Source organism: Pelophylax lessonae, assembly GCF_965119305.1.
Source record: "Pelophylax lessonae genome assembly, chromosome: 4".
In the NCBI taxonomy this organism is placed as follows: domain Eukaryota; kingdom Metazoa; phylum Chordata; class Amphibia; order Anura; family Ranidae; genus Pelophylax; species Pelophylax lessonae.
Window position 1 is genome coordinate 307,103,171 of NC_138771.1, and position 144,179 is coordinate 307,247,349.

General features: G+C 44.6%; 1 protein-coding gene and 1 long non-coding RNA gene across 2 annotated transcripts; both read right to left on the bottom strand.

Moving 5' to 3' along the window:
* Positions 1–24,351: 24,351 nt before the first annotated feature.
* Positions 24,352–25,188, bottom strand: LOC309551961. The gene is made up of 2 exons (XR_014225117.1): positions 25,118–25,188; positions 24,352–24,722 (listed from the first exon to the last, which is right to left on the bottom strand). It is a non-coding gene; the product is annotated as an uncharacterized lncRNA (long non-coding RNA).
* A 2,860-nt stretch (positions 25,189–28,048) lies between these two features.
* On the bottom strand, positions 28,049–117,584 carry REEP2 (receptor accessory protein 2). Its single transcript, XM_082252771.1, has 8 exons — positions 117,387–117,584; positions 78,852–78,924; positions 71,181–71,257; positions 52,290–52,410; positions 49,190–49,303; positions 46,639–46,786; positions 42,284–42,444; positions 28,049–28,655 (listed from the first exon to the last, which is right to left on the bottom strand). Exons 1-8 carry the CDS (start codon positions 117,416–117,418, stop codon positions 28,581–28,583), a joined length of 801 nt encoding a protein of 266 aa, XP_082108897.1. The 5' UTR covers positions 117,419–117,584; the 3' UTR covers positions 28,049–28,580.
* Between the last annotated feature and the right edge of the window lie 26,595 nt (positions 117,585–144,179).

The following is a 144,179-nucleotide window of genomic DNA, read 5'->3' on the forward strand; positions in this document are numbered from 1 at the left end:
GTTCCTCACTAGAATGTAATAAAGAAATTAACTTTTAGCATATTACATTAAACAATATACGCCCACTAGGCAAAATAACACACACACAGATTGCATTACTCGTGGCAGAAACAGCTACATCCATGTTATTCCACATCAAACCTAAAAGAAAGACAAACCTAGACAGTTACTATGGTAACTACAGTCAAGATTTATCTAATATATAAAATTTGGAGTATTTGAAACGCATATGGAGCACTTTCAGTAACTATCCTCAGTGATTACAATTATTGTATAGAAGGTTTAGAATGGTTATGAGCAATGAAGAAAGATTTGTATGCTGCAAAAATGATGACATTTGCCTTTACCAACATTGTTGATAAGTAAAGACTAACTCCTGGATTTTTTTTTACAGATCGTCACTACAGACTTTTAAAGAGTACATGGTTTATGTGAATATATGACAGGGTTTGTAGTGGCTACTGACGGAAAGAAAAAAATAAGTAGCATGCCTTACAGTATTTAGTGCTCATCAAACTACAGTATATGGCAATATGGATGCTAGGTGGAAATGTACAGATGTCCAGTAGGACATAACAACCCATTAAAGGGAGATCTTCATGGTGATGATGGAGGTGGACCCACTGCTCCTCTGATGGATACTTGAGCTGCTCTGCAGAGGGAGCAGAGGAGAATGGCTTCTAACTGAATTGGTCATAGTTCTGCTGCCAATATAGCGGGAAGCAGTGCCAGTGGTACTAGTTATACCATAGAGATTCTATTTGGATTAGTGAATACCAAGAGATGGTAAGGAGTTATGTACACAATAATTTCATGGCCTCTTTCTGTGATTTCTTGCAAATAAAACAGTTTTTAACTTTGTGTTCGCACACTTGTATTTGAGTAAATGAGCACTTTAATCCTAGGAAACCCATAGAGAAGGGATGAGTTTTCACCAGTAGACAAGAGAGGAGTTTCCATTAGTAGATGGGTGGTGAGTTTCTGTCAGTGGACAAGGGATGGGTTTTCCACAGTATACAAGGGATGAGTTTCTGCAAGTATACAGGGGATGGATAACTGGCAGCAGGCAAGGGATGGGTTTCTGTAAGTATACAGGGGATCGGTGACTGGCAGCAGGCAAGGGATGGGTTTTCCTCAGTATACAGGGCATGAGCCTCTGTCAGTTGACAAGTTCTATGTCCGTATACAAGGGATGAATTTCAGTCAGTATACAAGGGATGATTTTTCGTCAGTATACAAGGGACGAGTTTCTGTCAGTATAGAAGGCATGAGTTTCCGTCAGTATACAAGGGATGAGTTTCTGTCAGTATAGAAGGCACGAGTTTCTGTCAGTATACAAGGGATGAGTTTTCATCAGTAAAGAAGGGATGAATTCCTGTCAGTATAGAAGGGATGAGTTTCTGTCAGTATACAAGGCATGAGTTTCCGTCAGTATACAAGGGACGAGTTTCCGTCAGTATACAAGGGATGAGTTTCCGTCAGTATACAAGGAATGAGTTTCTGCCAGTATAGAAGGCATGGGTTTCTGTCAGTATACAAGGGATGAGTTTTCATCAGTAAAGAAGGGATGAATTCCTGTCAGTATAGAAGGGATGAGTTTCTGTCAGTATACAAGGCATGAGTTTTCGTCAGTAAAGAAGGGATGAGTTTCCGTCAGTATAGAAAAGATGAGCTTCTGTCAGTGTACAAGGGATGAGTTTCCGTCAGTATTCAAGGGATACCTTTCCGTCAGTATAGAATGGATGAGTTTCCGTCAGTATAGAATGGATGATTTTCTGTCAGTATAGAATGGATGAGTTTCTGTCAGTATACAAGGGATGAGTTTCCATCAGTATACAAGAGATGAGTTTCCATCAGTATACAAGGGATGAGTTTCCATCAGTACTGTATACAAGGCACGAGTTTCTGTCAGTATAGAAGGCATGAGTTTCCATCAGTAATCCCAATAGGCATATATTGATTGGTTTGCGCAAAAGTTATAGCGGCTACTAACTATGGAATATATTTAAAGAATTATTATTATTTAATTTTTTTTACTAGTAATGGCGGCAACTGGTGGCTTATAGTGGGACAGAGATAAAATGGCAAAGTAGTTGGACTCTAACTGACAGTTTTGACACTTTTTTGGGGACCAGTGACACTAATACAGTGATCAGTGCTAAAAATATGTACTGTCATAATACTGATGACACTGGCTGGGAAGGGGTTAACATCAGGGTCGATCAAAGGGTTAACTGTGTGCCTAGCTGGTGTTTTTTTACTATGTGGGAGGTGCTTTTACTAAGGGAAGGCATAGATCCATCTCCCTGCTTTGCAGAGACACAGGATCCATGCCTTCTGTACTGACAAAACGGCCATCTTCCTTGTTTACATAGGCAGATCGCCGCTATGCCTGTGTACAGAATGATTAGCAGGTACTGGTGGACATCGGGTCCATAGGACCCACTGATCAGCTCCCGCTGTGTAAAATCACAGCAGGAGCGAGTCGCCGCCGGTGTGCACTTGTGCCCAATAGCCGGAAGTGCTGAATCGCAAAATATATATACACGTGATCCTGCACAGTGCGGCCACCCTACAAATTACAAATAATAACAACTACTGGTTTCTCAAACTCTTTTAGTTACTGTATATTCGGCTTCAACTTCTGACTGGACAATGAAAGACCAGCAACAGCCTAAAAGCCCTCAGTCCCCACAGTACTCAGCACCCTCCTACAGTGCCCCCAATAGTGTCCCATAGTGCCCTAAGCCCCAGCAGTGCCTTCAAGTCTCCACATTGCCCTTGCAAAACCTAGCGTCCTAGAGAAACCACCAGCCCCTCTCCAGACACCCCATTTCCACAGATCTCCTTCCCCGAGCTCCCTTCAGAAACCTCCTTCTAGCCCACTGCTTATCACTTCTAAAGCAGCAGCACTCGCTTTACCTGCATTCCATGGTGTCCACCTCTGCAGTGACCTATCCCGTCATGCGGCAAGGGGGTCTCCTCTCAGCTCCTCCCCTTCCTGGTCAGCTAGACCTATAGTCTCCACCCACTTCGCCCCGGCGGCGGCCATTCAGTGAATTGAATGGGCTGCAGAGAGCCTGGGTAAGTGGGGTGGGCTCAAGGAGCAGCCCAGCTGCCTTTGACATGCGGCAGATGCCCGGTGTGCCCGATGGCCAGTCCAGGCCTCGTCAGTATACAAGGGATGAGTTTCTGTCAGTGTGAAAGGGATGATTTTCCATCAGTATACAAGGGATAGGTTTCCATTAATATGCAAGGGATGCATTTCTGTCAGTATACAAGGGATACAGTGCACAAAGGATGACTTTCTGTCTGTTGACAAGATTTCCCCCAGTAGACAAGGGATGAGTTTCTCTTAGTAGATAAGAAGTAGGTTTCCATCATCAGACAATGGGTAAGTTCCTGTTAGTAGATTAGGGGTAAGTTTCCATCAGTAGACCACAGGTAAATTCCTAGCAGTAAACCAGGGATAAGTTCATTCAGTAGACAAGGGGTACATTTCCATCAGGTGGCAAAGGATGCACTTAGTAAGCTTCTTTGCTTCTGTTTAAACATTGTAGAGTCGGGCTTCTAAATGGATCATCTCTATTGAGCAACAGTGATGGTACAGGTGTAGAGGTTTTATAATTACTACACAAATACTAGTTATTGAGAAATCTTAAGTCAATAATTGAACACTGCCTTTTGATGTATTAACTCCACTGTTACCAGATTCACAGAGTACAAGCATTTTAATGTTGAATCTGCTGATTTTAAAGAATTCAGAAATAACAGACATGTCATGACATTTGAGCTGGTTTTATTGTGCCATCTAGTGGATGAAAATGAGACTGACCACGGATTATTCAAATTTACTTACAACTGGGTAGATACAGAAGGTATCTCATTAGCATCATGGGATTTGTGTAGAAATATTCTTTATAGGTAATTAAATGCACCAATAAAGTAATGAATCTGAAAATATAACACCTTCTGAACTGCCGTGGTTTCTATTTAATGTCACCAGATGTATATATGCTGCTACACATGACCTGTTAGGCTAAGGCTGAATTCACAGCCACTGAGTCTGATTTATTTCAGAAACTATTGCCACGTCTGCAATCAGAGGCGGCTATCAAACACAAGACTTTCTTCAAAAGGCTCCTTGAGATTTCTCTCCTCTACTATTTAACCACTTGCCTACAGTGCACTTTCACCCCCTTCCTGCCCAGACCGATTTTCAGCTTTCAGCGCTCTCACACTTTGACTGAGAATTACTCAGTCATGCAACACTGTACCCATACAAAAATTGTGTCCTTTTTTTCACACAAATAGAGCTTTCTTTTGATGGTATTTGATCAATACTGGGTTTTTTATTTTTTGTGCTATAAATAAAAAAAGACTGAAAATAGCGTGAAAAAACGCATTTTTCTTTGTTTCTGTCATAAAATTTTGCAAATTAGTCATTTTTCTTCACAAATTTTGGCCAAAATTTATACTGCTACTTATCTTTGGTAAAAAAAAAAACCCAAATAAGTGTATATTATTTGGTCTTTGTGAAAGTTATAGAGTCCACAAGTTATGGTGCTATTCATTGAAAATTGATCACACTTGATCACACCTGATGTACTGAAGGCCTATCTCATTTCTTGAGACACTAAAAGGACAGGAAAGTACAAATACCCCCCAAATTACCCCTTTTTGGAAAGTAGACATTCCAAGGTATTTAATAAGGGGCATGATGAGTTTTTTGAAGTTGTCATTTTTTCCCACAATGCTTTGCAAAATGAAGATTTATTTATTTTTTATTTTTTTTTTTTTTTACAAATTGCCGTATTAACAGGTTATTTCTCTCACACAGCACATGTATACTTGCAACTACACCCCAAAACACATTCTACTACTCCGCCTGAATATGGCGATACCACATGTGTGAGACTTTTTCACAGCCTGGCCACATACAGAGGCCTAACATCCGAGTAGCAGCGTCCGGCATTCTAGGAGCACAAATTACACATATCATTTCCTGACAACCTATCGCACTTTTGAAGGCCCTGGAGCACCAGGACAATGGAAACCCCCATAAATGACCCCATTTTGGAAAGCAAACAGCCCAACGTATAATTTTTGAGGCATAATGAGTCTTTTGAATATGTCATTTTTTTCCACAAGTTTTTGGAAAATGTGGAAAGAAAATGAAAACACATTTTTTTTTTACACAAAGCTGTCCATTTATGCAATATTTCTAACACATCGCATGTACATAGCAAAACTTGCACCCCAAAATACATTCTGCTATTCCTCCTGAGTATGGCGATACCACATGTGTAACACTTTTTCACAGCCTGGCCACATACAGAGGCCTCACATCCAAGTAGCGCTTTACACAAAGTTGTCCATTTATCCACTTTAAGACTGGGCCTATTTTTGACACTTGGTGTTTACAAGCTAAAATCATTTTTTTTGCTAGAAAACTACTTTGAACCCCCAAACATTATATATTTTTTTTTAGCAGAGACCCTAGAGAATAAAATGGAGATCGTTGCAATATTTTTTATCACACCATATTTGCGCAGCAGTCTTCCAAATGCGATTTTTTTGAAAAAAATTCACTTTTTTGAACTAAAAAATAAGAAAACAGTAAATTTAGCCCAATTTTTTTCCATAATGTGAAAGATAATGTTACGCCGAGTAATTAGATACCCAACATGTCATGCTTCAAAATTGCGCATGCTCACAGAATGGCGCCAAACATTGGTACTTAAAAATCCCCATAGGCAACATTTTAAAAATTTCTGCAGGTTACTAGCTTAGAGTTACAGAGGAGGTCTAGGACTCAAATTATTGCACTCGCTCTAACGATCGCGGCGATACCTCACATGTATGGTTTGAACACCGTTTACATATGTGGGCGGGACTTGCGTATGCGTTTGCTTCTGCGCGCGAGCTAACGGGGACAGGGCGCTTTAATTTTTTTTTTTTTTTCCTATTTATTTTATTTATTATTTTTTTATTTTTATACAGTTTAAAAAAAAAAAATGTTTTGATCATTTTTATTCCTATTACAAGGAATGTAAACATCCCTTGTAATAGAAATAGGCATGACAGGTCCTCTTTATTGTGAGATCTGGGGTCAAAAAGACCTCACACCTCACAACTACACTAAAAAAGAAAAAAAAAAAAAAAAATTGTTGAAAGAGGAAAAAAAAAAAAGCAAAAAAAAAAAGCGGCCCTTTAAACCGGTTGCTAGGCAACGTCTTTTGACGTAGCTCCGGTCCTCCAAGACCATAGAGTTGAGTGAGGGCCATCTTGCCCTCACTCGACTTCCTGTCTCTGAGGATCCGGGACCGGATAGTTTTCCCCGCTGCCGGCGGGTCCGGTAAGCTGGGAAAACGTCTGGGACGCGGCAGGAGGGGGGGGGCACCTCTTCCCCTGCACCGTAAGGGTAATTCTGCGGCGAATCCGCCACTGGGACCACCCTTATCTGAAAGCCGACCGCCCGCCGTTTCAAAAAATACCAGGGTTATGGGGGCTATCTGCTGCCATAACCCCAGTATTTAGCTTTTAATGGCCGACGCATATAGTCGTTAGGCGGTCAGTAAGTGATTGCATGTATATGGCAAACAGGTGACGATGACTGACGGGGTGACAGGTGACGATGACTGATGGGGTGACAGGTGACGATGACTGATGGGGTGACAGGTGACGATGATTGATGAGGTGACAGGTGATGATGATTGATGAGGTGACAGGTGACAATGATTGATGGGGTGACAGGTGACGATGATTGATGAGGTGACAGGTGATGATGATTGATGGGGTGACAGATGACGATGATTGATGGGGTGACAGATGACAGTCACTGACGGGGTGACATGTGACGATGATTGATGGGGTGACAAGTGACGATCACTGATGGGGTGTCAAGTGACGATGACTGATGGGGTGACAGGTGACGGTGATTGATGGGGTGACAGGTGACGGGCGATGGTCACTGATGGGTGACAGGTGACGGGCGATGGTGCACGGCGGTACTGATGGCAGTCTCTGGTGACCGATGAACTTTAGGCTATGTTCACATATGAGCGTAGCGATCACGGGCAGAATCACTGCGATTCTGCCCGTGATCCAGAAATCATTGCAAATTGCGGGGCGCCTGTGCGTTGCCCGTGATTTGCAATAGCACCCCAAACGCTGTGCGATGTTGCAGCGATTTCCGCCTGCCGAATCGCGGTAACATTGCGCAAACAACGCATGACGCTCCAAAGAAACTCTTGTACCTTTTTTGGGCGTCATGCGATGTTTGCGCGATGTTACCGCGATTCGGCAGGCGGAAATGGCGGCAACATCGCACAGTGTTTGGGGTGCTATTGCAAATCAGGGGCAACGCACAGGCGTCCCGCGATTTGCAATGATTTCCGGATCGCGGGCAGAATCGCAGTGATTCTGCCCGCGATCGCTGCGCTCACATGTGAACGTTACGGGTGTCAATTTCTGGGCACTGATGAGGTGACTGTTGGGTGACAGGTGACATTGGGGGGGGGGCTGAGGACTGTGTGGGGACCTTTATTAGTGTGACTTTTACTTTGTTACATGTGTACAGAGCAGTAACTCACTATTTCTAGCTCTTCTCCCCTCATACTGGAAACTGTATGAGGAGAGAAGAGCTAGTAACAGTCAGTTACTGCTCTTTGTTTACATTTTCTGATCGGCTGTGAATGGATTCACAGCTGATCACATAGTAAACAGTCACTGTCAGTGACTGTTTACTACCGCCGGTGACAGCTGTGTTCCTTCCTACGGAACACAGTGCCACCGACATGACCGCGCTGCGCGCTCCCGATCGCGCATGCGCGGTCATCTGGTGGGCACCTTCATTGTGATCGGCTGTGTCATTGGAACCAGTAGCGGAACTATCAGGGTCGCAGCGGTCGCGGTTGCGACCGGGCCCTGGAGTTCCGTTACCTGAGGGGGGCCCGCCAGCCCCCGTTCTCTTACCGCGGCCGCGGCGTGAGGGGGCCCGTCTGTCCGCCTGACTGTTCGTGTTCGCTAGTGGCTGTCTGGCTGAGACTAAGAGATGATCGTTGTGCGGGGGGAGAGGTGTCTACAGCGGCCAGTTTTCTGGGTAAAGCTACAATCTGCTGCTGTGCTGCCTGCACCGCCCCCAGCCCTGCCTTTCCTCCAATCAGAGCTGATGCAGTGAGGCTGTGACACCAATAGAATGCAGGGGAGGAGGAGTTCTCCCCTCTGCGAGTGCGAAGAGACTACATGCTGCTGTGCCTACTAGAAGAAGTGTGCCTGCCTGGAGTTCCTGAGTCACTGTGGGGGAAGCTGACTGACCGACGCGACTTCTAAGTGCTAATTGTAAGTGAACTAACTTGCTTTTTTGATCCTAAACTCCACCCTTGCTGGAATGCTGCCTCTTAATGATCCCAGACCCATGCCTGGCACAGAACAGATCTCATCCCTATCTACAACAGAAGTGTTGAGGGGTGTAGGGATGAGATCTGCGGTGGTGGGGGGATGGGATCAGTAAGACAGAGGTGGTGGTGGTGGGGGAGGATGACACCACATCCCACCCCTCCTCCACCCCCCCCCCCATCGCCCCCCACGGATCCCTCTCCACCATCACCTCTTCACCACCGCCATTCATCCCACCCCCTCCCAACCATCACCCCCCCTCACAACCATCACCCCCCCTCACCACCGCCATTGATCCCACCCCACCATCCACCCCCCCCTCACCACCGCCATTGATCCCACCCCCTTCACCATGGACGCCACTAATCTCACCCCCCCCCTTCCCCACCATCACCACCTCTGATCACACCCTCCCCCTCCCCACCACCGCCGCCGCCACTGATCACTTCCCACTACTGCCGCCACTGATACCACCCCCCCCCACCACTGCCGCCACTGATCCCACCCCCCCCCACCACTGCCGCCACTGATCACACCCCCCTCCCCACCACGGTGCCGCCACTGATCACACCCCCCTCCCCACTACGACGCCGCCACTGATCACACCCCCCTCCCCACTACGACGCCGCCACTGATCACACCCCCCTCCCCACCACGGCGCCGCCACTGATCACACCCCCCTCCCCACCACTGCTGCCACTGACCACACCCCCCTCCCCACCACCGCCGCCACTGATCACACCCCCCTCCCCACCATGGCGCCGCCACTGATCCCACCCCTCCCCACCACCGCCGCCACTGATCACACCCCCCTCCCCACCATGGCGCCGCCACTGATCCCACCCCCTCCCCACCACCGCCGCCACTGATCACACCCCCCTCCCCACCACGGTGCCGCCACTGATCACACCCCCCTCCCCACTATGACGCCGCCACTGATCACACCCCCCTCCCCACCACGGCGCCGCCACTGATCACACCCCCCTCCCCACCACCGCCGCCACTGATCCCACCCCCCTCCCCACCACCGCCACTGACCACACCCCCCTCCCCACCACCCCCGCCACTGATCACACCCCCCTCCCCACCATGGCGCTGCCACTGATCACACCCCCCTCCCCACCACGGCGCCGCCACTGATCACACCCCCCTCCCCACCATTGCCGCCGTTGAACCCAGAAACAGAAATGTTTTACTTTGTTATACGTTGGGAAACAAAAAGTGTCAAAAATATGCTTTTTCGGGGGGGGGGGGGGGGGGCCCTTCATGATTTCTTGCACCGGGGCCCTGAGAAATGTAGTTACGCCTCTGATTGGAACACAGCCGATCACGTGGGAAACAGCCACGCCCATTGGCTGTTTCCCCCCTGCCGGTGAGGGGGGGTGTCCCGGGGACACCCCGACACCGGCAGTGCAGGGCGGCGCGCACGCGATCGCGCGCCTGCCCTGCTTAAAGTGCCGCCGTCATATGACGGCGGCCCAGGATAATGGTCGCTCCGCTCCGCCGTCATATGACGGCGGGCGGGCGGCAAGCGGTTAAGGAAATTACTTCCTTACCTTCTCACCATATGTTGGTTGTTGTGGAATCATTGATTGAGGCAACTAGTCTTTGGATAGATAAGTATATTAGGCTGGCCATACATGGTGCAGGAATAAAACATTTGCATGATTCCTCCATCAACAGGGGACAAGGGAATCAGCAAATGTCTTCTCCCCCTGGAAGAAGACACTTATTATTACGATTATTATTATAGCAGCCACTAATGATAATCGCAATGAATCCGACAGGCTGGTTGTACCCAAGTTGATCGATCAACTTGGTACATTCAGCCTGCCCACTAACAGTTCAAATTTTACCTGGTTCCTGCTGAACTGGCCGAGATTCAAACCATGTATGGCTGGCCTTATAAATAATCCATCAATAAAAGCACATCACAGCTTCTCCTGGGAACAAATGTTGATGCGTTTCACGCTACAAGCACTTAGGCCCCTTTCACACTATCCGTCCGTCGGACGGATTCCGTTTTTCTCAGCGGGGGATCGGCAGAGCTGAGTCTCCGCGCTGTGTGCAGAGACACAGCTCTCAGTTCCCCATGCATCTCTATGGGGGAAATCGGATGGGAACGGACCGTCGGTCCGTTCTCATCTGATCCCATCTGATCCGATCCGCTGGACGGATGGAAAATAGAGTTTCTAACCGTCCAGATTTAACGGATCGGATTGGGTCGGATGTCAGCGGACATGTCTCCGCTGACATCCGACGCCCCATAGGAATGCATGAGGGGACCGTTCAGATCCGCCAAAAAAAACAAACAGGTGGATCTGAACGGTCCGCCTGTGTGAAAGGGGCCTTAGTCATAACAAAGCACACCTGTTAGCCACTTATCTTAAATACTGAATCCTCCTACCACATATACAGCCAGGCTCAATCAGTGACTAATGTCCCCAATATAAAAGCATTACATGCACATAAAACACATATAGAACAAGACAAAATATATATACATAAAAAACAAAAAACAAATACACACACTGAACATAATGCCAAATAATCAAAGTATATAAATCCATGTATACATTCAAGTATTCACCCACCAACAAAAAACCAAATAGGATCTTCTTCAGTGTATTATTTGTTTTTGAATTAATAATATATAGAGGAAACAAAATCCTGACTTAAATAAATGGAGAACACCAGACAAAGAAACAAGAGAAAGAAGAAAAGATAAAAAGTAGAAAATAGGGGGGGGGGGGTGCAAAGGCCCCTGGACAGGAGGGAGGTACCAAGGATGTCACTCATAATAATGAGTGACATCCCACTCAAAACTGAATCCATCAGGGATGCGGGTTTAAAGATGGAAAATCCCCGGGCCGACTTCACACATGTGATATGGCTGTGCCCTGTGATTGCTAGATATTGGGATAGGGAAATTAACTTGCTCTCCACTGTTCCCTCGATGCCGGTACCAAAGACTCCATGTGTATGCCTTCTTGGGATTCTAGATGAGGAACAATGGCAGAGATATGATAGAACCATGTTGAGGGAGACTTTATTCTTGGCACAGAAAGCTATAGCAATCAAATAGATTCAGCCGGCTCCACCCTCTGTTGCCACGTGGATAAGGATGGGTAATAATATTCTACCATATGAGAAAAATTGTATACGAACATAGGGGTTGCTCTGGGAAATATAAAAAAATCTGGGATAAATGGTGTGCCTCTCCACTTACCAACAACTGTGATTAAAAGGAGCTTGGAAGTGTACTGGTTTATATTTAGAGAAATCTCTCGGTTATTTTGTATTCTCGCAAATACCCAAAATGACAAGCAAAAATTGCATCCAGTAGAACGATCCGTAAGACAGACTATATATGTCTTCTTTTTGACTGTATCTCAAGACAATTTGAAATGCATTGTGCCTTTTTGCACTCATGTTGAGTGTAGCACCCTCCTAGTTAGGTAGGTGCTAGGTAAAAGCATATATTGCTCCTTCTGCTTAACAGGGGAGCCTGATCTATTAGGTTTCCTGTTACATGTTTCCAGGTGTGATTCACTGGGTCTGAGGGAGTGTCCACACTGTATCCAATGAGGGAGCTTGTTGGACAGTGGAGGAAACCCAGCCAGTGACACATTAGCTTTTGTGGGAGTCCCAGTGGGAGAGCATCCTTGCATCCTGGGATTGCCCATAAAAACTGAGGGGACATGTGACAGGGCATCTTTTGGTGGGAAGCAAAGTCCCAGGAGGAGGCTGACAGCTGTCTCTCCTCCTGCAGGTGTGAGGAAGGTGGCCTTAGGCAGTCGGCCTAGTGAATCAGGTGTGGAGCTGAGCTGCAGAGGATCCAGTGTGCTGACAGTGGAGCTGCTGGCAGAGTCTCTCAGGAAAAACAGTGTCTGTGAGTACCAGGAGATTTGCTAAAGGGTCTGGCCCAGGAAGGGGGACCACTCCAGAGAAGTCAGGGGATCAAGGAGCTAGCTCACACAGGGAGTGTTACAGAAAAGGGGGTGGCATGTAGAGACCCTGAAGAGAAGGAACAAAGGGGGTGCCAGGAAAGGCCCTGAAGAGTGTTCTGCAGCACAGTACAGCGTATCTAAAACAGTTCATTAACTACCACTTCCCCTCCAGTGACAAGGTGAAGCAGTGGCTTTGCCGCACTCAGCGATATATATATATATATAGTTATCCCAGCAATTTGTGCATAGTTCAGTCAAGTTGGAGTATCCCACTCATTCCCTTCTCCTATCCAAGTTCTCAAATAAAAACACAAAAAAACCAAAGCTCTTAGACTGTTTCCTGACTGAGCCAAAATCACTTTGAAAATGCTGAACTGTCATGTTGTTGCTAATGGTAACCCATGGGGAACCCGTAAGCAGCAGCTCCCAAGGTATTAGTGCTACTTTGAGCATAATGTTGTAAGGTGACTACTGTGTTACTCCTTCAAAAAAACGAGTTAAAAAAAGATGAAAGATCCAATACACCCCCCTCCTGCACAGGAGCCGAAACATATCCCCACTCCTTTTGGAAACTCTCACCCTCTCAACAACCTGTATCAAAACAGCAGAAACATCCCCTGCATGACAGTTAGGCCTGTTTCACACTCTAGAAGTTGATTGCCCCATTAGGCAAGCTGCCAGCAGGCTTCCATGCATCAAATGTTTGCTGTTCACACTTCTCTTATACAAGCTGAAGCAGTGGCGGCCGGCTGATAGGGGGCGCAGGGGCGCCGCCCCCCCCCAAAAAAAAAAAGAAAAAAGAAGAAGCTTAAAAAAAAAGTGTCTATTTTTCACCCACTAGGGGCGCCAGACTTAGTACTGGGTATGGGGGGTGGGGTTTTTGACCCCACCCTCGGCCATCAGAGCGCCGATTGGCGCTCTTCAGGGGGTCATCGGGGCACAGAGCAATGCGCCCCAACACTCCCCACTTTTCAGATGTCCGGGCTGTGATTGGTCCAGACTCCAGCCTGGACCAATCACAGTAGGACATGGACCTGGTGACGTGACGCGTGGGGGCGGTGCACCGCCCCGGCATCACGATCACCACTTCCGGCTTCCGTCCATTCCCGCCCGAGGACTCGGAGTGTCGCAGGCTCGCAGCCAGGAGGAGAAGACAGAGGAGGACTCGGAGGACGGTCGAAGAAAGAGAGCAGTCGCGAGTAGAGAGCCGCAACGGATCACCTTCTGGAGACAACGGTGGCTAGTCACTCCCAGACAGCCGAGTCAGTCCACCAGACCAGTCCGCTGCTCAGCCTCTCCCAGCATCATCGCAGCCACGCCCAGGCAGGCCGCAGGTGCAGCGCAGCCACGCAGAGAGTACTCCGCACCCGCAGGCCGCAGCGTGAGGTCACTCAGAGTCGTTACTCTACCACACAGAGTCAGACCAGTCCAGTCCAGCACTGCACAGCAGGCAGCAGCAAGCAGCCCGGGCCCAGTGGTAAGTGTCAGTCAGTGATGACTCACTGACGACTCGTGATTCTGAAGTGATGATTGTGAATGTGATTGAATTCATAATGATGCCTCTCAGGTCTCAGTCTCTCTGCATTGATGGGGGGGGGGGCATGATTCTGCATTGATGTCAGTCAGTCTGATCATTGGGGGCACAGCATGTGGTGGTGGTCACACAGTACTCCGCATTGATGTCAGTCTGATCATTAGGGGCACAGCATGTGGAGGTGGTCACACAGTACTCTGCATTGATGTCAGTCTGATCATTGGGGGCACAGCATGTGGTGGTGGTCACACAGTACTCTGCATTGATGTCAGTCTGATCATTGGGGGCACAGCATGTGTTGATGGTCACACAGTACTCTGCATTGATGTCAGTCTGATCATTGGGGGCACAGCATGTGGTGGTGGTCACACAGTACTCTGCATTGATCTCAGTCTGATCATTGGGGGGACAGCATCAAGCTGGTGGTGGTCACACAGTCTGCATTGATGTCTGATCATTGGGGGCACAGCATCAAGCTGGTGGTCACACAGTCTGCATTGATGTCTGATCATTGGTACTTTATCAAGGCACTCTTCCTTGATTACTGGAAAAAAGGGGCGCATAAACTGCGCTAACCAATAAAGTGCATAAGCTGCTGACACAAACAACTGACAAAAAGGTTGATGCAATGGAAAATAAAATAAAAGTGCAGCGCTAATTGGTGAGGAACTGCAACAGTTCTCAATACCAACAAAAATAAAATGACATATGTGATCAGAAAATGTGAAAATCTGTAACTGAATATAAAAAAGTCCATATAGAGTTCACAATGGTAAGTGCAAGTGGAGTAATCCAAAACAGAGAGGTGAATCTTGATACTGATATCCCATCACCAACACCAAATAAAATTGCGCAATTTTATTTGGTGTTGGTGATGGGATATCAGTATCAAGATTCACCTCTCTGTTTTGGATTACTCCACTTGCACTTACCATTGTGAACTCTATATGGACTTTTTTGTATTCAGTTACAGATTTTCACATTTACTGATCACATATGTCATTTTATTTGTTTGTATTGAGAACTGTTGCAGTTCCTCACCAATTAGCGCTGCACTTTTATTTTATTTTCCTTGATTACTGAAGGCCCCTTTAACACTTGTGTGGCGTCAAAGTCACACAATTTTTTTACCGCGTTTTTTGCCGCAAAGTTTTCTTTTTGCGCCCCCCCAAAAATTTTGAGCACCAGCCGCCACTGAGCTGAAGCCTGTGTGAAACAGGCCTTATTGAAATGTCGGGCCACATTTGTAGAACAATCCTTTTTCATATCATAATTGTGGTCATGTAAACGATCCCTATATGTGACTAAGGCGGATGTTGAAGGTAAGCTGTGTGCACAGTTGTACATGTCTGTTAGACTCTTGCTTGTGGCACAGTGATTAAAGCATATTTTTTTGGGTACAAGGACTGTGGAATATGTTAATGTGTGCACAGTGGGTAGGCTCAAATTTTAAATCCCTCACACTTAGTTCAATTTCATCACACCCACTATTTGCTGAAGTGCACATAGCATGTACTCTGCACATTACAGACCTCTCTGCACTATATTGTACATTACATACTTCTGAACAAAGTATTCAGTATCTCAACAGTTGCTAGTTGCTAAGCAGTCCTTGACTATTTTAATAAAGTTCTTCTTTAACCTCTTGTCCACCACAAGATTTACCCCCCCCCCCCTTCATGACCAGGCCGTTTTTTGCTATACGGCACTGCGTTACTTTAACTGACAACTTTACGGTCATGCAACACTGTACCCAAATAAAATTTGTGTCCTTTTTTTCCCACAAATAGAGCTTTTTTTTGGTGGTATTTGATCACTACTGCGTTTTATGTATTTTTAGCGCTATATAAACCAAAAAAGTCTTTCAATTTTGAAAAAGAAAAACAATATTTTTTACTTTCTGCTATAAAACATATCCAATAAAAAAGAAAATCGAATTTCTTCATAAATTTAGGCCAATAGGTATTCTGCTACATATTTTTGGTTAGAAGAAAATCCCAATAAGCGTATATTGATTGGTTTGTGCAAAAGTTATAACGTCTACAAACTATGGGATATCTACTGGAATTTATATTTATTTTTTACTAGTAAAGGCGGTGATCAGCAATTTGTAGTAGGATATGCGATATTGTGGCAGACTTTCGGACACGAACTGGCACTTTATGGGAACCAGTGACACTAATACAGTGCTAAAAATATGCGCTGTCACTGTACTAATGACACTGGCTGGGAAGGGGTTGAACATCTAGGGTGATAAAAGGGTTAAATGTGTGCCTAGCCAGTGTTGTGGTGTACAGCCGCAGGCCAAAGGTTTTGAGAATGCTACAAATATTAATTTTTACAAAGTCTGCTGCTTCAGTGTTTTTGGATCTTTATGTCAGATGTTACTATACTGAAGTAAATTACAGGCACTTCATAAGCCTCAAAGGCTTTTATTGACAATTACAGTAAGTTTATGCAAAGAGACAATTTTGGCAGTGTTGACCCTTCTTTTTCAAGACCTCTGCAATTCTCCCTGATATGCTGTCAATCAACATCTGGGCCACATCCTGACGGATGGCAGCCCATTCTTGCATAATCAAAGCTTGGAGTTTGTAAGAATTTGTGGGGATTTTTTGTTCACCCAGCCTCTTGAGGATTGACCACAAGTTCTCAATGGGATTAAGGTCTGGGGAGTTTCCTAGCCATGAACCCAAAAGTTTGATGTTTTGGTCCCCAAGCCACTTTGTTATCACTTTTGCGTTATGTCAAGGTGCTCCATCATGCTGGAAAAAGCATTGTCCGTCAGCAAACTGTCTTGGATAGTTGTGAAGTTGCTCTCAGTAGATGTTTTGGAGCCATTCTTTATTCATGGCGTGTTCTTAGGCAAAATTTTGAGTGAGCCCACTCTCTTGGCCGAGAAGCAACCCCACACATGAATGGTCTCAGGATGCTGTACTGCTGGCACGACAAAGGACTGATGGTAGCGCTCACCTTTTCTTCTCTGGACAAAGTTTTTTCCGGATGCCCCAAACAATCGGAAAGGGTATTCATCAGAGAAAATTACTTTACCCCAGTCCTCGGCAGTCCAATCCTTGTACCTTTTGCAGAATATAAGTCTGTTCCTGAAGTTTTTTTCTGGAGAAAAGCTTCTTTGCTGCCCTTCTTGACCCCAGGCCACCTTTCAAAGTTCTTCGCCTCACTGTGCGTGCAGATGCACTCACACCTGCCTGCTGCCATTCCTGAGCAAATCTTGCACTGGTGGTGTCCGATCCCGCAGCTGAATCAACTGTAGGAGATGATCCTGGCAATTGCTCGACCTTCTTGGGCGCCCTGAAGCCCTCTTCACAAATGCAGTGGAAATGTTTTTTTATGGGACTAAGTTCATTTTTATGGCAAATAGGGACTTCGCAATTAATATGATCACTCTTCATAACAGTCTGGAGTATATGCAAATTGCCATCATAAAAACTGAGGGAGCAGACTTTGTGAAAATGAATATTTGTGTCATTCTGAAAACTTTTGGCCACGGCTGTACTGTGTGAGGTGCTTTTACTAAGGGAAGTAAGGAAGGAAAATCCATTACTTCCCAACTGAAAGTACAGGGCTCTGCCTTGTTTACATAGATCGGGCTCTGTCCTGTGTGAATTCCCAACGATCAGTGGGTGCTAGCGGTCATCAATATGCCAGCACCCGCTGATCAGCATCTGCTGTGTTTAATTACAGCACAGCTGGGTCACCGGCAGTGTTAAGTCCCGTATCTAGTGCATGATCTGGTGCACCATATATGTATGTTATACGGTCAAGAAGCAGTTAAGGTAGGCTCAAAGTGTTAGCTCATATAGTGGGTCATACAGGTGTTGAAACCCTTCATGTAGATCTAGACACTCACTTCTAGAGCAAGTGAGAAACCAGAGGGATTCTACATAATGTTCTAACTGTGCTCCTGTTTTGTAATATCAAAGTGGTGTCAGGTAATCCTTCATTCATTTCCTGCCTGACTGTCATTTGCAGAAATTCTTCTCCAAAATCCTCTTGACACCAATTAGGTAGAAGTAAATAAGGAGTTCACTCTTTAACGCCAGCTGCATATTATGGACCATGAGAGAGTTTAGGGCAGTGATGGCGAACCTTGGCACCCCAGATGTTTTGGAACATTTCCCATGATGCTCAAATACACTGCAGAGTGCATGGGCATCATGGGAAATATAGTTCCAAAACATCTGGGGTGCCAAGTTTCACCATCACTGGTTTAGGGTATGGCAAAGGCTACTCTCATCTGCACTCAGGTGCATCTATCTACCTGAACTGTAAATAAGTGTTTGAATTAGTAATGTAGGGATCGCAAAGATAATTCTTACAAAGAGACTCTTTGGTAACAATAATCGCCATTGACACCAATGAGAAATCATCCTTCAAGGGGATCCATAGATTCGCTCTTCATTTTCACAATTTGGACAATATTTACTATTTTTATTCCATATCTACTAAACAAAGACTAGGCGTGGGAGAGGGTTACAAGGTAGTCATGACTTGTAAATACCTCGGTCCTTTACAAGGAACATAAATGTAAATTACATTGTTTTTTTTTCAATTGTCTCTTAAGAAAAAAAGATCAGCTTGACGTAAAAAAAAAAAAAAAAAAATTATTTTAACTTTATTTTAAAGCGGAGTTCCGGGCACAAAATCGACCTTTTTTTTTGTGCCCATCCGCTTGGTCTCCTTCACCTGAAAAGGAATTGGATAGTTAGGTATATTTTTTTTTTTTGCCCAGAAGCTGTGGAGGAATGCGGTGTCGCACCGGAAGTGACGAGCGGGGCCGGTGCAGGCACATTCTGGGAGAAGAAGATACGGAAGAGGACGCAGAAGAGGATCGCGCTGGCTTCAGCTGCCCACAACAGAGATGGCAACGCTGTAGAAGAAATTTATAAGTATTTCTTCTTGCAGGTAAGTGCGAACCGGGACAGATCAGAGGCTAGCCATTGTGGAATGTACTAGCCCTGACTGTCCTGGGGGTATGTTTATTGAAAAAAAGTTTTCGTGCCCGGAACTCCGCTTTAAGTGTATATAATGTAACATATAAAGTTGACGATCTCCATTACATGAGCCAAAAAAAGCACTTGAGCAGTCCCCGTAATTCCATATTTTATTGTTACATTCCTCATTTTTGTTTCAGTTATGGTTCATAATGCATTCAGTATCAGTACTTTCATTGAGTATTTTATACAAAGATATCTTTAGAATCACAAAGTATCATTTTCACAGTAACATCAGTGCATTGAGAGCTTTGTGTTCATATTGTATGAGAGAAGCCATACTTTTACCAGTTATAACCCCCACTTCTTCAATATGTGCCCAACTATGGATCATCTTGCTGGTTCACCTTTACTGTCAATGCAATAACCAAAAGAAATACTGCAAACATTTTGTTGGTGCTGGAGATAACACATTCACTGTGGTGCTTTTGTTAATCACAAAAGAAAATACTTTAAGTGATATATAGGAAGGGGGCAAGCCCTGAAATATCAAAGTAACATTTACAATCTCAAATTGGCATAACTGCCAGTGCAACTTTATTTTTAAACATTCAAAATGATTCAGAAAAAAATAAAATAAAAAAATCCAGTGTATAGTGAGATGCAAATTTTTATGATTACTCAAAGTGTTCATGTTATTACAAAGTATCCCCTGCAGGACTTAAAAAGTTTCCTAACATCAGTACAGTTGTAGTGTGTGATGCCAACATAGTCAGCAGAACTATCCAAGTTCTTTATGGACCTGTTGGCCCAGAAGTAGTTCCAGCTGGCATTTACATTTTGTGAGAGGGTGGAAAGGGATTCTTCAAGTGTTCTAGCAGCATACATACAACATGGGAGATTTACAGAGTGGATCCTAAGTGCCTTTTTGTCACTTTGTTCTTTAATAGCAATGAAATTACAATGGCAATTGTGTATAGAGTGTGTTGTACATATTTTTCCTGTAAAACTCTCTCTCATTTGCTACTGATAATGATCTTATTAAGAAAATATATAAAGGCCCTACTACGCAGAAGCCCTAATATAGATATACTTCATTGCTGATGGTCAACAAGACTGAAGCAGCTGTATGTTGCTTGAAATAAATAGTTCTAAAATATTCAGCTGTAAACCAGCCTTTCTGGATGTATGGTGGGCCCTGGAGGAAAAAGAAATAACGGCCTTTTCACACAGGCGCCTCCATGTAGCAGATTTGCTTGCTCAGCAGGGGATCGCTCCGTTAATCCCCACTGAGCAGGCGGATGACAGGTCCATGCAGGACAGCTATCTCAAATTTTGGGGCCCCTTACACAGCTTTAGGCCTGCCCCCCCCCCCCGGACCTGACCATTAACATTCTTCAGGGCCCCCCTACTGTTTGTCCCACCTTATGTCCTCCTCCATCCTATGTCCTCTTCCATCCCATGCCCCCCTCCTTCTCCATCCAATCTCCCCAATCCCATGTCCTCCTCCTGCAGTCTCATCTCCTCCATCCCATGTCCTCCTCCTCCAATCCTATCTCCTCCATCCCATGTCCTCCTCCTCCAATCATATCTCCTCTATCCCATGTCCTCCTCCTCCAACCCATGTCCTCCTCCTCCAATCCTATCTCTTCTATCCCATGTCCTCCTCCTCCAATCCTATCTCCTCCATCCCATGTCTTCTTCCTCTATCCCATCTCCTCTCTCTTGCACTGTGCACACTTCCTGATTGCCGGGGCTCAGGCCCCGTACAGGTGTATCACCTGTACCCCTCTGATGGTGGCCCTGGGTCCATGTCTGCTCTGCTGTGCAGAACAGACAGGGACACATTCCCTCTCTCCTATATGGGGAAATCGGATGGAAATAGACTGCCTGTCCATTTTCATCCGATCCAATCCGCCAGACGGATGGATGGAAAATAGGACCACCGTCCGTCTGTTTTTTTTTGCGGGCAGGATCGGATCAGATGGCAGCGGGTGGCATCAGACATGTGTCCTCCATAGGGGAGGCTAGAGGGTGGACCTGATTGGACAGCCTGTGTGAAAGGGCCCTAATTTGACTGGCTATGATTGCTCTCCTAAAAAGAAAAATAGCCCCCCAGATTTTTTTAATTTTGGTTTCTGGTGGAAAAGAGGCATGCAGATACCTTGTGTTTTAAACAGGCTCCATTGTTCCAAGTAAACCTATTTTAATTATACTACTAATGATAACCTACTATGAGGCCATCTTAGTTGCTCTACAATTAGGTTTATAAAAAAGTTCATTTGATATTTTCTCTTTTTGCAAAACATGAGCATGTCTCAATCCAAACTCCAATATAATGTGATTTGTATAGTTTAAGTATGCTTCTTGTTCACACCAAATCCAACTTTGAAATCGTGCATGTCAGTGCGACTTCAGGTGCGGCTTAGCTGACATCTGTGAGATTATATGCTATACTGAAAGCGCCAAAAAATAGTGCAGGAACCTTTTATTCAAATCGGTGCAGTACCGCAAAGTCTGAGTCCCCCCGATTTGAACAGTTACACTGCTGACAATAGGGTGCAACTTATCATGCGATTTGGACCTGTCAAATCGCATGACAAGTCGCACTGGTGCGAACAGGGGCTAAAACCCATTGCTATAGGGAATGGCCAGCATTTAGGTCGGGAACAAGAAAAGCCAGAATTAGCAGTATATCAACAATCAATTAACAGCCTACTAGTACCGATCAACTGCACTGCTAATACTGCAAGGACCTTAGGGGCAAAACACATCAGCAATCAAGAAACCTATCATAAAAGAAACATGGTGGCTTCCATTGTTAAAAATGCAAGCTGGAATTTTTGAAACCAGAAGACCAGTAAAACAGCCAGGAAACTGGCGTTGTCGGTCAGAGATCCGCAATGGCAGCCCCTTTATTTATATCAGGTTTACTTTAGAGGAAACTTGTACCTTTAGTAAAAGCATGCCCCCACCCACCAGAGTGCAGCCCACCTAAAAAAAAAAGACTACCTTTATACTTGATCCAGCAATCTTCCCTGTGTAGCCCTGCAAAGCATTGTTTAAGAAAGTGTTCCCAGGGGTCCGGGTCCTCCTTACCGTGTAAATGTGTAGCACAGCCCCATTCATTCTTAGAGGAGGCAAACTCATTGTGGACTCCTGCACAGTACTGCTCTGTCTATAGCAGTGATGGTGAACCTTTTCGATCCCGAGTGCCCAAGCTGCAACACAAAACCAACTTATCTGTTTTAAAGTACCATTGGGTTAATACCGGGGGTGGGAAGGTGATATATCGCCTCCCAGCCACCTGTCAACTGCCTTCTGAAAATTGATCCACCATGGATTGCTTCTCAGAAGAGCAGCAAGGGATGCTGCATATGTAAATGCACACAAACCCAACTACTCACCTCTACATCCCAAAGCCCCCCTCTTTGCTTACTTCTACATGCCCTCCTCTGCTCCCTATTGCACCCCCACAAAGCTGCTGAGCCGGTCAGTGGTGTGCGCTCTTCTTCCGCGCATGCTATGGGTTCACCATCACTGGTCTATAGCAATTAATTGGGCTTCAACATAAGGATGAAGAGGACCCAGTCAATGCCCTTTCTGGAGAAAAGCTGTGTGCCTTTGGGCAGGATCACATTGTGAAGATCGCTGGATTGAGAATTAAAGTTTTTTTCCATGTTGGATGCACTCAGTGCGGTGGGGGCATGCCTTGAATCAAAACCTGTATTAAAGGTACAGTTGTCCATAAAGTGCATAATACCCATCCCACATTGGTTGGCAAATTGGGATATAGCAAAAAATTAAGTACAGGCTGCACTTAACTAAAAATGTACAATTTTACAAATTTTCTCTTAAAATGAAAATCCTACAACTGTGAATAATACACATAGCTAACCAAGTTTTCAGAAAGCAGTGGCTTTATCACAGTATTGCAATTACTTTTTTTTGGCCTTGTTTGAAAATGTGTTACTTCATTAAACGGAACTCCTCCAGTGGAAATGATTAGGAATCTCTGGATCTCAAACTCAAACAGTTTATACTGAGCATTAAAGCTGAACACCAGGCATACAGCTAATTACACAGATAAATAGGCTGTTTCTCCAGTCAAAACATTTGTATTTCTGTCCATTCAGTGAAAAGATTTACACAGCTCTGCCACACAGCCTAGCTTTGTCTGCCAGGGCAGGATACCTGACTTTACTCTACTACAGTTAAAGTGTTACTAAACCCAGGACCCTGCATTTACTAGATCTGGTCTCCCACAGTACACAGAACATGGAAATGCAATAGTTTAGTAAATACAAACTGCTAATTAGCTTTTTTTCATCAGCAGATAGAACAATATTGGGACAGTCATTTTTTTGTGACTGTCCTATGAGGTTGCAGGACCCGTGACCCTCTGTCTGGACAGTGCTGATTGACCCTGTGCTGATCACATGCACTCTCCCAAAAAAGAAAAAAAAACTCTCTAGCAATACACACCAAAACTGAGAATGTGTAGCTTGTCACATAGCCTCTGTTCTATCAGCAGATTGGGGACTGTGAAAGAAGGGGGGGACAGAGAAGACAGGATCAAACAGCCTGTTTACATAATGCAGGGGATTAACCCCTTAGTTTTGACTATAACAAGCATACTTTACTGCATATACACACTGATTTTACTGTTGTGGATTTAGTAACACTTTAAGTAACACAGGTCTTATCTTTCCCTCAGCCTGTATTTGGACAGTGACAAAGAAACAGAAGATTAATGAGCTCATTAGTTTGTCAATCTGCTCTCTCATCCTATCAGTATGCTCTTTGGTAGCACATGAGCATTGCAACACAACTTGATTGGCTCCTTGTACTGCTTTATCTTCACCCAGTCTAATGCCTCGTACACACGCATCGATAGTTGGCCGATTTTCGGCTTGTTAGTATGATGTTTTCGACAACCGACTGCGACTTTTCGGCCAAATAAAATCTGGTGTGTAGGCTATAAAATTTTTGTTGTTCATAACGGCCGATTTTCCGTCAGTCAGTACAGATTTCGGCAGACAAAAATCTGATGAGCAAGACTGGGCATGCTCAGAGAAGAAAAAAACACACGGAAAGTAAACCAGCACATGACATCACTTCTGAAGTTGGTTTTTGTTGGCCGAGAAAATTCGTGTGCAGTCTAGAGCACATTTCAACCAACACAACAACAATGGACAAAAGTCGACCGATCGGTCGGCCGATAATCGTTGCGTGTGTACGAGGCTTTAGTTCCGCTTTAGAGGGAATTGTAAAAGGGCCAGTCAAAGGTCAAATTCAGGTCCTTTCACTGCTTGCAATATAAAATATATTCCTAATGATGCATTAATAAATAAATATAGAGCTGCATTGATCTGTGTCTTGTGTATCTACCTAGAGTTCAGCTTTAAATAAGCACCTATTTAAGGCGTGCCATTGAATTTACCCCCACAAATAAGTTAATGGGAGGTCTTGCAGTAATCATGACAACCAACCTCCCTTTAGTATTTGTATGCATCCATGTTTTAAGTAGCAAAATGCTGAGCATTGTCCCCACTAAATCTCATGTAACACTGGATTTTGTAATATTGGCTGGAAATGTTATTTCACACCACACATTTCAGTGTTCACAATAAAAAAAATGCAATGTATTCTAGTTTACAAACTACTGTATATAAATGTCTTTTAGAAAATAAAAACAACTTTCAGTTAAGTTCCACTGGTGGTTAAAAAAAGAGTACTTACAACCCAAAGACCACCTAAAATATTGCTAACAAAATATACATTAAAATAAATACAAAGTAAAATTATTTAATACAATCAAAAGTGCAAATCAAATCTAATATCAGTAGTGATCAAACCTGTTATTCCCCTATACTCTTTGGCCTCTTTCACACGGCCGCTCCGGTTTTTGTCTGCTGCAGCACTTTTTTTTTTTACGGACACGGATGACACTTGTGTCATCCGGGTCCGTATGTCTGCATATCATCCCATCCGTTTGCGGATGATATACGGACATAATGTTAGTCTATGGGGATTGCGGATGACACCGCTGACATCCGATTTTGCATCAGTTCCGTTTTTTTAACGGAGGAAAAATAGGGTTCTGTTCCGTTCCAAAAAAACGGAACAGAACTGAAATGACGAAAATCGGATGTCAGCGGATGGTCATCCGCTGACATCCGCAATCCCATTGACATGCATTATGTCCGTATATCACCCGCAAACGGATGGGGTGATATACGGACATACGGAATGCCCGTGTGAAAGAGCCCTTTCACAGATTAACCCAAACTTCTCTAATCAAAATTAAATTTGTTCCCTTTGCTAACAAAGCACAGAGCAGAAAAACAAGCACAGCCCTGCTGACAACTGATCAGTCAAGAAAAAGTAAGGTTGTGATTGTTTGTGCAGATTATCTATATACGTATGCTGTAAACACGAGGATATTCACAGTATCGGCTTTTTCATGGGGATCGTTTAACAAGCTGATGCCAAAACCTACAACATCAACCAGGAGTCCGCATTTATCAGTTAGGATATAAAGTTGTTGCACGATAAGTTGTTATTGGTTACTGTTTTTTGGCACTTTGTTATTAAAAAAGGCCCTTATGTGTTCTAGAAAATCCATTCAATAAAAAAGCAGAATTCCGTGTTTTAAATTTAGATAGAACCTCTGTAGGCCTTTGATTACTGCTGTGAAGATTTGATACCACTTTCTCTCTTTGTGACACAACAGCAAGTAATCAAATCTAAACATCGACTTAATTTCCTGTCAGCCCAAGCCTAAGAAAATTGGTTGGAGCCCAACTTCAACTGTATTGTAAATCTATTGTTATTTGTACTATCTTTAGTATGAGCATGTGGCTTGCAAGTATACAGATGGTAAGACACACTCCTGGTGTATTAGGGCCTTTCACAGAGGTCTATTGTACAAAGTAATTATTATCAGTCGTTTAATTTATACACAAGAGAGGGGGCGGGGCGTGAGTCCGCAGAGGTGCCCCCAGGGAAAATCGGCTTTCCGTGGGGGCACCCAATGAAGAGGAGGGGCCCGGAGCGCCAGCGGAGCACCCCAGAAGAAGAGGATTGGGGCTGCTCTGTGCAAAACCATTGCACAGAGCAGGTAAGTATAGGCATGTTTGTTTTTTTATAACAAAAATATCAAACGTTTACAAACATTTTAATAACTCAAAGAGTGTTTTTCAAGTGTTGCCTGTTAAATCTCTCTGGACCACTGTATACTGCTTTGTAATTAATATATGAATACTTAAACAAACAGTTATCTTGCATTCATTTTTAAAATTTCATCACTTTGTAACCATACAGAAAAAGGATGTGCTGCTGCCCTGTGATAATTAAATCCTGATGAAAGTGTTATATCATAGAGGAACAAATTAAAGACTTGCAGGCTATTTAAGGTACAGTATCTAAAGTGTGTGAAATGCTAGTTTAGGAATACTGTGCTAAGACCTAATTCCAGGCATCATTTACTCTCCTGGAGACGCTGGCAAAAATTAGAACTTTTTGTCAATTTACTTTAATCTGAGCTCTGAGTATAGTACTGCAGCTACAATCCAGAGACCACCTCACAGGGGCACTAGGAGTTTACTTCTTGGAGGCCGTGCTGCGTAACCTCTCTTCTTGCTCTTCTTTATGTGTCCCCAATTGCTTTCAGTCTTCCAGGGCAGGTCTGACTTACTCATGGCTGTGAAAAGCCCTCCGTACTGAACTTTTATATCAGGTTTTTAGTGTGTGAGATAAGAAGGAGCCTGCAGTGGGTGTGTTTGGAAATGAATCGCCTCCAAGAGAAGCAGGACTTCTCAGATACCAAAGAAAGAGAGAGGGGTAGTCTGATGTATGACAGTAATGCCTAGATGAAAAACTGAATTAACAAGTATGCGTTTACATTCCCTTTTGTTTGGAGTGTAGCTTTAAGTTTACTTTTCATTCTGTTAGAAGCTTTCCTACATTCCCTGCCACATATCCAATAGCTACCAGCCATTAACTTACCTCCACTAGCAGATCCGCCTGAGAAATATACTATACCAGGAAATCTAAACCAAAAAGCAGGATATTTGTATACTCTGCTTATTTTTCCATACTCACTGACTTAAAATCCTTTTTCCACTTATGATGCGATTACTTCAAGCCTTCCAGCAATCAGATCAAGGAGGCCAATTCTGCAACATCACAAGCCACTTATCTGATAATTCATACAGTAAGTAGCAAACAGTGATATTTCACCAGGCTTAGGCCGGCCATGCATGGAGGAAATTTCTTTCCTGCAAAATTTGCTAGATTCCCTGATTAACACAGTGTTGATATGGGAATCCTTCCTGTCGGGCCATTGTCTTCTCCCAGCGGGGGCCGGTGGGGAAGTCGCCCTCGCCGGGAGAAGACAGTGATTATTACTAGAGGCTATAGCAGCTACTAGCAATAACTGCAAGTAAAACCCGGCATGCTGGTTGTACCCAACTGGATCGATCAATCAACTTGGTATATTCAGCCTGCCCATACACGGTTTCAATCTCGGCTGGTTCCTGCTGAACCGGCCAAGATTCGAACTGTGTATGGCCTGCCTTAGTCTCTTGTGATATCATCAAGAATGTAACTGATTTCTCCCTTACCATCATGCAGTGACATCTGTCAAATTTAATTGTATGGTAAAGTAGCTATATATGTTGGTGAAGTTGTATCTGAACACAGATCTAGAACCTAGTCTCCCCTTTCAATGTCAGACATCAGTCAAAAACAATAGTGGCTTACAAGTCCGTTTTGCATTCTTCCTCATCTTGCCAGTCCTCATCATAGACTTGTAAAGTCAGAGATAGGTGAACTATAACACTTTTCATTCTTTTCATTCCCAACAAGAAAAAAGAATTGGCTGTAGTGTAGCAATATAAGAAGTCTCTAACTGGTAGAGAGCCAAGTACTCTTGTGATTAAGACATACAACTAACCACAATATTACATTGTGATCACGTGACTCTTTTCACTTACCTTCTTTAGGGACCACCCCTAACTCAAATCTTCCTATTACTTATATTATTCTAAAATATCTGTCATATTGGCAGCCCAGCCCTTGGTGCTATTATATATTGTACCTATGTAATACACTCTGGCATATTAAATGATCCATAAGCCTGCTCATGTCAAACTATAAAGCAAGCATTACTGTGTACTATTATATAGTGTAAATAGCTGCCAAGTCCCACCTATACTACAATCTTCGAGTGCACTACAAGCTTTATGGTATAACCAGAATAAGTGAAATTAGGAAAATAAACAACATTGGCTGTCATCATATAAATAAAAAGGTAAGTACATAATATTTGCACTAGTGAGGCCACTGTAAACTAAAACCATTAGCAGAGGACTGAGCACCTAGGTTCAGTCTTTAACACAGAGCTGCTTGACAGTAACTCAGCAACAGTCCAGGCATATCAGACAAAAGAAATTAGCCTCTCTTCATGTTTCAATCCCCTTATTACTGTTATTGAGTTTTTGTTTGATTTAAAAGTCAGTGTGCGTGAACAACTTTAAACACGTTCCACACGGCAGTGCGGCCCAGTAGAATATTTGCCTATATATTTTTATTACACACGTTTTTCTGCAAGTACTGACCCCCAGATAAGGAGTGATCCATTGACTAGTGGTACTTGTCACTATTGTAGCACGCAATCCTCCGAGGAGCTTCAGGTGAGCAGCGTCTAAGGTATATTCTGAACAGAAGGACAAGGCTTCATGCTGATTCTCCAGGCACAGTGGTTCCAGTGGTTTTCTTCTTGGGGCGAACTTTGACATTCTTGTTCTGTGGCTGAAACAAGGCAGATGTTAGAGGTGTATGCAGACACACAACATATTAAGGCCCTTTTCACACATACGGACCGTTTGTCTGTTTTTCATCCATCGGTTGACGGATGAAAAACAGACATCAATACATTCCTATGGAAAAATGGATGACAACGGATGATCATCCGTTTACATCCACTTCTGTCAAAATCCGTTTCTTGGAACGGATGAAAGCCCTATTTTTCTTCGGTTAAAAAAACGGATTGGGCGAAAAACGGATGTAAACTGACAAACTGTCAGTTTTTCATAGGTAGTGGATGTAAAAAAAAAAAAACTGATGAAAAACTGATGAATACTTCATCCATTTTGACATGACTGAACTGATGAAACGAACGGTCTGTACAGTATGTGTGAAAGGGGCCTTATAGGTACCAAAAGGCTGGACAAATTCCAGGAAACGGGTGGCACAGATTTGTAGTAGGGATCGACCGTTTATCGATATATATATATATGCACTTTCCCCCGATATATCAGAATCGGCCCCTGAGGTTACTGATATTGCCGATATTTCGGGAAAATGCTGTACCGGAGTGATGCCTGCAGCTAGAGGCATCACCCCGGTACCGGCGTCCATAGCCAATGGTCGGCTGTCTTGTAATGACAACCGATGCAGCTGAGAAGCCGCTCGGCTGTCATTACAAGGAGCGGGAGGGGACGTACCCCCCCCCTCCCGCCACCTTCCGTGGCTCGCTCGGGTTTCCTGTCCCACCGGGAGACCCGGGCAACCAGCCTGCACGGCTGCCAGAGAGAAGACCTGATCAAAGCCGCATTCAGCTCTGATTGGGTCTCCATGTAAAAACCTGGAAGTGATGACATCACTTCCGGGTACTCTGCGCCAAATTTAAAAAAATTACAGCATTCAAAACAGCCAAACTTGGCGTTTTGAATGCTTTTAAGTGCAGAGGAGGGGTTTGGGGTCTTTTAGACCCCCAGATCCTCCCACATGAGTACCTGTCAAAAAAAATCAAAACATTTTAATGTACGAAAATATCGTCCAATACCGATGTGCAATAACCAAAATATCGGTATCAGCAATAAAAAAACGATATTGGTCGATCTCGAATTTGTAGCACAATTTTTTTTATGTATCAGTTAGGGCTCCTTCACACTAGCGGTTTCTCATAGTCTGTACCTGGCTTTACTCTTTTTTTTTTAAAGGCTTTTTTCTGTTTGTTGCTGTTGGGGCGCTCCTCTCACTTTATGTCTGATCAAACACTGTCAACAGGACAGGAGGTGAAGGAAAATCTTTCACAGAGTCCTCAATAGAAGTAAAACCACAAAAGGAGTTCTATCCCTTCCCCACGCTATCAAGAACTATGAAAAACAGTTTTGGCTGGATATACACTTTAAACAATAACTCTACTTTTGATGGGAAACACAGGGCTGCAATAGATGGACAGTATACTGTCATAGTAAATAAGCATACTGCCAAGTCTATGTGAGGCCAGTATGGTGTTTTTACTGTGCCATTGCTTTTTGTATTTAGGGGTGAGAAGCGCATTGTGGAAGGGAGACTGTAGGTAAGTTCCCTTATTCACAGTCAGCCTACACAGATCCTACCTAACGATTTCTTTCACAGTAAGCTGTCTGCCCATTGTTACAGAAGAAGCAGTGTGCAATGATGTACATGGGAAAGGTACCCATTTTTAGATACCCAGGCTGCCTTTTAAGCCTGGTACACATGATGAGAATATCGGACGAACAAATATCGGACGTATTTTTTTGCATGTTAGTCTCATATTGAAAATGAAGAGGTTACTAAAGATACAAAAATTCCCGTATGACAGGATACAACTTTGGAAGTGATATCATGTATTGTATTGTATTCTTTTGTTTCCAAGCATGCAAGATCTTGGTAACACAATTTTTTCGTACAAATACTATACTAAGTATACTACTTTTTGAAACTATTAAACTTTGGATTTTAATGAAAAACGGAATTTTTGTAAAATCTTACCTGTAAAATTCCTTTCTCTGAGTCCTCCGACAGTCGCCGCCCTCTTCATATTCGTCACAATGAGGTTATGACCTTTGCTCCGTAGGAGTAGCTAGGCAACAGAATATGTTAGTATTAAGGTTTTTAACATATCCCACCCCCAGGGGGTGGTCCCCTCAGTCTATAACCCTCCACTTCCTGTATCCAACTCAGTTTCAGTGGAATAGCAGTAGAGTATACAACCAACAACCCCAAAAGAGGGGCGGGGGCGGCGACTGTCGGAGGACTCAGAGAAAGGAATTTTACAGGTAAGATTTTACAAAAATTCCGTTTTCTCTTACGTCCTCCGACAGTCGCCGCCCTCTTCATATTCGTCACAATGGGGACGTCCCAAAGCAGTGCAAACATGAGGGGTGGGAAACGCAGTCGCGCCTAAGGCAACGCCGTCTCCACATCAGAGAAAGGAACCTTACCAAAGGAAGGAAACCAGTTGGGCAATGAGAAAAAACACTCGCTCAACAGGAGCAAGAACCCAGGGAAAAACAAATAATCCCAAACAGCCAAGGAGCCCGCAACAAGGGCTCTAGGGAACTGCCGCACTAAGAACCTTGCGGCCAAAGGAAGCATCCGCCGATGCCTGAACATCTACTCTGTAGAATTTTGTGAAAGTGTGTACAGTTGACCAAGTCGCCGCCTTACACACCTGGGCCACAGAGGCCCCATGACGACAGGCCCAAGACGTACTCAGAGATCTGGTAGAGTGCGCCTTCACAGGCACAGGGGGAACTTTCCCCTTCAAAGCATAGGCCTGTTCAATGGTCTGTCTGATCCATTTGGCGATGGTAGAAGCCGACGCCGTCATGCCCTTCCGAGGACCCTCCGGAAGAACAAACAAGGAATCCGACTTGCGAAAGGATTCAGTCGATTTTAGGTAAACCCTAATAGCCCGGACAACATCCAAGGAGTGCAGCTGCACCTCTTTCGGATGGTTAGGCTTTGCGCAGAGCGAAGGCAAGACGATGTCCTCATTGAGGTGAAATTCCGAAACCCTCTTCGGAAGAAAAGAAGGGTTAGGTCGCAAGACCACCTTGTCCAAGTGCACGACCAGATATGGAGACTTGCAGGACAAGGCTGCCAGCTCCGACACTCTACGAGCCGAGGTAATTGCCACCAAAAAGGCGACCTTCTTGGACAACAAGGACAGCGAGATCTCCCTGATCCTTTCAAAAGGAGCACGCTGCAACACGGACAGAACTAGATTCAAGTCCCAAGGGGGTAGAGGGTCCCTCCTAGGAGGGATCAGATGCCGAACCCCCTGCACAAAAGTGCAAACCAAAGAGTTCGATGCCACAGGACGTTGAAAAAGAACGGCCAACGCAGACACCTGACCCTTGATCGTAGCCAGCGCCAAACGCTGGTCAACACCCGTTTGAAGGAAGGACAACACCCTAGACACCGAATAAGTGTGAGGTGGGAACCCCCTGGACTCGCACCAGGCAAAATACGCCTTCCAAGTACGGTAATAGACCTTCCCCGAGGAAGACTTCCTCGCATTGATCAAAGTGTGAATGACCTCAGGGGAGAGACCCCTGTTCTTCAGGACCTCGGTTTCAACAGCCAGGCCGTCAAAGCCAGCGACTGTAAAGCAGGATGGAAGATTGGCCCTTGCGACAGGAGATCTTCTCGAAGAGGCAGACGCCACGGGGCGTCGATCGCCAGATTTACGAGGTCTGCGTACCAGGACCGGCGAGGCCAGTCCGGTGCCACAAGAATCACCGTGGTTGGTTCCGAGTGCAACCTGCGAAGGAACCTGGACAGCAATTGAATCGGTGGAAACGCATACATCAGTCGGTACTGATGCCACGGGGCAACCAACGCGTCTGATGCGTCTGCCCGAGGATCGCGCGTCCTTGCCACGAACCGCTTTACCTTGTGGTTTAGACGAGACGCGAACAGGTCCACCTCCGGGAGACCCCACTTTGCGCACAACATCTGGAAGACATCCGGGTGAAGGGACCATTCCCCCTGGACCAGGGTCTGACGGCTCAGATAATCCGCCTGCCAATTCTCCACCCCCGGAATGTGAACTGCCGATATTGCAGGGACGTGCGTCTCGGCCCAAGACAGAATGTTGGTCACTTCTCAAGCCGCTCGGGCACTCCTGGTGCCCCCTTGGTGATTGATGTAAGCCACCGCCGTGGCATTGTCCGTCTGCACCCGAACCGGACAGCCCTGTAGCCTGTCCGTCCAACGTCGAAGGCAGAGGTGTATCGCTCGCAGTTCCAGAATGTTGATCGGAAGGTAGGACTCTTCCTCCGACCAAGTACCCTGGGCGGACAGAACGCCCAGAACACCACCCCAGCCCGACAGGCTGGCGTCCGTGGTGATCACCGTCCACGAGAAGGGACGAAAAGACTTGCCCCCCGACACCGACGGGGACTGGAGCCACCACAGAAGATCCCTTCTGGTCCGATGACTCAACGAGATCCGAAGATCCAGAGATTGCGGTCGCCCGTCCCATCTGGACAGAATCTCCGCTTGGAGACCCCGCGTGTGAAACTGGGCGAAGGGAATCGCCTCGAAAGCCGAGACCATCAATCCCAGACACCACATGCACGTTCGAATGGACGAGGAAGGAGCGTCCCTGAGGGACCCGACTTCCACCTGAAGAGTCCTGAGTTTGTCGTCCGGTAGGAAGACCTTCGCCTGGACAGAGTCCAGAATCATCCCCAGGTAAGGGATACGAACCGAAGGGCACAGTATTGACTTTGGAAAATTGATCGTCCAACCAAACTCCTGCAGAGTCTGCATCGTAACGGACAGAGCCTTCTCCAGACCCTGGCTGGTCGCAGACCGAACCAGAATATCGTCCAGATACCCTAGGACAGAGACGCCCTGGGCTCTCAACAAAGCCAGAACCGGTGCCAGCACCTTGGTGAACACCCGTGGAGCCGAGGCGAGACCAAAGTGCAACGCCACAAATTGGTAATGATCCTCCGCTATGGCGAATCGAAGGTACCTCTGGTGACCCTCGAAAATGTGGATGTGAAGATACGCATCCTTCAAGTCGATGGAAGCCATGAACTCCCCCGGAACCAGGGCAGCCACCACCGACCGCAGGGATTCCATGCGGAACTTGCGCACCCGCACAAAGCGGTTCAACGCCTTTAAGTCCAGAATCGGACGTACCTTGCCCTCCTTCCTGGGCACGGTGAACAGATTGGAATAGAACCCCCGAAATCTGTCCCGATGAGGCACCGGGACCGCCACTCCCTGAGCCCTCAGGTCCCGCCCTGCTAGATGCAGATCCCGCAAACGCTCCGGGGACAGTAGAAGATTTGAGGGAAAAAATCTGCTCTCCGGCCGAGAGAGAAACTCGAACTTGTAGCCAGATCGAACGATTTCCTGAACCCACCTGTCCCGCACCCGGGACAGCCATGGCTGGAGAAAACCGAGCAAGCGTCCCCCCACCCCAGAGCCGGGTGAGGGCGCCCCTTCAGGCCGCACTGTTGTGGGCCGCGGAACCGGACTGGCCGGACTTTTGCTTACCAGCCCACGGCTTCTTGTGGGAGCCTTGACCCTTGGACGGCTTGCCCCTATAGTGTGACCGAAAGGCACGAAAGGACCCCTGAGGGGGCCGAAAGGAAGCATGCTTCTTACCGGGAGCCGTCTTAGCCTTGTGGGATTGGGGCAAGAGCGTGCTCTTACCACCCGTGATCCCCTTAATTAACGTATCTAGGGACTCACCAAAAAGGCGAGAACCATCATAGGGCAGATTAGCCAAGGTCTTACGCGAAGATTGGTCCACCGACCAACACTTCAACCAAACCAAGCGGCGAGACAACACCGCCACACCATGTACACGTGCAGCCAACGGAACCATATCCAGGTCCGCATCACACAGATACATGACACCCTGATGGATTTGATCCACCATATCCAATGTCGCCTGGGGGGCAGAATCAGCCACCAGGACGCGTCTAAGCACCTGCGTCCAGCTCGCGACAGCCTGAGCCGCCATAAGCGAAGCAAATAAAGCTTTCAGCATAGAACCCATAATAGAATAGGTATGACGGGCAAGGGACTCCATCCTTTTGTCCGTGGCATCCCGGAACACCGGGGTATCTTCAGCAGGAATCGCAGTGGACTTATTCAAAACTGCTATCGCGTGGTCCACCGGAGGCGGGACACACCAACGCTCATCAGTAGCGGGCGTAAAAGGATAGCGCAGCTTAAACCTACTTGGTACAGCAAAAGGCTTGCATATATTACGCCATTGCTCCTTAACAGCGCATTGAAAATCATCAGTGCAGGGAAATACCTGCGATGTTTTGCGTCTTTTCTGCGTCCCATAAGCCGCCAAGGCAGCAGGAGGACATGGTTCATCCTGTAAACGCAGTGTTTGCTTGATAGAAGCAACCAATTCATCCATGAGTGCAAGCTCTTCAGACGAGCCAGGGGGAGAATCATCACCCCCTCAACCTCAGCCTCCACCTCTGACCCTACAAGGTCCAGGGAGGAACGGGACCCCGACAAGGAGACCCCAGCCACAGCAGCCCCATCACCATCACCCTCTGAATCAGAGGAAATTGAAACTCTGGGCCTTTTTGAGGATTGAGCAGCCACCAGCATCTGCACCTGAGCCGCAACGCTAGCCGAAATCGCAGTCAAATCCCCCCCGGGGGGGGGGGGGAAACCGCAGTCCCCTGGCTTCCCACCAATGTGGCAGGAAATTTGCTTTCCTGAGAATCCATGCCCCAAAATGAGTAAAATTAAATGGGTGACCGCCCCTTTAAATAAGGCGCTGCAAACGTAGCCCACCGCCACACAAGCACACCCACACCAGGGACCCCCACAGGGAGAAGGTATACTCAGGCAAGGATACAGTGAAATAGAGGGAAAAAACCTGGAGAGACCGCTGCTGCTGCTGCCTAGATCGGTGCTCCTGGAGAAAGGAAGTGCTGGTATGCAGGGCGCTCTATGAAAGCCTATGGGAGGCTACAAGAAAATGGCCGCCATGCATGTGTACCATGCGGCCGGAGCGAGTACAGCCAAAATGGCGCCGTTTGGCGCCGAAACTGCCGCTCCCCCACCTCATGAAGGTGGAATAAAAATACACCACAAAGTTATAAATAACATGGTGAACCGCCGCAGCGGCGCTGTAATGTGCCCCAAACATGATAGCATCAAGTTCCACAGCACACAGCCGTTCACACACTCAGACTGACACAGAAGTGCAGCACAGCCCCCCCTCCTTGCAGCCCACAGCATGCAGTGTGAGAGATAGGGAAACATCAATAGTGTGAACACAGGGCAAGGTAACACAGTCCCAGACTGACACCCCCCAGACAGACAGGTCCCCACATAAATACACTTACCTCTTACATGGCGTGGGGGACCCGCACAGGCGAACAAGCCGCTGTACATGAGACAGGGAGAGTCGCATCCAGGACGCAGCAGAAGGTGGGTTGAGAAACCGCACAGAGTCCAGTGAGGTAGCCACCTCACCATAGCATCCCTGCACGGAACAGGGATGGGTCGTTCAGAAAACTCAGGAGCGGTACCTGACTGAACGCTCGATGGCGGGCTGAGAAACCACTGACCCACAACCTGCGACCAGGGGGGCCAGCCCGAGACGCAGCCCGGATTATCCTCTTCATCAGAAGACCTAACTAATGCTGGTAAAAATAACAGCTAAATAAAGAAAGAGAAAAACTCAAACAAAATCCAAAAAAGGAGAGAAGGCTGAGACAAAATGCCCCTGCACAGAGACATCCAGCTACTCCTGACAAGCTAGACATTGAAACTGAGTTGGATACAGGAAGTGGAGGGTTATAGACTGAGGGGACCACCCCCTGGGGGTGGGATATGTTAAAAACCTTAATACTAACATATTCTGTTGCCTAGCTACTCCTACGGAGCAAAGGTCATAACCCCATTGTGACGAATATGAAGAGGGCGGCGACTGTCGGAGGACGTAAGAGAAATATTTATCATCTATTTAAACTTACATTGCAAAGGGGGAAACAATTGTGTCTTTTCCACATACTATACTAAACTAATTACGGTACATGAAAATTGTTTGTTCTGTTATCTTATGAGAAAAAAATTTGTGCTTGTCCCTTTCAATATTTTTTATGAACTGTTGTGATCCTAAAAGTTGTGTATTAACAAGTAGATTATTTTAGTTTTTTTCCTCCGATATTCTCATTGTGTGTATGGGGCCTTATTGTAATAATCTTTAATTATACAAATGCAGTTCTCCAAGATCACATTAGCTCACTCACCTGATGCTACGACATGAACTGCACAGAAGGGTATTTAAAAGGGTATTCTGAGCTTGCCCTGAAGTACAGCCTGATCTGCAAAAGGAGATTGGTATTTTCTGGCTATTATTCATTGTTTGATATATTAACCTCTGGTGCTAGGAGTCCAGGGTAGTTTGTTTCATTTTTTTATTTATTTAAATTTTATTAATTTTCCACTTTCTACAAAATACAAAATAAATGCTTAAAAAGTCAGAAAAACAAACCTGAACACTCTTAGAGCCCATTCACACTGATCCGACTTGGACCGCGACTTGGTCAGCCTGACAAGTCGCAGTCCGTCGCGTCCCATAGTGTAGTAGAGGAACGGTTCCAATAGGAGCGACACAAGTCGCTCCGACTTAGAAAAAGGGTCCTGTACTACTTCGGGGCGACCTGGAGCAACTTGCATAGACATTCATTTTATGAAGTCCGTGCAAGTCGCGCCAAAGTCGCGCTGCACGCGACTTCACAGGTCACCCCGAAGTCGGATCCGGCATAGTGTGAACCGAGTCTTACATTAAATATACCCCCACCCTCTAATCCTTTCGGTCTCATCTATTACTTATCAAAACCTCTCTTTCCCTCTCCTCTCTCCATCTATTCTCCTTCAAACACCTAATAGTTCAATATATCTCTGGGTATTCTTTTCAACTGCAGATGTTTTTTTAGAACTGCAAAGTACATGGTGATTCCAAAATATTTTCTTCAGAATTGAGTGATTCCATATTATTCTGCTTAATCTCTAAAAATTGTTTCAATTGACTACAGTTTTCTTTCTTTTTTTCTTTTTTTTTAAAGTGTTTCTTATAGCCAGAAGGTTGGAATGTTCAATGAAAATAGTTTTAAGGCATGTCTGTGATTAGTTTTATTTTCTGCACAATTAAACAATTTAATGAACATTTTCCAAGAGTGGTGATTCCATATTTTAGCAAGGGGCTGTAGCTCCAGAAGCTTCAGCTCTGGAAGGTTTTACCCCCCTTAATGACCAGGTCATTTTTTTGCGATATGGCACTGCATTGCTTAAACTGACAATTGTGCGGTTGTGCGACGCTGTACCCAAAAAAAAAAAAAAATTGATGTGGTTTTTTTCCCCCACAAATAGAGCTTTCTTTTGGTGATCTTTGATCACCTCTGTGTTTTTTATTTTTTGAGCTTTAAACAAAAAAAGACCAACAATTTTGAAAAAAAAAATACATACATATATTGTTTACTTTCTGCTGTAAATCATTCGCTATAAAAAAAAAATGTAAAAATTCAATTTTTTTCATCAATTTAGGCCGGCAACTATTCTGCTACATATTTTTGGTAAAAAAAATCCTGCTAAGTGTATTTTGATTGGTTTGCGCAAAAGTTATAGCGTCTACAAACTATGGGATAGATTTATGGACTTTTTATTTTTTTTATTGCTTTTACTAGCAATGGCGGCGATCAGCAATTTTTAGCGAGACTGACATTGCGGCGGACAAATCTAACACTAATTGACACCTTTTGGGGACCAGTGACACCAATACATTGATTAGTGCTAAAAAAAATGCACTGTTACTGTATAAATGACACTGGCAGGGAAGGGGTTAACACTAGGGGTGATCAAGGGGTTAGGTGTGCTCTGAGGGAGTGCTTCCTAACTGTGTGGGGGGATGGATGTGCTAGAGGAAAAGAGAGATCTGTGTTTCAGCTCTCTCTGCCTCTGTGAAAGAACAGCCATCTGCCTTGTTTACCGGTGGCCATACCCGCTGATTGGCTCCCACTGTGTCAGATCACCTGTACCTATACGTGATTTTGTGCAGCCGGGCCGCCCTGCCGCAGTATATATGCCCGGAAGTGGTTAAACTCTCTCCAACTCTTCCAAATACTAATGAACTTTCCCATTTATTTTTCTCCAAAGTAGTACAATTCTTCTATATTATAAATACTATCACTTTTCCTTACCCAGTCTCTTATCCTTGGACTATCTGGCACCTGCCAAAATTTTGGAATTAAATACTTTGCTGCATTAATTAAATGGGGCATGATCAACTTTTTATACTGCTTTACAGTCAGTTTGGTGTTATGGAGTAAATAGGTCTCAGCGTTTTTAGACCAACCTACTCCTGTTATTTCCTGACTCATTTGTATTACTTCCTGCCAAAATGTCTGTATTTTTGGACATTCCCACCATATGTGTGTCATTGTTCCCCCTGCTCCACATCCTCTCCAACAAAACTGTGTTTTTTCCGGCTGATATTTGTGTGCCTTAGTGGGTGTTCTATATCATCTTGACGTCATATGACGCCCAACCAGGATAGAGCAACCACTTTGCGGCCATCATTTTGCTATATGTTGGGACGGAAGTGGTTAAATTTTTTAGAATATACAGTCGGGAATCCATCTGGCCTAGGACTATTTCCTATAGCGGTCTCTTTTAAAGCTTTTAAAAATTTCTTCTTGAGTTAAAGGTCTATCTAATTCTAGCAGTTTTTCTTTCTTTAGTTTGGGTAATTTAGCTTCTTTTAAGTAAGCTTGTATCTTTTCCTTTCTTTCTAACTCCTTGCTCTGTTCTCCAGGGGGTCCTACTGCATATAATGCACTATAAAACATCTGCAAAGCACCTGCAATAATCTTTTGTTGAATATCCTAGTTCCACCGTCTTAACTCTCTCAATAAAGCCCACCATCTTTTTTCTCCTTAGTACATTTGCTAAGTATTTTCCTGGTTTGTTTCCCCATTGATATCTTTCTTTGCTTACTTTATTAAAGATTCGCCTTGTTTCCTGCTCCCTTAGTGTATTTAACTCCTCTCTCCTTAACACTATCAGCTGTTGTATCTCTTTTTCTGTCCCGTTCTTATGCTTTTTGTTCTAACTTGTATAGTTCTTTTAAAATTATATTTATATTATTCACTCTTTCTTTCTTTTTTTGAGTTTATGAGAATGCCCTTTATATATGCCTTATGTGCTTCTCATATCATAGCGTATGAAATCTCCTTTGTCGTGTTTATCAAAAAATAATGCTCTAGTGCTTTTATTTTCTCTTCAATTTCCCGGTCTTGTATTAATGACTCATTTAATCTCCAGTTATTTATTTTATTCTGAGCCTCTGCTACTCTCATTTCCAGTTATACTGGTGCATGCTCTGACAAGGTTATTACTTTAATCAAGGTTTTTACCCATGACCTCCAGTAATCTGTGATCCACCAATACTGTATGTAGTCCAACCTCTAATATGTACCATACGGGGGAGAGTAAAACGTATAATCCCTCACTCGAGGGTGTTGTATTCTCCATATCCATCAGTTGGTATTGATGTAGAGTTTGTTTTAATTAATTTAAGTTGTTGCACTTCCCTCTTCCCTGCATGAGACGACAACTCCAGCTGTGGGTTCTTCGAAAAATTAAAATCCCCTGCCAATATCACTTTACCCATTTTAAATTCACTAAGTTTCCAGAATCTGCCTAAGAAAGTACATTGGGTTCTTATAATGGCAGTATAGATTTGCAAATGTGATGTCCATACCAAACAGTTCCCCTTTCAAAAACAAAAATCTCCCCTCCGAATCTGTCTTTTTTTCTCTTACTATGAACCTTATATCCTTTGTCAATTCTATTGCCACCCCTTTCGACCTTCTCCTTGTCGAATCTTCATAGAACCACGTTGGGTATTTTTTTGAATACAACTTAACTTTCGAAACATGTGATATATGGGTTTCTTGTAAAAATACTATGCATGCAGAGTAATGCTGGATTTCTTTAAGAATTTTATGTCTTTTTACCGGGGTGTTTAAACCCTTCATATTATACATTAAAAGTTTAATTTTGCTCATTTTAGATCAGATTTTTGCAACCCTTTATTACATTTCCTCTCTGCCTCCTGCACCCCATACACCCACCATGCTCTCTCACGAGCGAGTGGAATAAAAATGTGCAGCACTGGAGGAAGGAGAAAAACGACAACCTAAGAATTGAAAGGAGAAGGAAACAATTTCTAAAAATTCCCGAAGGGGAGTTTCCACCACCACCTTTCCCTTGTTACTCCCCTTCCCTCCCTCTCAACACCCTCCCCTCCCAAGCAAAAACGGGAGGGATGCCCCAACTCCAGCGTGATGGCTATGCTCACCCCACCCCTTTTCCAATCTTGTATTTGCCTTTCCCCTCATCTTCCCCCTTCCTCCTGAACCTTCCTCCTGAACCTATCTAACCTAACAATACATTTCGAAATCCCAGACTCCCTTCTTTTCCCTCCTAAAGTATTCAAAAAAGAGAAAAACGACACGCAGGCAGGCATAATCAAACAATTGATAACCAATAACGTAATTTATTTCTAGATGTGGATGTAAATCATGTGCCTGTATTGTTGGATCTAAACTTTTACACATTGGGTGGGGTTTATGAAAACTGCAGACACACAGAATCTGGTGCAGTTGTGCATAGTAACAAAATTAGCTTCTAGGCTTTATTGTCAAAGCTTAACTGAACAAGCTGAACTTAGAAGATAATTTGTTACGATGCACAGCTGCACCAGATTCTGTGTGCTCCAGTTTTGGTAATTCTCCCCATGGTTGCACTTTTCTGGATACCCAGTATTAAGAAACCAACATTTATGTGATGGGTGTGTCTGAAATTAAAGAAAACGAAAATATTCTTTACTCCCAGCTCCTGAGTCTAAGACTAACATAAATTATTCCCTAAACAAATTTCTAATACTAACCCCTTCTGCATCTTACTCTGCTATGCACAGTCCTGCAGTGAAGCAACAGTGCTATAATCCCAGCTCCAGAAGCTACTGATCTCATAATGGTTAATTTTCAACGATCATACTGTCTCCTTGGACTACTCTTGCAATTATCCTCCAGTGTTTTCTTACAATACAATATGTAACAGGTTTATACATGACAGCACCGTGGCTGAATTGTATTATGTGATCTTAATAAGAGACTACAGACAGAATTAGAAGCCCACAGATAGAGTATTTGCAATACATGTGGAAATCGTATTTTTTATGGGCATACACCATCTCTCAGATATCTCTTTTTATTTTTTCTGCCAAAACTGCATTGTTGGTCCTGTAACCAGCCTTACTCCTAGTGATTCTTCTTTGTTTCACTGATGGTCACCAAAATGCCTTCTTGAGATCTCTGATTAGAAGAAACTTTTAGGTTTCCTGTTTCAAAGCATAAGCATGACAACTGGCAACTCCATCACTTTCCTGACTTGACCCTACATTGGTTGTTTTACCTGTGCATCTAAAGCCATTAGCCACTGACTTGAAATTCATTTTTAAAAATGTGTTGTGAAATTTTGAGGCATAACATACATTAAAACATATGTCAACTTTTGTAACCTCAGGTCTTAGGTATAACATACATAAAACATACCTCCACTTTTGTAACCTTTTTTACACTCTTGACACTTGCTGTCCGTTTGGGCACTTTTTCAGTAGCATCTTCATCAGACTGTTCAGTTTTGACATCTGACTGTTCCCCATCTGACTTTACGCTTTGCCTTTGGTCTTCAGATGCTAGACAATTAGAAGAAGCTATACAACAGAAAAATAATGAATTAGGTGCAGTGGCTAATTATTCCATTATATTGTGTGATGCACAATGAGCAATACAGTGTGGTAGCCCAAAACAAGTATTCAGACTCCAGTTGTGATCACATCAGTAAAAGAACTTCTGGATTGCTAATTTTGACATTACCATATTGTTCTTTGATGCCTTTTTTTATGACTGGGACTATTGATAATACACTAATTGGCAAACAAGAAAAATTGTAAAAGGCAACATATTATGTAGCTGCAATGACTATCTGAGGACACTAAATGGAAATGAAGGAAGTTACGAATGAAAGTCACCGGCCTCTAAATTCAATATTTAAAGGCCAATGGTGAATTAGATACAGAACTACACAAAAACGAATTTACAAAATAAAAAAACAGAAATCATTTATATCTGACTTACGTCACTGTACCATCTGTAAGATCATGACTGTGCAGAATATATGGGCAGCTGTAAATGGCAAATGCTAAAATATGACTTTGCAATAGAATAGAGAGCGCTATAAATTATAGGAATGTAGACATAAAAGGGAAATGAGAAGAAAGAATAGATGACCTTATGTTATTGGCATATGGTAGATAATATTTTAAGTTAAGGTAGATATAAAAGAGCCAATTTACTCTGTTAATGCATTTATTAAGAAAGATTTAAACCTAAAAAGCAACATACAGTGCTGCTTATCAACCAATCACATTTTAGATTATTAAAACAGATTACTAAGAATAATTCTGATCGCTTAGGATGCTGAACATTGCACACGGCTGCTATATGCACTTTCTTACTGTAAAATAAGGCTGCCAATCAGACTATTTTCTAACCAGATTGGGATACTATCAACATCTACAAGCTATGTTAGTTAGGAAGTTTATTATTGATACATTGTTTTAAAAATGCAGCTAGTTACATCAGTTTTTATTTTTAAATACATTCCATGCTTATGCTGATTTTCTAGTGATTTTGCTATTTTTTGGCTACACTGGAACCTGTGTTAGATTAATTTGAGTTTACACCTGGCAACTGTGCTGAGAATAGAATAATATGCAATAGTTATTATATAGAAATGTAAAATGCAGCCAATAAATAGAACCCTACCATTGTACCTGTGCGATTTTTACCTGGAGTGATTGGGAAAGACACACACCTACAACAGGCAAAGGGGTAAGCCACCATCACAGCAGCAGCTCTGTTCAGTAGGTGATTTACATGTATAATCTAGTTTTTGAATTGCAAATGATAACAGTGTTTTGTGTATAGCTAATTTTCCAGTAAATGCAAGAACACAATCAAACCATGTCAATCTAGCATTACTACCTCTGGATTTATAAAAGTAAAACTAAAAAACATCCAGCTTCAGGGGGCTAGTGGGTCCGGACAGTTTTTGGAATCACACCATTACACAGGCAATAAGCTAAAATGGGTAAACAGGAATGTTCACATACATTACTGCTGTCACCTCTCACAGCTACCCCAGTTAGTCCTTATTGGATTTTGAACACCAGATAATAAACGCACCCTCCACTAAACAACACTGATAAAGTATAAACTATACAGTATATTGTATTTTCCTTCCACAATACTTTACTTTTATACCTTCTGGTGTTCTTATATGGGTATTGCTGTATATAACTTTATTAATAATATTTATTATAAATGTAATTTTTTTTTTTTTTTGATAATCCAAAATTGAAATAATGCCACAGTACACAACAAAACAGCACACACATTGTGAACTTACTCAGAATTCATGAAAGCAGAAAAAGACAAAAAAAAGTATTGTTAGAACTGCATAAACTATTATATGATTATAAAGTCTAACATACTGGTAAATCCTAGGTCTGAAACAATGTAATCTAGCTCTGGTGTACTGCTGACTATGGGAGAGCACTGTAAAAGCTGGTTAATAAACAACTCGAAGAACAGCCTTCAGATTTCAGTTTACTAAACTGGTGAAAACTGTAAGGACTAAGCACACTAACTAATGGCAATAAGTCATAGGTTATGTTTTTTTTTTTAATGATCCTTTTGTCATGAGTTCCTCCACTTATTTATGGTCTGTTGTAATACCACAGAGAATAGATATGCAGGCATTCTTTATTATTAAGTGCACAATCATTTATAATTTTCTGTGTATTTACTACATTGGTTATGTGTGATCTATTCCAGCCTTTTTCAACCAGGGTGCCATGGCCAAACACCTAATATTTGCCCAAAATTGTCCAAAATGTGTCAAAAGCCTGCCTTTGTGCCATACAAAGCCACTGGTTTTTATTGTGCAGCATTACAACCTTGGTAACCATGCAGGCCAGCCTCTGGTGTCCCAACAACTGATGGCATCATAAGTTGATAAGTAACACATCGGTCACCTAATCTGAATGCAAAAGCTGGCAGTCATCCATGGACTGTAAATCTCCATTATTACATATGGAGCATCTCTTTACCCAGATGGGAAATAAAAGTATTCACACATATACAGTAGATGCAAAGTTACACTTTTTCCCATTTTTAAAACTTAATAAATTACCCTTTTGGCTCATAGAGGTAAAAAATAGAAAAATTACAACTAGGTACAATGTATAGCCCCTTGCCCGTCCCACCTATGCAATTGTGTGCTAACCTGGCTCGCTATGAGACACCACCTGGAATCAGATCAATCAGAAGAGGAGATTGAGGGGGGATATGATCAACATGTATAAATACATAAGGGGTCCATATAGTGTACTTGGTGTTGAGTTGTTCACTTTAGGATCAACACAGAGGACAAGGGGGCACTCTTTACACCTGGAGGAAAACAGATTTTGTCTCCAAATACGGAAAGGTTTCTTCACCATAAGAGCTGTGAAATTGTGGAATAGACTCCCTCCAGAGGTGGTTCTGGCTAGCTCACTAGATTGCTTTAAAAAAAGCCTGGATTCTTCCCTGGGTGTACTTAATATAAGTGGGTACTAAAAATTTTTAGGTAAAGTTGATCCAGGGAATATCCGATTGCCTCTCGAAGGAATTTTTTTTCCCCTGCTGTAGCAAATTGGATCATGCTTTGCTGGGGGTTTTTTTTGCCTACCTCTGGATCAACTGCGGGTATAGGATTGTGTATATGGGATTGTATGGTTGGGTTTTCAATACAGTTGTTTTTTTTTTGTTGGTTGAACCAGATGGACTTGTGTCTTTTTTCAACCTGACTAACTATGTAATCAGCTGGGATATACACTGACATGAAGTCAATAAACCATTCACTTAATGCTCTTTAAGCATGACAGTTAAAAAGTTTACATTACTAATATAAAAGAAAAAAATATTAAACAGGAACATTTTTAACAATGAATACTGAATATCCTTCCAGAAGTAATGATCTATGTATTGTGTTTTATTTCAAAACATGCTTTCATAATCTGGAATTGCTCGCTGCCACAATACTTCTGCTGTATTTACACGACTAGGACAATCAGGAATATAAAGGAACAACTATGACATTCTACCTGCAAATCAGTATTTCTATTTCTCTAACCGAAATTCATTACATGTTTTCCTCTTAAAGTAGAACTAAAGACAAAAAAACTTTTCTTTTAGTTTTGGACTGGATATGGATTAGAACAGCCATCAGGTTTTCATTGCTGTATGTGCTTCCATAAGGTATAATCACTCTCCCTATTTGTCATGTTTACCCTTATCATCGAAAGTGAAAGTAAAAGAAAATGCCAAATTTTGGGCTGTCCCAAGAACAGGACTAGAGGGGAACTCTTTCCATGAAGATGCTAGTTCTGGTGACCCTGACATACAGGGATTCCTTCAATTTAGGGGGGATTCCCTCTCATCTCCTGTTTTGGTTATGGAACAGGAAGTGAATGGAAATCTCAGCTGTCATAAAAAAACCCTGATGGGGTTACAACCCTCCTTTACTCTATTCAGAAGGGAAGAAAAAAAGTGCCTTTAATTTTACTTTAAGACCTCATGCACAGTGGTACCATCCATATTGGCAAAACTGCCCTAAAAATTAAGTTCTGCAAACTGCAGTTTCAGCACAATGCCGTCACGCTATCCTAATCCAACAGTGATTCAAAGGGGATGGCTCCATCACGCTACAAGTGCTATGGAAGGCTATGGAATATGACAATGTGACAATGTGAAGAAGGCCTTAAAAGAGTTATAACAGGCCTGCAACATTAATATGTCTCTACCTGGATCTACAATGCTTTCCACCAGCCCACTGGAAGCACTGCGTAGCCGAGGCTCAGGACTCTGCAGATGCACTGCATCGTCGTCTTGTATGAGAGTTAAATCCTGCATGCTGAAACTTCGCAACTTCTCTGACAACACTCCTTGACCCTGAGAGATAAGACACAGTGAGCAGCTACACCATCATTATGCGCATAACATATCTGGCCATGAACTGAGGAAGAACACATTAAATGAGCATATGACGTGAAAACGTACCTAGAATTTTTTTATTGATTTTTTTCAATCTTCTGTTATATGGGGTCACCTACAAACCTAAATAAGTATATGATCTGAAGACAAAGGGAGTGAAATACAATCATTCCCTTTTTTCTTTTAAATACCCGCTGTAAGTTTTTTAACTATCTATGTAGACCATTTTAGATCTCCCACCTTCTTGCACTACACTGCCCTGCTTTTCTTTTAACCCAAGGTGTGCAAAAAAAAATGGCCACCATTAATTTTCTACAAATTTAATAAGAGCAGATGAAAATTAAGTGGTCTACAATCTACATTTTACCAATTGTTTTTAAGGGGAGCCCTTAAGAATTAGATAGAATACTGGTACCCACATCCCATATATTGTATAGGAGAGAGAAGGAGGGGAGAGAGAGGGTGTTGGTAACCAACAACTGTGTCTCCAGCTAAATATTGGGGCGGGACCTTTCAGGGTACAGAGAACATATAGGTAAGACAAAGAGGTATATAAAAAAAGATATACATTTTATTTAACACAAGAATTTTTTTTTAATTATTACAAAATGGCTTGGGTGGACCTTATTAATCATGCCTTACCGCTGTATAAGCTCACATATTTGGCCCGTGGTTGTCCTAATAAATTTGATAAGCTGTGGCTGGCCTGGGTGGAGTCGGTATCGGGAACCATTGACGTTTAGGAGGAAGATATGATGGAGCAGAGTAGTCGGAAGAAGTATTAGGAGTGGTCTTTATGGTTCTTTATATGTGATACTGCATTGCCAGATTGTTACTGAATATTTTTTCTTGGTCAATGGAACTATTTGACTCGCTTTATCACCCTTGGTTTATGTGCTGCACCGGTACTTAATTATACAGGTAGTTATCACATAGGTTGGACTGGTATATGCTTATCTGTTTAATGGAATTTATTTACTAATAAATATTTAAAAAAAAAAAAAAAGGGGGGGGGGGTGGGAAATGCTGCATTTTCGGGGATGGTTCCTCATGTCTTGCATGCATTCTCAATATGTCTATGTCTTTGGTATGATTGTTTGGATACTATATACTGTCTTTGTAATTGCATTTTTACCTTTGTGTTTGTTGTTGTGCACCTTGCATTAATAAAATCACCTTTAAAAAAAAAAAAATTATTACAAAATATCCATCTGTACAATACTTTTAACTTTTACTGTTAAAAGTATTGTACAGATGGATATTTTGTAATAATTTTAAAAAAATTCTTGTGTTAAATAAAATTTATATATTTTTTTTATATACCTCTTTGTCTTACCTATATGTTCTCTGTACCCTGAAAACTCCCGCCCCAATATTTAGCTGGAGACACGGTTGTTGGTTACCTACACCCTCTCTCTACACCCTACACCCTCTCTCTCTCCCCTCCTTCTCTCTCCTTTACATTATACCATTGACTGGTGTATGTGATCTTGTGATATTACCCTGGAAATGCTTAACACTATTAGAGAATAGGGATGAGCTCAGACATGTTCGGATCCTAGTCTGCATCAACCTGGGTGAGAGGCAGGAAGCTGTCAGTGTGCTGGGCCAATTATAAGTGAATGAGACATCTCTTGCTCCACAGCCGCATATATACTTTCCCCTTGTATAAGTGCTGCTGCTTGCCCAGTATGGATTAGGATTCAAATACACCTGAGCTCATCTTTTTTCTCTTAAATAATCACTAAGTTTTTGACAATATATGTGGACTATTTTAGATCTCCCCCCTTCTTGCACTACACTGCCCTGCTTTTCTTTTAACCCAAGGTGTGCAAAAATAAAATGAACAAGCCCACACATTGTCCCACAGCCGCACACATAGCGCCCTTTGTATATGTGCTGCTGCAGGCCCAGTACAGGCCCAGTAAAGGTGACAGCTTCCTGGCGGGGCTCGCTAAGGTGGGTAAGGATTAGGATCCAAATATGTCCGAGCTCATCCCTATTTAAGAAATAATAATTTAATCTGATTTCTTAGAACAGAAAAGAATCAGAGTCTTACGGAGCTACAAGGCAGAAGATAATATTGTTAAAGTATGTTTACAGCATGACTGATCACAATTTTACTGACTGTAAAAAGGCTGTCAGAGGACATTTGATACACATGGAGCAAAACCCAACTTTTGGCAGACTATCTAAACCAGCTCTGCAGTGTCAGATAAAACTGCAATCATGAGGCTATAACAAGGTTAGAGAAGGATAACACATACAGCTATAAATATAATTTATTTGCAGGGAAATAAAATGTGTACGTGCCATTATAACTTTCAGAATAGCGCAACACTGACTTGAACTCATCATTACCTTGGTAGCAGCAGTGACAGCAGCATTAGCAGCAATGTTCAAGCCTCTTTTACCAACACGCATCATAGTTTCATAGCTCTTGTCCCTCGCCTGAGCAATGTACTCATCAATTTCCTGAAAGGTCATAAAAACAGGCATTTAACATTTGACTTGTGGCAATATAAACGCTAGTCCTTTCACATTTCATATCAGGATGTCTGCTATCTATTTATGAAATTACCAGACTGGCAATGAAGACGGTCTTATTTCCAGGAATAGCAGTTTACAGCTATTTCCCGCACTGATTTGCTAAACTGCAATGCGGAATCTGATATTGCTATCAAAAGTTGGTATGGTGGCCTGTTCTCTTATGTTTTTTTGAAGAAGCTGTATGCATGAAAATGTGATATTTGGTAATTAAAGCTGAAGTTTTATCTGCTTATACACTTGCCGGCCACTTTATTAGGTAAACCTGTTTAATTGGTAAGTAACAAAAATTGCTAATCAGCAAATCACATGGCAGCAACTCAATGCATTAGACATGGTGAGGACAACTTGCGAAAGTTAAAACTGAGCATCAGAATGGGGAAGAAAGGGGATTTAAGTGACTTTGAAGGTGGCATGGTTGTTGGTGTCAGATGGGCTGGTCTGAGTATTTCAAAAACTGCTGATATACTGGGATTTTCACACACAACCATCTCTCGGTTTATAGAGCATGGCCCGAAAAAGAGAAAATATCCACTGAGTGGCATTTGTGTGAAGGAAAATGCCTTGTTGATGTCAGAGGAGAATGGACAGACTGGTTTAAGATGGTAGAAAGGAAACATTAACTCAAATACCACTTGTATGCAGAATACCACCTCTGAACGCACAACACATCGAACCTTGAAGCAGATGGGCTTTAGCAGCAAAAACTACACCAGGTGCCACTCCTGTCAGCTAAGAACAGGAAACTGAGGCTACAATTTGCGCAGGCTCACCGAAATTGGACAATAGAGGATTGGAAAAACGTTGCCTGGTCTCCATTTCAGCTGCGACATTCGGATGGTATAGTCAAAATTTGGCGTAAACAATTTGAAAGCATGGATCCATCCTGCCTTGTATCAATGGTTCAGGCTGGTGGTGGTATAATGGTGTGAGGGATATTTTCTTGGCACACTTTGGGCCTCTTAGTAGCAACTGAGCATCGTTTAAACACCATGGCCTACCAGAGTGTTGTTGCTGACCATGTCTATCCCTTTATGACTACAGTGTACCCATTTCCTGATGGCTCCTTCCAGCTGGATAATACATCATGTCACAAAGCTCAAATCATCTGACCACTGGTTTCTTGAACATTACAATGAGGTCATTGTACTCCAATGGCCTCCGCAGTCACCAGATCCCAATCCAATAGAGCACCTTTTGGATTTGGTAGAATGAGAGATTTGCATCATGGATGTGAAGCCGACAAATCTGCAGCAACTGCGCAATGCCATCATGTCAATATGGACCAACACCTTGTTGAATCTATGCCAGGAAGAATTAAGGCAGTTCTGAAGGCAAAAGGGGGTCCAACCCAGTACTAGCAACGCTTATCTGATAAAGTGGCCCGTGAGTGTATTTTGTCTTCCCTTGTAAATCCCTCCCTTCTTCATAATCAACATGCAGCTTACATTTTTAAATAAAATGTTTTTTTTTTTCATTATAACCCTTATATTAGACCCAATGACCGCATCCTTTCTGCTTCTCTTTGCAATGCACGCAGATCATGGTTGGAGGGGCCTGCATGGTATACATAGCTTTCTAAAAACATCACTGCACCCTGCCACTGTACTTCTCCCATAAGCCCTCAGCTCTAATGCAAGCAGTGGTCAGGCTCCTGAGAGGGGTTATGCAAATATCAAAATGCTATGACAGCCAGGTGTTAGTTTGGAGTATGGGCGTTTCCAGACAGACTGTATTTGAATACAAACCTACCTGTGCAATGTCCACATGTGATGCTGAGCTTCCATTATTGAAATGACTGAAATCCAATGAACGATAGGGATAGGTCAGGAACATGAGGCAGGCTCTACCTGACATGCTGTAGCTTCTAATGCACACTGTGAGAAGCTCACAGTGTGAAGTGAATTTAGAGTAAGCATTGTCAGTACAGGGGAGGAGCCCGTAAAACTATGCAAGACTGAAGGTATGGCTGGAGTTCAGCTTTACCAACTTTATATTTTTAACAGAAAACAAGGTTCAAACAAACAATACATTGATATTAAGAAAGTGATAAAACATGGATAAACAGAGCTATCTTTACCATGGGGCAAGGCATGCATTGTGTTATGTGGCCCCATCCTAGCAATAAGTTCCTCACCTTTGGCAGCAGCATAATCTCCATGCTCCAACCAACAGTGGGGAAAGATGAAAGGCAGACAAGTCCTGTATCATGGTACACTTCCCAAAATATGTAATCATTACAATTAAAACAGCAATATTAAGCATTGCCAATGGACAATACTATGTCTTAACTTTCAATTGTGCAAATTATTGGCACAAGGTTGCGTCACAACTGAGCACTCCTCTTTATATGCCCTACATCAGTGGTCCTCAACTCCGGTCCTCAGGGCCCACTAACAGGCCAGATTTTAAGTATTACCTTGGGGAGATGCAGACTAGAGTACTGCAATCACTGAGCAGCAAATGATATCACCTGGGGTGTATTTCAGTTATCTTGCAAATCTGGCCTGTTAGTGGGCCCTGTAGGCCAGAGTTGAGGACCACTGCCCTACATGACCAAAGGCTTGTGAACACCTGAACATCACAACCATATGAGCTTGTTGGACGCTTAGGCTTGCCATACATTATACAATTTTCTGGTACAATTTTCCTTTAGATTTACCAAAACCATATAATAATATGAGGTTAAATCTGAATACTTTCAACTTGTATGCAATCAGGCAGGCCCCATACTTCAAAGTTGAAGGTAAATGGAAAGGAAATTGAACAAGAACATTGTATAATGTATGGCCAGCTTAAATTCCAAAACTATGGAACACACACACACACCCTTGGGGGCTTTTAAAACCTTCACTCTTTTGGAAAAACCTTCCTTAAGACTTTATAGCGTGTCTTCGGAAATTTAGAGACCTACCTTCTCTTTACTAGAAAGTGTTGGATGGACAAATTTCCTATACAGCACACTAGAGCCTTTAGTATAAGGCGATAGAAGCCAAATAACAAAAGCAATCTTTAACTCAAAATAGAAAGGAAACCTGAAAGAAAAAGAAAAGAAAGAAAGGCTAAAGTTAGCTCCAGTAAGAATATGCTTTACAAAGGCACAAAAGTAAAACCAAGTAGAAAAACAAACAAGAATAGAGTGAACTTGTCAAACAGAGAAATAATTCATTTTATTCCTTGTACACTACCTCTTTATGAAGGAAGGTTGTACAGAAAATAATGCAAAAGCGGGCAATACTTTTTTAGTAAATTACATAGGTGGCTCTAATGTCACATGGTGGTAGAGTAAGGCCGGCCATAGACAGTTCGAATCTCGGCCAATTTAGCAGGAACCAGCCAAGATTAGAACCATGTATGGGCAGGTCGAATGTACCAAGATGATCAATCTGGTACAACCAGCCTGCCAGATTTACTTGCGATTATCGCTAGCAGCTGTTATAGTCACTAGCAATAATCACTTCCCCCACCGGGAGATTACAATGTCTCAGCAGGAGAGATTCCCTTGTCAGCAATGTCTGTGTTGATGGAACAAGCATGCAAATTTCTTTCCTGCAACCCGTAGTTGCAAGAAAGAAATTCACACTGTCTGTGGTCTGTCTAACTCTTTCTCTATAGCAGGGATCTTCAAACTATGGCCCTCCAGCTGTTGCAGAACTACAAATCCCATGAGGCATTGTAAAACTCTGACATTCATAGACATGACTAGGCATGATGGGAATTGTAGTTCCTGAACAACTGGAGGGCCAAAGTTTGAAGACCCCTGGTCTATAGTAATTATCTTTCTTCATTTTACTTGAAGGTAAAAAAGGATTCCAAGGCATTACTGTGTTCTTGACCAAGGAGGGGTGCAGGCTGTCCGACATCCACAAAAGGCTACAGTACAGAATGTTTACAGAGATGACACTACTGAGAAGAGCAATGTGCACAGATGGATGGCGAGATTTAAAAAAGGGGAAACCAGAATTGAAGACAAACCACTCAATGAGAGACCATCAACTGCAATCATTGACGCAAACTATCAGCGAGCGGATTAATTGATTTGTGCAAACAAACGAGTCAAAATTTGCGAGCTTCTCCATCTCCTCATATTGTTGGAGAGGCTGTGGTCTAGGGGTTATGTTCCTGCATATCTGGTAGGATTGTCCCCACATTAAGCCATTCTGGGTGGAGGTCTGGAAACCTTTTTTGCTGCAGCCACTCAGCACCAGCTAGAAGACGATCCTCTCCCAGTATTATTTCATGCTACCCACTTATCTGTGGGTAAATGTAAACGGTCCATGATATCTCATCTCCTCAATGCTGGTAACTGCCTTAAACCATTATACTGCAAGTCCTTGAGGGTTCCTACAGTGATAGATTGGCTCCTTCGGGTGCGTGAAATTTAGTTGGCAGAGGAGTGGAGATACCAATTTGTAGACAATTACTCTTAGTTTTATGAGACTTGGGCGTTATGGATTGAGTTTACCACCACCTCTTACACGTATAAACAGTTGATGATGTAATTCTTTTGATCATGGTTGAACATCAAACTACAGCCCTCCAGCTGTTGTGGAACTACACATCCCATGAGCCATTGTAAAACTCTGACATTCACAGACATGACTAAGCATGATGGGAATTGTAGTTCCTGAACAGCTGGAGGGCCATAGTTTGAAGACCCTTGAACTAGTATGTTTCAAAACTGATTCTTGCACAGCTTCATTGAGGATGGACTGCTAAAGAGTTCAATGCTGTTTTTGCCCCCCACTTCCTTCTCTACCTATCCTTTTTTCTAATTTTCCACTTGACCCCCCCCCCCTCCTTTTTTTAGGTCTCCTCTTAGGGCTGCTTGCAACCTGTAAGGCGCTGGTACTGAGCCCTTACTTGGGACCCTTTTTGTCTGTATTTTTGGTTTGCCCTGTGCAGCTGGGATGTTTTGATTTTGTTAGAGCAAAGCTAAGCTGTATCCTATCTTGTGTAATTGGATGCCTATTGGAGTCTCCTGCTTTTACTCATTTCTTGCCATGCTTTTCTAATGCCTACAAATATAGATTTAAAAAAAAAAATAATAATTTGTGAGCTAGCACAAAGGGACTCTGGTCACAATGCCATACAGAAAACTGTGGAAAACTTAGAGGAATGGAAAGTGTGTTCAAAGTGGGTACCTTGGTAGTTGACACTAGTTTCGAGGGGCAGAAAAGTTAAGGCTACTCTGATCTGCTGGAAACATTTGATGCCGATGAAGACACGTTTTTTTTTTACCTAGTACCAGGATGAAACATGGGCATATCTTTATGATCTGGAAGCGAAGAGTCAGTCCTTGGAATAGCATCACACCTCTTCCCCAATGCCTAAAAAGTTCAGGAGCTAGCGATCAGAACAGAAAGTCGTGGGGACTGTATTTTTTGGATGACAGGACGACATTCTTGATTTTCCAGGATGTGGCTGTACTGTGACCAGGAAGTGATACATTAAGACACTTAAGAAGCTTAGAGAAGCCATTTAGAGGAAGAGACAGAACGAGAATCTGAAAGCGATCCACATTCAACATGACAATGTGCATTGTGCAACCACATACATCTTTGGCAACAAATCAGGCAAATTCAACTGGTCAGTGTTTCCCCATCCACTATACAGCCCAGCCCTCCGACTCCACACAGTCCTCCCACTTCCACTGGCTCGGTCCATGAAGGACAGTCTTCAGGGACAATGATTTGATGACACAGATAAGGTGAAAGTGGTTCTTGAAGAAATGGGGACAACAGTGCACACCTGAATTTTTTAAAGAAGATTTGAGAGTGGGGTTCCACGATGGAAATTAATCGCTTGTGATGGAGACTATGCAGAGTATGTACCTTTGTATAGAAGAAGAGTTACTGTACCAATTTGTCAAATTTGAATGACCTATGTAAGTTAATAAAAAAGGTTTTGCCCACTTTTACATTACTTTTGGTACAGCCCTTATATATAAACCACACACACACCCACACACATACAAATATATATATATTACCTTGACATACATACGTATATAAGATAGTGTACTAGTGCACTAAATAAAACTGGGCTCTCTGGCATATTTTTAGATGTGTTAAACAAAAAGTGGTAAAGTTTCTCTAAACACAAGAACAAAATTGTAATATATTGCAACCTACCAGCCTTTATTAAAGTGACTGAATTCATTTTCTTTCTCAGGCATTTTTCCTATAATCTGGAGATCCTGCCAGTAACATACTTCCTGTCCTAGAATGACAAAACTCCCTGAACTGTATCTATGAAGGACCAGCATTGTCACACTATGCTGCCCACTACTGATCTGGACTACAGAGGTTCTGTGCACTCTGTAGTACTGTATCTAAAACAGGCTTATTATCCCTTCCCAAGGTACCTCTGAGGGCTACAAAACATCTCCCCCACTGGTATTCACATGATGAGTGTAGGGGTAGGGAAGGGTTCTGTAGTTTACAGAGATAACCTAGTCAATTATGTTAAGACTGCAAAAAGCACAGGACAGCACTGCATTTCTGGCAGGATTAACGGGTATGTTTTTACTTATTGATAAAACTCTTTCAATTCTATGTTTAACAGGTGAAAGGGAGCAAATAAGATAACGCCACCGTTAAAGTGGTTGTAAAGGCTTCAGATTTTTTTTTACCTTAATGCATTCTCTGCGTTAAGGTAAAAAATGGATTTTTGTAAAATCTTACCGTAAAATCCTTTTCTTAGCTCATTGACAGACGTAGTCCTCGGTGATACACCACCTTCGGGTTATGTTGCCTCCACAGGAGCAGGACTAGACAGGAAATTAAAAAGCTCTGGCCACACCCTAGGGGCAGTCCCAGAGGGTATATCCTCTCTCTCTCTGCCTCAGCAAATCAGTTATGTGAAAAAGCAGTCTTTAGAGATTTTAACCCAACTCAAAAAACAGAGGGGCGGGGACTACGTCTGTCAATGAGCTAAGAGAAAAGGATTTTACGGTAAGATTTTACAAAAATCCATTTTTCTCTAGCGCTCATTGACAGACGTAGTCCTCGGTGATACACCACCTTCGGGACGTCCCAGAGCAGTATCACAACTGAGGGGTGGGAAAATGAAATCAAATCCCAATCTAGAAGGCCCAACCGGTGCCAACTAGAAGTTTACAATGCTCATCCTTAATGATGAGACTCAACAAAAAAAAAAAAAAGAGAAATAAATTTTTTTTTTTTTTTTTTTCAAACAGAAAAAAACCCTCGAGGTAGACCACCGGTCTCCTCAAATTGCGGCCTGCAAAACCTTGCGGCCAAATGAGGCATCCGCCGATGCCGTCACATCAATTTTATAGAATTTTGTAAAGGTATGTACCGACGACCAGGTGGCCGCCTTACATACCTGGACCACTGACGCCTGATGGCGAAAGGCCCAAGAAGTACTGAGCGCTCGAGTGGAGTGCGCCCTAACAGGGAACGGAGGACTCTGACCCTTAATAGAATAAGCCTGTACCACCGTTTGTCTAATCCATTTGGCAATGGTCGCGGCAGATGCAGACAAACCCTTTCTGGGGCCATCCGTGATCACAAAAAGTGAATCCGTCTTTCGGAAAGATTCCGTAGCTTTCAGGTATACCCTGATTGCCCGAACCACATCTAAGGAATGCAACGCATGTTCCCGATGATGCTTGGGCTGAGGACACAAGGAAGGTAGTACAATATCTTCATTCAGATGAAAATCTGAAACCACCTTAGGAAGAAAAGATGGCTTAGGATGAAGTACTACCTTATCCCTATGAATCACTAGGTATGGGGACTGGTATGATAATGCAGCCAGTTCTGACACCCTGCGAGCAGAAGTAATAGCCACCAAGAAGGCCACCTTCTGGGATAAAGTAAGCAAGGGAATCTCCCTGATGTTTTCAAAGGGAGGTTTCTGTAGAACCGACAAAACCAAATTAAGATCCCAGGGCGGTAAGGGCGCGCGGACTGGAGGAGCCAGGTGCCGCACCCCCTGGATGAAATTCCGCACCAAGGATTTGGTAGCTAAAGGCTTCTGAAAGAAGATTGCTAATGCTGAAACTTGACCCTTGATGGTGCTCAAGGCTAGCTTCTGCTCAACCCCTTGTTGCAAAAAGGCCAATATTCGAGACACCGAATAGGTACGTGGAGGAAATCCTAAAGATTCGCACCACGCAATATAAGTCTTCCATGTGTGATAATAGACTTTGCTGGAAGTCGCTTTCCTTGCTTTAATAAGGGTAGGAATGACTGAAGTAGACAAACCTCTGTCCTTCAGTACTTGGGTCTCAATGGCCAGGCCATTAAACCCAGCGACTGTAAAGCATGATGGTAAATTGGTCCTTGAGACCACAGACACTCCCTGAGACGAAGTTCCCACGGAACGTCTACGACTAACATGTCCAAGTCGGCCAGGCCGGCTTGAGGAGGCCAGCCTAGAATTTCTAGGACCACTGGCGCTGATAGAATCTGAACCAGGCGTCCCTAGAGGTATCTGGCCCCGACCATCCGAGAAAGTCTGGTCATTTTCTGTTCCCACACATTTATCAGATACCTGATAGTTATCAGGAAAGTTGATCTTTTCTGGTTGAACCTCAGGGACCGAAGTCACCCGACTAGAGGCTACTTGGCCTATCTGGTCAACCAGATCCGATTCCTGTGAGGTATCGGGACTAATCTTAGGAAAAGGTAAAGGAAAAGATCTATTCAGGGAACGGTAACTACCGCTTCCTGTAGTACTTAAATGTTGGAAGGGAAGAATCGCACCGGTAGTAGTGGTTGATGCTCGATCTAATGTCCTGAATACCGGTGAAAACGTCCCCCCACCCTGAAACCGGGTGGGGGCGCACCTTCAGGCTGTGTACTCCTTTGCTTCGGGTTTGGCTGGGTTGGTCCTTTGCTTGTCCGACCAGCCCTTCTTGAACCCTCCTGGAGGAGTCTTGCCTTTCCCGCTAGTACCAGCCGGGCGCCCTTTATGGGCGGTAAAGAAAGGTCCTCGCTTGTTGCGAGGTCCCTTAGCTTTAGCAGCCTGTGGCAAAAAAGTGCTCTTGCCCCCAGTGGCATCCTTAATGATTTCATCTAGGTTGGCCCCAAATAGACGATTCCCCTGAAAAGGGAGATTAGTCAAGGTCTTTTTGGAACCTAGGTCAGCTGACCAGCATTTTAACCACAGCACACGTCTGAGGATCACCGCTGACTTAGATGCATGCCCTAATAAGGGAGTAGTGTCCAAGGCTGCGTCACAGATAAACTGTAGCCCTTGTATAATCTGTTCCATCAAATCAGATGTCTCCTGGGGAATATCTTTTCCCCTAAGATCTTGGCGTACCATTTTCGCCCACTCCGTAAGTGTCTGGGAAACTAGACCAATAACAATTACTGGTCTAAATGCTGACCCTATCAGAGAGAAGATGGTGCGGGACTCTGCTTCCATCTTTCGATCCACCGGATCCTTAAAGGACGAAGTGTCCTCCACTGGAATAACCGTGGCTTTATTCAGCCTGGAAATAGGTGGATCCACCACTGGTGGTACCGTCCATTTCTTAATGATGGATTCCTCAAACGGATAGCGTCTAGCAATACGCTTGGAAATAGTAAATGTACGTTTAGAATGCTCCCATTCTCCTTTAATCTGATTACCGAAACATTTAGGTACAGGAAAAACCTTCACCGTTTTGATGGGCTTATTAGTACCAAAGGGAATCTCTGTTTCAGTTGCCTCTGCCGGTAAAGCCTCAAGTTTTAAGGTTTCCTGCACTGCCACAACTAGTGCGTCCACCAATGCTTCTTCCTGAATTATAGCAGGAGAAGAAGCGTCCTCCTCACTGTCTGAGGGGGCTTTACCTGGGATAACAGCCCTTGCAGAGGAACCTGCAACTGCAGTGACCATCTCTGAATCAGAGTCAGAGGTGTCAGATAGTATAGGGGTAGGCGGGGGTCGCTTCCTTGACCCCCGTCCCTGACAGGCCGCCTCCACCCGATCCACCATAGACTCCAAAATTGCTGTAAATGACTCTATACTCTGTGCACCGGCGGGTCCCGTGGCCCCCTCGAGGGAAACAGGTGGGGGAATATGTGTGGCAGGGTCCATGATAATTCCAGTCACTTCCTGGATAATATAATTCAAAAATAAAAAACTTTTTTTTTTTTTTTTTCAGACCCCCAGCGCCACAAAAGCCCCTTAGTGTTACCTGCTAGGGATCCCTATCGATCGAGAGAGAGAGAGAGATAGACCCCCAGGCTCACCACTTGATGCTCAGAGTTTAACTGCAACAGGTTACAGCGCTGTCTTGACAAACAGGAAGTCTTTTGGCTGGCTGCCCAGGAAGAAAGGAGGCGGCTCCGCCCCTCTGCACGCCTTCCGGCGCCTCCCCCAAGCTCCACGAGGTGTTTGGATCACCTCAAACATGGCCGCCCCCATGCTGGAGACACGAGGCTACGCCAAAATGGCGGCTCGTGCGATCCAGCAAAAAAAATGGCGGCGGCCTGTACTGAATAGCGGTGTGCTGCAGGGCACACAACACTCTCTCTGCATGGGGATATGGCGTGGTTGGCGGTACCGGCCCTGGCGGACCGCATGGCCATTCGGGAGGCCTGCTAATAGCTGGAGATCTGATTAGGAAGGCAGTCTACATGTCCGTGGCTTCTGACTGGTAGGTAGCTTATTCTTAACACCGTAAGATTCCCAGAATGCCACAGATTACATCTTTTTAACATGTATACAATTAGATTGTTAGCTCCCAAACCAAGCCTCCTGGCTTTTTGCACATAAAATCACACTCAAAGTAGGAGGATCTGTGTCATGTTATAGGATAGAGAGGGACTCTATCTTACCATACAGAGAGGGGCCCGCGTTCACCACAAGACCCGTCAGGGGAAAAGGGGGAACATACTACTCACCATACCGGAACCAGGCGGGCACCAACTCCTGACAGTACCCCTCTCCACCGGGGCGGGAGGGCTGTCGACCGATACGGACGCCGTGACTCATGGTCTTTGGCGTTTCAGCGAGACGTTTAACTCGCGTGGACAGTCCTTTAATGGGACTTTGTCGCGGCCGACCCAGCGCGGAGCTATGGCCTGCACGCGCTCGTAGGCTGAACTGGGGTGACCACCGGATCTCAACATCCAGCCCGTCGCCCAGTTCAGCTTTCTTGCTTGAAGATCTCACAGGAACACTGGAGAAAAAAAGCTGTCTAAAAAATCCTTTAAGAAAAAATTCTTGCCAGGACCTAAGATCCCAGCAAGGTATCTAGGTCCTTACTCCTAACTAGACAGAAAATAACTGATTTGCTGAGGCAGAGAGAGAGAGGATATACCCTCTGGGACTGCCCCTAGGGTGTGGCCAGAGCTTTTTAATTTCCTGTCTAGTCCTGCTCCTGTGGAGGCAACATAACCCGAAGGTGGTGTATCACCGAGGACTATGTCTGTCAATGAGCGCTAGAGAAAAACCTTTTATGTGCAACTCTGTTACCAGACCCCCAAAAGATTTCCTTAAGCCAGATCTCGATGCAGTGTTGTGTCCGAAAGGAGCGGTGCTGCTCTCTCTCCCTGTCCATTGGCTCCTGCTGTAAGTAAAGAGTGAGTGAGGGGGCTGAGCCCCGCTGTGTGTGTCAATGGACACACAGAGTGCAGCTCAGGATCAATCCTACAGGTGTGCGACAATAGGAAACGGCTTTCTATGGTGGCACACAGAGAAGAGGAGGAGCCCAGAGCGACGGCGGGGGAACCCAGAAGAAGAGGATTGGGGCTGCTCTGTGCAAAACCCACCATACACATTTTCTCGTTGCTCAGTGTGTTTAATGTGGTTCTTAAACGACTGAGATATTAGTGCAAAGTCTAAGGTAAACCTAAGGTGTGGTAAGTGCCAGCTGTAGTAAGAATCTATTATATTCGCATGGTAGAAATCACAAGTGGATGCAGATAGCCACTCATCCTATACAAGGGAATGACAAGCTGACAGCAGGTGCAACTTTCTGTATGTAATAGCACATGGAGTGCAAGCTGTGTTGTCTAGAGGCGATCATCTGTCCCAGACCGCAGGTAATTGCCCAATGTTTGATTACATGGGAACACCCATAGACAGCTGTGGCAACTATCAGCCTGTCATTGCTTTGTACATGCTAAGCAGCTGCCACCTTTTGTGTATATTGTGAATTCAGCAGAAGGAATATACCGGTTTATCTTGCCAAATATTCAGTGCCCCTGAAAAGGCAGCATAAACAATATTGTCCCTCTTTCTTGTAAACTATTAGTCTCATCTAACCACCATGTAATAGAGATGAACAAAGGCAGGTATGTCTGGAGTGCAGTATGTGTGGCTTCCATAGATACCTTGGAGAAGTAACTGTGAACCTAAAGGGACAGACAGTGTGGTATCCACAGCTTTTTCAGGTGTATGTCCGTCAATGAACATCAGAGAAATGGATTTTACAGTAAGTCAAAAGTCTAATTTTCTCTTTCGTTCATTGACGGACACAGCTTCTGATCTTCTTCTTCAGTGTTAAACTTCAGAGTTCAACTAAAACAACTGGAGCTCACCTGACACTTTACAGAAAATTGTGAAAGTGTGCACCGACGACCAGGTGGCTGCCTTGCAAACCTGCGTCATTGACGCCTGATGACAGAAGGCCCAGGAGGCACTGAGCGCCCAAGTAGAATGCGCCTTTACAGGGAAAGGAGGAACCTGACCCTTGATGGAATAGACCTGAACCGCCGTCTGTCTGATCTATCTGGAAAAAGTCGCAGAGGAAGTGGACAACCCTTTCCGAGGTCAATCCATGAGCACAAATAATGAGTCTGACGTCCTAAAAGACTCCATAGCTGCCAGGTACAGCCTAATTGCCCGGACCACATCCAAGTCATGCAAAGCAGTTTCCTTCGGATGTTTTGGCCTGAGACACAGGGAAGGCAACACAATGTCTTCATTCAAATGAAAATCAGAGACAACCTAAAAGAAGGAATGACGGACAGAGGCAAAGAACCACCTTATCTCTGTGAACCACCAGTAAGGTGAATGACAAGAGAACGCCACCAATTCTGACACCCTGCACGCAGAGCTGATAGCCTCCTTCTTGGGACAGTGTAAGCAGGGGAATCTCCCAAAGATTCTCAAAAGGAGGCTTCTGGAAGACAGAGCATCAAATTGAGGTCCCAAGGTGGCAACAGAGACTGCACGGGAGGGGTAAAGTGCCTAACTCCCTGAACAAAATTAGATACCAGGAAGTATGTGGCCTAGGGCCGTTGAAAGAAGACCTCGAAGGCCGACCCCTGACCCTTAATGGTACTCAAGGCCAGTTTCTGCTCAACCCCCCGTTGAAGGAAGGTCAAGATCCGAGCCATCGAAAAAGAGCAAGGATGAACCCCAAGAGACTCACACCACGCAATGTACGTCTTCCACGTACGATGGTAGATCTTCCAAGAAGTAGATTTCCTAGCTTTTAACAGCGTTGGAAACACTGACTTAGACAAATCTCTATCCAACAGCACCTGGTGTTCAACAGCCGAACCGCCAAAGCCAGCGACTGTAAAGAGGATGGCAGATTGGTCCTTGGGACAGCAGATCCTCCCTGAGAGAAGTTTTCCAAGGAACATCGGCGACCAGCCGCACCAGACCACCGTACCAAGCCTACCAAGGCCAGTCCCGGCCACTAAGATGAACGGAATCCTTTCTGCCTCGATCCTGTGTAGAAGTCTTGGCAGAAGCTTGAGAGGAAGCAAGGCGTAAATCAGACGATACTGACCCCATGGGGCCAACAGCGGATCTGTGGCGTCCGCCAGAGGATCCAGTGACTAAGCCACAAACCTCTGCACCTTTCTGTTGAGCCGAGACGCCAGCAGATCCACCTCGGGGATGCCCCACCAGAGACACAACTGATGAAACACCTCCGGATGACCACTCCCCTTGGTCCAACGCCTACCGACTGTGGTAATCCGCCTGCCAGTTTTCCACCCCTGGAATGTGTACAGCAGAGAGAGCTGGATCAAACCATTCTGCCCACCTAAGAATGCCGGCTACCTCCAGAGCGGCAAGGACACTTCTTGTGCCCCCCTGGTGATTGACATTAGCCACGACCGTGGCATTTTCCGATTGAATGAGCACTGGACATCCCTGAATATGATCCAATGTTACACTGATCATGCAGAGTTCCAAGACAGTGTCCAGATCCCCTGAGCGGACGTTTTGCCAAGGAAGCCTCCACAGCCGGACAGGCTGGCATTCGTGGTGACCACTGTCCAATACAAGGGGAGGAAGAATTTGCGTAGTCGAAGCGCCAGAGAACAAAGCCACTATATCAGGGACTCTTTCATTCCCCAGCTCAGCCGGATCGGATTGTCCAGAAACTGTGGATTCTTGTCCCATTTGGCCAGAATCTCCCTTGCAGGGACCTGGTATAGAGCTGTGAAAACTAAACCGCCTCGAAGGTGGACACCATCAGGCCCAGCACCCGCATGCAAGTCCGGAGGGATGACCATCTGCTGGACAGCAGGAGACGAATTTCAGCCTGCAGTTTCTGGAGTTTGTCCTGAGGAGAGAGCACTCTGGCTAAGCTCGAGTCCAGAGTCAGACCGAGATAGTCCAGCTTTGTGGATGGAATCAGAGCAGACTTCTAAAAATTCAGAATACAGCCAAACTCTGTCAAAGGTCGTATGGTAATTTCCAAGTTTTCCACCAGAGCAGTAGGAGACTCCGCTCGCAGAAGGAGGTTGTCCAAGTAGCCCAGTACCGCAATCCCCCATTGGCGTACCAATGCTAGCACCGGGGCCAACACTTTCGTGAAGACCCGAGGAGCAGGGGCAAGACCAAAGGGTAACTGATAATGCTCCTCTCTCACGGCAAAGCGGAGGAAGCGCTGGTGACCGACACATATTGGAATGTGAAGGTAAGCGTCCTTGCTGTTGATGTAGGCAAGAAAATCCCCCTGATGCAGGGAAGCCACCACCATGAACTTCTGCAACCGCACAAAGCATTTCAGCGCCTTGAGGTCCAGAATTGGACGCACCTTGGGGACTGTAAACAGGTTTGAGTAAAACCCTTGAAAATGTTCTGAAGTCAGAACCGGGACAATCACCCTTTGAAGTAAGAGGTCTTGCAACGCCCCAAAAAAAGCCTGTAAGCGGACCGGGGACAGTTGCACGTTGGAAGGAAGAACCTTACCAGAGGGTAAAAGCAAAACTCGATCTTGTAGCCGGACCGTATTACCCAATGGTTAAGAAGATCAGGAGCTGTGCCTGTCAATGAACGAAAGAGAAATATGATTATTTTAAAGGGGGGTGATTCTTTTCTATACCCACTGTACACTATGGTGGGATTTTACTTGCTTGTGTGGTGAGCTTCTTTTAATACAGTACTGTGCGAGCATACTGTGTTTCTAGTTGCTGCTTAAAGACACAGTGCCTTTGCCTGCAGCAGGTAATGACAGGGAGAACGCAAACATCCTGGGCTTTATGATTTTGTGCTGCCCGTGCTTCAGTGTTTGTGGCATATTCTTCTGGCGAGTTTGGTTTCAGTCAGAGGTGTGGTGTAAATTCTCACTGGAAGATTTCATGATCAAGTGGACACGGTGGTGGAGAAACACTGATTAGTCTTTTATGAACTTTCTTTTACATTGTATTATACATATTTGAGTTCTTAATTATGGTTGTTATTAATTTGTTTAATTATTGTTTTTCACATTGTTTCACAATTCTTGAAATTACATGGCGCTGCACATTTTGTTTTATTATATCTGTTAGGCTTTTGTGTATTAACCTGTTCATTTGCTAGATGCCTTCCCCATAAGTGCTGACAACTTTGTATATATTGCTCCAAAAATTGCCGAAAGGTGGAGCCTAACGCCAGGATGCATGAGTGGGAATAGCATCATTATTGGCTGCCCGCCTGATGAACAAGGATGACAGTGGGAGAAGCTTCTGCAAAGATGCCACTGGCCATTGTGGATCAGCAAAGGGAGAGTGTGGAGCTGTTAACACTGGAGCCAGAAAACTCTAAGGTATGTTTGCCAAAATGTAAATCTATGCTGTTCCCACCAAAACTCCTCACAATTTTGCCTAAAGTAGAACTATGAGCAAAACTATGAGCTAAAGGAAGGTTATAACCCCTGTAAGGTTTTTTTTCACTATCTCTGTCCCATTACAGAGATTTTGCTTCACTTCCTGTCCTACAGCCAAACAGGAAGTGAGAACAAACCTTCGCAAATGAGTTTCTTTGGGGACCCCGAAGCCACCAGAACTAGTGTCCCCATTGGAAGATTTCCCCCTATTACTTTTTTGGGGACAACCCAAAATTTGGGATTTTCTTTTACTTTGACTTTCAAGGATAATAATAAACAGGACAAATAGAGAGGATGAATCTCCCCAACAGCGACCTAGAGGGCAGAACACTGACAGGTGTTCTAACCCCTCTCCAACTCTATCAAAAACTAAAAAAAAAATGTTGCCTTTAGTTATACTTTAAGGATGAGGGACGTACACCCTTTGTGCACTCCCTCAACGGAACGTCAAATCTGACACAAAGGGATACTCAGCAGCAGACATATATCAACCATCATGTATGGTCTGTATTAGCAAAAAATCCTAGACCCTAGGCCTAGTCCCTTAAAATCATGGTAATGATACTCATACAATTGGTCGCTGATTATAGGAAAAAATGGCTCCTGTACTACTGTTCCCCGAACCTGTGACTAGGCAATAAAGAAGCATCAGCAGACTAAAGAGTTTTTCCTGCTTTCTCCTCCTGTAACCAGGTTCATTGTTAGGCTGATAAGAACCGTGCAAAGCAATGGAGCGTAGTGCAAGTGCTGCTGTGCAAGGCGCCTTCTGTGCAACAGAGGGCTGATGGCAAAGCAAATTATTGTACATTTAATATCTGTATTTTAAAATACATTGAATTATTTTTAATTAATATATATCTGAATTGAATGGTGTTTTATTAATGTATACCTGGAGCTCAGAGTTAAAGTGTAAGACACTTTTGCTTACCCCCAGCTGCAGCATTAAAAAAAAAAAACTTAGTACATAACAGAACAATAAATTATAACATACAGTATGTTATAATCATGTATTGTTCTAAAATTATATGCCAATTTGTATTTTTTAGTTAAAATAAAAAAAGTTATACTTAAAGTGATACTAAAGTCTTGGGTTTTTTTTCTATAAAAATAACAAACATATCATACTTACCTGCTCTGTGTAGTGGTTTTGCACTGCACTTCCTCTTTTCCGGTCCCTCTTCGGTTCTCCTGGCCCCCCCTACAGTTGAGTGGCCCCGCAGCAAGCAGCTTGCTATGGGGGCACCCAAGCAAGCCGCTGCTGTGTGTGTCTATTCAGACACAGAGCTGCTGTTCGGCTTCGCCCCCTCTCTCTCCTCATTTGCTCACTGACTTTGATTGACAGCAGCAGGAACCAATGGTACCGCGCTGCTGTCTCAGCCAATCAGGAGGGAGAGTCCTGGGCAGCTGAGTCTCTCCTACAACATCGTTGGATAGAGATGGGCTCAGGTAAGTATTAGGAGGGCTGAGGGGGGCTGCTGGACACAGAAGGCTTTTTGTCTTAATGCACAGAATGCATTAAGATAAAAAAAACTTCTGCCTTTACAATCCCTTTAACTTTTCTGTGCAACAATAGTGCACAGAGTTGTTCCTTACCTCAATTTTGGTGGTCCCCTACAGGTGCTACCCGCTGCTCCTTCCTGAGGGGGCACACGTGAATGCTCACTCCTAACTGGGCTGTGTGCATCCATAGGCCACAACCTCTCTCCCTCGTCACACAATTTGACTGACAGCAGCAGGAGCCTATGGGCTCCCACTACTCTCAGTCTCTCCTGTGAGATCAGGAAAAGTAAGCAGCACTGCTGCAGCTGGGATAATGCTGGGTCAGTGGAGGAGTCAGGTAAGTGTTTAGGAGGGTAGGGGGAGCCCAACAAGAAGTGGAACGTTTTTTAACCACTTAAGCCCCGGAAAAGATTTTACCCCCTTCCTGACCAGGGGGTATTTTGCGATTCGGCACTGCGTGACTTTAACGGACAATTGCGCGGTCGTGCGACACTGTATCTAAACGAATTTGGCGTCCTTTTTTTCCCACAAACAGAGCTTTCTTTTGGTGGTATTTGATCACCTGTGCGATTTTTCGATCATGCGCTATAAACAAAAAAATAGCGTAAATTTTGCAAAAATAGCAATATTTTTCACATTTTTTATATGAAATTCCCCCCAAAAAAAAATGTAAAAATCAAAATTTAACATTTTCGGCCAATTTGTTTTATGCTACCTATGTTTGGTAAAAAAAAAAAAAAAAAAATCGCAAAAAGCGTATTTTGATTGGTTTGCGCAAAAGTTATAGCGTTTACTAACAAAGGGAAAGATTTTTGTCATTTTTGTTGTTTTTTTTTTTTTAATGCGTAATGGCGGCGATCTGCGATTTTTTTTGCAGTACTGCGACATTGCGGCGGACAGATCAGACCCTTGACTGACATTTTTGACACTTTTGGGGTTACCAGTGACATTTCTACAGTAATCAGTGCTATACACATGCACTGTTACTGTAAAAATACACTGGCAGTGAAGGGGTTAACTTTTTTGAAAGGGAGGGGCTATGTGTGTCCCTAGGGGCGTGCTTTCTACTGTGATTGGCTGTGGCTTCAGATGTATGAACAGTGATCAACGGTTCTCCATAGTAGAACCATATGATCATCCTTCATACACAGGGGAGAATGACAGGCAGCTTGTTTACACAAGCTGCCTGACTTTCTCCCTCTCCCCCGGCGATCGCAGAGTGACCGGCAGACATCGGGTCCGCCAGTCACACGCGCCGTGGGGTGCGTGACCGCGCGGGAGCGCGCCTCCGGGGGCAAGCGCTCGCTCCCTAGACCCTCACAGGCTAGCGACGTAGACCTACGTCACTTTGCCTGTGAGGGGCTGACTGCCGACGTAGATCGGCGTTAGGCAGTCGGCAAGTGGTTAACTTAATGCAGGGAATGCATTAAAGTGGTAGTAAACTCTGTTCTACCTTTTGAACCTACAGGTAAGCCTATAATAAGGCTTACCTGTAGGTACTGTAAATATCTCCTTAACTTATACGGTTTAGGAGATATTCAGAGTTTATGCAGCCAATGACGTTACATGCTCTCTGAATGTCCGCCATACAGTGCAGGACCATCAGAGCCTTTGATGTGCATGCACTGGAGTGACGTCATTGCGCCCCTGGCCACTCATGAAGCCAGAGGACGCAAACCTGGAAGGATGACCAGCGGTGACATCGCGGGCTTGGTTCTAAGGTCGGAGGGCTTGGTTCTAAGGTAAGTCTCTCATATTGTGCTAGTATGTGATCCAAACTAGCACATTATGGCATTGCTATGCAGGGGAATTTGAGTTTAGAACGACTTTAAGTCTGACTAAATGTGAGCAATGATTGAATCTGACAATTCCTTTAAGTCATATAAGCCTAATGCATAGTTTGGGATCATTCCCTCTAATTCTCTACACGCTGAAACGCATTTTACTGTATATAGATGGATTCTTTAAGCCTGTCAAAGGCAAACCTAATTTTACCAACAAAAAGGCTATAAAATGTAGCTACAAAGTGCTAAAAGTCACATTAATGCTGTAACAACAGTGCTGGTTATGGCTGACTGCAGCACTGTACAGGTCTCACACCCTGCACAAGTGAAAAGCCAGTTATCACCTTTTGGTGTAATACGCAGGTTCATGCCTGGGTTGACATCAATGCTGTAGCTATTTAAAGATGGCTTGTGACAATCTCAAGAGGAAAACAAAGGCATAAAAAAAAAAACAATTTCTAATATACATACAGTATACTCTGTGTGTATATATATTATATATATATATGTAAATACACAATATCTCACAAAAGTGAGTACACCCCTCAAATTTTTGTAAATATTTTATTATATCTTTTCATGTGACAACACTGAAGAAATGACACTTTGCTACAATGTAAAGTGGTGAATGTACAGCTTGTATAATTTACTGTCCCCTCAAAATAACTCAACACACAGCCATTAATGTCTAAACTGCTGGCAACAAAAGTGAGTACACCCCTAGGTGAAAATTCCAAATTGGGCCCAAAGTATCAATATTTTGTGTGGCCACCATTATTTTCCAGCACTGCCTTAACCTTCTTATGCATGGAGTTCACCAGAGCTTCACAGGTTGCCACTGGAGTCCTCTTCCACTTCTCCGTGACAACATCACAGAGCTGGTGGATGTTAGAGACCTTGCGCTCCTCCACCTTCCGTTTGAGGATGCCCCACAGATGTTTAAACTGGTTTAGGTCTGGAGACATGCTTGGCCAGCCCATCACCTTTACCACAGCTTCTTTAGCAAGGCAGTGGTTGTCTTGGAGGGGTGTTTGGGGTCGTAATCTTGTTGGAATACTGCCCTGCGGCCCAGTCTCCAAAGGGAGAGGATCATGCTCTGCTTCAGTATGTCACAGTACATGTTGGCATTCATGGTTCCCTCAATGAACTGTAGCTCCCCAGTGCTGGCAGCACTCATGCAACCCCAGACTATGACACTTCCACCACCATGCTTGACTGTAGGCAAGACACACTTGTCTTTGTACTCCTCACCTGATTGCCGCCACACATGCTTGGCACCATCTGAACCAAATAAGTTTATCTTGGTCTCATCAGACCTCATGACATGGTTCCAGTAATCCATGTCCTTAGTCTGCTTGTCATCAGCAAACTGCAGGCTTTTTTGTGCATCATCTCTAGAAGAGGCTTCCTTCTGGGACGCCAGCCATACAGACCACTTTGTGCGGCGTATGGTCTGAGCACTGACAGGCTGACCCCCCCACCCCTTCAACCTCTGCAGCAATGCTGGCAACACTCATATGTCTATTTCCCAAAGACAACCTCTGGATAAGACGCTGAGCATGTGCATTCAACTTCTTTGGTAAACCATGGCGAGGCCTGTTCTGAGTGAAACCTGTCCTGTTAAACCGCTGTATGGTCTTGGCCACTGTGCTGCAGCTCAGTTTTAGTATCTTGGCAATCTTCTTATAGCCTAGAATGGCGAACCTTGGCACCCTAGATGTTTTGGAACTACATTTACCATGATCCTCATGCACTTTGCAGTAAAGTTCAGCATCATGGGAAATGTAGTTCCAAAACATCTGGGGTGCCAAGGTTCACCATCACTAGCCTAGGCCATCTTTATGAAGAGCAACAATTCTTTTTTTTAGATCCTCAGAGAGTTCTTTGACATGAGGTGCCATGCTGAACTTCCAGTGACCAGTATGAGAGAGTGAGACCGATAAAACTAAATTTACCACATCTGCTTCCCATTCACACCTGAGACCTTGTAATATTAATGAGTCACATGACACCGGGGAGGGAAAATGGCTAACTGGACCCCAATTGAACATTTTCACTTAGGGGTGTACTCATTTTTGTTGTCAGCAGTTTAGACATTAATGGCTGTGTGTTGAGTTCTTTTGAGGGGGCAGCAAATTTACACTGTTATACAAGCTGTACACTCACTACTTTACATTGTAGCAAAGTGTCATTTCTTCAGTGTTGTCACTTGTGTATTTACATACAGTATTTGTCATTATTGTGTGAAAAATAATGCTCTAACTACCGAAAGTATATTTGTCTGTCGAGATAATGTATCTAATTGATTTGCTTAATTCCCATAAAATACAATAATAGATCATTTGGAAAGTTGAATTTCAACCAGTTATTTGACGTGACCTGACAGAGTGGCATTGCGCTAAGAAATGATCCTATTTAAATACCATAATAATAAACACAGTATACATGCATTTATTGATCTGACAATCTATTAATATTTACTAAGCATTCACGTACTTACCAAGAAAGGATAATATCAGTTAAAGTTTCTGCAGTTGTGAAAAAGGCAAATACAATCCAATACATCATCCATTTTACCTGTAAAACATACATTATCTGTTAGTTCCCAAATATAACTCATTCACATTTCTATGAGATAATTATTTTTTTCATTCCTTTCATTTCCAGGACTGTATAACGTAATAAAGACTGCTTGGCTCCTCTCACTTTCCTCAAGCTGTATGTTGTTGTGCACCACTTCTGTGATTACAGAAGGTAAACGTAAAGACAGATTGAGGCACTATATAAAAATACATTATATCATTGTTTTAAATTCAAACATAACTGAATTAGCTTGGGTCTTTTATGTCTGCATACACTTATACTTTAAAGCAAATCTGTCATATAAAAAAAAAAAAAATTCTCCTTGATGCTTACATTTACCATTAAGATGCTCTCACAACTCTGTGGACCAAACATCAAATGAAATAGATACAGTTTGAATATCCCAATATTTTATTCTAGCCGACTAGCCACAGTGTTTGCTGGTGATGGACAAGGTGAATACTTCCTCGTCAGACACATTAAGGACTACAACAAAATGGCACCCATCTGCACACTGCCATTGGCATATAGTGATCTCCTCTTAGTAAAAAATGGATTCAGCTTGGTTTCCTAACCATGGTAAAACCCCCTCTAACATGTTTCGCCCAGTAGGGGCTTAATTGTAGAGGCCTCTATGATTAAGCTCCTACTTGGCAAAACATGTTAGAGGGGGATCTCCAATGGGCGAGAGACCAAGCTGAAGCCATATTTTTACTAAGAGGAGCACACTATATGCCGTGGCAGTGTGCGGATCAGCTCCATTTTGTTGTAGCTCTCACAACCCTTCTGTACTTCTGAGAGCTGTTTCCCCCAAAAATCTGGGCTCTGGGAAGCCAATTGGCAGGTTTCAGCACTATTGTGCAATTGCTAGTATCAATGCACATACAGCAGTGGGGTTCGGAGTGGGAAAGCCGTCAGACCAGGTGGACTGGTCGTTTTTGTATTCAGATAGGTTTTCTTTAAGGATTTATACAAGCTGTACACTCACTAAAGTACTACCATGATATAAATATATGGTACACTGTAGATTGGTTTGTTTTACACCTATATCATATTTTTTCCTACAATACATGGCAGACTTAGTAATCCATTTAGTGTTGAAGCCTGAAACACAACTCTTTAAATACAATGCAAAAATATGTTAAGCATGTGAAATGCTTTATCTGCGCCTGTAACGGGTGTGTAGGTATAATATTTCAAACCTTTTCGACATATTGCCATATATAAAATTACAGTTAATCATGCTAATATAAACAAAAAAAATACAGAAAAAAACAGGATGGTATCCCCTACCAGAACCAACCATTCTGTTAACCCCTGCCAAAGGGGCTGGTATCTTTTAGTAAGGGAGAAGTAAGCCCTCTTTCACAAATGCTGTCCGTTTATCTGTTTTTCATCCATCCATTGACAGATGAAAAATGGACATCAATGCATCTCTAAGGAAAAGCGGATGTAAATGGATGATGTAAAAAAAAACTGATGAGCACTGATGAAAAGTGGAAGAAAAATGGATGAAAAATTGATGAGCACTGATGAAAACCTGATGACATGACTGGACTGATGAAAAGAACGGCTCTGAATGTGTGAAAGGGCCCTTAGAATGCACAGTTTGCCCCAAAAAAATAGGTCCCACTCCCAAAGCACCGCCACCCAATGCTGACAGATTCTTCAGACATCTTGGTGTGCAAGAGGGCCCATGGGGGGAAAGTAGATGATTGTGTCTACCCTGGTGAACTGCTCTTAACAGACAACTAACCAGTTCACTTGCACAAGGTACTAATATTTACTTTTCAGGTTCTAGGGATATCCAAAGGTGTCCTGTGACATCTTATCTGGTAGAGCTTAGTTTAAAGCAGAAGTCTAATTCAATCCTAACTATAATTAAACCCACTTACACCCCATTATAAGATTATTCTAACTACCCTATAAAGCAGGGATCTCCAAACTACGGCCCTCCAACTGTTGCAGAACTACACGTTCACATCCATGAGGCATTGTAAAACTCTGACATTCAGACATGACTAGGCATGATGGGAATTGTAGTTGCTGAACAACTGAAGGTCCATAGTTCGGAGACCCCTGCTGTAAAGGAAATATGTCTATACTTACCTATGCTGAGGGCGCTCCGGTCCAGTCACATGATCTCTCCAGCGCCAGCTTCAGTGTAGAGGAGAACTACAGCCGACATCGTCTGCAAACCCTGAATTTTATATGGACTATTTATAGACTTTTTAAACATTTTTAGCGCTACATATTTTTATCTTGTAGTCTTATATACATAGTATCAGTATATGATTAGTGTAGCTGCTTTATGAAAGATTTTGTGAGATGTATTGAATATCTACACATCATTGCATTTGTTCTTAGCGCAGCTATACATTTATACAAACCCTGGGTGGTGCCACCACCCATAGGATTACTTTGGGGCATCCTTTGTCGGCTGTCCCTCCACTGAAGCCATCACTGGGAAACGATCATGTGACCAGAACGGATCGCCTTCAGAATAGGTAAGTATAGACATCTTTCCTTTACAGAGTGGTTAGAATATAGAGAAAATGGGGTTTACTATAACCCTACATTTTATTTATGGGATGGTAGCAGGGGTAAAAAGATAGGAGATACTTTAAAATAATTTGGTATAAGGTTTTCTCTTAGGCCTAGGTTAGCTAGTTTGAACTTTTGACCTGGGTCAGTCCTGTTTAAATTTTCCTGCCCAGAGCTCTAGGTCTCTGGGCAGAATTCTGGGTTTTTGTGGTATTCCCGCTCTTTTCAGTGGTATCACTGGGCAGATTTGCGCGTGGAGCTCCGCTCCCCCCCCCCCGAATCCTCCCGCTCTTTTGGGGCTAACCAGTCCCAGCCAGTTCCAAATAGGGCTTTTTAAGAGTGACCGTGGGGCTCCGGGTCACTTCATCTCCTCAAGAGCTATCTGGCTGTTCTCTCCCCCCCCCCTCCCCCTTTTTTAAGTCTAGTTTGTCGCGGCCAGTTTATTAATTATTGGCTTTTGCTGTCGCCTAAGCTAAAGTGCTTTGGTGGATGTTAATGTATGTGATATCTTGTTGATGTGAAGTTGGAAAATGTTGGTTAATAAAAAATTAAAATAAAATTAAATTTTAATGTTATTTATTGTCAGCCCGAGCCGTGGTGGCTGGGCTGGTTTTGGACGTTTCTTTAAGTGAATTGTAAATAAAGTCTGAAAGTAGTTTTTATTTATGTTAATTTTAAAGTCAATAATAAAACAGCCGCGGCCTTTGTCCAAACCATTTTCTGTCTGGTTTTATTTATTTAATTTATTCTAAGCTATTGATATATGGTATTTATTTTAACAAGATAAGACATCCTGCTTCCCATTCCCATAGGCTTAGAACGGGGCTGGGAGCAGGTTTCAGTATACTTCATCCTTGACTGGACTTTCAGTTTATGCATCAAAGAAGCTCCAATCATTGACACATTTTTATGTGCCCAAGAAACTCTGGGGAAGGAGTAGAAGGTATAACTCCATATATGGGCAGTGATGTCACAAGGAACTCCTTCCCCAGCGTATCCTAGGCACTTAAAACTATGCCAGTGTTGGGAACGAATGCTCAAACTGAATGTAAGGGCTTGTTGGCACTATCTACACAAGAAAATAACCTGCTGCTGTTTTCTGGCTTTAGGGGGGAAGGGGCACTACCTTGTGTTTTACAAAGCAGGATACAGTTTTCTATGCATTGTAGCTCAGTGGAAATAGACAGCTCAAGTCCATTGTGGAAAAAATGCATACAGTATGCATTCAATAAGCAGGGCTGGCTTTGAAGTGCAAGATTCACGCTAACTGCTTAGCCATATAGACAGTAAGCGAGTACTGTAGATGGTACATAAGGTTTCCCACTTTGCCATAACCCTTTTCCACCCCTCCAAAGCTGAAGGGCTGATATTACTATAACAGGGGGCAGAAGACTTGCCATCCCTTTATTTGTGAATATCTGCCAGCACGCCTGGTTGGTTCTGGGAGGAAGGACACACTGGGGGTAATTTATCAAAACTGGAGAGTGCAAAAAAACTGGTGCAGCTCTGGATAGAAACCAGCTTCCATTTTTTTCTCATAGCTTAAAGAAGAACTATTGGAAATTTTTTTTTTCATTTTACATAGAGTCAGGGAGGGTTATAGCCCACATCTGATTTATTTTCGCCACCGGTGTCCCATTGCAGAGATTTCCCTTCACCTCCTGTCCCATAGCCAAACAGGAAGTTAGAGGAAATCCCTGCAAATTAAGAGAATTCCTTGGGGACCCCCAGGTCACCAGAACTAGTGTCCCTTTTTGAAGATATCCCCACTATTACCTTTCTGGGGACAACCTAAAATGTGTGATTTTCTTTTACTTTCACTTCAATAATAATGGTAAATAGGACAAAAAGAGAGGATGAATCTCCTGAACAGAAGCACAGACAGCAATAATAACTGCCTGGTGTTCTAATCCCTCTCCACTCTATCCAAAACTAACAAAAAAGGTTTTGCCTTTAGTTATACTTTAACCACTTGCTGACTGCCCCACGCAAATTTACTGCGGCAGTAATGTGATTAGACACAGCGGGAGTCAGATGGCGGGAGGAGCGGCGGCGATTGCCGTCGGCCTCCCACGATCTTCACAGAAACTGACAGAAGACCCGCTTGCTTATGTAAACAAAGCAGGCGAGTCTTCTGTCACACAGGCAGGCAGAGATCAGTAGTTTCAGCAAAGCTAAAACCGTAATCTCTCTGTGCATGTCACAGAACCCTTCCCCCCCACAGTCAGTAAGCACAATTGGGAAAACATTTAACCCATTGATCACCCCCAGTGTTAACCCCTTCCCTGCCAGTGTAATTTAAACAGTAACAGTGCATATTATTTAGCACTGATTATTGTATTAATGTCACTGGTCCCCAAAAAGTGTAAAAAATGTCAGCTAGGGGTCCAATCTGTTCTCGGCAATGTCGCAGTCCCGCTAAAAATCGCCGATCGCCACCATTACTAATAAAAACAAAAAAAATAAATAAAAAGTCCAAAAATCTATCCCGTAGTTTGTAAATGCTATAACTTTTGCACAAACCAATTAAAATATGCTTTTTGGGATTTTTTTACCTAAAATATGTAGCAGTATACAAATTGACCTAAACTGATAACAAAAATAGATTTTTTAAATTTTTTATTGTGTATGTTTTAAAGCAGAAAGTATAAAAATATGATGTTTTTTTGTTAAATTTTCGCTTTTTTTTGTTCATAGCGCAAAAACTAAAAACAGCAGAGGTGATTTAATACCAACAAAAGAAAGTTCTATTTGTGGGGAAATGGCCTGGTCATTAAGGGGGTAAAACCTTACGGAGCTGAAGTGGTTAATTGAGCAAGCTGAAGTTAGAAGCCGATTGGCTACCACCATGCGTAGCTGCACCAGATCTTGCAGCCTCCAGTTTTAGTAAATCAACCCCACTGTTTTTTAATCTTTATGATTTAAAACAATTCAATTTACCTCTCCTGGTGCAGAAACTGTGTATAGCACAAAGGAGAGCCCTGCTGGCAAATTGTTGATGGGTTACTGCAATTGCCAGGCCCACATTCATCCTATGTTAAAGCGGAGTTCCAGCCATTCACTCACCTGTCCAACGGTCCAGCGATGCGGCCGCCCGAAGCCTCGATCCTCTCCCTCGGCGCTGGCATCACTGCTGTGGGCACCCGGCTGTTACAGTTTGCGGCTTCACAGCCAGGTACCCACTGCGCATGCGCGAGTCGCGCTGCGCGCCGTGATTGGCCGGCAATCTTCTGGGACCTCTGACGTGTCCCAGGAGATTGCAGGGAGGGAGGGGGAGAGGAGAACTTGCGTTCAGGGAGCCGCGGCACTCCGAGCGGAAGTGGGAGCGGGTACCTGTCAAAACTAGGTACCCGCTCCCCCCCCCAAAAAAATGACATGCCAAATGTGGCATGTCAGGGGGTCAGGACTCCCTAAAGCAGAAGTTCCACTTTTGGGTGGAACTCCGCTTTAAAAAGGATTTATGTGACTGTGGAACACAGGAAAAAAAGCTTACCATTTTCACTCGGTCAATTACAACAACATTAATAAGGGTGAATTTCCCAGTGAATCCCTAAAAAACAGGCCCCTATGTACTGTGTGTATATATATATATATATATATATATATATATATATATATACACACACATACACACACACACACACACACACACACACACTATATTACCAAAAGTATTGGGACGCCTGCCTTTACACGCACATGAACTTTAATAGCATCCCAGCCTTAGTCCGTAGGATTCAATATTGAGTTGGCCCACCCGGTCCCTTTGCAGCTATAACAGCTTCAACTCTTCTGGGAAGGCTGTCCGCAAGGTTTAGTAGTGTGTCTATGGGAATGTATGATCATTCTTCCAGAAACGCATTTGTGAGGTCAGGCACTGATGTTGGACAAGAAGGCCTGGCTCGCAGTCTCCGCTGTAATTCATCCCAAAGGTGTTCTGTCGGTTTTTGGTGCAGGCCAGGCAAGTTCCGGCCACCCCAAACTTGCTCATCCATGTCTTTAACCACTTGCTGACTGCCGTCAGTATATTTACTGCGGCAGTCAGCCCCTCACAGGCAAAGCGACGTAGGTCTACGTCGCTAGCCTGTGAGGCTCTGGGGAGCGAGCGCGCGCCGCCGAATGCGCGCTCGCTCACGGACCCCCCCGCGCGCGTGTGCCCGGCGGACCCGATGTCCGTTACACCGGGAGAAAGGCAGGCGGCTAATGTAAACAAAGCCGCCTGTCATTCTCCCCTGTGTAAGAATGGTGATTATACGGTTCTACTATGTAGGACCGCTTACCACTTTTCTTACAGCTCAAGCCACAGCCAATCACAGTTAGAAACATGCCCCTAGGGACACACTTAACCCCTCACTCTCAAAAAAAGTTAACCCCTTCACTTCCAGTGTCATTTTTACAGTAACAGTGCTGTATGTATAGCACTGATTACTGTAGTAATGTCACTGGTAACCCCAAAAGTGTCAAAAATGTCAGTCAAGGGTCCGATCTGTCCGCCCCAATGTCGCAGTCCCGCAAAAAAAAAAAAAAAAAAAAGACAAAAATCCTTCCCTTAGTTAGTAAACGCAATAACCTTTGCGCAAACCAATCAAAATACGCTTTTTGCGATTTTTTTTACCAAAAATATGTAGCAGAAAACAAATTGGCCTAAAATGTTAAAAAAATTTTGATTTTTACATTTTTTTTGGGGAATTTCATATAAAAAAAATTTGAAAAATATTGTTATTTTTGCAAAATTTACGCTCTTTTTTTGTTTATAGCGCATGATCAAAAAAAATCGCACAGGTGATCAAATACCACCAAAAGAAAGCTCTGTTTGTGGGAAAAAAAGGACATCAAATTCGTTTAGGTACAGCGTCGCACGACCGCGCAATTGTCCGTTAAAGTCACACAGTGCCGAATCGCAAAATAGGCCCTGGTCAGGAAGGGGGTAAAATCTTCCGGGGCTTAAGTGGGTAAGAACATCCTTAGTAATATTTTGCACTATTATCTTGTCATTTATTTTGCAAAGATATATAGAGACTGAGTAAAATGTATTGCAACTTACATATTCTTTCACATTTTTTGTCTTCACAGCTTTGTATGATGAATATGCTGGATACAAAGTACCAAACAGCAGCCTAAGAAAAAAAGAAATAAAATGACTTTGATAAATAAAACACAACGTAATGATAATGGTAACAATCTCCACAAATATAATTCATAATACCTGAACACGTAATCACTAGGGTTGAGCGGACACCTAGATGTCCGTGTTCGACGGGTTCGGCCGAACTTTAAAAAAAAGTCCGGGTCCGTGTCCCGGACTTTTCCCGAACTTTTCCCGGACACCGAACCCCATTGAAGTCAATGGGGACCCGAACTTTAAGGCACTAAAATGGCTCTAAAACACCAAAGGAAAGGGCTAGAGTGCTGCAAATGGCAGCAAAACGTAATTAAGAGCATGGCAAGTGCTCTGCAAACAAATGTGGATAGGGAAATAACTTAAAACAACAAAAAAAAAACAGAAAAATAAAACAATGTTCTTCTTCATCTCTGAAGGACGAGGCCCATATGGAGTAGGAGGGAGGTTGAGGTGGTGGTGGATGTGGCGGTGACATAGGCGTGCGCACAGGGTGTGCTGGGTGTGCCTGGGCACACCCTAATCACCTAGGGCACATAGCATTGCCAGTGAGGAGATGGGAAAGATCTCCCTGGGACCTGCTCTGCTCTATTTCTCCTTGCCTACAGGTACATGGCCCCGATACATTACTCTCCCTGCTGGCAAACACATGCATGTGTATTTCAACTTTGGGGTGCACACCTTAATGCAATAGGCTGCGCACACCTATGGGCGGTGTAGGTGGAAGCGGCGGTGGAGGAGGACCAGGGCCGGATTAACAGCATCATGGGCTTGGTGCTGAGGATTTTGAAGGGCCTTAAGGGCCGTGCCTTGCCATGCACCCAGAGGAGGAAGGGTGCAGCCATGCATGCCTAATTCAACATGGGATGCTGTCTCTGAAGCCCATAAACACATCCATGCATCGCCAACTGTCCCTCCTTGTCCGGCCTTCACGCTGTGTGGGGAGGTTCTGAGGGTGCTGCCTGGGGAAGCGAGCATAGAAGCCAGACTTCTGTGTTTACAAGTGACAGAAGAGCGGTAACAGTGAATATGGCCAACCCGGGGCCTATATAAAAGGTAGGGGCCTGGAGCTGCAGCTCCAATAGCCCCTACATTAATCTGGCCCTGAGGAGGAGGACGAGGTAGCCAACACTGCTTCTTTTCAAAAATTTTAAATGAGGGTACACCCCAAAAGAGTGAGAAAGAGCAAAAATGGAACAATGGGTGGGTAAGGTCGGTATCCATTGCTATTCTGCATAAGGTACGGAAAAGTCCCGTGGGATCCATGCCTGGTTCATTTTAATGAACGTGAGCTTGTCCACATTGTCTCTGGACAGGCGGCTGCGCTTGTCTGTTATAACGCCCCCAGCCGTGCTAAATACCCGTTCAGATAATACACTGGCTGCAGGGCACGCCAGCACCTCCAAGGCGTAAAGGGCAAGCTCAGGCCATGTGCCCAATTTGGAGACCCAGAAGTTGAAGGGGGCAGACCCGTCATTCACTACATGTAGGCGTGTGCACACATACTGCTCCACCATGTTGGTAAAATGCTGCCTCCTGCTAAGACGTTCCATCTGAGCTGCTGGTGCTGCTGTTTGTTGTGGCGTGCTGACAAAGCTTTTCCACATTTCGGCCATGCTAACCCTGCCTTCTGAGGTGCTGGCGGTGCCCTGGTTGCGTTGGCGACCTCCTCCTCCTCCTCCTCTGCCTTGTGCTTCCACTGTGGCCCCGCTGTCAGATGGGAATGCCAGCAGCATGGCGTCTACCAGCGTGCGCTTGTACTCGCGCATCTTGCGATCGCGCTCCAGTGAGTGAATTAAGGACGGTACGTTGTCCTTGTAACGGGGATCCAGCAGCGTGGCCACCCAGTAATCAGCACAAGTTAGAATGTGGGCAACTCGGCGGTCGTTGTGGAGACACTGCAGCATGTAATCGCTCATGTGTGCCAGGCTGCCCAGAGGCAACGAAAGGCTGTCCTCTGTGGGAGGTGTATCGTCCGTGTCCTCTGTATCCCCCCAGCCACGCACCAGTGATGGCCATGAGCTGGCCTGGGTGCCACCCTGCTGTGAACATGGTTCCATCTCCTCCTCCAGCTCCTCCTCCTCCTCATCCTCCTCATCCTCCAGAACTGTGCCCCTGCTGGACAATTGCGTCCCTGGCGTTTGCGTGTGCAGGAACCCACCCTCGGAGCCCCTTGCGAATGACTGCCCTGAAAGCCTTGGAAATGTTACCTCTTCATCCTCCTCCTCCTCCTCATCCTGTGCCACATCCTCTTCCATCATCGCCCGAATTGTTTTTTCAAGGAGGCATAGAAGTGGGATAGTTAAGCTGAGAACGGCGTCATTGCCACTGGCCATGTTGGTGGAGTACTCAAAACAGCGCAACAAGGCACACAGGTCTCGCATGGAGGCCCAGTTATTGGTGGTGAAGTGGTGCTGTTCCGCAGAGCGACTCACGCGTGCGTGCTGCAGCTGAAACTCCACTATGGCCTGCTGCTGCTCGCACAGTCTTTCCAGCATGTGCAAGGTGGAGTTCCACCTTGTGGGCACGTCACATATGAGGCGGTGAGCGGGAAGGCCGAAGTTACGCTGCAGCGCTGCCAGGCGAGCAGCAGCAGGGTGAGAACGCCGAAAGTGCGCACAAACGGCCCGCACTTTCTGCAGCAGCTCTGACATATCGGGGTAGTTTTTAAGGAACCTCTGCACCACCAAATTCAGCACATGCGCCAGGCAAGGGATGTGCGTCAAACCGGCTAGGCCCAGAGCTGCTATGAGATTTCGCCCGTTATCGCACACCACCAGGCCGGGCTTGAGGCTCGCTGGCAGCAACCACTCATTTGTCTGCTGTTCCATGCTCCTCCACAACTCCTGCGCGGTGTGTGGTTTGTCCCCCAAACAGGCAAGTTGTAAAACTGCCTGCTGTCGTTTACCCCTGGCCGTGCTGAAGTTGGTGGTGAAGGTGTTACGCTGTCCGGATGAGGAGGCGGTAGAGGATGAGGAAGCGGAGTAGGAGGAGTTAGGAACAGGAGGCAAACTGAAGCGCCCTGCAATCCTCGGTGGTGGAAGGACATGCGCCAAATTGCTATCCGCCTCAGGCCCATCCGCCACTGCATTTACCCAGTGTGCCGTTAGGGAGATATAACGCCCCTGACCGTGCTTACTGGTCCACGTATCCGTAGTTAGGTGGACCTTGGCACAGATGGCGTTGCGCAGTGCACACCTGATATTTTCCCCCACTTGGTTGTGCAGGGAAGGGATGGCTTGCCTGGAAAAGTAGTGGCGGCTGGGCACGACGTACTGTGGGACAGCCACCGACATAAGGTTTTTAAAACTGTGCGTCTCCACCAGACGGAATGACAGCATTTCAAAGGCCAATAATTTTGAAATGCTGGCATTCAGGGCCAGGGATCGCGGGTGGGTAGGGGGGTACTTCCTCTTCCTCTCAAGTGTTTGGGAGATGGAAAGCTGAACGCTTCCACGGGACATTGTGGAGATGGTTGTTGGTGACCCAGGTGGTGGTGTTGCTGACAGATCGTCTGTTTGCGGGGTGGCAGGTGCCGGTATCACTACAGATGTGGCTGGAGCGGCCGAGACTGCAGCAGAAGAGGAAGCAGGATGAGCCAGAGACGTTTCTTGGTTTTGAAGGTGTGTACTCCACTGCAGCTCGTGCTTTGCACTTAGATGCCTGATCATGCAGGTTGTGCTCAGGTTGAGAAGGTTTATGCCTCGCTTCAAGCTCTGATTGCACAGGGTGCAAACCACTCGTGTCCTGTCATCAGCACATTTTCTAAAGAACTTCCACGCTAGAGAACTCCTTTGAGCTGACTTTGGTGCGCTCGTTCCCTTGCTGCGTTGGGCAGTAGCGGGCGTAGTGTCTAGGGCACGGCCGCTCCGCTTCTGCACCCTGCTCCCTCTTCTGCTGTGCTGGTGGCTCTGTGCGACCACCGCCTCTTCCTCCAAACTACTCAGGTCACCTGCATGACGTTCATTCCATGTGGGGTCGAGGACCTCATCGTCCTCCACATCATCTTCCACCCAGTCTTCACCCCTGCCCTCCTTGTCGGTCTCCACAATGCTGAACGCCGCAGCAGTTGGCACCTGCGTTTCGTCATCATCGGAGACGTGCTGCGATGATCCTTGCATGTACTCATCTTGAGAAATAAGTGGTTGGGCATCGCAGCACTCAATCTCTTCCACTTCTGGGGCAGGGCTAGGTGGATGGCCCTGGGAAACCCTGCTGACAGAGTCCTCAAAAAGAATAAGAGACTGCTGTATGGCTTGGGGCTCAGACTGCTGGCCTGATTTGCAAGGGGGTGAGGTGAAAGACGGTTGGACATTGGCTGCAGGTGCCAACTCTGACCTTTCTGCAGTAGACTGGGTGGGAGACAATGTGAAGGAACTGGAGGCACTGTCAGCAGCAAACCAATCTACTATCGCCTCAACTTGTTCTGGCCTCATCACTTCTAGGGGCGTTTGATGCCCTACCAAATACTGATGCAGGTTCTGTCGCCTACTCACACTTGAGGAAGGTGTTTCACTTGTGCGTGTAGCTGGCACAGATCGACCACGTCCTCTCCTTGCAACAGGAGCTCTACCAGCAGCACCACGACCCAGGCCACGGCCCTTATTTGACGGTCTCCTCATATTTCTGTAATTTAAGATCTTGCCCTAGAAAGGTTTTTATTGAATAGCGGAATAGGAAATATGATCCAAAAAAGTGTATGTATCTCGCACGTACAAAACCACACTAGGCCCCAATTACTATTGTTTCTACCCCTAAAAGGATGGATGAGGAGTAGGAGGAGTATGGAACAGACAGCACCCTCAAATCTTCAGAAGTATGAGATGAACCCCAAAAACTTGGAAAGGTGGATCTCACACGTACCGACACAGACTATCCCGCAATTCAATTGATCCTCAAAGGTTTTTATTGAATAGCGGAATAGGAAATATGATCAAAAAAAGTGTATGTATCTCGCACGTACACAACCACACTAGGCCCCAATTACTATTGTTTGTACCCCTAAAAGGATGGATGAGGAGTAGGAGGAGGAGTATGGAACAGGCAGCACCCTCAAATCTTCAGAAGTATGAGATGAACCCCAAAAACTTGGAAAGGTGGATCTCACACGTACCGACACAGACTATCCCGCAATTCAATTGATCCTCAAAGGTTTTTATTGAATAGCGGAATAGGAAATATGATCAAAAAAAGTGTATGTATCTCGCACGTACACAACCACACTAGGCCCCAATTACTATTGTTTGTACCCCTAAAAGGATGGTTGAGCAGTAGGAGCAGGAGTATGGAACAGGCAGCACCCTCAAATCTTCAGAAGTATGAGATGAACCCCAACAACTTGGAAAGGTGGATCTCTCTCACACGTACCAACACAGACTATCCCCCAATTTAACTGATCCCCAAAGGTTTTTGATTAAATAGCGGAATAGAAAATATGATCCAAAAAAAGTGTATGTATATCACACGTACACAACCACACTAGGCCCCAATTACTATTGTTTGTACCCCTAAAAGGCTAGATGAGGAGTAGGGGGGGTATGGAACAGGCAGCACCCTCAAACCTTCAGAAGTATGAGATGAACCCCAAAAACTTGGAAAGGTGGATCTCTCTCACACGTACCAACACAGACTATCCCCCAATTTAACTGATCCCCAAAGGTTTTTGATTAAATAGCGGAATAGAAAATATGATCCAAAAAAAGTGTATGTATATCACACGTACACAACCACACTAGGCCCCAATTACTATTGTTTGTACCCCTAAAAGGCTAGGAGTAGGGGGAGTATGGAACAGGCAGCACCCTCAAACCTTCAGAAGTATGAGATGAACCCCAACAACTTGGAAAGGTGGATCTCTCTCACACGTACCAACACAGACTATCCCCCAATTTAACTGATCCCCAAAGGTTTTTGATTAAATAGCGGAATAGAAAATATGATCCAAAAAAAGTGTATGTATATCACACGTACACAACCACACTAGGCCCCAATTACTATTGTTTGTACCCCTAAAAGGCTAGATGAGGAGTAGGGGGGGTATGGAACAGGCAGCACCCTCAAACCTTCAGAAGTATGAGATGAACCCCAAAAACTTGGAAAGGTGGATCTCTCTCACACGTACCAACACAGACTATCCCCCAATTTAACTGATCCCCAAAGGTTTTTGATTAAATAGCGGAATAGAAAATATGATCCAAAAAAAGTGTATGTATATCACACGTACACAACCACACTAGGCCCCAATTACTATTGTTTGTACCCCTAAAAGGCTAGGAGTAGGGGGAGTATGGAACAGGCAGCACCCTCAAACCTTCAGAAGTATGAGATGAACCCCAACAACTTGGAAAGGTGGATCTCTCTCACACGTACCAACACAGACTATCCCCCAATTTAACTGATCCCCAAAGGTTTTTGATTAAATAGCGGAATAGAAAATATGATCCAAAAAAAGTGTATGTATATCACACGTACACAACCACACTGGGCCCCAATTACTATTGTTTGTACCCCTAAAAGGCTAGATGAGGAGTAGGGGGAGTATGGAACAGGCAGCACCCTCAAACCTTCAGAAGTATGAGATGAACCCCAACAACTTGGAAAGGTGGATCTCTCTCACACGTACCAACACAGACTATCCCCCAATTTAACTGATCCCCAAAGGTTTTTGATTAAATAGCGGAATAGAAAATATGATCCAAAAAAAGTGTATGTATATCACACGTACACAACCACACTAGGCCCCAATTACTATTGTTTGTACCCCTAAAAGGCTAGATGAGGAGTAGGGGGGGTATGGAACAGGCAGCACCCTCAAACCTTCAGAAGTATGAGATGAACCCCAACAACTTGGAAAGGTGGATCTCTCTCACACGTACCAACACAGACTATCCCCCAATTTAACTGATCCCCAAAGGTTTTTGATTAAATAGCGGAATAGAAAATATGATCCAAAAAAAGTGTATGTATATCACACGTACACAACCACACTAGGCCCCAATTACTATTGTTTGTACCCCTAAAAGGCTAGGAGTAGGGGGAGTATGGAACAGGCAGCACCCTCAAACCTTCAGAAGTATGAGATGAACCCCAACAACTTGGAAAGGTGGATCTCTCTCACACGTACCAACACAGACTATCCCCCAATTTAACTGATCCCCAAAGGTTTTTGATTAAATAGCGGAATAGAAAATATGATCCAAAAAAAGTGTATGTATATCACACGTACACAACCACACTAGGCCCCAATTACTATTGTTTGTACCCCTAAAAGGCTAGATGAGGAGTAGGGGGAGTATGGAACAGGCAGCACCCTCAAACCTTCAGAAGTATGAGATGAACCCCAACAACTTGGAAAGGTGGATCTCTCTCACACGTACCAACACAGACTATCCCCCAATTTAACTGATCCCCAAAGGTTTTTGATTAAATAGCGGAATAGAAAATATGATCCAAAAAAAGTGTATGTATATCACACGTACACAACCACACTAGGCCCCAATTACTATTGTTTGTACCCCTAAAAGGCTAGATGAGGAGTAGGGGGGGTATGGAACAGGCAGCACCCTCAAACCTTCAGAAGTATGAGATGAACCCCAACAACTTGGAAAGGTGGATCTCTCTCACACGTACCAACACAGACTATCCCCCAATTTAACTGATCCCCAAAGGTTTTTGATTAAATAGCGGAATAGAAAATATGATCCAAAAAAAGTGTATGTATATCACACGTACACAACCACACTAGGCCCCAATTACTATTGTTTGTACCCCTAAAAGGCTAGATGAGGAGTAGGGGGGGTATGGAACAGGCAGCACCCTCAAATCTTCAGAAGTATGAGATGAACCCCAAAAACTTGGAAAGGTGGATCTCTCTCACACGTACCAACACAGACTATCCCCCAATTTAACTGATCCCCAAAGGTTTTTGATTAAATAGCGGAATAGAAAATATGATCCAAAAAAAGTGTATGTATATCACACGTACACAACCACACTAGGCCCCAATTACTATTGTTTGTACCCCTAAAAGGCTAGATGAGGAGTAGGGGGGGTATGGAACAGGCAGCACCCTCAAACCTTCAGAAGTATGAGATGAACCCCAACAACTTGGAAAGGTGGATCTCTCTCACACGTACCAACACAGACTATCCCCCAATTTAACTGATCCCCAAAGGTTTTTGATTAAATAGCGGAATAGAAAATATGATCCAAAAAAAGTGTATGTATATCACACGTACACAACCACACTAGGCCCCAATTACTATTGTTTGTACCCCTAAAAGGCTAGATGAGGAGTAGGGGGGGTATGGAACAGGCAGCACCCTCAAACCTTCAGAAGTATGAGATGAACCCCAACAACTTGGAAAGGTGGATCTCTCTCACACGTACCAACACAGACTATCCCCCAATTTAACTGATCCCCAAAGGTTTTTGATTAAATAGCGGAATAGAAAATATGATCCAAAAAAAGTGTATGTATATCACACGTACACAACCACACTGGGCCCCAATTACTATTGTTTGTACCCCTAAAAGGCTAGATGAGGAGTAGGGGGAGTATGGAACAGGCAGCACCCTCAAACCTTCAGAAGTATGAGATGAACCCCAACAACTTGGAAAGGTGGATCTCTCTCACACGTACCAACACAGACTATCCCCCAATTTAACTGATCCCCAAAGGTTTTTGATTAAATAGCGGAATAGAAAATATGATCCAAAAAAAGTGTATGTATATCACACGTACACAACCACACTGGGCCCCAATTACTATTGTTTGTACCCCTAAAAGGCTAGATGAGGAGTAGGGGGAGTATGGAACAGGCAGCACCCTCAAACCTTCAGAAGTATGAGATGAACCCCAACAACTTGGAAAGGTGGATCTCTCTCACACGTACCAACACAGACTATCCCCCAATTTAACTGATCCCCAAAGGTTTTTGATTAAATAGCGGAATAGAAAATATGATCCAAAAAAAGTGTATGTATATCACACGTACACAACCACACTAGGCCCCAATTACTATTGTTTGTACCCCTAAAAGGCTAGATGAGGAGTAGGGGGGGTATGGAACAGGCAGCACCCTCAAACCTTCAGAAGTATGAGATGAACCCCAACAACTTGGAAAGGTGGATCTCTCTCACACGTACCAACACAGACTATCCCCCAATTTAACTGATCCCCAATGGTTTTTGATTAAATAGCGGAATAGAAAATATGATCCAAAAAAAGTGTATGTATATCACACGTACACAACCACACTAGGCCCCAATTACTATTGTTTGTACCCCTAAAAGGCTAGGAGTAGGGGGAGTATGGAACAGGCAGCACCCTCAAACCTTCAGAAGTATGAGATGAACCCCAACAACTTGGAAAGGTGGATCTCTCTCACACGTACCAACACAGACTATCCCCCAATTTAACTGATCCCCAAAGGTTTTTGATTAAATAGCGGAATAGAAAATATGATCCAAAAAAAGTGTATGTATATCACACGTACACAACCACACTAGGCCCCAATTACTATTGTTTGTACCCCTAAAAGGCTAGATGAGGAGTAGGGGGGGTATGGAACAGGCAGCACCCTCAAACCTTCAGAAGTATGAGATGAACCCCAACAACTTGGAAAGGTGGATCTCTCTCACACGTACCAACACAGACTATCCCCCAATTTAACTGATCCCCAAAGGTTTTTGATTAAATAGCGGAATAGAAAATATGATCCAAAAAAAGTGTATGTATATCACACGTACACAACCACACTAGGCCCCAATTACTATTGTTTGTACCCCTAAAAGGCTAGATGAGGAGTAGGGGGGGTATGGAACAGGCAGCACCCTCAAACCTTCAGAAGTATGAGATGAACCCCAACAACTTGGAAAGGTGGATCTCTCTCACACGTACCAACACAGACTATCCCCCAATTTAACTGATCCCCAAAGGTTTTTGATTAAATAGCGGAATAGAAAATATGATCCAAAAAAAGTGTATGTATATCACACGTACACAACCACACTAGGCCCCAATTACTATTGTTTGTACCCCTAAAAGGCTAGATGAGGAGTAGGGGGGGTATGGAACAGGCAGCACCCTCAAACCTTCAGAAGTATGAGATGAACCCCAACAACTTGGAAAGGTGGATCTCTCTCACACGTACCAACACAGACTATCCCCCAATTTAACTGATCCCCAAAGGTTTTTGATTAAATAGCGGAATAGAAAATATGATCCAAAAAAAGTGTATGTATATCACACGTACACAACCACACTAGGCCCCAATTACTATTGTTTGTACCCCTAAAAGGCTAGATGAGGAGTAGGGGGGGTATGGAACAGGCAGCACCCTCAAACCTTCAGAAGTATGAGATGAACCCCAACAACTTGGAAAGGTGGATCTCTCTCACACGTACCAACACAGACTATCCCCCAATTTAACTGATCCCCAAAGGTTTTTCATTAAATAGCGGAATAGAAAATATGATCCAAAAAAAGTGTATGTATATCACACGTACACAACCACACTGGGCCCCAATTACTATTGTTTGTACCCCTAAAAGGCTAGATGAGGAGTAGGGGGAGTATGGAACAGGCAGCACCCTCAAACCTTCAGAAGTATGAGATGAACCCCAACAACTTGGAAAGGTGGATCTCTCTCACACGTACCAACACAGACTATCCCCCAATTTAACTGATCCCCAAAGGTTTTTGATTAAATAGCGGAATAGAAAATATGATCCAAAAAAAGTGTATGTATATCACACGTACACAACCACACTGGGCCCCAATTACTATTGTTTGTACCCCTAAAAGGCTAGATGAGGAGTAGGGGGAGTATGGAACAGGCAGCACCCTCAAACCTTCAGAAGTATGAGATGAACCCCAACAACTTGGAAAGGTGGATCTCTCTCACACGTACCAACACAGACTATCCCCCAATTTAACTGATCCCCAAAGGTTTTTGATTAAATAGCGGAATAGAAAATATGATCCAAAAAAAGTGTATGTATATCACACGTACACAACCACACTAGGCCCCAATTACTATTGTTTGTACCCCTAAAAGGCTAGATGAGGAGTAGGGGGGGTATGGAACAGGCAGCACCCTCAAACCTTCAGAAGTATGAGATGAACCCCAACAACTTGGAAAGGTGGATCTCTCTCACACGTACCAACACAGACTATCCCCCAATTTAACTGATCCCCAAAGGTTTTTGATTAAATAGCGGAATAGAAAATATGATCCAAAAAAAGTGTATGTATATCACACGTACACAACCACACTAGGCCCCAATTACTATTGTTTGTACCCCTAAAAGGCTAGGAGTAGGGGGAGTATGGAACAGGCAGCACCCTCAAACCTTCAGAAGTATGAGATGAACCCCAACAACTTGGAAAGGTGGATCTCTCTCACACGTACCAACACAGACTATCCCCCAATTTAACTGATCCCCAAAGGTTTTTGATTAAATAGCGGAATAGAAAATATGATCCAAAAAAAGTGTATGTATATCACACGTACACAACCACACTAGGCCCCAATTACTATTGTTTGTACCCCTAAAAGGCTAGATGAGGAGTAGGGGGAGTATGGAACAGGCAGCACCCTCAAATCTTCAGAAGTATGAGATTGTGTTCACTGTACCCCACAAAGATTGAGTTCACTGCACCCCACAATGATTGTGTTCACTGCACCCCACAAAGATTGTGTTCACTGCACCTCACAAAGATTGTGTTCACTGTACCCCCCAAAGATTGTGTTCACTGCACCCCACAAAGATTCTGTTCACTGTACCCCACAAAGATTGTGTTCACTGCACCCTAAAAGGATGTTGTTCACTGCACCCCACAAAGATTGTGTTCACTGCACCCTAAAAGGATGTTGTTCACTGCACCCCAAAAAGATTGTGTTCACTGTACCCCCCCAAAGATTGTGTTCACTGCACCCCACAAAGATTGTGTTCACTGCACCCCAAAAAGATTGTGTTCACTGTACCCCCCAAAGATTGTGTTCACTGCACCCCAAAAAGATTGTGTTCACTGTACCCCCCAAAGATTGTGTTCACTGCACCCCACAAAGATTCTGTTCACTGTACCCCACAAAGATTGTGTTCACTGCACCCCAAAAAGATTGTGTTCACTGTACCCCCCCAAAGATTGTGTTCACTGCACCCCACAAAGATTCTGTTCACTGCACCCCACAAAGGATTTTGTTCACTGCACCCCAAAAAGATTGTGTTCACTGCACCCCAAAAAGGATTTTGATCACTGCACCCCAAAAAGGATGTTGTTCACTGCACCCCAAAAATGATTTTGTTCACTCCACCCCAAAAAGATTGTGTTCACTGCACCCCACAAAGATTGTGTTCACTGCACCGCAAAAAGATTGTGTTCACTGTACCCCCCAAAGATTGTGTTCACTGCACCCCACAAAGATTCTGTTCACTGTACCCCACAAAGATTGTGTTCACTGCACCCCAAAAAGATTGTGTTCACTGCACCCCAAAAAGGATGTTGTTCACTGCACCCCAAAAAGGATGTTGTTCACTCCACCCCAAAAAGATTGTGTTCACTCCACCCCAAAAAGATTGTGTTCACTGCACCCCACAAAGATTGTGTTCACTGCACCCCACAAAGATTGTGTTCACTGCACCCCAAAAATGATTTTGTTCACTGCACCCCAAAAAGGATTTTGTTCACTGCACCCCAAAAAGGATGTTGTTCACTGCACCCCAAAAAGATTGTGTTCACTGCACCCCAAAAAGATTGTGTTCACTGCACCCCACAAAGGATTTTGTTCACTGCACCCCAAAAAGATTGTGTTCACTGCACCCCAAAAAGGATGTTGTTCACTGCACCCCAAAAAGGATGTTGTTCACTGCACCCCAAAAAGATTGTGTTCACTGCACCCCACAAAGGATTTTGTTCACTGCACCCCACAAAGATTGTGTTCACTGCACACCAAAAAGGATTGTGTTCACTGCACCCCAAAAAGATTTTGTTCACTGCACCCCAAAAAGATTGTGTTCACTGCAGCCCAAAAAGATTGTGTTCACTGCAGCCCAAAAAGATTGTGTTCACTGCAGCCCAAAAAGATTGTGTTCACTGCAGCCCAAAAAGATTGTGTTCACTGCAGCTCACACACAGAAAAATGGATGTGGATCACTGACACCTGCCTATCTCCAATCCCACACCACACAGCAATATCGATTGTAGTTTGTAGAACACAGTTTCCCTAAAATTCAGCAGACTCTGTCCCTAACAGGATTGAGAAGAGATCGTAGATCAGGATTGAGTGCAGATTCACCCCACCCCCCACACAGCAATATCGATTGTAGTTTGTAGAAGACACTGACCCTATAATTCAGCAGACTCTATCCCTAAAATGCCTACAACTCGCCCTGCCTAAACACTCCGACCTGTCCCTCAATTCTATCCGGACACAAATGGTTTTTTCCTGCCTATCTTTCCCTAATCAGCAGCCAGCACATTGATGTGTGCTCTGTCCCTTAGCTAAGCAGCAGAATGACGCTGCTGCGGCGGCTGCCTCGAACTTATAAAGACTTGGTCACATGCTTCAGACGGCCAATCACAGCTACTAAGACATTTGCAGGCATGGCTGGGATGGCTTAAGGCACACCAGTTAAACGATTGTTGATTGGCTGTTGAAAGCCCGCCATGAAAAGAGCGCCAAAGCATGCAAAACCCGGAAATAAAACGACCGAACACGGATTTTTACCCGAACATACAGTAAAGTGTCCGTGTCCGTGTTCGGGTAAAAAAAATCCAATTATTCGGTACGAACACGAATAATACAGTCCGTGTTCGCTCAACACTAGTAATCACCTTTCACTGCAAAAAAAAAAAAAATAATGCCTGGAAAAGTCAATGTTTACGAAGGGAAAATCCATCATACCTGCTGAACTAACAAGACTACATATGTTGTATGTACACTTATGCCCCATACACACGTGCAGATTATCTGCAGACTTTTGTCTGCAGACTTACCAAAACCATATAATATGAGGTCAAACCTAAACACTTTCAATTTGTATGCAATCCGGCAGGCCCTTGCACTACATAGAAAAGGTAAGTCTGCAGATAATCTGCACGTGTGTACGGGGCATTAGACTTAAAGGAAACCTATATCCTGCACTGACAAACACATACACTGTACAACGGGCACAAAAATAGTCTGGTTTCACCCTCACTGCATCCCAGTCACCTGACCCGCCACTGCAGCCCCCCAATTATTTCCAAATATATACTTTCAGTAAGTCACTATATCCATGTAGCTTGGCTTGTTCCCACTCCACATCTCCCATAAGACAGTGCGTAGACCTGGGAAGAGGTCAGTCAAGAACCAAGCCCTGCACTATGAAAGATGGGGGAGGTTGTCCATGGTTGTCCCAAGCATGTAAGTGCAGGGCAAGGTCCAAGACTGTCATGAAAAACCTGATAGATCCTCAGCAAAACTTTCATTTCTTATTGTATTCTACTCACAAAAAAATAGATATAAACACATATCACATGTAATCCATAAAAATCTCTGGCCAACAGGCACAGCTGTGTAACCGTCAGTGCATTACTACCAGCACAAGCACTGTCTGAGTACTGCAGCCTGGCTTATTGGGTGCACCCTAGAAACACAAAGGCAAGGATGGGGTACTCAGACAGTATCTATGCTGGTAGTAAAGCACTGATGGTCAACTGTTGGTCAGAGATTTTGAACTTTATGAATGACCTGTGATATACATTTAAATCAAGTTTGTTTTTATGTTTCTTTGTGAGTATGATACAATAGTAAATAACAGTTTTATGAGCGCCCATTCACACTAGCACGACTTGTGAGGCGACTTGTGTAGCCCCAGGTCGCTTGACATAACAAAAGCAATGTTAATCAATCAGTGCCGTCTTAATTGGCACTACTGAAGTCGCTCCGACTTCAGAAAAGGGTCCTGTACTACTTTGAGGCGACCTGTGATCCGACTGTCCCATATACTTCAATGGGAGTTGCCTCCTTATCTTAATTGACACGACTTGTTATCAGACTTTCCAGGAAGAAGAAAGAGATTAGCCAGGCATTCCCCACAGACAAAGTCGCCTGTCTCTTCAAAGTAGTGCACAAGTCTCTTCCAAGTCTCTAAACAAGTCTCTAAACAAGTCTCTAAACAAGTCTCTAAACAAGTCTCTAAACAAGTCTCTAAACAAGACTCTTCAAGTCACGGGGCGACTTTCTGGTCGTGGTAGTGTGAACCGGCTCTAAGGATCTTACACTAAGGCGGTGTTCTCTTTTTTTGAAAAGTGCATATGAAAATTTCCCAGTTCAGAGTTAGCTGCAAGATTGTGGATCCCAATCTGTATTCAGTTGATTTGAGAGAGACATTTAGGCTCTGTTCACATCTAGGCTTCCCAGATCGTGGGCAGAATTGCTGCGATTCTGCCCGGGATCCCGAATTGCTGCAAATCGCGGGACGCGATTGCGATTTCTGTCACTTTCAATGGCACCGTCCGATGAATCGCAGTAAAATGGAGCAAGGGGAATCGCGGGGTGCTTGTCGCTCAAAAGAAGTTCCGACAGCAACAGTTTTAAAGTATTAATAAACCCAGGACCCTGCATTCATTATATCTGGTCTCCCACAGTACACAGAACATGGACATGCGATAGTTTTAGTAAATATATACTGGTAAATACTTTTTCTTATCAGCAGTTAGAGAAGTCTTGTGACTTTTATCAGTGTCTGGTTAAAGCTTGTAGGATGAGTTTTCATTCTGCTGTCTTATGAGGCTGTAGGTCCCCTGACCCTCTGTCTGGACGGTGCTGATTGGCCCTGTACTGATCACATGCACCCTCCAAAGAATAAAAAACTCTTTAGCAATACACACCAAATTGAGCTTGTGCAGAGTGCCCCCTGACCTCTATAATATCCAAAGATGAGTTGGAGACACTAGAATAAGTTGAGGATCAGAGAAGACAGGATCAAACAGCCTTTTTACTGAATGCAGGGGATTAACCCCTTACGTTCCACAGTGAGTATAACAAGCATGCTTTACTGCATATACAGACGGATTTTACTGTTGTGGGTTTAGTAACACTTTAAAGCGGAGTTCCACCCTGGGAACGTTTTTTTTAATAAAAATACCCCCGGGACAGTCAGGGCTAGTGCATTCCACAATGGATAGCCTCCGATCTGTCCCGGGTTGCACTTACCTTTTAGAAGAAATACTTACCTTGAAAATGTATTGTCCAGCGCTGCCATCTCAGGTGTGGGCAGCTTGAAGCCAGCGCGATCCTCTTCTGTGTCCTCTTCCGTCTTCTTCGGTCCCACGATGCACTGCACCGGCCCCGCAGTCACTTCCGGTGCCGCAGCGTCATCCCTGCACAGCTTCTGGGCATGCCCAGAAGCTGTTTAGCAAGGTATGACGGCGCCTGCACCGGAACTGACTTCGGGGCCGGTGCAGGCGCATTGATTCCTGGGAGCGATGGCGTTCAGCTCCCAGGAATCATTGCAAGCCAGGAAGTGAGGTGAGTATATTTTCTTCTAAACAAGGTAAGTAAAAAAAAAATAAAAAATTGCGATTATCTATTTGTTTTTCAGGTGACCCGGTGTAACGTTAAAAAACCATACCCCGTGGAGAAACCATACCCTCGTCACTTCCGGGCTGAAACAGCTGAGCAGCGCAGCAGTGCGCATGCTCAGAGCCCCGGATACGTGATTGAACATTAAAGAATTAGACAAGTGCGCATGCTCGGTGGGCATGAAATTCTCACGGCACTGTGTCTAATGTAAAACTTGCGGCGCTTACATTAAAACAGCTCATCTGAAACGTAAATCATCTCCGCTCTTCGCCCTGTCACTGCCCTGATCTCCGGTAATAAATATAAAAGCGGCGGCGGGTGTATGAGATGTAAATGTGACGGCGATCGCGGCTCCGTGATCCGCTTTTATATTTATTACCGGAGATGAGGGCAGTGACAGGGCGAAGAGCGGAGATGATTTACGTTTCAGATTAGCTGTTTTAATGTAAGCGCCGCAAGTTTAACTACCGTGAGAAATCCATACCCTCCGTAGCGGAACCGGAAGTGACGAGGGTATGGTTTTCTCACGGGTATGGATTTTTCACGGAACACCGGAGCAAGAAGATGGAGGTAAGTGTAATTTTAGGGTGGAACTCTGTTTTAAGTGCAAATTTCAGTATTTAGGCTATAAAAAAAGTACAATTAGCAATGTGATTTAGGGTGGATATTAAGGCAAAAAAATATTTCTTATTTTATTTTCGAAATAGTAAGTAGCTCAGGGTCAGGACCCAGGGGAACAAGAAATAAGAATGGGCAGGCACACACACATGAAATTCACTCTCACAGTGACACTGACAGCAGTGTGCAGCAGCACAGATTAACGACACGGCATGTCCCCTCCTGAGTCACAGTGACAGTCTCTCTCCACGCCAGGGGGTCCCTTCAGTCAACTCCAGTCCACACAGCACTGACAGTCCCGCTCCCAGCTTGCCTTGCTCCCGTACTGTAAACCCGCACTTGGGGCTCTAGTTGCTCCACTCGGCTCCCTTGCACCATGACATCACACGACACGCGCCATCTGGCACCGCCCAATCACACTTTAGAAGGCACTCGGATAGTCTTGGCCAGTTTCAGACCAGAACTGCGCATTCGCAGTTTGGAGCAGAGTGTCACAGCCATATTTTTAACTGCCAACCTTTTCCTGTCACTGGCATTTACTGGCAGGAGAAAAATGCCTGTTTTTTTACTGACTGCCAGTAAAAATTGTAAAAATACACATAGTTTGCAACACTGGGCCCAATACTGAACTGCATGTGCCAATTCAGTCAATCTGTACTTTGCACTGTTTTATATAGGAGAGAGGTCTGCTTTAAAAAGGACCTGAACTGTGAAAGTTGTGCTAAAAAAGGCAAGCCAGAGGGCAAAGGACTAGTCAGCAGCATCGACTTGGGCTTACTGGAGCTGATCATTTCCCCATTTTACTGACTTTTAATACCTGCACTGTGTCTATGTGTAAAGGCCATCTTAACCACTTAAGCCCCAGGCCTATTTCTGACACTTCTTGTTTACAAGTTAAAATCAGTATTTTTTCCTAGAAAACTACTTAGAACCCCCAAACATTATATATATTTTTTTAGCAAAGACTCTGGAGAATAAAATGGCGGTCATTGCAATATTTTTTGTCACGCGGTATTTGCGCAGCGGTCTTTAAAACGCCATTTTTTTTTTTTGAAAACTTACAAAAAATCACATTTCACTGCATTTAAAAAAAACTAAACAGTAAAGTTAGCCCATTTTTTTGTATATTGTGAAAAGATAATGTCACGTCGAGTAAATAGATACCCAAAATGTTATGGTTTAAAATTGCGCACACCCGTGGGATGGCGACAAACTACGGCCAATAGAAATCTCAATAGGCGACGCATAAAATTTTTTAACGGTTACCAGTTTAAAGTTAGAGTGTAGCTCTTTTTTTTTACATTATTGATCACTCTCTGGCGATCGCGGCAATACCTCACATGTGTGGTTTGAACAGTGATTTAATTTGCGGCTCGACTTCCATATGCGTTTTCTTTCGTGCGCGAGCTAACGGCGACGGGGGTGGCTAAAAAATTTTTTTCCTATTTATTTTATTTCTTTTTTTAACTTTATCACAGGTTTTTAAAAAAAATAAATAAAAATCTGATTACTTTTATTGCTGTCACAAGCAATGTAAACATCCCTTGTGACAGGAATATGCAGTGACAGGTACTCTTTATGGAGGGATCGAGGGTCTAAAAGACCCTAGACCCCTCCACTACACTTCCATGTATTCAAAACACATCAAACTGCATTTTTGAATACACTGTTTTTTTTTAATTTGCCGCCTTTAGCAGCAGAGTAACCCGGACGTGACGTCATGGACACCGCCTCTGGGTTACGTCATCGGAGACCTGATCGAAGCCGCTTCCGGCTTTGATTGGGACTCCATCCAGCCGGCGGACGTGCCTCGTGCATCGGTCATTACCACTGGAAAGCCGACCGCCGGCTCTAAACTACAGTACCGGGGTGATGCCTCTAGCTAGAGGCATCACCCCGGTATAACACCGCAAAGTCTGCCGACGTACGGGTACGTCACTTTGCGGTAAGTGGTTAATAGAGGAGCAAGGCTTTGTTTCCTCCTGTCAGATCTGCCCCCTGATGACTGCAGATTCCATAACTGGTAGGGGAATCTTTAAGAGGCAGCACTCCTATGGAGTGGTATACAATGCACACACACTAAACAAAATTACAAAAATGCAACACTTTTGTTTTTGCCCCATTTTTTATAAGCTGAACTCAGAGATTTAAGACTTTTTCTATGTACACAAAAGGCCTATTTCTCTCAAATATTGTTCATAAATCTGGCTAAATCTGTGTTAGGCCCCTTTCACACATGATGTCCGTTTGTCTGTTTTTCATCCATCCATTGACAGATGAAAAACGGACATCAATGTATCTCTATGTAAAAACGGATGACAACGAATGATCATCAGTTAACATCCGTTTTCATCCGCTTCCGTCAATGTCCGTTTTTTTGAACGGATGAATGCCCTATTTTTCATCCGTCAAAAAAACGGATCGGATGAAAAACGGATGACAACTGATGAAAAACGGATGAAAAACGGATGAAAAATGAATGAAAAATGAATGAAAAACTGGTTGAAAAACGGATGGAAAACTGATACATTTTGACGTGACTGAACTGAACGGACCGTAAGTGTGAAAGGGGCCTTAGGCTGGTCACAATAAAAGGTCACTCTAAAATGTGCAGTTTTAGTGTATGGGGGGTTCCGTAAACCAGTCAGTATCTGGTGTGACCACCATTTGCCTCACGCAGTGCAACACATCTCCTTCACACAGAGTTGATCAGGTTGTTAAATATGGCCTGTGGAATGTTAAACAGGTCCACTCTTCTTTAATGGCTGTGCGAAATTGCTGGATATTGGCAGGACCTGGAACACGCTGTCATATATACGCCGATCCAGAGCATCCCAAACATGCTCAATGGGTGACATGTCTGGTGAGTATGCTGGCCATGCAAGAACAGCTTCCAGGAATTGTGTACAGATTCTTCCATTATCATGCTGCAACATGAGATGATGGCCGTGGTTGAATGGCACAACAATGGGCCTCAGGATCTCGTCACCGTATCTCTGTGCATTCAAAATACCATCAATAAAATGCAACTGTGTTTGTTGTCCATAACATATGCCTGCCCATACCTTAACCCCACCGCCACCATGGACCACTCGATCCACAACATTGACAGCAGCAAACCGCTCACCCACACAACGCCATACACACTGTCTGCCATCTGTCCTGTACAGTGCAAACCGGGATTCATCATTGAAGAGAACACCTCTCCAAAGTGCCAGACGCCATCGAATGTGAGCATTTGCCCACTCAAATCGGTTAGGACAATAAACGGCAGTCAGGTCGAGACCCCGATGAGGATGACAAGCATGCAGATGAACTTCCCTGAGAGAGTTTCTGACAGTTTGAGCAGAAATGATTTGGTTATGCAAAGCGACTGTTGCAGCAGCTGTCCGGGTTGCTGATTTCAGATGATCTTGAAGGTGAAGATGCTGGATGTGGAGGTCCTGGGCTGGTGTGGTTACACGTGGTCTACGGTTGTGAGGCAAGTTGGATGAATTGCCAAATTCTCTGAAACGCCTTTGGAGATGGCTTATGATAGAGAAATGAACATTCAATTCATAGGAAACAGCTTTGCTGGACATTCCTTGAGTCAGCATGCCAATTGCACGCTCCTTCAAAACTTGCAAAATCTGTGTCATTCTGCTGTGATAAAACTGCACATTTAGAGTGGCCTTTTATTGTCACCAGCCTAAGGCACACCTGTGCAATAATCATACTAATCAGCATCTTGATATGCCCACCTGGGAGGTGGATGGATTAACTTGGCAAAGGAGAAGTGCTCACTAACACAGATTTAGACAGATTTGTGAACAATATTTGAGAGAAATAGGCCTTTTGTGTACATAGAGAAAGTCTTAGATCTTTGAGTTCAGCTCATGAAAAATGGGGGCAAAAACAAAGCGTTGCATTTATAATTTTGTTCAGTGTATAAGCAGGGAGTTGCATACAGTATAATGCAGATCCTCAGGTACAGAGTGCACTCCAGCAAGGAGAACTATGAGCAGCATAGTGGTGACTTCACCAAATCCTGTAAAACTAGCAGTTGCAGGCAGCAGTTCCTTTGACGCTGTGGGGACAGAAGTGCACTGCTAATTTTTAGGAGGAATTTAGGACAAAAGATAAATCTTTCAGGGTACTGCTTGGGCACAATTAACCTTTCTAGAAGTTCCCTATAACATAGCACACCTTCACTTTTTAAATTCAGGTCCACTTTAAAGAGGTTGTAAACCCATACAACTTTTTTTTTTTGAATCTGTAAAAGAAACACATAATGAGCTAGTATGCATCGCATACTAGCTCATTATGAAATACTTACCTTAGAACGAGCCCCCGCCGTGCCACCCGCTTACCTGTATGACGGGCGACATGTCCAGTCGCCCGTCTTCCAGGATCGCGGCATCCGATTGGCCGGAGCCGCGGTGACGTCACTCCCGCGCACGCGTGCGGGAGCCGACAGTCATGGCACGGGGCTCTGAAGAAACGGCACCAGCGGCTGTTCCTTCAGAGCGCATGCGCCAGTGACGTCACTGGCTGCATGTAAGGTAAATATCTCCTAAACGGTACATGTTTAGGAGATATTTACAGTACCTATAGGTAAGTCTTATCATAGGCTTACCTATAGGTAAAAGTGTCAGAGGAGGGTTTACTTCCTCTTTAACCACTTGCCGACTGCCTACATGGACAGTACTGCGGCAAAGTGGCTCATTAAGGTCTGACGACACAGACCTACGTCACCAGACTCTCCCCTTTCTCTGCGGCGCGCGCGCGCACGCCGCCGGAGGCTCGCTCCTGCTGTATTCAGACACAGCGGGAGTCGAGCCAGGGGAGGAGAGGCGGTGATCACCGCCGCTCTTCCCCGATCGTTGGGATCGAGTGAGGAAATCCGCCCGCTTGTGTAAACAAAGCGGGCGGATCTCCTATGTGACAGGCAGGGACAGATTACAGGATTCAGCATAGCTGAACCTGCGATCTGTTTCTCTGTCACACTCTGTTCAAAGTAGAAAATGTCAATTTTTTTGCAAAATGTTCGCTCTTATTTTATTAATATTGCAAAAAATGAAAAGCGCAGAGGTGATCAGAAACCACCAAAAGAAAGCTCTGTTTGTGGGAAAAAAGGACACAAATTTTGTTTGGGTACAGCATTGCATGACCGCGCAATTGTCAGTTAAAGTCGTGCAGTGCCAAGTTGCAAAAAGTGGCCTGGACGTTAAGCAGGAAAATCCTCCGGTCCTAAAGTGGTTAATATAGAGCACGTGTTTTACACAAGGAGGTGTCAGCCTTAATCATTCTTCTGTCACTGAAAAAAAAAAAAAGGTTAGCTACCGCATAGAGCAAATATTTCTGCTGACTAGACAAACGCTTTTAACACGTCAGATTAACTCCTTTATACTGTATGTATAATACATACGGTGGAAGTAAAACTGGATGAACAGCATCTACTATTGCAGGAAAAAACGATTGAAATTTAAATTCATGAGTGCATAAAGATAAAACTAAATAGATTAAATTCTACAGTTCACAAAAACTTAGGAACTAATATTCTACTATAATGTATTCCTGATATATCAATCTAGACAAATCTATCTGAGTCCTTATTTCAGATTTGGAAGAATAGTTGATTTTTCTGGACAGCTTGTATTGACAAATCAAACAAATGTAACATCAGCTGTGTTCAACTCAGCAAATTCTATTTACCCAGCAAAGCAGGCCATTAATCCAGGATAGATATAATACGTGTTTGAGCATACTGCACAGCGTTCACAATTTCATCCTTGAACATGTACCATCAAGCCAACATATCTTTAAAGTGATTGTAAAGTCTTGTTTTTAAAAAATAACAAACAGGTTATACTTACCTCCTCTGTGCAGTTGGATTTGCACAGAGTAGCCCAGATCCCCCTCTCCTCGGTTCCCTCTTTGCTGCTCTTGGCCCCTCCCTCCCGTTGAGTGCCCCCACAGCAAGTAGCTTGCTATGGGGGCACCCGAGCCGAGCTGAAGCTCCGCGTGTCCATTCAGATACGGAGCTGCTGTTCGGCTCCGCCCCCTCTCTCTCCTAACTGACTAATTGACTTTGATTGACAGCTGCACCTGTGATTCAGTCAATCAGGAGGGAGAGTCCCAGATGGCAGAGGATTTCGTGGACATCGCTGGACAGAGATGGAGCTTCGGTAAGTTTTAGGGCAGGGATATTTAAACTATGGCCCTCCAGCTTTTGCAGAACTACACGTCCCATGATGCATTGCAAAACTCTGACATTCACAGACATGACTAGGCATGATGGGAATTGTAGTTCCCGAACAACTGGAGGGCCATAGTTTGGAGAGCCCTGTATTAGGGGGGTGTCAGGGAGGCTGCTACACACAGAAGGCTTTTTACCTTAAAGGGGAGTTCCACCCTAAAAACAATTTTTGCATGTCCGCTAGCTTAGATGAACATGAAAAAGAATTTGATAATTAAAATTTTTTTTTGTTTTTACTTACCTTGTTTTTAATGAAAATATACTTACCTACCTTCCTTCCTCTTCCTTCCTCTTCCTCCCTCTGCGGCCGCGGCCCACGTCGTCACTTCCTGCTTTGCACTGACTCCTCGGAGATGAGCGTCATCGATCCCAGGAGTCAATACATCTGCACCGGAGTTACTCGTCACTTCCGGTGCAGGCGCATTATTCCCTGCTAAACAGCTTCTGGGCATGCCCAGAAGCTGTTCACGGATGACGCGCCTGCACCAGAAGTGACGAGCAGGCCATTCTGGGACTCCAACGTCACCGAGAGGACACGAAGAGGACACACTCCAGCTTCAGCTGCCCACACCTGAGATGGCAGCGCTGGACAAAACATTTTCAAGGTAAGTATTTCTTCTTACAGGTAAGTGAAACAGAGGACAGTCCAGAGGCTATCGTTGCTTAAATGCACTAGCCCTGACTGTCCCGGGGGTATTTTTAGCTTAAAAAATGTTTTTAGCCCGGAACTCCGCTTTAATGCATAGAGTGAATTAATATAAAAAACCTTCTGCCTTTACAACTCCTTTAAGGTCCAGATTCTGGTACAATATTGATTAATTTTTGAATGTTAAAGACTGGCAGGATTTCGGAGTGATTTATGGCTGTGATATGTTGTAATATGGGTCTAATTTAGGAAAAATCAGTGACTAAAAAAATATATATATGGCCATCTTAATTATGCATGCCCCAGGTTTCCAGTGCCAATCCAGAAGCATCTGAAAGCCACAAGCTAGCTTCCAGTGTTATTGGTGTGGTATATATGATTCTTGCCTGAACTCCAGGCAAACACCTCAGGGTGCATAAAAATTGATGTTTTTTTAAAAAAAAGTTTAAAATCAGATTTTTTTTTATTTTAACCACTTAAGCCCCGGAGGATTTGGCTGCTAAAGGACCAGGGGTTTTTTTGCGATTTTTTACTGCGTGACTTTAACGGACAATTGCGCGGTCGTGCGACGCTGTACCTAAACGAATTTGACGTCCTTTTTTTCCCACAAACAGAGCTTTCTTTTGGTGGTATTTGATCACCTGTGCGATTTTTTGATCACGCGCTATAAACAAAAAAAGAGCGTAAATTTTGCAAAAATAACAATATTTTTCACATTTTTTTATATGAAATTCCCCAAAAAAAAAAGTAAAAATCAAAATTTTTTAACATTTTTCGGCCAATTTGTTTTATGCTACCTATGTTTGGTAAAAAAAAATCGCAAAAAGCGTATTTTGATTGGTTTGCGCAAAAGTTATCGCGTTTACTAACAAAGAGAAAGATTTTTGTCATTTTTGGTGTTTTTTTTTTTAACGCGTAATGGCGGCGATCTGCGATTTTTTTTTCGGTACTGCGACATTGCGGCGGACAGATCGGACCCTTGACTGACATTTTTGACACTTTTGGGGTTACCAGTGACATTACTGCAGTAATCAGTGCTATACATATGCACTGTTACTGCAAAAATGACACTGGCAGGGAAGGGGTTAACTTTATTGGACAGGGAGGGGTTAAGTGTGTCCTAGGGGCGTGCTTTCTACTGTGTAGGGACATTGCTATTGGTGTAAAAGCAAAGATCAACCGTTCTACATAGTAGAACGGTCAGATCTTTACTTTTACACAGGGAGAACTGACAGGCAGCTTGTTTACACAAGCTGCTCTGTCTTTCTCCCTTCACAGGAGCGATCGCAGTGTGACTGGCGGACATCGAGTCCGCCGGTCACACGCACTGACTTGCCTGTGAACGAGCCGCGGCGGGCGCGCGCCTCGGCGGGCGCGCGCCCGCCCGCGATAGGCTCGCAAGTCAGTGACAGGCGAGTGACGTACCGATACGTCACTCTGCCTGGCCGGGGCTGACCGCCGCAGTATATAGTCGTGCGGCGGTCGGCAACCGGTTAATCAACTTTATTTTAATAAAATACTTTTGGAGTAAAAATCTATCTAAAGATAGTTTTCTATTTAAGATACATTAATCATTTAGTTTATTCAGCATGAAATAGCGCTTAGTTATGTAGCATGAGGTTGTATATTCTGCACTATTTACATTTTTGGTAAACTCATTCAATAAATCCAAGCTCTGCAAGCTGAGATAACATGCACTGCATTGACGCATTCGCACAAATTTCACACTACCAGTAAGAATGTGTCCTTTACATTTAAAGAGCACCTGTCATTTCAGATCCATCATGGCAGCGCCTGTTAGCGGGCATCCACTCACCTGCTGCCCCCATGTTCCTCACCTTGTTGTGTCACTGTCGCTTCACCAGCCATCCTATTAAAGCGAATAGGACTGTCGGTGAGTGAACAGGGGGTCAGAGGATGGGCCACTACGGGACAAAGATGACATTTGCTCTTTAAAAATGATGTTTTAAATCAAGTTGATTTAAATCAAGCCTTTTTACTAGTGATTTAAATCATGATTTAAATTGTGGTTTAAATCGACTTGATTTAAAATCAAATCCATCCTGCTAAATACGCAGTTAAATACCAGTTTGTGGACGCTCCAAGACACCATTCACACCTGAGCATTTTATACCTTGAAGCCCAAAGCTCCAAAACATTAAGGAAAAAAAATCCCTTATAAATAAATAGAAGCCGTTCACATAGGAGTGTTCAGGCACCTGTAGTTCAAAGTCTGACACTCCAAAAGCTACATGAGCTATTTTTGAGGCAGATTAGTAAGAACATTTTTAGTAAGTGCAGAAAACACCATTGTACGGATCTCCAAAAGCATCTTTTTGGGGCCCATGTACAGATCAGAATGCAATCTGTCTGTGTCCTGATCTATGCATTAGTCCCGCATGGACCTACACCCTGGGGTGCACTTGGAGATCAGTGCAACTGTCAGCCTGTCATTGATTTTAAAAGGTTGCCTGCACGCAACTTTATGGAACACCTGTGCATCCCACATAGTAACGAGGGCCCTTTGCATGGGTGTATGGATCAGTAAACCCATGTGAATGAGGCCTACATCTAAAAAGAAAAGGAAAAGGTTGCAAACCTTTTCCAATATTTTTGACACCCATCCAACCTAGATGGGCTTGGAGGTAATCAAATGCATGCACTTCTGCTTACATCTACCTGCCCACAGGTTAACATAGAGCTTCCATTCAAATCCACCTGAAAAACTGACAGTTATTGGACCACCCATGTGAAAGAGGCCTAGGTGTAGACACAAAAAGGGTGATTTATTAAAACTGTGCAAAACCTAGTGCACCTCTGTATAGAAAACAATCAGCTTCCAGGTTGTATTGTCAAAGCTGAAAGTTATGCAGGCCATACATGGGTTGAATTCCAAACAAATTTTCTTTCAAAAATCAGAAATTTTGTGTGTTTTGGGATCCAATGGTGCCACCATTGATTTCGAGAATTCGACCAACCGAGTCTTCAATTTCACCTCAATTTGCTACAGAAAATAATTTGTGTGGCCGGGAATCTTCTTTTCTTTCCAAGTCACAGCTCATGCACATTTCATTTTTGATTATATTTCTAGCATGATTCTCCCATCATTGATTAGAAATTGGTGAGTTTTTCAAAAAAATTCCCAACATGCCTGATCACTGGAATTCGATGGCCCCACAAAAATCATCCATTGCTGCGGCCCCACTAATGGTGCGAAATTTCAACAGAAATTCTTAGTTACGATTTTCGAAAGGAAGTTCTTTTGGAAATTCAACAAATGTAAGAAATTTGAAAGATTCCCCATCAACACAGAATTCCTCCTGCCAAGCAATTGTCTTCTCCTGGCAGGGGGCGTGTGAGGGAAGCCGCCCCCGCCACTATAGCAGCCGCTAGCGACAATTGCAAGAAAATTCGGCATGCTGGTTGTACCCAAGTTGATCGATCAATCAACTGGGTTAGGGCTGCAACTAACGATTATTTTCATAATCAATTAGTTGCCCGATTTTTGTTTCAATTACTCAGATAATAAGCTTAAAAAAAGTGTGGTATATAATTTAGTAAATATGTAAAGTTTAAAAAAAAAAAAAAGGCAATTTTTTTCTAAATATCTAAATGCAATGGTAAATATAAAAAAACAACTGGTTTGGGAGCAAAATCTTGAATCCACTCTGAGAATTAACAGACAGAAGAAATATACTGTATATACTATTAGAGGTTGAATCTGGTAAATATCATCAGACTCAGAGCCCATTCAGACTAGCGCGACACGACTTTGGGGGGCGACCTGTGAAGTCGCGTGCACCGTGACTTTGGCGCGACTTGCAGAGACTTCACATAATGGAAGTCTATGCAAGTCGCTCCGTGGTTGCCCCAAAGTAGTACAGGACCCTTTTTCTAAGTCGGAGCGACTTGTGTCGCTCCTATTAGAACGGGTCCTGTGCTAATCAATGGACCACGACCGAGCGCGACTTGTCAGGCTGACAAGTCGCGCTAATGTGAATGGGCTCTCAGAGAGCAAATATTTTAAAGAAAAAAAAATGTAAAGACTATTTTGCTTATTTTTAGACAGAACTGTAATATATTTTGTATGACAGACTCCCTTGCCATAGGCAGGGGACTTGATAAAACGTCCTGCCCAGGACTACATGTCTCATGAATCACGGCTCCTCGCACATTCACAAGTTCTTAGGCACTTACTGACATGTATGGATGGTGTACTGAGCTGTATGTGTGCTGCACTGTGTCTTCTGACATGTATGGATGGTGTACTGAGCTGCATGTGTGCTGCACTGTGTCTTCTGACCTGTATAGATGGTGTACTGAGCTGTATGTGTGCTGCACTGTGTCTTCTGGCCTGTATAGATGGTGTACTGAGCTACGTGTGTGCTGCACTGTGTCTTCTGACCTGTATGGATAGTGTACTGAGCTGCGTGTGTGATGCACTGTGTCTTCTGACACGTATGGATGGTGTACTGAGCTGCGTGTGTGCTGCACTGTGTCTTCTGACCTGTATGGATGGTGTACTGAGCTGCATGTGTGCTGCACTGTGTCTTCTGACCTGTATAGATGGTGTACTGAGCTGCGTGTGTGCTGCACTGTTTCTTCTGACATGTATGGACGGTGTACTAAGCTGCGTGTGTGCTGCACTGTGTCTTCTGACCTGTATAGATGGTGTACTGAGCTGCGTGTGTGCTGCACTGTGTCTTCTGACATGTATGGACGGTGTACTAAGCTGCGTGTGTGCTGCACTGTGTCTTCTGACCTGTATGGATGGTGTACTGAGCTGCGTGTGTGCTTCACTGTGTCTTCTGACCTGTATGGATGGTGTACTGAGCTGCATGTGTGCTGCACTGTGTCTTCTGACCTGTATGGATGGTGTACTGAGCTGCGTGTGTGCTTCACTGTGTCTTCTGACCTGTATGGATGGTGTACTGAGCTGCTTGTGTGCTGCACTGTGTCTTCTTACCTGTATGGATGGTGTACTGAGCTGCGTGTGTGCTGCACTGTATTTTCTGTCCTGTATGGATGGTGTACTGAGCTGCGTGTGCTGCACTGTGTCTTCTGACCAGTATGGATGGTGTACTGAGCTATATGTGTGCTGCACTGTGTCTTCTGACCTGTATGGATGGTGTACTGAGCTGTATGTGTGCTGCACTGTGTCTTCTGACCTGTATGGACGGTGTATGGATGGTGTACTGAGCTGTATGTGTGCTGCACTGTGTCTTCTGACCTGTATGGATGGTGTAATGAGCTGCGTGTGTGCTGCACTGTGTCTTCTGACCTGTATGGATGGTGTACTGAGCTGCATGTGTGCTGCACTGTGTCTTCTGACATGTATGGACGGTGTACTAAGCTGCGTGTGTGCTGCACTGTGTCTTCTGACCTGTATGGATGGTGTACTGAGCTGCGTGTGTGCTGCACTGTGTCTTCTGACACGTATGGATGGTGTACTGAGCTGCGTATGTGCTGCACTGTGTCTTCTGACACGTATGGATGGTGTACTGAGCTGCGTGTGTGCTGCACTGTGTCTTCTGACATGTATGGATGGTGTACTGAGCTGCGTATGTGCTGCACTGTGTCTTCTGACATGTATGGATGGTGTACTGAGCTGCGTATGTGCTGCACTGTGTCTTCTGACACGTATGGATGGTGTACTGAGCTACGTGTGTGCTGCACTGTGTCTTCTGACCTGTATGGATGGTGTACTGAGCTGCGTGTGTGCTGCCCTGTGTCTTCTGACCTGTATGGATGGTGTACTGAGCTGCGTGTGTGCTGCACTGTGTCTTCTGACATGTATGGACGGTGTACTGAGCTGCATGTGTGCTGCACTGTGTCTTCTGACCTGTATGGATGGTGTACTGAGCTGCGTGTGTGCTGCACTGTGTCTTCTGACATGTATGGACTGTGTACTAAGCTGCGTGTGTGCTGCACTGTGTCTTCTGACCTGTATGGATGGTGTACTGAGCTGCGTGTGTGCTGCACTGTGTCTTCTGACATGTATGGATGGTGTACTGAGCTGTGTGTGTGCTGCACTGTGTCTTCTGACACGTATGGATGGTGTACTGAGCTGCGTGTGTGCTGCACTGTGTCTTCTGACCTGTATGGATAGTGTACTGAGCTGCGTGTGTGATGCACTGTGTCTTCTGACACGTATGGATGGTGTACTGAGCTGCGTGTGTGATGCACTGTGTCTTCTGACACGTATTGATGGTGTACTGAGCTGCATGTGTGCTGCACTGTGTCTTCTGACCTGTATGTATGGTGTACTGAGCTGCGTGTGTGCTGACCTGTATGGACGGTGTATGGATGGTGTACTGAGCTGTATGTGTGCTGCACTGTGTCTTCTGACCTGTATGGATGGTGTACTGAGCTGTATGTGTGCTGCGCTGTGTTTTCTGACATGTATGGATGGTGTACTGAGCTGTATGTGTGCTGCACTGTCTTCTGAAATCTATGGCGGTGTGCTGAGCTGTATGTGTGCTGCACTGTCTTCTGACATGTATGGATGGTGTTCTGAGGTGTATGTGTGCTCTGCTGCACTGTATTTCCTGATATGTAAACAAATAATGCATTCTGTATGCAGGCCAACAAATCGGTTGACCAACTAATCGATTACGAAAATAGTTGATAACTATTTTCATAATCGATTCGTTTTTGATTAATCGATTAGCTGTTTCGGCCCTAAACTGGGTACATTCATCCTGCCCATTGCGGTTTGAATGTCGAGATTTGAACTGTGTATGGCCGGTCTTAGTAAATCTCCCCCACAGCGACAGGAAGTGTTTCATTGACTTGGATCCCCAGGTGTAAATAAACGAAAAATGCATGAGAAAAAAATGCAGTTACCACATGGCAGTCTGCAATATATTTCATTTTAACATCTACACAATACAACTTGAACTTTTAGGATTTGTAATCATCTCTGGACATTATCTCTTGCCATACAGCACAGCCAGGAGTGGACACCCCATTAAAGCCTTCACACAGCAGCACAGTGAGATGCACTGCAGTGGCCTGTTGTGATGCACTGTAGAAAAATGCACTGCACGTCACTGCAGCACTATATATTTTCCCATGTGCTTTAGCAGAGACCTGCTTTGGTCTTTACCATAAAACATAGGTCATCACAAATCAGTGTTCAATGCAATCAATGCAAATCAGCAAGGTAAGAAAAACGTGCACAACAGTAATAATATTAATAATAATAATAATGAGGGCAGGGGTTGGAAGAGGAGGATTGGGAAGAGATGTGGGGTGGCCCGTTCCGATCACTGATAGCGACTAGAGATAAACAAATTCAGTTCAAAATACTGTAACTGTACAATGCTTGCACTTTATGTACCCTAGCATTTCGGCCTCTTGCTGGAGATGCCTTCTGTGAATCTGTGGGATTCTCCCATATCTTTTGGGGGTGTCCCCGGATTGGGGTCTTCTGGCAGAGTGACCCACTTTGTGTCTGACTTAATAGCTGGCGTGGTCCCCTTGACAGTTAACATCTGTCTCCTGGGGTCAGCGGACACATTACCAGCTTCTAGAGCAACACGCACCCTGGTTGGGGTTCTCTTGTTCGATGCGAGGAAGGCGATTGTCATTAAATGGAAATCGGAATACCCTCCAACTATGAGCTTTGGGAAGGGATTGGTCAATTCAATGGTACCACTATATAAGGCTGAATATACATCCAGAGGATGCCCAAATAAATTTGAAAAGGTGTGGCATTTATGGACGAACTCCACTCGAACAACTGATGAACAGGACTAGTCATGTGGTTTAATAAAATGGCTTCTGACCTAAACAGGTGAAGGTTGGGAACGCGGTTGACCTGGGTCTGGAGGTCATAGTCAACTGGTGGAGGATTGGTTGTGGGAGGAGGAATCTCATTCTGCTTTATAAGACTACTAGATTACTTCTGGAACTGTGGTTTTAAAGGGTGCACTCCAAGCTAGTTTCAGCCCAGATCTATGGCGCTGGAGCGGTTACTATCTTCTATGTTTTTGTAGTAGTATAGGTAGTTATGTGTTAATTTACCTAAGCCAGGTTATGCCCCAATGGGCTATGTTTTGTTTTACTGAAAAAGTTTGCAATAAAAAGAATTAAAAAAAAAAAAAAATAATAATGGTACGTCACTGCATAGTGAATGTGCTGTATGTTTTATGATATCTCTTTTCAGTATAAAATAAAAACTCAAAATCACACTAAGCCCCCGTTCACACTAGGTCGCTCCGACTTCGGGGGCGACCTGTGAAGTTGCGTGCACCGCGACTTCGGCGCGACTTGCACGGACTTCATATAATGAATGTCTATGCAAGTCGCTCCGAGGTCGCCCCGAAGTAGTACAGGACCCTTTTTCTAAGTCGGAGTGACTTGTGTCGCTCCTATTAGAACCGTCCCTGTACTACTCAATGGACCCCGACGGTGCGCGACTTGCCAGGCTGACCAAGTCGCCTGGCAAGTCGTAATAGTGTGAACCGGCTCTTTAACTCTAAATTAATTTAAAGTGTCCCTGTCACAATAAATAAATTCCCCTGAACAAGTGTCACAAAAAAAAAAAAAGACAATACAGGACCCAGTAGTGACATTGAGGTTGGCCGGAAGAACCAATGACTGCAGTGAGGAACTAGGGGAAGGACATTCCTGGGTGTGTTGATTTCTGCACAAATATGAGGCAGATAACCGTTTTCAATGGAATAGCGTTCAAAAGAGAGAGCAGAGGAAAGGTGAGTATCTACTCCTTTGCTCAGATAGTTTTATGGGGTATTTTAAGTGGTTGTAAACCCTTATATATACCTAGCGAAGTGACTGGCCTCAGGAGATACACAGAGATAAAACAAATCTCCCTACATAAGTTGTACTAGTTTATTTTCAGTCTTCTCTACATCAGTTCAAAGTCCAGAATTGATACAGCTTGTCTGAGCTTCCAGAAAGCAGGGGGCAGGGAGCTGAAGTTACACTCTACAGAGCTCAGTGGGGAGAGCTCTGAGAGCTGATTGGATGGAAGGGACACACCTACTCCACACAGCACACAGGAACAGAGCTGAGGCTCTCGGTCAGCTGGTGCTCCCTCCCCTGTCACCTGTTTTCTCTTGGTGTCAGGAAAACTTGCCAGAAATGAGCAGAGGGGCGAAGCAGGAGACAGAAATGACACTTGGTGCTCTTAATTGAGACAAGCACACACTATAAAAGGATATGCTTTGTTCACATCTTGAGGTTTACAACCACTTTAGGTTTGTGATAGCATCACTTTAAATCAGCCATTATCAACCAGGGTTCAGTGGTTCCTCCAGAGGTTGCTAAGAGTTCCTGGAGCAGTGAAAGGTTGACCTTTCATTTGATAGTGCCTGCATAGTTCCAAGACCAACACCACTTGGCAAAGCCAGTAGCATGACACCAACCACGATTTAGTTGTGGCATTCTGACCGCAGCTACAGGAGTTACATTCTTTCTATTGACCACTGATATATGTAAGGGCCATTGACCTCCAATGAATTTGTTATGATAAAGGTTCCCCAAGACCTGAAAATTATTTTCAAACAGAACTAAACTTCTGATATGATACACTGTAAGCAGCGAGGCATTTTATTGTCGAAGAGACATGTCTATACGACAAGAACATAGACTTTTAAAATATACTTTCTCCGGACCGTAAACTGAGCAGCGCATGTGCAGCTCAGCTTACAATGGCCAGGCCAATCTTTGTGCTAAGGTAACTAGCTCCTGCGCGTTTGTGAGATCATACTGCCCCGGCCAATGGAATTTTTTTAAACTTGGCACACAGGAGAAGATGCTGGCGAGGGGCGATGGGAAGGTAAGTATCCTACCTTTAGTTACACTATAAATATTTCTAACTAGTGCTAAAAAAGTGGAGAAAGGTTGCCTTAAAGTGGAACTCTATTTAGAAAATAAAGTCCTGCTAGATCACTTCAGGCTGGTCCTTTTTCCAGGTATAGCTATGTAAAACATTAAAAATAAGTGCCTATACTGTTTAAAATCCCGTAATGCACTGTCTCACCCTGCTCTGCACATGCTCAGTTGCTCTCCATTTTTAGGTACTGCTGAAATCATAGAGGCAGATCTGCTGACAGTCTAAAAACTGAATTAAACCCTCCTATCCTTTACAGCCAATGAAGCTGCTTCTGTTTGATCTGCAACTGCCATGGTGCTGCACATGTGATCAGTTATGACATCAGCCATCTTAGATTGTAAGCTCTATTGAGCAGGGCCCTCTGATTCCTCCAGTATTGTATTGAATTGTATTGTAGCTGTACTGTCTGCCCTAACGTAAAGCGCAGCGCAAACTGTTGGTGCTATATAAATCCTGTATAATAATATCAAAAATAAAAATGTGATGCTTTGACAGTCTGGTTTAGGATACAAGCAAATGTGACAGTAAAGCCTAGTACACACTATTAGTTTTTTTTCTGTTCATCTCAGCAGGTTGAACAAACAAAAACTGTCAGCTCCGGTCGGAGTCGCTGTACTAACAATCCAACATTAGTGCAGCCATCTCCCCTGCTGAGCTGTTGTGTTCTGGCTTTTGTCAGACCGGCTGGCGTACACACGGGCCGAATGTCTGTCAGTTTTCATTGAACCAGCTGATGTCAGCCGGCATATGGCCCCTGTGTACGTGGCTTTAGCAATCCCAGCATTCCAGGAATGGAACTGTTTTGAAATGGTTAAATCGATGGGTTTAGTTCCGCTTTATGATTTACTGCTGTTCAGGGGCTCTGGGCTTCAGTAAAACGGCAGCCTCCAACAAGAATAAACAGGAGCAATGCTGGAGGCAATTTACAGCACATACTATTGTTGGTAGAAGAATTATTATTGTGGAATGTGTGTTCTTTGCTAAAGAACATTATTTTTTATGGCGTTGTGATCAGTAGAGGTCCACTTTACATTTTTAGAAAAATATATAGTTATTCAAGAAATAAAATCAAGGAGTCATCAAATACCACAAGTTCAATGGTATAGGCATCACTCTAAACAAAGCGGGGATGGCTGAAAAGACACTGGGGTTAATTTACTAAAACTGTAGTGTGCAAAATCTGGTGCAGCTCTGTAAAGTAACCAATCAGCTTCCAGGTTTTATTGTCAAAGCCTAAAGCAGAGTTCCATTCTTTTTTTGTGTTTATTAAAAATCAGCAGCTACAAAAAGTGTAGCTGCTGGCTTTTAATAAACACACACTCACCTGTCCCACGGTCCAGCGATGTGGCCCCCCGATGCCGGCCCTCCCTCTCCTCTCCGCAGTGCCGGCATTGCAAGCGTGGGCACCTTCACAGCCGGGTGCGCACTGCGCATGCGCAAGCCGTGCAGCGCCTCCCCATTGGTCAGGCAATCTTCTGGGACGTGTAATGTGTTCCAGAAGATTGCAAGGAGGGAGGGGAGGCCTAGGCGGGTCAGGCAGAAGTGGGAGGAGGTACCTGTCAAAAGTAGGTACCTGTTCCTCCTGTTTAAGGAGTGCTTAAAGCGGAACTTCCCCTTTAGGGTGGAGCTATGCTTTAATTGAACAAGCTGAAGTTAGAAACTGATTGGCTACCATGCACAGCTGAACCAGATTCTGATTGCTCCAGTTTTAGTAAATGAACCTCATAGAAACTGATTAAAGTGCAACTAATCCCTCCTATACTTTTACACCCAAGGAAGCTGCCATCTTGGCCTCTGTTTGATCTGCAACTGCCATGGTGCTGTATGTGTGATCAGTTATGACACCAGTTATTTCATGATTTGACAGTTTGGATGGCAGCAGACATAAGCACACAGGTAACCATGACAGTTATCATTGATAGCATGCCTTAAATGTCACTGGTTTGGCAAACAGATCAGTGAGTTCAGTTCCACTTTAAAGGGGTTGTAAACCCTTGTTTTTTTTTGTTTTTTTTTTAAATAAAAATAACAAACATACCTATACTTACATTCTCTGTACAATGGTTTTACACAGAGCAGCCCCTACAATCTTTTTCTGGGGTGCCCCGCTGGAGCACCAGGCCCCTTCTCTTCATTGGGTGCTCCCACGAAAAACCGCTTTCCCTAGGGGCACCTCTGTGTGCTCGCTCCTGAGTCCTGCTGCTGTGTCCACCCCCTGCTCCCGTGTCACTGGATTTTGATTACCTGCCAACGACTCCTGCTGCTATCCATCTGTCCAATGAGAAGAGAGGCAGTGGCTGGAGTCGCTGCGCTCATGCACATCGTTGGATCGGATTAGGCTCAGGTAAGAAAAAGGGGGGACTGGGGGGAGCTGCAGCACAGAAGGGTTTTCACCTCATGCATTAAAGCGGAGTTCCACTCAAAAGTGGAACTTCCGCTGATCTGCTTCAACACCCCCACCCCTCCTCCAGTGACACATTTGGCACCTATCAGGGGGGAGAGGGGGAACAGGTACCATTTTAGACATGTACCCTTCCCCACTTCCAGGTGATGGCACCCCCTCTCCTTCCCCCACCACTGGACCAATTAGAATGCACAGCATGTAGACATGTACCCTTCCCCACTTCCGGGTGATGGCACCCCCTCTCCTTCCCCCGCCACTGGACCAATTAGAATGCACAGCATGTAGACATGTACCCATCCCCACTTCTGGGTGATAGTGCCCCCTCTCCTTCCCCCGCCACTGGACCAATTAGAATGCACAGCATGCAGACATGTACCCAACCCCACTTCCGGGTGATGGCGCCCCCTCTCCTTCCCCTGCCACTGGACCAATTAGAATGCACAGCATGCAGACATGTACCCAATCCCACTTCTGGGTGATAGTGCCCCCTCTCCTTCCCCCGCCACTGGACCAATTAGAATGCACAGCGTGGTTTGTGCATGCGATGTAGGGAACTGGCTGTGAAGCCAAAAGGCTTCACTGCCAGTTTCCCTTATGACAAATGCTGGCGGCAGCACCTGACAACCAATCCGAAAATCGGCTGGGGTACAGACATTGTGGGCTCCCTGGACAGGTAAGTGTCTATATATTAAAAGTCAGCAGCTACAGTATTTGTAGCTGCTGACTTTTCTTTTTTTTTCCCAAGGCATGGGGCTTTCACACGAGCTTTCCCGCCCAACGGACTCCCGTTTTGCTCAGCAAGGATCGATCTGCTGACCCCCACTGAGCAGGCGGATGACAGGTCCATCTCCACTCACTGTGCAGAGATGGACCTGTCAGATCCCTGCTCTCCTCTATGGGAGATCAGATGAAAACAGTCCATCTGTCCGTTTTCATCCGATCCCATCCGATCTGATCCTCCTGATGGATGGAAAATAGGGTTACCATCCATCTGGATTTCACGGACCACATTGGATCGGATAGCAGCGGGTGTCAGTGGACATGTCATCGCTGATATCCGCTGCCCCATAGGGCTGCATGGAGCATCTGATCAGGTCCACCTGAAAAAACTGACAGGTGGATCTGATCGGAAAGCCCGTGTGAAAGAGGCCTTAAGGTGAAAAACCTTGAGGCTTTACAACCATTTTAATTAATTGAGGAATATACGCCTAACCATGAACCTCTGCACTCTGTTTTGATGAATAAGTATCTACTTGTACAGATGTATAATGAACTGTTGTCGGACGATGAATCTGTTTGCTTTTAACCATAATATATTGTATTGAATAAAATTGTGTATTTTTTTTAAATACATGTGAGCATTTTTGAACCAAAATACTGTGAAAGTCCAATCATTCCCTTTCTTCCATCTCCCCCTTTCCTTGAGACTGGTGATTTGGGGACAACAGTCCCCTCTCTAATCATTAGATACTTTAATTAAAACATCAAATAAACAAAAAAAAGGTGACCCTTAACAACCAAGCAGGATTCTCCCTCAACTCTCCCATATAATAGGTTTCTATTAGCAACAATTCCACTTCTCCAATGATAAAAATCAGTCCCATATAGGGCAGAGCAAAGGGAAGAAATCATGGACTAAAATGGGTAACCCACGGCAACTAATCAAAAATCATCCTAAGTAACCCGGCAACAGTAAACACATCAGATCTAGTGTGATGGCCTCCAGGTTATGATCCCAGCATAGACAGGGTGCAGCAATGTGATTATATATGAAGGTCAGACAAATGGATCAATAATTACTGAAAACGTGAGATCCTCTGATTAATTAGGTAGAAATAATTCAATTCTCCTTATTATAAGGTATGACATGATCATTCAGCATCATCATCCCCATCATGTCCCCTGATTAGAGAGCAGAGGATGACCTGGGGCTGTGTCCCTGGATGTCCCAGCCTTGCCCTTTCATAAGAGGGCCCTATACACACCTGAGGCCCGATCTATTGGTTTCCATCACTAGACTCAGCATCTGATGTGTGACATGTCATCCTGGGCCCCTCCATCATCATCCTCCTCCTCTTGCCACACACATGCCAACATGCCCCCCTGTGCCATACTCACACCACCAGTCTGGAGATGATCCAGGACACCATCCTGCCTGTCCGGCGATGGGCAGGGGAGGAAGGTGATGGAATTCCCACCCGTCCAGGCACCCGTCTCTGCAGCAATCTGGGAGGTGTGGCCCAGCCTTAAAGGCGATGCTGTGATGAGCTACTTGTTGTCGGAGGACAAGAAAAAAAACGGATGCTGCCACTAGCTGGCCGAGCAGCGAGGACCAGCGCTGTGATTGGAGGAGAGCGCTGACAGCACGCCTGCATCCACACAAGTTGTGAGAGAGAGGAGCCGCAGTGCATGGAGGGATGGAGGAGATTCCAGCTACATGGCTGCTCGTCACTCACTTCCCCTGGATAGAGGCAAGGTTTACTACAACTCTGATAGCAGCACATGCTTCACCTCTTCTATACTGAACACAGGGACAGCATGGGTACACAGTGCCGACATGTAGGCCCCTTTCACGCTTCCAAAGTCACATGACAAGTCGTACTTCATGATTTTCAATGAGTACCATTCATATCTGTGTGACTTCAAATCGCAATGACTTCAAAGTAGTCCCTGTACTACTTTGGTCCAACTATGATGCGTTTTCAGGACCATAGACACAGGCATTGCTTCAAGTCCAGTTAAAATCGCGCGACTTTTAGGTCACACTTGTGCGACTTGTCCTGCGATTTGGGACTGCAAAGTCGTATGATAAATCATACTCCATGATTTCCAATGAGTACCGTTCATATGTGTGTGACTTCAAATCGCAACAACTTCAAAGTAGTCCCTGCACTACTTTGGTCCGACTTTGATCAGTTTTCAGGTCCATAGACACAGGCATTGCTTCAAGCCCAGTCGAAATCGCACGCCTTTTAGGCCCCTTTCACACTTTTAAGACTTGTCCTGCAATTTGGGACTGCAAAGTCGCATGACAAGTCGTACTCCATGATTTCCAATTTCATATCTGTGTGACAAGAAGCAGGAGAGAGCGGCGCCAGCTTAGTGTAGCAATAGATTTAATAGATTGACAAATAACATAGTAACTCACTTCAAAGTGCCTAGACATGTGTCCATAAACAAGAATTTGCTTCATTCAAGCTCACAAATGCACTTCTGGAAGAATGGTCAAACATTCCCATAGACACACTCCTAAACCTTGTGGACAGCCTTCCCAGAAGAGTTGAAGCTGTTATAGCTGCAAAGGGTGGGCCAACTCAATATTAAACCCTACGGACTAAGACCATTAAAATTCATGTGCGTGTAAGGGCAGGTGTCCCAATACTTTTGACAATATAGTGTAAAACTTTTAACATGTTAGGGCTCCTTCTCATGTGCAGCTTCCCTTGCAAGCTTCTCCAAAAGCGATCCACAGTGGATCACTTTTCAGAGGATGTTTGACAGGTGTTGAGGAGGCAATATTTTACCTCTTCACCACCTGTTTTAACCCTAAAGCCTGGTACACACGGGCTAAATATTGGGTGGTTCAACAGAAACTGGCTGACATTCGACCCGTGTGTAAATTAGCTTGTCCGACAGAATCCCAGGCATGCTGGAAAGCCAGTATCCGATCAGCATTGGCAGCCAATCTGAGTAAAGAGCTGCTGTGATTGGCTCCTTACCCCAATCTGTGATCGCTGTGTACTCCGGACTTGAAGCAATTACTTATTTGGTTCAGATGGTGTCAAGCGTGTGTGGCGGCAACCAGGTGAAATGTACAAAGACAAGCATGGTGGTGGGAGTGTTGTGGTCTGGGGCTGCATGAGTGCTGCCGGCACCGAGGAGCTACAGTTTACTGAGGAAACCATGAATGCCAACATGTACTGTGACATACTGCAGCAGAGTATGATCCCCTCCCTTCGGAGACTGGGCCTCACGGCAGTTCTAAACCCTACTGAGCATCTGTGGGGCATCCTCAAATGGAAGTTGGAGGAGCGCAAGGTCTCTAACATCCACCAGCTCTGTGATGTCATCATGGAGAAGTGGAAGAGGACTCCAGTGGCAAACTGTGAAGCTCTGGTGAACTCCATGCCCAAGAGGGTTAAGGCAGTATTAAGGCAATACTTAATACTGCCTTAAGTATTGGGCAGAAATAAACCGTATTTATGTGCACCAAATGTCTTTCCAAACCTTAAAGAGGAAGTAAACCCTCCTCTGTAACTTGTACCTATAGGTAAGCCTATGATAAGACTTACCTATAGGTAGTGTAAATATCTCCTAAACATGTATCGTTTAGGAGATATTTACCTTACATTCAGCCAGTGACGTTACTGGCACATGCGCTCTGAAGGAACGGCCGCTGGTGCCGTTTCCTTCAGAGCTCTGTGCCGTGACCGTTGGCTCCCACGCGCGTGCACGGGAGTGACGTCACCGTGGCTCCGGCCAATCAGATGGCCAGATGCCGCGATCCCGGAAGACAGGCGACTGGACATGTCGCCCATCATACAGGTAAGCGGGCGGCACGGCACGGCCTCGTTCTAAGGTAAGTATTTCATAATGACCTAGTATGCGATGCATACTAGCTCATTATGTGTTTCTCTTGCAGGTTGCAGGTTTGGGGGTTTACAACCTCTTTAATATTTACTTTGTGTTTTTGTGACATTATGATTGTTCTGTACATAGCCTGTGCAGAAAGGAGCACTGTGGGAGGGACCCAGCAGGCTCCACCCACTTCAGGCTCCCACAGAAAACTACAGCAGTGGGCGGAGACTAAACCTATCCCCTGCACAAGGAGAGGGATCAGCAGTGATTGGTCTTTATGTTTCAATGTTTTTTATTAGATTTTTTGTAAGAAAAAGATATAACAGCGCACTAGGAGCCAACATGGCTCAATCATTGTCTTTGAGGGCATTAAATATCACATAATACACAAAATACAATGGTGCCAATTCAGAAAATTACAATATCAAAAATGAGAAACCAATAAATCAGTAACAGGAACGGTAAGCTCAGGTTGGGCATCCAGCTAATGGAGCAAAAAACATAGAGTCATAGAGACAGTGCCCCCTCCATTGCATGCTGAAGGGCTGGAGGTCGGGGCCCGACCCCCCCCCCGGCGCCCCTACGGGAACATACTGCGCCCTTGGGAGAGGACGGCCCCCAACCCCCATACCAGGCCCTCTACCAGTGGGGGGCGTAGCCTGTCATCCGTGCACTGTCAGATAGTACCAGAGAAAAAGCAAGAAAAGAAGGAATAGGGGGAAAAGGGAAAGACAGAGAAGAAAGGAGACAACAGCAGAGGAGGGTGGCAGGAGTGGGAAGATGGGAAAGAGGAAAGAAACATCAGCGGTCAGTGGAAAAATAGAGGGTCGACACCCAGATCCCGCTCACTCCCTAAGGGGGAGATTTCCCCAACATCTCGTCCAAGGCTACCCATGCTCCCAACCGCCCCTATGAGGGGCTCGCCAGGTACCTTATCCAGGGGTCCCATGTTTTGTCAAACATACGCATCCTGTCATTCAACAACGCCACCATCCGTTCGTTTATCATGATCCAGGTCAGTTTGGCTTTTAAGAGCTCGAAAGGCACTACTGGGGTTCGCCATGAACGGGCTATTGCTATTTTGGCGGACGTGAACACGAAGGCGATAAGGCGCTTGGCGGGTTTAGTAGCCCCCTCCACCGGTTTACCCAAAAGGGCATTTTGGGGATCCTTTATCAAGTTGACTTGGGTCAAGGAGTAAACAAAATTATAGACCCGGATCCAAAACCGTCGGACTTTTGGACAAGTCCACCACGTGTGGAGCACCGTGCCCGCCTGTCCGCATCCCCGAAAACAGTTGGGGGATGCGGTGCTCACCGCCGCCGCCAGCCTGACCGGAACCATGTACCAACGCAAAAATACCTTGAAGTTTGCTTCTATCAAGGAAGTGTTGAGTATGGATCTAGAATTAAACTGCGCTAAAGTGTTCCATTCCGCCCGGTCCAGAGATTCTCCCAGATCCTCCTCCCAGCGTAGCATATACGTTAATTTACTATCGTCTCCATGGAGTATATTATAAATTGTTGATATATAGTTTTTTTGTTTGTCAAGTGTGCGGCAAAGGTACTCCATAGGTGTGGAGGTAGAGATGTCGCTCTTACGCCTGAGGGAGGCCACGAAATGGGAGATCTGGGCGTAGCGAAAGTACTCCCCCTCAGGGAGGGAATACTTCTCCTGCAATTGGGACTTGGTAAGTAGTCCCCGGTGGTCGCATAAATCAGCCAACCTGAGAAGCCCCTTATTCGTCCACCATTCAAATGTCACAGGGGTTAGGCCCGGCGGGAACAAAGGGTTGCCCAGCAGGGGTGCTAGCGGAGCATGGAGGGACTTAAAGGAGTGTCTGCCCGACAGCCTATCCCAAACCCCCAGGGAAAGGGAGAGGGCAGGACAGAGCACTCCCGGCCTGTCCCTGGCCCTTAACCACAACGCGTGGTGGACCGGAACCCCCAGGTGGGTCGCCTCCATGTGCATCCAGATCGGGAGAGGGTCCCGGGAGTGGAAGCGTACCAGATGGGCCAGTTGGGCTGCGTAGTAATATTTTCCCAGCTCCGGGACCCCCAATCCCCCCCTGAGTTTAGGGGTAAAAAGAGTCCGTCTGTTGACTCTGGGCCTCTTGTCCCCCCAAATAAACCTAATAACCGTCCCCTGAAAATCTTTAAGATCAGTCATATTAAGCATTATGGGTAGTGTGCGAAACAGGTACAATAGTCTAGGCAATATGTTCATTTTCACCGAATTCAACCTACCGAACCACGACGGGGGGCCAACAGACCAAGCAGCAAGATCTTCCCGTAGTTTTTTGTATAGAGGCGGGTAGTTACATGTATAAAGTGTAGTTATCGAAGCCGTGAGATGGATCCCAAGATATGGCAGTGACCTTTCCTGCCATGCGAACGGAAAGTTGTCTCTGAGGGCAGACAGGGTAGTGTTGTCCAGTGTTAGGTTCAGGGCCCGAGACTTAGAGGGATTAATTTGAAGACCAGAGATGGACGCAAATACTTCCATGTCCTTAAGCAAATTGGGAATAGAAATCAGTGGGGCCGAGAGATACATCAGGATGTCGTCCGCAAACAGGGCGCACTTATGCTCCACCCCCCCACATTGTATGCCCTTGATGTCTGGGTTAGAGCGCAATTTAATTGCTAATGGTTCCAGGGCTAAAATAAATAAGAGCGGGGATAGAGGACACCCCTGTCTGGTACCCCTCCTAATGTTCAGAAAAGGGGATCCGTAACCCTTGATAGACAATTTCGCAACCGGGTCGCTGTATAGTGTACGGACGAGGGATAGAAAGCGTTGTCCAAAGCCAAAGCGCTCCAATGTCAGCAGAAGATATTCCCAGGACAGGGAGTCAAAGGCCTTGTGTAGGTCAAGGGATAACAGCATACCCTTCCTGGGACCCATGCTATCCCAATTAGATTGGAGAGCTGAGATCACGTCTATTGCACGTCGGGTCTGGTCGGGTGCCTGCCGGCCCTGCACAAAGCCGGCCTGGTCCGGATGTATGTATTCCGCTAAGAAGGTGTTGAGCCTAGTTGCCAGCACCTTCGCCATGATTTTGAGATCGACATTGATGAGTGATATTGGCCTGTAATTAAGACAGTCCCCATGGTCTTTGCCCGGTTTCGGCAGCACATGGATATACGCGTTGTTTTCATACGTCGGGATAGGGGTACCTGTTCTAATGGAATTAAAGTAGGAGCAGAGATGGGGGGTCAGAATCTCGTGAAATTTTTTATAGTAATGGCCAGAGAAACCGTCCGGGCCCGGCGCTTTATTATGGTTAATGGATTTAATGGCTGCCAATATTTCAGTGGTAGAGAACTCTCTATCCATGATCTCCGAATGGGGGGAGGAAAGTCTGGGGAGGGAGATGTCCTGAAAAAAGGCTGTTACCGCGGGCTGTCTAAGCGGTTGCGGTTGAGAATAGAGTTTAGTATAAAAATGGTAGAATTCGTTGACTACCAGTTGGGGGTCCTGTGACCGGAGACCAGACCGGAGTCTCAATTTTGGGAGTGCCGGGGAGTATAGTCTCGGGGCCAGCTTACGAGCCAAAAGCGTATGTGGTTTGTCCCCCAGCGTATAATAGCGATTTCTCGACCAGCGAATGGACTTTTCCGCTCTGGTGGTCAAGCTAAAATTAAGGGCTACCCTCGCAGCGTCAATTTTGTGCCTGATATCCACCCCCGGATTCCTTTTCTGCTCCCTTAGGAGGTCCCGCAGCTCTGCATCTTGACGCGTTATCTCCCCGTCGCGTTCCCTCTTTTTCCGGGAGGCTATCTGGATCAGCTTACCTCTGATCATCGCTTTATGCGCTGCCCATACTACGGTCGGGGAAGTGTCGGCTGTCGGGTTGTCGAGAAAATATTGGTTCAAGCAGTCGGTTACTTCCTTAAGAATGAGGGGGTCATTCAGCAGGGAGGCGTTGAGCCTCCAGGAGGAAAATTTAGGTTTAGTCCATAAGTCAGAGACAGTCATCGCTACTGGGGAGTGGTCGGACCACGGGGTGGGAATTATTTGCGTCTTCAGTACAAACGGAAGGAGAGCCGACAATGCAAAGAGGTGGTCAATGCGGGCATATGTCTTATGCGCATGGGAGTAGTGGGTGAAGTCGCGTGTCGTGGGGTGGTCATTTCTCCACACATCCACCAAGCCCGTGGAGTGCAGTAAACGAGCCAATTTAACCCCCAGACGCGGGGCATGTTTCAGAGAGGTACGCAAGGCGTCTGACCTATCCATGACCTGGTCCAAGGGAACATTACTGTCACCCCCAAATACTACATGTCCAGTTGCACGTGGCATCACCACGCTCAACATGTCCTGAAAGAATTGTATTTGCCCCACATTCGGAGCATAGTATGAGACAAAGGTTACGTCATGCTCGTTTATTTTGCCCTGGACCATTAGGTATCGCCCCTCCCTGTCCCTGATCACTTCTTTGGGCGTGAATGGGACTCTCTTGGCTATACAGACCGCCACCCCCCGTTTTTTATCTTCGCTATTGGACATATAGCAGGTGGGAAATTTAGCGCTAAGTCTTTTGGGCACAGAAGTGCGAGAGAAGTGGGTCTCTTGCAGGAGGAGGACATCAATTCCCTGTTTGTGATAAAATTGAAAGGCTTTCGTTCGCTTCACCGGTGCGTTAAGGCCCTGGACATTATGCGTCAAAATTTTAAAATTACTCGGCAAGAGGTTCGTCATTGTGGTTCGGTAGGTTGTACTCGCCTGAACGTCATGGAGAATGATCCACCTCTCCTCCCCGTCTCCGGGAGTCCCTGGATCGAGCTGAGGGTGCCTGGGTGTCGATTAGCCGCCATGTTGGGGGGGAAAAAGAGAGAGGGGTTAGAAGAAATACAGAATAGTAGAAAAAGGAACACAAAAGAACAAAGAGTCCCCCGCCTTCCCCCCCGTCGCCCATATGGCGGTAGGGGGGGGGGGCGGAGGATATGCTTGCAATACCAACACAATATGCATCATGAGCTGGTTGTGGGGTCCAGCTCCCCATAAGTATTCGCGAGGTTGCCCACCGCACATAGCCGTGAGCAAGGTCGCAGAGGGTGGCATGCGGAAACAACCCGACTCGCTTCAATCCATGCCATAGAATCATTTAACTGGAAGGGAAAACACAGTAACACAATAAAACAATCATTTCACAAATCATAGGTCCAATCCAGTGGGAGACCCACGTGTCCCCAGATAACCCTCTGTCACCGGCCAACCTCAACATGGTCAACCGGCAGAAAGAGAGAGAAAAAAAAAAAAAAAAAAGGGGGGGGGGGACCCCCCTCCCCAACCTTTCCACTCCAGCAGGAGCCGTAGCTCTACATCCCACAGGGTGGGGAGGCCGTAGCGGCTATGTCCCAACAGCAGTGTCCAGAGATTATCGAAATCCAAAGTTGGTCCCCAATCAAAAAGAAGTAGAGTGGAAACCCTCGAGTTCAGGGAGCCTAAGTTCTCAGTGAGGGCTTACAGCAGGAACTCTCCGGTGCAGTGGGGCTGACAGATCAACAGCCGTTTAGCCTAGTCCACAGTCAGGGTTCAGCCAAAAACCGAAGGCAGATGAGGACATGAAAAAAAACAAAACATGTTGGTCCCCACTCAAAAAAAACAAGTAAAGTGAAGCAACTGGGCCGTAACGTCTCACGGCGGGGTGCGTGACTTAGTATTACCCCTCTTGGCCGGCTGTGACCACAAAGGCGACAGTGGTCGGGAAGGCTCCTCCGGGGATCCCCGCGGGGACCTGGCTGGGGGGGCATCCCGTGAAATGATGCCCAGATCCAGAAGGACATCCTCGCCCTCATGAAAATTGGAGAAGGAGTAGGATCTCCCCTTAAATGAAAAAGACAGTCTGAACGGATAGGACCAGCGATACTTAATCTGGCGGTTAATCAGATGAGTCAGTAGCGGTTTCAGAGTGCGTCTTTTTTGTATAGTTGCCTGAGATATGTCGGCGAACAACTGCACGGGGTGGTCAAGTAGAGTGACATCATTGCGGTAGCGGGCTGCTGCCATGACTTTTTCCTTGATCCTATAAAAATGGGGTTTCACAATGACATCACGTGGCAACCCATCAGAGCGCGGTGCCGTCAGGGCCCTATGGAAGCGATCAAGCTCCAGGTGGTGCGGGGAGATTTCCGGAATGAGATCAGTCATTAGAGTGTGAATAGCCGGTTCAAGATCAGTAACCGACTCAGGAAGGCCTCTGATTCGAAAATTATATCTGCGAGATCTGTTTTCAAGATCCTCAATTTTTGCCTGGGCTTCAACCAATTGATCTTGAAGTGTGACAATCAGCTTATGATTTTGGTTAACTCTTTTAACAGTCCCATCCATTTTAGATTCTATAGATTCTAGCCTGCCTCCAATTTCTTGAAAGTCCCCCTTCATGCCTGCAGCAATCGTGGCACAGGCCTTGGAAAGTTCCTGTTGCAGCAGGGCCGAAAATCTGGCAATGAGCACAGAGTCCCCAGAATATGAGGGCTGGGGAGGAGGGGGAAGGGCTGCAGAGCTGCCCTGGCTCAGGGCTAACTCCGCGATGTCCGCCATCTGTCTGTCCAAGGAAGATGTCGGGGAAGGAACCCCCTCTACCTCCCCATCTAGTGAGGCCTGGTATGGGGAGAAGCCATGGGATGTGGCCTGTGGGGATTGGGATCCGGTCCCTTGGGAGGAGAAGGGATCTCTCACCTCTGCCATCCCGGAGATCACAGGTGATGGTGGGTGCCCCGCTCCGCTGGGGGATGCTGTAGTGGTGGTCCCCAGCTTCGGGGAGGCTGGTGGCTTGGCGCTGCTGTTGTGAAGTGGGCCGCCTCGTGCAGCCGAGCCGCGGGTCGCGGCCATCTTGGATCGCTGTGAAGGCTGAGGCTGGCTTGGAGACGACAGGCGCTGTTTGCCGGGAGGATATCCCGGCGTGGACTGCTTTTTTTTGCTCCCTCCTGGGTTCCTGCGGTGCATCTCACCCTCGCCTATGCTCCGCTGCTGCCCGTGGGTCCGATCTCCAGCTTCTACCGCCCGTTTCAGCTGTGAAGACGGCAGGTTGCGCGGAGCCCGGTCAGATCATGTCCTGACTCGGCGCCGCGCGCATGCGCACTAGTGATTGGTCTTTATTACAGAAAGCTCCTGCAAAGAGATAACATTTCACACTGTTACACAGTTGCACAGATCTGGGGGAAATACACAGAGTACACTAATGATGGCCATACACTAGCCAAGGGATCCTCAAACTACGGTGCTCCAGCTGTTGCGGAACTACACATCCCATGAGGCATTGTAAAACTCTGACAATCACAGACCTGACTAGGCATGATGGGAATTGTAGTTCCTGAACAACTGGAGGGCCAAAGTTTGAAGACCCCTGCACTAGCTGAAAAATCACTCAGTCGTGAGAGCAAACAATTTTGCCATTATGTAATGAACGTAGTTTGATTGATCAATCGTACAATGAACATAAATGAATCCATGAACATTATGCCTCATGCAAACAGCGAGAAACACATTAACCTTTCAATTTATCGTTCGTTCGGCAGAATGTTCCAAACTGTTCCTTTGATTTTTCAGCTCTGAAAAGTTAAAACTGATTTTTTATTTGTGCCCATTAACTGGACGACAAACGAACGAACCAACCAAATAACAGATTTTTGAAAAATGTTTCGGCTAGTGTATGGCCAGCATAAGGCTGGCCATACATGTTCAGTTTTCTTGTACAATTTTCCTTTAAATTTACCAAAAAACATAAAATATATGGTTAAAACTAAACAACATTTTCAATTGTATCCAACTAGGCAGGCCCTTGTGCTACATAGTTGAAGGTAAAGGTAAAGAAAATTGTACGAAAATTTGTGAGAAAATTGTATGACGTATGGCCAGCCTAAGGTTAAAGGGAGAATACGCATGATGAATGTATTTAGATAATATTTGCTTGTCCTGGAGTTCAGCTTTAAATTTGCAGCTTCAATAGAACTTATAAAGCTCAGTGGAGGGCAAAAAGTGTTATTTCTATGGTTATGAATTTCTCCATTCCTCAGCATTGTACATGTTTTGTACCAGTATTTCTTAGATGACAATATTTACACATAAATGCAAGGCAGATGTTAGTAATCACGGGGGAACATAAAACCTACCTGACTGCTACCCCCCCGGCCAACGAAGCCCTGACAGAGAAGCCAACATTTTAAATCCTCTGACTGCTGGAGCAGCTGGGGAGGTTCTGAGGGATCAGTAACCCTGGAGGGAGGTACACCAAAGACTGGAGGGTGTCCTATCTTAGTTCACCTTAACATTTTTTATGTAAAGGTGAGCTTACACTTTAAGGTACATTTATTATGCCTTTAAGTCAGCATTTACTACAATAACGTGAACAGCCCTAGGCAACTGCATGCCCTTCTTTAGGTGGGCAGTTGAAGATGGTAAAACCATGGCTCAGCTGCATACTATTGTCATCTCCTGGCTGCCCATTTGAAAAAGCCCTTAATGTCATCTCCGCAGCTGCTCCAGCAGTCAGAGGATTTAAAATACCTGCTCTTCTCCCTCTTCTTTGTCAGCGCTTGGCTGGATGGGGTCAGGGCCCAGTCAGGTAGGCTGTATGGAGCCCCATGATAGCTAACAGCAGCTTTGACAGCACTCTGCAGCCAAGTACACGTGTTGCACAAAGTTAGTGCCCTTGCAGGATCCACTGTCTAAAGCAAAATAACAGGCTGTCCCCACAGCCTGGGTACAATTCCCAAAGTTTTACAAAGGATGCATTGATCCAGATGCACTGCTTCTATTGTTGTATTAGAAGACAGTGAAGCGTTGACTGAAGATTTCGAAGAAAACATGATAAACTTTTTAAGCTAAGAGTGATTTCTCTGCAAGTGGGAAGAAGTCCATCCCTATAGGACACCAGCAACAAAAAAACGACTCTGAGTGCGATAGGATAGGGGGATGCCAGGGGGCATGTGCTCAAAAGCTTGTCAGTGTCCAATCACCTGAAGGTACTAACTTATGACGTTTGGTCTACGAGTACTCATCCTCTGTCCTGTAAGATTAAGATACAGTACATGTCCATCCCCCTCAAGAACTTTGCAAAACTGCTGAGTCTAGTTATGAGAGGGGTTACCTAGCGTCAATCCTCCCATAGGCAGCAGTATAATCCATGGTTCAGTCCATAAAGTATTCTTCTAATTGTCTTAATATGTCTTGGATAATTTTACTTTGCTCCCTTAGGGGAAGCGTGAACCTGGCAAAGCTTGTAACCCAGGAAACAATTTAACTAGTATTTGAAGTGTTCTTTTGGCAAATATGGAATCTCAAAGCCTTAGAAATGGTAGGGCAGTCCTGTTTCTAATATTCTTGTTTTAACTTTAAGAGGTATATTCCTGGAAATGAAAGGTCAGTCAACCTAACGTCAACAGTAGGTAAATTATTGGAGAGAATGATAAGGGACTATATCCAAGAATTTGATGAAGAAAACGGTATCATTAGCAGTAATCAGCATGGGTTTACGAAGGGTCGTTCCTGCCAGATCAATCTGTTAACATTCTACGAGGAAGTGAGCTGCCATCTAGATAGGGGGAGGCCTGTGGATGTGGCATATCTGGATTTTGCAAAAGCATTTGATACAATTCCCCATAAGCGCTTAATCTACAAGCTGAGGTCTGCATGGACCATAAGGATTGTTCTTGGATAGAAAACTGGTTACAGGTGCGCATCCAAAGGGTGGTGATAAATAATGTGTACTCAGACTGTTCTAGAGTGGTAAGTGGGGTACTCCAAGGCTCTGTCTTGGGACCAATTCTGTTTAATTTATTCAGATGTAGCACCCTCCTAGACAGGTACTAGGTAAAAGCATCTAATGCTCCTGCTGCTTATCAGGGGAGGCTGATCTTTAGTTAGGCCTGCTCTCTGTGCTCAGTGTGCATTCATCTGGTCTGAGGGAGTGTCCCCCCTGTGGCCAATGGGGAGGCCTGTTGTACAGTGGAAGAAACCTGGCCAATGATACACAAGCTTTTGGATCTGTCCCAGTGGATTGGCACCTGGAGAGGTGCATTATGGGATTGCGGACAAAAACGGAGAGCACATGAGGCAGGGGGTCTTTTGGCAGGAGCAAAGTCCCAGAAGGAGGTGGACGGCTGCCTCTCCTCCTGCAGGTGTGAGGAAGGTTGTTCAGGCAGTCGACCTAGTGAACCAGGAGTGTGGAGCTGAGCTGCAGAGGATCCAGAGTGCTGACAAGTGGAGCTGCTGGCAGAGTCATCTTGGTAAAAACAGTATTGTGAGTACCAGGAGATCTGCCTAGGGGTCCGCCTAAGAGAGGAGACCACTCCAGAGAAGTCAGGGGATCAAGGAGCTCCAAAACAATAAGGTGTAAACACCCTTCTCCTGCGCTTGGAATCCAAGCCCCCCGACCACACTCCCCACGGGACTCACAACTGGCGTCTCAGATGGCTAAGGTCTTGCTGCCCAAAACGGACTGGGGTAGTCCACCGATACTAAAGGCACAGAAAAACAAAGAAAGGGCATACCGACCTAGCGCATTATCCTCATTAACAGGCTTTATTTATGCAACATTTAAAAATGGCTACTCACAAACATAGGTGAAAATAGATCATATCGAGCTCAGTTGCTCAAATGTCAGGAATAGTCCATAAATTCGTCCATATCCGATAAGATGACGGCTGACGCGTTTCGAGGCTTAACCTCTTCCTCAGGGCCACCTCAAGGAGCTAGCTCACACAAGGAGGGTATAAGTAAAGGGGGTGCCGTGTAGTTGACCCTGAAGATTAGGAACAAAGGGGGTGCCAGGAAGGGCCCTGAAGTTGTTCATCAGTACAGTTCAGTTGCCTCAGAGTACAGATTACCTCAGGGAATACATTCAGTTCTGCGTCACAGTCCGTGACAAACTGAAAAAGCGGCCTAGCCGTTACTAGCGTTACTCAGCGTTACCCAGCGCTATTCAGCATTTTCCAGTTGTCCCAGTATGTTGGGCATAGTGTATAAAGTTGGAGTATCCCATTCATTTCCTTCTCCCAACCAAGTTCCAAATAAAACATAAAAACCAAAGCTACTGGACTGTTTCCTGACTGAGCCATAATCACTTGGAAAATGCCTAATTGTCATGCTGTTGCTAATGGTAACCCAGGGGAACCCGTAACCAGCAGCTCCCATGGGAGTAGTGCTACACATAAATGATATAGAGGATGGGATACATAGCTCAATCTGAGTTTTTTGCAGACAACACAAAAAAAAAAAAAAGCAGGGCAAAACCTTCACATCAAGATCTAGAAATTTTACAGAAAGACCAGAACAAAATAATGGAGTGGGCAACTACATGGCAAATGAGGTTTAATGTGGAGAAATGTAAAGTAATGCACTTGGGGGCTAAAAACAAATGCACACTACTCACTAGGGGGAGAACCTCTGGGGAAATTAAGGATGGAGAAAGATCTGGGGGTCCTAGTAGAAGACTGAGCAATAGCATGCAATGTCAAGCTGCAGCTACCCAAGCCAGCAGAATATTACCATTCATAAAAAAGGGATATATTCCAGAGTTAAAACTATAATCCTGCCACTTTATAAAACTCTGGTTAGGCCACATCTGGAGTATTCTGTCCAGTTCTGGTCACCAGTCTTTAGAAGGGATGTGCTGGAGCTGGAAAGAGTCCAAAGAAAGGCAACAAAATTAATAAGGGGATTGGAGGCACTAAATTTATTCTCGCTGGAGAAAAGACGCTTGAGAGGGGACACGGTAGTGATTTACAAATACTTCAATGGTGATCCCAGCGTAGAAAAAAAAACTATTCAGTTTTAGGGAGTGTAAGAGGACACAAGGCCACACAATGAGACTGGAAGAGAAGCGGTTTACCTTAAGCTGCGCACAGGATTTTTCACTGTCAGGGCGATAAGGCTGTGGAACTCTCTTTCACAATTGGTGGAGCGGGGAGTATTGAGATTTTTAAAAGACTCTTGGATGTGCATCTTAGTGAACACAACATACAGAGATATGGGAAATAATTATCGACACTAACACACGTACACCAACACAGGTTTAACTGGATGGACTATTGTCTTTAATCAACCTTGAAGAGGGATAACACTGCTCAGGCTAGTCAAGGTCCACGATTCAAGGTGGGTGCTCAACCTCGGCTCGCCACCAGGAGAAGCATGAAAGAAGAAAATGGTCACACACCCCCACGGAATCCAATGAAGAAAAGTTCTTTATTCACATAAGTGGTACAAGGTACAGCAGGGTAGGACAGCAGACCTGTTTCACACGACTACTACGTGCTTGTTCACTAACTAGCTATTGAACAAGCACGTAGCAGTCATGTGAAACACGTCTACTGTCCTACCCTGCTGAACCTTGTACCACTTATGTGAATAAAGAACTTATTTTTCATTGGATACCGTGGTGGTGTACGATCATTTTCTTCTTTTATTTAATCAACCTTATCTACTATGTAACTTTGTGCTGGCAGCAATAAGCACATTTTATACCATTTAGAACTGTTTGTAATCAAGTCAGGCTGCATTTTCAATCATCTGATCTTTATCTTACAATTAACAAAGCCATCTAGTCTTAAATAACATTGTCAAATTGATAATCAACGGACATAATTGATGTTATGAAATTAGGAAAAAAAATTGTGGTGCAGGAGCTGGTGGGGTAACCGCAACAAGAGGTATTTGATATACCTCGAAGTGTTGAATACCTGCAGAGGCTGGGGATCAGCAAAGAGGCAGAGTTTAAAGACACTGGCCACCAGAAATGTAATGTTACAGCAATTGCAAAATACCTGCTGGGGTTTTCCCAGGATTCCTCACAGAATCCCAGTCTTCTATGATTCCTAGGACCTTCATCAGCTACAGGACTTTCACAGTTTCCAGTAATGATAATGAGTGTGTCTGATGACCAGAACGTGATTAAAGGTTCAGTCTTTGAAGTGGCTGTTGCTGTCCCTTCTTGCCAACCACCTGAGACACAAAAAACTTTTAACACTTGCTAGTTGTCTGCCATGACCCTTGCCTGGTCCAGACTACTTACTTGTTTGCCAGGATTTCTACAGAACCCGACTACTATCCTGTCTATCGCATTCCGAACAGTCTCTGCACCATAACTGTTCGATCCCAGCATGGGCTTTGTGTACTTTAGACCCTGTTGGGACAAGGTCACTTCAATGGAAAATTAGGATCACTCTTAAAGGAAAAGTTCACTTTTCTGAACATGTTACACTCATACACTGAACAAAATTATAAAGCAACACTTTTGTTTTTGCCCCCATTTTTCATGAGCTAAACTCAAAGATCTAAGACTTTTTCTATGTACACAAAAGGCCTATTTCTCTCAAATATTGTTCACAAATCTGTCTAAATCTGTGTTAGTGGTCACTTCTCCTTTGCCGAGATAATCCATCCACCTCACAGGTGTGGCATATCAAGATGCTGATTAGACAGTGTGATTATTGCACAGGTGTGCCTTAGGCTGGCCACAATAAAAGGCCACTCTAAAATGTGCAGTTTTATCACACAGCACAATGCCACAAGTTTTGAGGGAGTGTGCAATTGGCATGCTGACTGCAGGAATGTCCACCAGAGCTGTTGCCTGTGAATTAGAGCTGCACGATTCTGGCCAAAATGAGAATCACGATTTTTTAGCTTGGAATAAAGATCACGATTCTCTCACGATTCTCTGTGTAACAAAAAAAAATTGGGATAACTTTACTGTTACGTTTTTTTTTTTTATTCATTAAAGTTTATTAATTGCGTTTGAAAGACTGCTGCGCAAATACAGTGTGACATAAAATATTACAACAATCGCCATTTTATTCTGTAGGGTCTCTGCTAAAAATATATATAAAATGTTTGGGGGTTCTAAGTACTTTTCTAGCAAAAAAAATGATTTTAACTTGCAAGCAACAAATGTCAGAAAAAGGTCCAGTCTTTAAGAGGTTAAACTTCCTTTCTCCCTGGCAGAGGGAAGGAAAAGATACAATGTAATAATTTTTGTTTATAGTTACTGGGAGACTTATGCTGATAGGCGTTTGCGGGAGGAAAGATACAATGTAATCATTTTGTTTATAGTTACTGGGAGTTTTCCACAGCTGTTTTCTCTGCTCCCTCAGCTATGCAAAGAATCGAGAATATGTCAGGTTTAGATCGTCAGGGGGGGTGAATCGAGATCGCGATTTTCATACGATTAATCGTGCAGCTCTACTGTGAATGGAATGTTTATTTCTCTACCATAAGGCATCTCCAAAGGAGTTTCGGAGAATTTGGCAGAACATCCAACCGGGCTCACAACCGCAGACCACGTGTAGCCAGCCCAGGCCTCCACATCCAGCATCTTCACCTCCAAGATGATCTGAGACCAGCCACCCGGACAGCTGCTGCAACAATCAGTTGCATATCCAAAGAATTCCTGCACAAACTGTCAGAAACTGTCACAGGGAAGCTCATCTGCATGTTCATTGTCCTCATCGGGGTCTCAACCTGACTGCAGTTCGCTGTTGTAACCAATGTGAGTAGGCAAATGCTCACATTCGATGGCGTCTGGCACTTTGGAGAGTGCCACACGCACAAGAGTGTTGCGTTTATAATTTTGTTCAGTGTATTTAGGATGTAACATGTTCAGCATCTAATACCCAACCCCCCCCCCCCCTGTTGCAGCAAGCAGGGAATCTTCTCCCCGCACTCGCTGTCACAATTCAAAGAGACCATGGCTGTGCCGGGCTCCACCCACACGCACACGTCATTGATTCACAGATCTCTGTGCATCAATGAACTACACGTACCAGCAGCCTTTGCAGCTGACAGCTTGTTGTTCTCAAAATTTTCCAGGGCGCTAATGCGCACTCTAGGTAGTTTATTGAACTTCCTGTCAGCGAGTAACTGCCTGCTCATAGCGGTGGTACGGGCAGACAGCTACCCAGACAGTCTGCAGGAGCTAGCATTACACCCATGAGGCTCCTAACAAAAAAACAAATGCAACGCTTTTACGTGCAAAAAAATGTGCATTTAAAATTTTTATTGTAAAGGTGAACCTATCCTTCAACACCACAGGAGTTCAGTATTCTATACAGGCTATGGCACATGCTTTATGTCACAAACATAAAGCCTAATTGACACATCCCTATTTATTACTGTAATGAAGTAAGGTTGCAAATATAGTAATAAGTGTGTAGTTCTGTGTATTTTTTCATAGTAGGTCTTGCAAAAAGTGTTAAAATTCACTGTAAGAGAGTCAGACTGCTTCTCTCACACACAAGCAGTGACCCAACACTCTACCCTTTACACTTTTGCAATCCACTCTCCTTCAGCTGCCTGAGCAGCACGGTTGATTAGACAGACTAGTGTGCAAATGGGGATGGGGGGGGGGGGGATGCCAGATTGTGTTTTTTTGCATGAAAAGTAGCACTACCCCCCCAACCTTGACTGATGATAAAAATACTGGTATACTGGTATGTGTACAGCTATTGTGTATTAGAAATCTGCAAAATGTACAGTTCTCAGCATAAATGAGTACACCCCTTTTGAAAAGTAAGATTTTAATCAATATCTCAATGATCACAAGAACAATTTCCAAAATGTTGACAAAACTGAGTTTTATAGAACATTTGTTTAGCTCATTACATGAAGTAAGGTTAATAGTATAACTTATATTATAAAATCTTCAGTTTTACTTAAATTAGTTGATGCAAAAATGAATACACCCCACAACAATAACTACTACATCTAGTATTTTGTATGATCTGAATGATTTGTAAGGACAGCACCAAGCCTTCTAGGCATGGAATGAACAAATTGGCGACATATTGCAACATCTATCTTTTTCCATTCTTCAAGAACGATCTCTTTTAGAGTCTGGATGCTGGATGGAAAGTGATTCTAAACTAGTCTCTTCAGAATTCCCCATAGGTGCTTGATTGGGTTCAGATCAGGAGACATACAGTTGTAGGAAAAGAATTAGCCACACATCCAGGGATTCCAATAGGTTTCAAATACCTTTATTTCCAAAAAGTTGCAAGTGATGACACCAAAGACACCAGCATAAAGTCTCGTAGACGGCTTTCACACATACATCTTGTGCTTAATCATTACAATGACTGTAGCTGACTATAGATCTTAAATAGACCGCCCCAATGAAAACAGGTGTACCGGGGGCGGAGACAATCAGCAGTTGTGCACAACTCAATTAATCACCTGGCCTCAGCCCCAAAGGGCATCTCAGTGGTGATTTAAATATAAAAATCAAGCTGAAGTTCCAGCCCATCGTGTGTACCGTGAACTCACCCATACACACAAAGACCTGGACCGACAATCACATAGAAAAACGTTTAAAAAAACGTGTAAAAAGTACCAATGAAAATCATTGGAAAAAATGTAAATACATACAACGTAACAAACAGAGAAAAATAATGACTATAACAAATGTAAGAACCTTTGTATAGTATGTGTATGTACCTGTATGTCGGTATACACCCACACAAACCTGAATACACTTCCTACATGAATATACAAAAATACAAAAATAGGTACATAAAATCATTGTGTCTTCCATATGGTGTACTATCACCACAGAAGGATGCCTGAACTCGTGCATCCATGTATACATTACAAGGAAACTATCCCCAACGCATTAACCATGCGGACACATGTAATCCACCTAAAAGGAGAATAAACCATAATGTAAAGTATACCCAAAAAAATAGTTTGTGGAAATGTGCCCATACAGAAATGTATGTGGATAACGGAACACTAGCATGATCATAAATATGGATCTTATAAAAATACTGAAAAATAAATGGCATAGAGCAATGTGAAAAAAGAGGAAAAAAGGAACAGGGAAGGGAGAATGGGGGAGGGGAAAGGGTGAGAAAGGGGGGGGGGAGAGAAAGAGGGGGAAGAAAAAGAGGGGAGCTGCCACAACACATGACTGGATATGTTATCAGATCTAAAAAAGGTACCTGGATCGCAGAATGGTGGGGGAAAGGCAACCACTAAATTTACTCATAAAAATGGCTAACATCCCACTCAAAGTTGAGTCCGAGCGAGATGCGACTCTGCAAATGGAAAATCCAAAATACTTCCTTACTGCAAAGGGATCGAAAGGCATCGCCCCCTCGCTTAGGTGTCCTGACCTTTTCAATGACTTGAACCCGCATGGCTGTTTTATCCCCATTGTGGCACCCATTAAAATGTCTGGCCACATTGGTGGACAAATTTTTCTCTATGCTATAAATGTGTTGCTGGAACCAGTCCCTAAGCCGTCTCGTGGTCCTGCCTACATATTGCATTTTACAAATAGCACATGTGATTAAATAAATGATGTAACTGGTATTGCAATTGAAGAAGGAACTAATGTCATACACTTTATGACTAACGGAGGACCTAAAGGTGGTACCATTCTGGATATGACCACAACAGGCACATCCCACAGCCCCACATTTATAATTCCCTTTGCAGTGTAACCATGTAACTGATTGGGGAACCTTAGTGTGGAAAAAGCTGGGAGCCAGGGAGCACGCTAGAGATGGGGCTCTACGTGAGACAACATTCACCCCTCCCTTCAAGATCTTGGAACAGATATCGTCAGAAAATAAAATAGGCAGATGCCTGTTGAAGATCTGTTTTATTGTATTAAATTCATTACTGAAGGGGGTGGAAAGTGTAAGCTGGTAACTTTTGTTGGTTCGTAGCCGAGTGTCTTTCCCAATTAGTTCACATCTATCTTTGTTTCTAGCTATGGTAAGTGCCCTATTCAACATCCATTTGGGGTATCCCCGCTGTAAAAATCTTACATAAAGGGACCGTGCCTCCCTTTCAAATCGTTCATTACTACTGCAAATACGTCTGATTCGCAGGAATTGACCTACAGGGATACCCCTAATGGTGTGTCTGGGATGGCCCGACTGGGCAAGTAAAAGAGAATCGCCCGAGAGAGGTTTCCTATAGAGAGTGGTGTACACCCTGCCATCTGCACCTGTCAGACAAACATCCAAGTAGCACATGGAGTTTCTGTCCGCGGCGCCAGTGAATGAAAGATTTAAATTATTATTGTTGAGATATGATAACATAGATGGCATGATTTCCACTCCCCTGCGGACCACCAGCAAGAGGTCATCTATGAATCTAAGATAGACCACAATTTCTGTTCTGTAGGGGTTTCCACCCCCAAAGATGTGGGACCGCTCCCACCAACCCATGTAGAGGTTGGCCAATGAGGGCGAAAATTTGGCCCCCATAGCTGCCCCACACCTCTGGAGGTAGAAAACCCCATCAAAAACAAAGAAATTGTGTGACAACAAATAATCCAATACATCAGCAATGAACAATCGATGTTCCATTGATAGATCGGTCAGCAATTCAAGGTAAAAAAGCACCGCTGCTATACCCTTCTTGTGAGGAATAGAGGAGTAGAGACTACTGACATCAAAAGTGACCCAAGACAAATCTTCCTCCCACCTGAAATTTTCCATAATATAAAGGAGGTGGTTGGTGTCTTTGAGATATCCAGGGAGCTGGCTCACCAGAGGCTGTAATTGTGTATCCAGCCACTGGCCCAACCGCTCATTAAGAGAGTTAATGCCCGATATAATCGGTCTACCATGGAGGGGGTCTAACCCCTTGTGCGTTTTGGGTAAGTGGTGGAACGTAGGGAGAACAGGACAATCAGGTATCAAAGCTTCAACTTCTTTTGGACTAAATAAACCCAGTGCCCCGCCCCTCTGTATTAATTCCACCAACAAACCCCTAAATCTCTTTGTGGGGTCCCCACTCAATGTTATATAAGTGGACCGATCGGATAGTTGCCGAATGGCCTCCTGCCTGTACTGTTCTGTATTGAGAACAACAATCAAGCCTCCCTTGTCAGAATTACGGATAGTAATCGTATCATCCTCACTAAGATTTTTTAAAGCAAGTCTCTCTTCACTGGTCATATTATCGTGCCACAAAGTCTCACCCCGTTGTGTCTGGTGTGCTAGGGCCGTCAAATCGCGTTCAATAGCCTTTTGGAATCTAGCCATATCAGCAGACCGTGAATTTACTGGATAAAAATTACTTTTAGATTTAAATTGAACCGATCTGACAGAGCCAGCACACACCTGCAGACCATCAATTGCATCGTTATTCACAGACAATTCTTCCAAGTCTCTGATAGCACAATACTCCCTAAAGGAAAACACATCATAATCGGGTTTAGGATTTGTGGGTACATGTAAGGACTGTAGGGAAACCTCAGTATCTGCTGAAAAATAATGCCTTTTAATCGTTAAATCCCTCACAAATCTATTAATGTCCACAATTGTATCAAATAAATTGAAGTGTCTCTGTGGACAAAAATTTAGTCCCTTGGACAAAAGAGACAATTCTCCACCCGTGAGTGCTCTATCAGAGAGATTGAGAACATCAGAAACGTCTATTTCAACTTGCGTGTCTGACGTCGGGATGGATAGCTCATCCGATCCTCGGTGCCCACGTTTTCTCCGTCCGCGGCGTGTCCTCTTGTATTCCTGTGACCTCCCTGCCCTTTCTTGTTCCGGCGGGGTGCCCTGCCCCCGTTTTTTGAGGGGACCGGAGTAGATCTATCCACCTGATGACCTGCGGATGAGCGATCCATTGAGAGTTCCGAATCTGTGGCGGCCAAAGTGTCATCCCATTGCTCCAATTCAGTGTCAGAAAAACTAACATGCTTTTTAGTTCCATTGTTAGACTGGGACAGACCACTCCAGTTGCGCCTGCGTTTCCAAATGTATACATTGTTGGTATCGTAATAGATTTTGTCACGTAACATTTTTTCCTTTTTATTCGCTATAATTTCATTTTCTAAGCGATTCAATTCATTATTTAATCGTTGATCAAGATGTGCAAACTCATTAGCACCTTGTAAGGGTTTAAGAGCCAACTGGAGTTCAGAGATATCTTTTTGTAAACCCTCCATCTCTTTCTTTTTGGATAAGATGATAATGTCCATCAGAGTCCTCGAGCATGTGGACAGGGCATCAGTCCATTGAGTTTTGAGGGACTCATCAAAAAGCTCAAAGGTTGGGAATTTTTTAATCCTCAATCCTCGTGGTATACGTTCAGTCAACAAGTATTCTGAAAGGGAACTTGATTCCCAAAACGCCCGGATCTCCTTTATCATGCTCTTCTCCAGTTTCCTAAACAACAGCCGTATTGAGCCGACTTCATTGTCCGTTTTATTATTAAAGGTGTCGCGTGCATTAGTCCTCAGTGGATTGTCGCCCAATAAACGAAAGGTGCGGCTGGTGTCAGAGGGTATGGTGTCATCAATCATATTGCTGTATTGGAATAGCAAAACTCACCAGCCAATAAATCAAAGCAGTACACCGAGCTAGCGTGTTGCGAGAAGCCAGGATACTGAAGAAAAGAAAGACACTGCTCCAGGTGTATATTGTGTGGTGATTGCCAGGAGATAGGATATCCAATAGAGTGCTGGCCCCGGCCCGCCTCCGTGGGAACACTTGTAGGAAAAGAATTAGCCGCACATCCAGGGATTCCAATAGGTTTCAAATACCTTTATTTCCAAAAAGTTGCAAGTGATGACACCAAAGACACCAGCATAAAGTCTCGTAGACGCGTTTCACACATACATCTTGTGCTTAATCATTACAATGACTGTAGCTGACTATAGATCTTAAATAGACCGCCCCAATGAAAACAGGTGTACCGGGGGCGGAGACAATCAGCAGTTGTGCACAACTCAATTAATCACCTGGCCTCAGACATACAGTACTTGGCCACTAAATCACTTTCACCCCGTTCTTCTACAGAAATGCAACAGTGGCCTTAGATGTGTGTTTTGGATCATTGTAATGTTGGAAAAGTGCACGACAACCAAGTGCACGGAGTGATAGGAGGGTAGGAAAAAAGAGGGGGAGGGGTATGTCTCTATGTCAAGAACAATATAAAAGGTGATAGAAAGGAGTGACATTACGGATGGGATGAGCATAGATTTAGAATCTGTGTGGGTTGAACTCCATAAGGAAGGAGAAAAGGGGAAAGTAATTGTGGGGGTTTGCTATAGGCCACCTAACCAAGGGGAGGAGGTAGAGCTGGAATTTTTAGCACTAATGGGTAAAGTGGCAAAGTTGGGATCAGTCATCATATTGGGGGACTTCAATTATCCCGACATTGACTGGGAAGAGGGGACTGCACACTCACAGAAGGCCAGTCTATTCACGGAAACCTTACAGGATAATTACATGTCACAGTTGGTGGATTCCCCTACCAGAGAAAACGCAGTCCTGGATCTATTGCTCACTAATGACCCAGACCTAATCTCGGAGGTAGGAGTCCAGGACAACCTGGGCTCTAGCGATCACAGGATGATCACATTTAGTGTAAATAACAATATAAAAAGGCAAGTGGGGAATATAAGAACCCTAAACTTCAGAAGGGCAAACTTTCCAAAATTGTACTCATTGATGGAAAGGGTAAACTGGGACCAAACCCTGGGATCCCTGACCACAGAGGAAAAATGGGAATGCTTTAGGAACATATTAAGCAAAGGCATCTTGCAGTGCATTCCTATGGGAAATAAATTTAGAAGAGACAAAGCCAAACCTGGCTGGCTAAACCGTAGCGTCAAAAAACTTATTATGGGAAAAAAATTGGCCTTCAAGAAGTATAAATCAGAGGGCACAGTATCGGCTTTCGAGCAATACAAGGAGGCAAATAAGAAAAGTAAACAAGAAATCAAGATGGCTAAAATCATCTTTGAGAGACAAATAGCAGAGGATAGTAAAAAAAAACCCAAAGAAATTCTTTAAATATATCAACAGCAAAAAAACTAAGGCAGAGCATATTGCACACATAATTAACAATGATGGGAGGATGGTTACAGAGGACACTGAAAAAGCAACTGTGCTGAATGCTTTTTTCTCGTCAGTCTTTACACAGGAAACGGAGGGGTACACGGACCATGACTTTATGGCTAGTAGTAATACACAGGACTTGCCACTATGGCTAACAGAGGGTGAAATCAGGGAAAGGCTGGATAAACTTAACACAAACAAATCACCAGGCCCGGATGGCGTACATCCGAGAGTACTCAAGGAACTCAGTAAAGTTATATCGAGACCACTGTTCCTGATCTTTGCTGACAGTATTAGGACAGGAGATGTACCAGGGGATTGGAAGAAAGCTAACGTGATTCCATTATTCAAAAAGGGCCAGAGGCATATCCCGGGAAATTATAGGCCTGTCAGTTTGACATCAGTAGTATGTAAACTTCTGGAGGGGATGATAAGGGACTATATCGTAGAGTTTGCTAAAGACAACAACATCATCAGCAGTAATCAGCACGGGTTTACAAATGGGCGTTCTTGTCAAACCAATCTCTTAACATTCTACGAGGAGGTGAGCTGTGAGCTTGATAGGGGGAGACCAGTGGATGTGGTGTACTTGGATTTCGCTAAGGCGTTTGATACAGTTCCCCACAAGCGCTTAATTTATAAAATAAGGTCTGCAGGTATCGATAGCAGGGTTTGCTCTTGGATACGGAACTGGCTTAAAAGGCGTGTCCAAAGGGTAGTAATAAACAGCGCATACTCAGACTGGTCTGAGGTGGTAAGCGGGGTCCCCCAAGGCTCAGTCTTGGGACCAACCTTGTTCAATTTATTCATAAACAACATTGAGGTCGGGATCAGTAGTTCGATATCAGTTTTTGCAGATGACACAAAATTGGCCAGGGCAATAACTTCACAACATGAAGCAAATATCCTACAGAATGACCTGGACAAAATTGCAGAGTGGGCAACGACATGGCAAATGAGGTTTAACGTGGAGAAGTGTAAGGTTTTGCACTTGGGGACTAAAAACATAAAAACACAATACACGTTAGGAGGGGAACCCTTGGGGGAATCAAAAATGGAGAAGGATCTGGGAGTCTTGGTTGATGATAGATTAGGCAACAGCATGCAATGTCAAGCGGCAGCTGCCAAAGCCAGCAGAACATTAGCATGCATAAAGAAAGGGATGCATTCCAGAGATAAGACTATAATCCTTCTACTTTATAAAACTCTGGTCCGACCGCATCTGGAGTATTCCGTCCAGTTCTGGTCGCCAGTCCTCAGGAGGGATGTGTTGGAGCTGGAGAGAGTCCAGAGAAGGGCAACTAAACTAATTAGGGGATTGGAGGACCTTGACTATGAAGAGCGTCTACAATCGCTCGATTTATTCTCCCTGGAGAAGAGACGTCTGAGGGGGGACATGATAGCAATTTATAAATATCTTAATGGGGATCCCAGCTTAGAAAAAAAGCTGTTCATTCGAAGGGATTGCATGAGGACTCGAGGGCATACAATGCGATTAGAGGAGAAGCGTTTTAACCTCAGGCAACGTGGGGGGTTCTTTACTGTTAGGGCTACAAGATTGTGGAATTCTCTACCACAAGAGGTGGTTTCTGCGGGTAGTATGGTGGCTTTCAAAAGACTCTTAGACTTACATCTCAAGGATCAGAACATTCAGGGGTATGTGAGATGATTACAGCCACACACACCTACACAGGTTGAACTAGATGGACTATTGTCTTTATTCAACCTCACCTACTATGTAACTATGTAACTATCTTCTCTTTCATTATAGAGCAGTATATCTGTGAATTCATAATACCATCAATGAATTGCAGCCTCACAGAAGGACACTGCCGCCACCATGTTTTACTTTAGGCACCATGCATTTGTACTCTACTTTGTACTTCTCATATTTGCGACGTCATACAGTTTTGAAGCCATCAGTTCCAAAAAACATATCTTGGGCGTATCTCTTATCTCAGAGTCCTAGTAATCTTTTTCTTTTTCAGCATGGGCCCTGGCAAATTCTAGGTGGACTTTTTTGTGCATGGGCTTTAGGAGAGGCTTCCTTCATAGACGATCCCCATGTATGTCATTCCTCTGCAGTTTTCACCGTATTGTGTCACGAGAAACAATCACCCAGTTTGGATTTCTACTTTTTTAGCTAACTGCAGTGAACTTGCATGGCCATTTTCTGCAACCCTTCTCATCACAAGACGCTCCTGTCGAGGTGTTAACTTTCATGGACAGCCTGGACATCCCTGTGAGATGGTTGCAGTTCCATCTTGGTAAATTGTTGCTACAGTATTCTGATTATTTGCTAATATCACTTTTGCTACAGTATTCTGACTGACAAGTAATTTCTTTACACAAGAAAGAAAGCTTTATTTTCTTTTTCAGGCATTGTGACTCTTCCATGTGGTGACATTTCTGACAGTATGAAAAGGGAAGGGGTTTTCTTTGTTAAGTAACGCCCCTTTATTATCAACTGTCTGTTGGACACACCTGTTTAATGAATAATTAAACTCACCTGTAGTTGAATTCTTGT

Excerpts from the sequence above, each read along its gene's own strand:
- REEP2 (XM_082252771.1), bottom strand. The coding sequence starts at position 117,418 with ATGGTGTCCTGGATCATCTCCAGACTGGTGGT. Across the intron at positions 78,925-117,386 it reads ATCATCTCCAGACTGGTGGT|GCTGCTGTTTGGTACTTTGT; the intron begins GTGAGTATGGCA and ends TTTTTTTCTTAG. Across the intron at positions 49,304-52,289 it reads CACTTTCTAGTAAAGAGAAG|GAAATTGATGAGTACATTGC; the intron begins GTAGGTCTCTAA and ends ATGACCTTTCAG.